The following is a 144,179-nucleotide window of genomic DNA, read 5'->3' as shown; positions in this document are numbered from 1 at the left end:
TGCCTATCCCAGCTGGTTCAGGCAGACACAGCACCTCTTTTCACACTTGACCCCAGAATGCTGCACCATGGGGCCAGGTATGGCCACTGCATTCCCTTGCAGTGCTGTGGAAATAAATGCCTCCTTTGTTTGTTTGATGAGGAAATGCTGCAAAGCATGTAGGTATCCCCACAAAATGAAAAGTCAGATGTTACCTGAAACCCCTTTCAACATGTTGATTTTTAAATTTCTGTGAGGACAGATGAAAACACAGCTGTACTGAGAAATGAGGTGTTATGCTGCAAGTACTGAAGAAGGATGTGTGTCCTTGCTCAGAGCCAAACACTGAGGCAACACCTGTGGGTGACTCCAGAGATATGTGTGAGGGACCCTCTGAGGAGCTCAGGAGTTCACTTTCTTTGGTTGTGCTCACCCTTGCTTTGATCACTGTTTAATCATCCCTATTAAAAAAAAAAAAAATTACTTCAAGAGTTTATGAAGATAACCCAAAGGGTATGAGTCATGTTGCCTTCAGTAAGGCAACTGTGTGTACATGCATTGATACTCACATTTATAGAAAAGAAACAACAAAATCAGCAGCAAAATTTTGGTGTAAACAAGGGATGAAGTAAAGATTCTCTCTTTCTTCTACAGATCAATTCTCTATCCAAGTTTGTTCCTTATTTTATGCCTCTCTCTTCCATTAATTATCCCCATTTACTGAACAGCAACTGTAATAGCTGTCAAAACCATAGTGCTTGTGTTGCAAGCCAAATTCACTTATGAAAAAAAAAATGGAATTTTGGGGGTTGTTTTTGGATTGGTTTTGGGGGACAGATAGAAAAAGACACTTTCTGTAAGTACTGAGGGTGCCTCTAAGTAGATTATTTTTAACCGCATACAGTCCTAGTATGATCCAGCAGATCAGTGAGAGTCCACTTCTTGACCTAACAACTCTTTGTGGTCCTTGCTCTCCTATGGTGAGGAGGTATGCGACTGTCCCCAAAACAGTCTACTCCCCTGCAAGTCCCTAAACTTCATTCAAGCTTAAATGTCAAATAAATCTAGTACTGGTATTTTGCACAACTATTAATATCATCAGCATCTAACAACCTGATGCACGTAATTTATCACAAATTTAAAATGTTTCTGTAGGAACTTCTGTTTTGTGCTATGGACACATCATTGATAAAACAAGTTGCTTACACAGTAGGGTTAAAAAATGAAAACCCCACAAACAAAAATGCAAGCACCATTTAAAACTGCAGAAATGGTTATAAATTTTGTGTTACTGTCTTTCTAATTGCTACAGAAAAATGAAATACTAAGCCATGCTTTATTAAACTATAGCTGCTATTATACCTTCTCTTCGATGAGATTGTCTCCATGTTTCATTTTACTAACTCTGAAAACACTGTTGGAGTCACATATAAAATAGTCTGGGGTTTCTTACAAATCATGCTTCACAGTTAAATTTACTAATCAAGTTAAAACTTCATCACTTCAAAGCCTAATGTATAAAACATTTTTATCTAATGTATTAAGAAAGACCAGGTTGAAGAACATGTTTGACTCACAGAGCACACTGACTTGTCTACTAAACAAACAGCTCTACTCAGTGAGAACCTGGTTTCCAACAGATTCCTTTATTTTTTGGAAATCTATAATGTCACTCAGAAAAGACTCTGAAAATGTGTACATGCAAAGTCAAATGTGTATATACAGTCCTGCTGGACTCAGTGGGATTCAATGTATTTAAAACACCTGCACCTATGGAGCATTTTACTGGATGAGAGTCGTACAAAATATTAAGACCTGGATTAAAGCATAGGCATCCATAAAATCCATATCTAAATCAAAACTGTAGCACAGTTCTAACTGCATTAAGCACTTAGATAACGCTATGTACTTAGAAAATCCCATATGGTGAACACATACCTGCATATAGCAGTAAATCATCCAGGATTAGGTGTCTTAGGTATCTACAGATCTGGTACTGAAATGAAGTTCTATGTGGAAGGTCAAAATTCAGAGTACAGTAATACCAACATTAAGAAAAGCAGTTTTGTAAAATTGGAACAGTTTATGTTGGGCTTTCTGCAGAGGAAGAAGATATTACATACACTGTTGTTCATGGGATCCATCTGAGACTCAGGCATTGTTGTGCTAAACACTATATTGTAAAAAAGCAGCGTCTGTCATGAAGAATGCATGGCTTAAATGGGCAAGAAAGAGATGATAGGAGTGGAAGCAGAGAGACACAGACAGATAAGCAGACCATTCAAAGATCTCAAAGCAGACCAGTGCCATGGGTGTGGTTGGAATATGCCCTGGAGAGGGACATGGAAATCTGATGGATACAAACAATCTTAGTTTGGGGGCAGAGATCAAAAGGAGATGTGAGTGCCTCCAGCTTCACTGAGCACCATTCCCAGAATCTGTCTCACGATGTGAAGGTGTCTCCCAGCGCTCCCAATCAACTTCCTTAAGCACAGTAATATAAACTGCATCTCTTATAGGAAGGGCAAGAAAGTCCTTAAGGATTTCATGAAAGAATGCAACTGTACAAATAACTGAACAACTGTGTAGACTGGTCACTTTATCCAAAATGAACACAATTGTGGGGTTTTCTTCTTCCTCTCTCCCAAACAGACTATTGAGACAAAGGAAATATCCTTTCTGGAGTCTTGAAAGTCACTCCTACAGCTGAAAGCTCTCTATCTGGCACAGCAAGCACATGCATTGTGCTCTTCACCTGTCATTTCACACACCTGTGCCAGTCAAGGTCTTCTCTTGTCATGGAGACAAAGTCCAATGCTGAAGAACTCCAGCTCAAACAGGGAAGACCACAGTGTGATTTTTATGGGGCTTGGTCTGTACATTTAACATCCTCCTTTGGTGCTTTTCCAGGAGATCAGACTTAAGAGAAGTCAACACAGCACAACAGACAGATACGCTTGCACATTTGAGACGTATTTTTTAATAGTAAAATAAACAAGAAAAGTGGGGGAAAGCAGAGGAAAAACTTCCTCTCTGATCATTAGTGTAAACCTAGTTCTTGGAACATTATGGAAAATTAGTAGCTTTTAAGAAAGGGCTTTTAATTGCTTAATCTAAGTAATGTGGACAATGGCATACGTGTTTTATTTTAGGGTCTATCTAGCCCACTCAGAAAATGTAATGGACCTAATTTTCATTTAGTATAGGTCTGTGCAGTTCCTAAAACACCTAAATGGCTATTAATTTAATCAGGTAATTTAACTATAGCTCTAGAAAAGGCCACCAGCTAGTTGTCACGCAATGATTATGAGGATGACATTTCTATCCCATGATGCCAGAGGCAGACTTTGATACATCATTTTCTTTTTGAAGGTTAAACTCAGATAACCTGCCTTTGGCATTTAATTAGCTACATATTAAACACTCTTTTAATAATAAAATGATTAAAAATTTTATTGCTTCTCAAATGAGGCCCTTTTAGATAGATTTAATGACTTGGTTAGAGCACTGTAGTTTGTGAACCAAACCTTAGTTAGACCAGTATATAGTATAATGATATGCTTTACAGCTTGCAAAATCTGTATTTTATTCAAATGACTGCCATAATCATTTTGGGTAAAACTTATAATGCATTCTTCTGTATTTTTAAGTCTAACTGTTAAATGTCATTGAAAAGTAACCGAGAACCAACTGATTTCAGGATTTAAAGAAATGATCAAATTCAGGGAGTTACATTAAGCTCCAGTAGGATTAATGTACTGTATTTTATACAGAAATTGTTTATCCTTTTAAAAATCATTTTTCACAGTTCAGTATCTGCAAAAAGAACCCCCTCTTGTTCACCTAGCAATGATAAAAAAGCGTGAAGTGGCTGACAGTCTCCACTCTTTATTTGGTATAAAAATGTTAGCAATTTAATGAAAACTGACACAAAAAAAAAGATAATATTTTCCCATTCCTGCATGGTAATAACAGTGTCATGACTGCAAAATAGCTGTAAAGATAATAATTCCATGGGCTGTGCCCACAGAGCAAATAGTAATATAAGGCAAAGCAAGTACATGGCATTTAAGAATATATATTATATGTCTGTGTGCATACAGATTTCTCTCTGTACTTAAACCAAAGAAGCACCTTACCTACAGATTAAGGTAATTATTAAAAGCTCAAATTTTTGTGGCCAGGAGTTTGGCCCACCAAAATCCCATCACCTTCACAGCCAGAACTAGGTCATCTCCTCACAGGCAGTTAGTTGCTGGCAGAGACGCATAATGTAGGAGTCAACCTACCATCCAGTCCCCTTAAAAGTGGTCCCTTAGGGAAGAAGTACATTGTCAGGACAGCTGGATAAAGAGAGAAGTTCATCTCCAAGTCTGTCAACCTAGCACTTTTCATGGGCATAAAAATGAAGGAGATAAACAAGAGCAAACCCAATGAAGAACTGAAAAGTAATATCTTTTAAACTGTATGCCTTGTTTCCAAGTCTCTGAAATATTTCTCATTGTTTAGACCCTGCTGGAAAAAACCCAGTTTTTCCTCAACATTTCCTCAACCCAATCGTGACAAAGCAAAAGCCAGAGCCTTTTCAAACCTGCCCTTTAGAGGCAGGAAGGACAGATTATTTCCATAGCCAAGATCTATTTCATAAAGGAAAAGTCAGAGGCCATCAGGATTGTAGTTATGCCCACTTAAGTCCCTGTCCAGATGTAAATTAAGACAATTTACAAGTTACTCTGCTTACAGTCTCAACTGAGCATGTCACAGGGAGAAGAGTTCTACTTCTCTCTGCTCTTCCCATGTCTCCTGTGTCAGGGCAGGCATGCACCAGTGTCCTCACCATTGACACTCACACGATTTAACATCTCAGCTTGATATAAGACACCATATATCTACAGAGTCAGGGCAGATGGTTGTGTCAGGGCCCCAAGCATGCCAACAGGCTGCAATTGCCCTGACCAGCCTCTCACACAGAGTGTACCTGCCTTTGTGCCTTGGTGATGCCTTGGCCTGGCATTGTCCACTGGCCTCCCTGGGTTGTTGGTTGACCCTGGCTGCTGTTGTTGGACTCAGCCTGCTCCTCCTGTTCAGGAACTGCGTGGCTGAGAAACCCTTGCCTGAGCTTCCCTTGCTGTTACCCTTGCCTCTCGTCTCACCTGCCCTTGGGAAGCAGACTGCTCCTGCTGTTGCCTGGTAGGTTGCTAGTCAATACAAAACATTGGGGTTTGGTTTTTTTGGTTTGTTAGGGGGGGTTCTATGGGTTTTGTGGGGTGGTTTTCATGGTGGGTTTTGTTTTGTTTGTTGGTTTTTTTCCTAACTGTACAACATAACATGTAGAAATAACCAAGATAGAATGGAAACCACAAGTTAGGTTACGAAGCCAGCAAAGTGCTAGACACCACCATACTAAAAGGATACTTTTCAGGGGCTAACACATCCCTGTGAGAAGCCTGTTAATTGTCAATGGTTTCATACAGCATCATGCTGGTGTATGGACATTCCCAACATGCTCCCTTTCAGCTTTCTAGGTCACACCTCATTTCAATATTTAAGATGTCTGCATGCCTAATTATATGATATCTCTAAAAGGGTAAGAGGTGCTTTGCACCTCACTTGATGCTTGGAGCACTTAGCCCATGAGATGAGATAAAAATGTAGAAGTGCTGCCCTGATAGCCCAAAGGTAGTATCATATAGTGCATTTACATTTTTTAATCTAGACAAAAGATTGCCACAGAGGACTGCCACAGAAATGTTTCTAGTAGAAATTGTAGTAGATACATCAAAAGAAAAGATGAGGTTATCTGCTCTTAGGTAGTTCTTACAAAGACAAATGGAGAGCATATAAAATACTACCATTTCAGTACACTTCCACTTCAGTAAAATGCTAAACACTGGGAATCAGAGTCATGTACCAAGAACTAAAGATTTTGGACGCTATTTCTTCTCATAATTAGTGGACATGTTGCTTGAAGAGCCAGTTTATCACTGGGGTGATGACACTGACATTGTTGCCTTTGCACTGCCTTTTTGTGCAGGGTGGGGAAAAAAAAAATCTCTCAAAGTTTGTCTTCAAGCAGGCACAGTTTTCAACATGAACTCAAGAAGAATGATGGTGGGGAAGAAGACAGGCCAAGGATTTTCTTAAGTGCTAGATCTGCAAGCAGTACAAAAAAGAAATTGTATTTTTTCTTGATTTCTTTTTCAGTATCATTCATTTTAAGCACTTCCAATGCTGTTCCCCTTTCCAGGATGACTTTGGTTTTCTGAGGTTTTTGGTGTGGCAGTTGAATCTTCCCTTTCAAACCACCTAATGCTGCAAGCTATTGTTACTCGAAAGCAGAGGAATAAAACAAGCAGCAAATCTGTCTTAAAATGCGAATGCCCTCTTCCAGTCATGCATGTGCCTGCTCTGGGAACATGCCCACCCTCTGCAAAAATTCCTAGGCATATCAGCTTCCACATTCTCATTTTTCTTTGTGAGTAATGACTATCCCTTTTCTTATGTTACACTTCTGTGCCCAGGCATTCAGTTTCTGCTTTTTCACAGGGGAAAAAACTATGATCTTAACATCATGGGATGATACTATAGTGTATTATTTTACTATGCATCTATGCTGCAGGTGAAATAGTGAATGAAGAAGGTTCAGGCAACACTCTCTTTTTACTCCTGTTCTGAAACCATGCAGAATTTTTACTCTTCAGATACTAGAAAAGTACTGCCTAGTGTGGTGGATTACATGGTCAAGGACTAAATCCACAATCAAATACAAATTGTTAGCCTTTTTGTGTCTCTTGCAGTGCCCATCAGGACTAGTCAACGTGAATGCAGGTCAGAAACTGTCCTCCAACGATGCCACCAAGCAGATCCTTGGGTAAAGGCCTGGCTTCAGGAAAGGCAATGGTAAAACTCTGCCTGCCTGCAGTGATGCTCATTTTTCACCCAATTTATTCAAATACATCACCTATAGTTAAGCAAAAGGTATTGTATTAAGGATATCATAATAATGGTTGAGCCAAGATAGTCACTTGTTGCTATGAAATAAAACTTCTCCCTGTCTCCTAGGCATGTGATCCTACACTCCCCAGTACCCTACAGAGTCAGTTCATAACACCAGTAAACATTTAATTTGACAAGGAGAAAATTTTTTGGTTGCACAGGCAGCTGAGCTGAAAGTTTTCTGGTTGCACATCCCCACTAAGGGATCTGACAAACCCCAGACCTGGCTTAACTGAACAAAACTGTGACAGTGGATCTGGAAACAAAGCATACTGCACTCAGAAACTGTAAGAACTTCAAATATTCAAAACCACATTTCTAATTATTATTTAAAACCACTCACGAAAGCAAAACCCAAAATCTCTGTAGGTGATGTTATAAGCTTATCCCAGGATTAAGAACTGGCAAACTAACTAGTTTTAAGAGAAAGGTCTAATAGCACTGTGCTAGCAACAATCAGAGGTACAACACTTATAAAAAAAATAAAAAAAAATTTCTAGATGTTTCCTAGAAAAGTTTGATGCAAAATTTCATGAGGTAAATGAAATATTTCCTTTGACTTCAATGGGCTTTCTTTGAGGAGTCAAGTGACTTAATTTAAGAGGTACTTTTTTGCTAAGATAACTGAAAACAGAAAACAAAGTTACTAGGATTCCAAATTTACCTCCAAAACCTACGTGAATTAAAAAAAAATAATCTTTGAAACACAAAGACTGTTATCCCATCATTTGCAGAAGAATGTCTGGTTTTCTACCTCATTTCCTATGGATAATAAGATCCCCTTCCCACTGTTACAACACTTATCCTACTTATATTTGCTTATACTTTTTGTTTAGGAAGTAGAAAGTTCCTAAAGTGGTGAAAGCCACTATCAACTTGATATGCTTAGCTGTGAAAGGGAAGTCCAGTGAAACTATATATATAGTTTTATTCTTCCTTAAGATGTTGAAAAAACCCCCAAACCCAAAATAACCAACAAATAAAAAACAAAGAACTATAAAGAAAAAGTAGACAATGAAGAAGACTTTTGTATCAGAAAGATAACAATGAGGTTTAGTGGTTTTCAATTTCTGGGCTTTTTAGGTACATTTTGGCAAACTGTTATATAATTTGCATTGCTATTCTTTTAGAAAATGGTTTTATGGCCAGGGCTAGAAAGTAGCTTACTGGTAGTTCTAAGCTCAGAAGGAAAATACTGTTTTGGAGTTCCACATACTTACAGTATGTACAGAATAAATTAAAAAAACAAACCAAAACAAACAAACAAATCCCAAAACCAAAACCAAAAAAACCCAAACAAAAGAACATAAGAAAGCATAGCATTATTAATCTTTTTACATTCACAAATACAGAATGAACATCACCAAAAAAACCTCCCCAAAAAACCCACAATCAAACCCCAGCAAAAAAACCAACCCCAAAAAAACCAACCCCAAATTTCTTGTTTCCCCAAAGCCACCCAAAAATAAGAGCATCCCTTTTATACGAAGTTCTGGTTCAGGCCCTGGTGGCTATAGGAGCTTCTATGTGTTAAAGGATTACTATGGAAAAAGGAATCAGGGTCTAGTATCTTAGAACTACTCTATTTAACCCAAAAATTACTTTTTCTGTTCAAACTGGGTGGAGAGTTTCTACTGAGCATTATTTCAGCTCCAAATGAAAATCAATTGGTCCATAAGGATTCATATTTAAACTCATGTTACTTTTTCTACTATTCTTCGTATGATTTCAGAATTACACGTACAGTTTTTTCCTGAACCCAGAGAAGGAATCATGACCTGAGACAATGGAGCTAGATACTCTTTTAGTATACACCTTGACCTGTGCCAGAAAGCACGTGATCCTTTTTGTTTTATTCCTGGCTCAGCATTCAAAATAGTAAAGAAGTGATCACTTGTAAGGAAGTGTTTAGAATCATTAGGCATACTTTGATCAGACATTTGCCTCATACAGAGTAATGAGAGATCAAACTTGACTGCCTTTGCGGCAATAATAACTTAGGAGCGGCAAGGAAGTGATTAGTTTTCTGCTGATAAACCTATTGACCAGTCTTAATATCTCTTTACTTCCAATACAGTAACTCTGAACAGAAAACTTTTCCATATAGGTAACACATTCTCAGTAGCAGTCTATTGAACTCAGCTGCTGTGCTCAGCCACATATACAAGATGTAACACTGCATTTTCATTACTGAAAATTCTTTGCCTGTAGCAGTCCCTGTTGCAGAAGAAAAGTTTGATGTGCCCAGTGAAAATGAGCACTTGCTTCACTGAGGAATAAATTACTGGTGTAGCAGTCCAAAAGAGAAATTGCTGCATTGTTTTTTTTTAATACAAACTTCCCACAGACATGTACAACTTTTCCTGTGCAGGACAACAGCAAGAATTTTTAGTTTTACAAAACCAAGTAGAATCCAGCTTTGCCTAACAACTGCTACCTGCAAAGCACAGGAGCTTTCCTTATGTCAAGTATGCGAAACATTATTCCCTGCTCACACAAACCCAAAACCCAAAGCTATTGTTTCTCTGCACACTTGCTGCTTTGCTGTCTCCCCTCAAGGACAGAATCTTGGGGGTTTCATTTAATTTCTATGAAAATGTAATGCTTTCTCACTCTTTCATTTATGTTATGCAAAGTCAGTATTCTCCTCTCCAGAATTTAAAGCATACCCAGTGAAACTTGACAGGTAAGGGAGGGTAGGTGGAGGAAGGTCTTAGAGGTCTGAGAAAGAGAATATAATTTACAATGCCTAAAACCATAAAATCTCATTAAATATGTAAAGGCAGCAGACCTACCAGGAGAGGAAACTAGGTAGGGCTGGCCCCAAGCACGGAGGACGTGCTCCACAGGGACTCCCTGGTGACCTTCAGTGGGGAGAGGACTGTGTGTCGGTGAGCTTTCCTTCACTGTAGCAGAATTCTTGTGGGATGTTCTCCAGCGAGTCGAGTTGCTGGGACACCACTCCATTCCCCCTTCCTCTTCACCAACAGTGGATGAAGTGTGGGATCTGTGTGTATATTTGTGTGTCGCATCACTGCTTTGCTTGGAAGGATTGCTGGGGTGAGTGAGAAACAATTGCCCAGTTTGATCAGATTTAAAGACCATTCCTGTAAAGTATCCATGATTTTTTTTTTGCAGTTTCTGCTATAAATCGGACCATCTAGTGTTTGGAGGATATAGGTAGGGTATAGGAAGAGTAGCTGTCCTCTGAACTAAGATCCACCACAGCCCAGGAAAGCCCATCACTGGGCAGATCTTACCCTTGTCTCTCATTAAATTTTTTCCCAAGTCCTCACAAACCAATTCTGACAAAAGCATCATTAAAATGCTACATCTAGGAAATGCTCAATCTCATCAAATTTTTCAGACAAATGCTGTCTTTGAGCTTTTCCAAGCACGTCACACTCAGTCTGCACATGGGGTCCATTTCTATTATCTCAGTAGGAACAGAGTGTGCTTAAAGACCCTCAGGCACCCACATAGACATATATAGAACCAGATTCTATACTTCATGGATTAAATATGTGCATTGGTCAAACAACACAAAACTGACTGCAAAAATTTCAAAATGCCTAGTGTTCTCTAAAAGGAGGACTAAATACATATGATTTACTATGACACCAACTGAAATCCATTCTTGGCCTTTCAGTTCCTTACCTTTTTTTTCCTCTTCTTTCTCCTTTCTGTTTCAGTGAATAAAAAAAAAAAAAGTTCCATCTTAAGCATGGCACTCAGCTACTCAACTTTGCTACGAATATGAAAAACAAATGCTCAAAAGAAATGCATCTGCTCAATGCAGGTCTCTAAAATACAAGATGCAGTGAAAGAGCTGTCACAAGTCTTACTGCAAGTATAAAAAAACTCAGGGGTTTTTCCTTTGCATGCTTCACATCTAATCAATTTATGATGTGACAGTATTCCTAGAAAACCTTCTTTCTCACTGTATAAAGACCTGGTATTCAAGCATTTCTGAGTGATAATTCAATAGGATTAAATTACACTCATGTGACAGCTCAACCTCACTAATGAGGTACATTTCAGTAAACTGTTGACAGAACTGTCTGAAAGGCTTCTTTAATTTACCAACATGTAACAACATGGGAAAAGCATTAGTCAACTAGATGAAGATGAATAAGCATTGGGGGCTGGGGGCATTTTGCATTAACACATGACAACCTAAAAGTGTTTTTGTCATTTGCTCTATTTAGCCCAAGGCAGTCACTGAATAACTGGTACCTATTTGTGTGATTGACTTACCAAACCAACAGAAGGGATTATATTTACAAATATCTATATGGAAAACAAGACAGAGAAATGTCTTTCTTTTTTCTTAAAAGATAACAGTTGTTTTGTGGGAAAATGTCTTACAGCTACAGCCAGGCTGAAAGAATTTTTAAATCTCCTCAGCCTGCCAAAGTGCTGCATTGATTAATTCATTTCAGAGGTTCTTTAAGACTAGAATTTTTTTAAGCTTGTTTATAACATATAATTTCATAGAGCTATTGACTATCAATAGTATATACAACCTTTTAATAAGCAGAAAACGTAAAAGGAAGAGAAAAAAGATGCAGAGACAAACTCTGTGGCTTCAAGTAACACAAAACAACTCTTCAAGTGTACCAGTTTCTGCATATATACTGCTATTAGCATGTTTAAATAGAAGCTGAGGGATACTTAAGGAACTGATGTCATCATCAAACAGGGAGACTAAAACGCATATGAAAGCAAAGACAAAACAGTGCCAGTAATTTTAAACGTGCAGCTTCCTGTAGGTGTAAATCAGTGCGGGCAATTTTAAAGATGTATGGAAAAGTCTCTTGCCCAATGCTCTCAGCTAATGTATCTGTTGCATTTTTAAAAATAGGAGAGTTAAATACTTGCAAATAGCTTAAGATTAGGCAAAACAGGTTGTGTCATGACTGATAGGAAGTGGTCCTCTGAAGGAAAAGTCTGTCTTTCTATTTAATCAGGTTGCATATTCAGTGTGTGTGTATTTTATTCTGTTCTTCCTCGCTATCACCTAGTGCAATGCTCACAGTTCTGTGAGTTTTCCTCTCCAACAGGGACTGTCTGCTTCAGAAGAATTAAAATATTCCTTGACAGAGGGGGAAAAAAAACCAACTGAACTAGAATGTAGATATGCATCCTAAAATAAGACTGTGGTAGAGGACTGAGAGGAAGCAGGAGATTTTTCTAGGATTACCAAAAGAGGAAAATTGAAAGACTGAGTTCACTTGGATGGGAATCAGACCCCAAAACCACACAGTTGTCTGATTATATTGAATTCAAATAATGTGAAAAGAAGAGAAACAAAAGAGGTGTAAATTAATCTTGCCATGAGGAAAGCTGACGAGGTTAAGTGATAGATAACCACTGAGTCTTTTAAAAGATTCATCATATTTGGATTTGTGCTGGTCTGCTGCTGTGGGCTACAATTGCCTTAAGTTTTTCCATCTGTACTGGCTGTACTACCTGAACTCACCACTTCCTTCATCTGTTCTTCATTAAAACAAGACTTCATCTCACCAGTGTAACCCTATTGTCTGTGACCACAAAATTAGAGAAATCCGCAGTCTTAATACCGGTTAACAACCCTCCTGCAGTCTCTTCAGCATTTCAGACAAGGAAATATGACTGATGAAAGAAAAAGGGCTACCTGGGTAACACCTGGGGAGCAGCATAACTGCCACAGTCTCATGCTGAGCTTCCCTGTCGCTTCCCTGTCACTTACACACCAACACCCCTGGCTCTATACAACAGCAGATCCACAAAACAGCAGAGGCACAACATTAAGGACAACCTGAGTGTAGAGTAACCCACATTCTGGTCCCTTCACACCTATTACAAGTAGCTTCCTACAGGAATAAAAATAGCGAAGGTTTGGTGCTGGCAGGTGCTTCCTTCAAACCTCTCTGTCCTTCTCTGCTGACTCTCTCCTCCCCATGTGACCTTTGTACAGCTGCAGCACTGGTGTTTTGTATGAGCTGTGCTCTCCTTCACCACGAGTAGTGGGAAGCCAAGAACTTTGACTGCATTCGTAAAACTGTTTTGAAAATGTATAGAGAAATGTCTCAAATGACAAATATCCAGAAGAAGGAAAAGGGGAGGGAAACGATGATTGTCATATATAGAAGAGCTCATTTAAAATTGTTTCTGAAGACCCTTGCACCTTGTGCTCCCAGTGACGGCTGATTGAAAGCACTGATGCCACAAAAATAGAGTAGAAAAACAGATGCGTGCTGTGCCGATAATGTATCTTTTTTAACAGTTTGAGTCTCTGGGGCTAGGAAGGGCTGGTGCGTGACTTTGTCTCTCCCTTTTTTTCCTCAACCCAGATGCAAGTGTATTTATTATGCAGCAGGCTGAAACCTCTTTGTCACAAAAGTTAACTTCTTTCCATTGAGTTTTACTATCTACTGGAAAGGGGAATGACTTATACAGATTTCACTCCTGCAGCATGAGAGTAGCTCACAGTCCCGATGCATTCATTGCCACAGAATTATTTGATGGAGGAGAGGATAACACTATTACTTACACTCTGTACATGGCAGAACTTGAGCTCAGAAGCTGATGTATTCAAATTCAGTGACTTGTCCAACATTACATGAACTTCTCTGCCATAACAGGGCCCTGAACTTGGGTCACCCAAGGTTGCCTACATGGAAAAAACAGCAATTCAAAGAGCTTTCTCTTCAGATAAACCAGCTTCTGAAAATTTCCTTCTTAATTGGTTCTTAGGTCTACCAAATGTCTACAGCTGACAGATGACACCCTGAATGATCCTCAGGATGATATGATCAGACATATTAGTAAGTCTTAAAGTGGCTTAGATGGCTTAAAGTGTTTTTCCTGTTCTGCTATTTTATTATTAATAGTTTCTAACTGTGGTGTAATAAGTGAGAATCAAAAGGCCGGCATCCATTGGCTAGCCAGAGAAAGACTAAGAGCCTTGGCATCCAAAATACCAACACAAGTAATTGTCTAGCCTGTTGAAAACAAGGGGATTAGTGTTTTTTTTTAAAAGCACAAAAATGTCCTAACCAGTCACCACAGTATTCTCAGGATTAATTTTAACTGGTTTCCAGGGGAAACAGGCAGGAATCTTCTAAATTTGTTCCTGCCCATGAATGCTTGACCCCTTTCAGAAACCACTACTACATTTATCAGGAGAGGTACTCCTTCAGAGACCAGGGTTCACAGGTTTCCTCCCTTTTCCCTTCTAGCAAAAGTACTTGGAACAAGTAGGACTTAAGAAACCAGTCTGATCCTCTGTAATGAAAAGCAGCTTTTTTCAAGTCCATCTCATGCATTGCCAGAAATAAATAGAAAAGAGGGAAATTAAAACACTTACTGCATTCTTATTTCCTGCATGAGCTTAAACCACTTCTCTTCCTTAATGAGGCAGTATCAGGGAACATCCATGGATTATGAACTATATCTTGTATTTCTCACACACCATGACTTTCTCAGGCACAACAAATGATGCTAGAGAAGTGAGTGTAGCTGAATGAGCACAAAGATCTAATCCATTTAGACTCTGTGAGTACATCATAGACATCCAGCAGTGAATTCACTAGTGGGTCAAATTTACACTCCTCTGGCACATCAACAGACTAAGTTCATACCCAGTACTGTTATCCTTTCTCTACAGCTAAAGAAACTGGACAGTGCAGAACTTGAAGTAGGACACTGGACTGCCAGAAAATCTCAGTTTTTGAGTGCTTCTTCCCCAACACCACCAACGTGCACATAACCTGAGCTTGCTAGCAATTCTCAGCCTCTCTGGCACCCTAAGCAAAGTCCCCAGGGCACACAGAGCAGAGCTCAGCAGCCTTCCTTGCTCCATCCCATTAGGGAAGGACAGCAATGCCATCACATCTTCCTGACAGCTTTATTGCGCAATTCCAGAATTGGATCTTGGGGCTATTTTGTCTTTGTGTTTAAACATCCATGAGTTATTAATTTACTATATGCCCATCACTGTCTTGATTCTTTTGTTCAGTGTCCTTTTTTATAAGACTGTAACACACGTACTTTACTGGTGGCAATGCCTTCGGGCAGCGATATCTGCAAAAACTGCACTTTCCCAGTCTACAGGCAGAGCAGCCAAGTGTCAGAAACGGCAGCCAGCTCCATCCTATCCTCCTTGGCTCCAGTTCCCTGAACACGTTCCTATCTCCGCTGACCAAGGGTAACCTCTTAGGCAGAGGTGGTGAGCTGGGCTGGAGATGCAGCACCCAGACACAAGTCAGCTGCCCGCCAGTGTGGCTCCTGCCTGTGGGCCTGAACAACAATGACCGCAGGTAACACCCACCTGAAGGCATCTCCCAGCTAACAAGCACCTGAACAAAAAGCAACCAGATGCTTTCTTGCCATCCTCCTTGGGAAATGGCTCAGGTCCTACCTTGTCCTTCAAAACATGTCCTTATTCATGTTTGTGCAGCACCACCTAACACAAGACAAAGAAGAGGCACCATCCCCAAAAAATTGTAATTGTCCTAACAAGTACAGCACCTATGCCAAAAAATGCACATTGTTTCTTTACAACATACGGCCTTGAGTTGCCACAAGAGAATAGCTAAGTGGGCAGAATGTGGATATCGTGCTCCATCTTTCAGCTCAGGGAGAAAAGCATACCCTAAACTGCTCTTGCTGCTATCACTGCTCCTCCAGCTTGGAGCATTGACAATTCCAGGTCTGCTGCCCTTATCTGCTACAAGATCTGCCAGCCAAAAGATGACACACATGCCTTGTTATGACAAATTGCTTAATTACAAGTTTGGCAATACGCAATACTTTGTATTTGCTATTATCGTCAAAGATGAAGAAAATGAAAAAAACATCCATTACCCTGAGAAAAAAGTCTACTCTTACCATAAATTTCTGATAAAGAAATGAAGTAGGTTCAAGTTTAATCACACCAGCAGTAAATCAAATATCAAATTTAGAACAACGAATTACAAAGAGCCTCCTCACAGTCACTTAGCATTGATAAATTAGTAATGTAATATTAAATTATTCATATCTTTTTTTTTTTCCTTACGACTATAATGATATACTGTACACAGCACTGATAATTTACTTAGGCTGAGTCCATTCATTTAATTATGCTGCTAAACTTGGTAGGCCAATTGGTCATCATGAGAGTTTCCAGGCAAGCTAATCACAAATATATAGAACATGTCCCTTATTGTCCCCAGCGGCTAAGTGCTAAAATGCTATTTAGTGCTCAGAAGGTTAATGTCCTGCTTATGTAAATTGTCCAATTTAACATTCAGCAGCAGTATCATAAATTCTGGCTCCAGGATTTCATTAAACGTATGTTCAAACTAGTTGACCTTAAAGGTTAACAAGCACAAGTTAAACAGGACAATTATTTAACTCGCTTCTTATCAAGAGACTGAAGCGCTCTAGCCATTTAATAGTTATGCATACTTCACAATTAGAATTCTTAAAAGGTCTCTGATAAAGCGGCAGGTCATGAATTTTCATAAGGATGTCAGATAATAACTATTTATCTGCACTTGTTTTTCTTTCTTATAAACTTAAACTTTGATCTTAACATTCAATTAGAAATGATTCCACAGAGAAAGACTAGGTGACTCAAGGAGCTTGTCTTCACATTAATTTGAATCTAAATTAAGCTTTAAAAACATTGCATCCATATTGTCTCCTACAGAAATTAATTCAGAAGTTAGTGACCTATTCTTCATGCAAAAACCACTTCAGCCTTTCAGCATTAGCCGATCGAAAACCACTGAATGCCAAATTATTACGTCAGGCTAACTACTGCATTTTTATGCAAATCAGAGCAAAAAAGTCTCCCTATACATCATAAAATAATTTGTATTATACACAATCAAGTTGTCTCTTACTATGTTAACCAAAGATGAAGACAGATTAGCTGAGATCATTTCTTTCTTACGCTGCCCTATTTCTCACACAGCCTCTTTTCCTGAGGCTTTGGTGAAATATGAACACCAGCAGCTCCTGAAAGTGGCTGCCACAGCCACTGCTACCTATGGCAGCGGTGATGCATTGAGAGCAGCTCCTCTGCTGACAATTCAAATCCCAAACACAACTTCTAAATGCAAGGGGATCAAGTCATAGCTTCAGGGATACATTAAAACAGTAAACATACATAAGAAATCTCTGGAGCTCACAGTAACTATATTCCAAGGAACACGTAAGAAACCTTTTTTTTTCCCAATCTCAGTGGTACAAGGTGATTTTACTCTCAGATAAAATAGCAACTACAAACAGTTTTATATTGATAATCATGCAAATGCCACAGTATTTTTGAAAGAAAAAAATGCAAGAGAAATCAAACTGTTATTTGAAAGAGAAAAATATTTTCTTTTTTTCAATAGGATTATGCTTTCAGCTAGCTCATGAGGACTTTTTAGTACAAAATTTTGTTCCTGGTGGTGTCTTTTGTAAATAGGACCAAAGGACACTTTAGAGCTAGGGCCTAATCTTTTTCAGTAATACATAAAAAAAAAAAAGTCAGTTGGAGTAAGTCTATGAAGATGAGAAGTTGGTTTCACATTTCCCAGTATTTTATTTTAAAAGTTTTTTATCCTAAAAGAGATCAGAAATCTACACACTTTGGCAGTCAGAACAAAAACTCAAGAATAAAGTTACGTCATGTAAGCCTTGAGGGGAAGGGACTGACTCTGTAAGAGCTGCTGCCTGCAGTACATTTAAACAGTCCAAGGAGGTACAATATATTTTAATTTTGTGAAATTAGCAGATTACTTTGGCTTGGTTCACCGGAGTTTTGTTTCCTAAAAGCACTGTAATTTAATGATGGCAAAGCAGTAGATGGTGAATATTCATTTTTCTTTCTAAAGGTTATTGAAAACCTTGAAGAAAGAGAAGAAATTTCTAGCATCCTGAATGTGACAGCTTTTTATGACCTCATGTGTGGCTCTTTTTTCAAACTTCATCTTTTGAATTCTGGGTTCAAATTCTTCCTGAAAGAGGACATAAATAAAGCTGAATGGCTAATGGACTAAAAACACTTATGATCAGGTTTTCATAACGAACATTATTAATGGCTTCCTTTGCACATGCACTGACATATAGTGCAATACTCATTCCTAAAGTAAGATTTAGAGCCCTATTTGCAATAAAAAGCTAACAGATGCAAATAAAAAATGAGAGATTCCATTACATAGCTACAAGCAATGGATTTCTATTAAAGATAAACAGAAACATTTTCTTCTAAAGGCAGAAAGAGCTTCATTAGAAACTCACACATGTATGTAGGATTCACATTTGTCTTCTCAGACAGACGTGGGTATCTTTCTTTTATTTCTAGCAACAGTACCAAAACCTTGGGTCTGGTTTTAAGTAGCAATGCACACACATCCCCTATTTTGGCTCTTCCTAGAGCTGAATCTTCACACTTGAAAAATCAGGTTTCAAGATTATCTCTAAACAATGATAAAAACCTCACCAAAGACAACAAAATCCCCACCCAAAACCCCAAAAAAACAGGCAAACAAAAAAAACCCCCCCAAAAAAACCAACCCGAAAGAAGTATACATCTCTCTGCCAGACTTCTAGTCTTTCTCCAGCATCACTTCCTCCACCCCTCACACCACCTCTTTTTCTTCTTAAAGGCCAGCATGAGACATTTAAGTGCAGAAGTGAAGACAGGCAACTTGAAAAATTACTCTCATATAAAACACTGCATTCTGTCCATCTATTGGTTAAGACCAACAAATCCTCTACTTTTGCTCTTCACAGATCCCAGATTTAGCTAAATGTTTTTGTCCCTATATTGAAGGCCAAGTTGCTTTTCCTGATGCCGCCATGGGACTTTCAGGTACCCACGTTCCTGCGGAAAAAGGGAAGATCCTGTAAGCATGGGGAGACTCATTCAGGTGGAGACTGAAGAGCCCCATAAGCCTGATTTACTCAGTAGGACTTACTGTCACAACGAAACCAAGAACATTTACAGAACTGTTTTTGAAATTAAAAGTACATCTTATTTCTCTGTCCTCATGTTCTTTGAATAATTTCCTTAGGCCTATTACAAACATCCAAACTCATTGCATCAAAAGAAACTTAGGGAGTTCATTTGCAATAATAATTTCGGTTGGAGCTGCAGGGAAAAAAAAAAGTGATTTGAATTTGGTTAATGCTAGCATTCAGATGAAAGCTGAAAGAGTACTATTACCATAACAGGTTTGTCCATTAGCAATTCCATCATCAAGGTAAATCAGTGTAAGTTCATAGGTAAGAAAATGAACTTGACAAACAATGACTAGTAATTACACTTTTGCACAAGGACAAAATATGGTATGTAATTCTATTTTCCCTGAACATAATGAGGGATCTGTTACTGACTTCAGGGGAACCAGGAATTTATCCACTTGTCTTTCATTAAAGATGAAAGCCTCCTAAAACACTTTGAAAAATAAACCTAGTGTTAGCTGGAAGGGTGCCTGTTGCAAGAATACAGGGAGAGGAAATCTTGATGAAGATAGATTGGATGATGAATCTCTCCAGCACTTTTCTTAACAGAACAGGCTTTTGGCTTGACAGACATCTTTTCCTTTACCTTTACTTCAACATCTCTAAACATACATAATTCACTTTTCACTGAAGAGTTTAGGTTCCTCTAAATATGTCCCAGGCATAGTAAGACTCTTGATAGATCTCACCTTGTTTAAATAAGTCTTAACTATGGTTGTTGGCCAAGTTCTCATTCAGCTGAAGGATTATTATCTGGATTCACTGATTTGTAAATGATTTCCACTGTGAGGAGGAGGGAGTGGAGGAAGAGGAATTAATTTTTAGGAACAAATTAGTTTGCAACAATACAACTGAATGCAAAGTTTAGTTTCCTATGTTTAAAATGTTCTTGTGACCTTGCTACTAGAAAAGTTCAGTTTTTTTTAAAAAATACCATTACTTGAAAACCTGAGAGTATGAAGGGAAACACTGTAAACCAGTTCCCATTGTGTTTCATCTGACAGGAGAAAAACCCTAAAACTTAATCATTTTACAGAGTATTTGCTCATATGAGAATTATGGCTTTTCATCAGCACTCGGGTGCAAGTAGCACATCCTAGGAACAGCTCATGTGCCTGCAACCTCATGTATTCAGGCTTCATCAAGGTAATTACACAGAGGCTTAGTTTCAAGCTTACAAGAACTCATGGAGAGAATTCATGCACTGAGAGTTCACAGGTATATGAGTTTTGACAAGGAAGGATTTAGAAGCTTTTTGAAGTGAGATTTTAGGTATTTATTTTTACCAACTGGAGTAGGCTAACTTAGGCAATCAGGTGCTATTGGAGATAAGCGTATCAAAATCTGGCATTAAATGAAGAGCAAATATACATGCACTTGCTCATCTTGTGCAAACAAATTTGAAAGTAAAGGTCAAGTCCAGCTAAAAAACAGAATTTCCTTGTCTTGCATTTCAAAGAAATATATTATGAAAATTTTAAACTGTTTAATGTGATGTTTCTTTAGCTCTTACACCGTCGTACAAGAGTATTACCTCCTCCTCCTCAATTATCTCAATACAGATTTTGCTTTGTAGTTCCAATAATGTTTTTGGCTAACCCTTCTGCATCTCTATTTTATGACTTTTATGGCCAATATGAAATCACTGCAGTGAGCTTTCATGTGGTTTTGTGTAGACTGCTGTAATAATGAACAAGTAGATGTGGAAAATTGTACTATTTGAAGTAATAATTAGGCAGAATTTAAAAATATTTAGGTAACGAGTACATAAACCTCTTAACTAAAAATGTATATAAACTTCCCTGAGACTATTCTGTAGTAATAAATTACTCATAATTAATCACCTTACAGAATTATCTTTCTCTGCATTTTGTTGCTTTATAACTTGTAGGACATTCCCATTGTCAGAATTTACAGGAAGTGTCCCTGCACGACCCTCAGTGCATACAAGCTAAGTCACTGTTCTGGCACTTTTTTCACACTTTGAGGTTTAATTCTGGCTTGGGTGTTAGGCATTTGGATTATCTTCTACTACACACAGGTTCAAGCCACAGTCTCTTCTGTGATTCCTAGAGAGCAGGAGACAACTTTCTAAGCTTACCTAAGCTTTTCTGACTTTTCATATATGCAAGTTTCTTCTTCTTCTCTTTTCTAGCCATTACTGAGAATTCTTTAAAATTATCAGATATGATGAATATAGCTGACAATAATTTAAATATAAACCCCTCTACCTTTAAAGCCTTAAATATTTGGATACAATATTCAGTATGACTCTTTTGTTCTCCCACCTGCCCTCTTTGACAAGTCCTTAAACATTTAAAGTCTGCTCTGGACATAAACCCACGCTTTTGGGCACAAGCTCTTTTCCTCGTTTGCTCACTGTAACTCCAACTAACTCCTGTGATGCAGATATTGATGAAATGGAGAAAATCTGACATGAATTCCTAAAATTCCAGTCACTGGTTCATGTTTTGAACCTGATTATGTCAGGCAATACATCACTACCATAATTAATTCCTATGAAATATAGGAATAAGAATGATTATTGAGCCCGAATAAATTAATGAATGGAGTGAGTAAAGAAGAAACAGAGAAGAATTTAAGATTTAGCTACCAGGTATATTAAGCCGTTTTATCTCTCATTTTCTCATATTGATGTGGGATAAATTAATAATTGCTCCTCAAGATGACATATAAACTTACCTATCGCTTAAACCAGGAAGATGTATTTCAAATGGCACCGTGGTATTGGTTGAAAGCTGATATATAATAATTAGCAACCACATGCAGAATAAATTGTGACAAATAACAGAGACAGTTGCAAACTCAAGCACTTAAAGTTAGGAAAACACAGTTTTAAGATTAGCCAGCATCACTTCATGGATACGCAATGTGCTAACCTGCCACACTCAATGGGCAAAATTTCACAGTTTCTTTATAGCATCATTCTTCAGTCCACAATTGCACAAGTATTCAGTTAAGTCTAAAAACAGGTATTTATGTCAAAAAATACAGTCATGAAAGCTTGTAAATGTTGTATTTATCCCTCTGTGTCTTCACCCTAAAAGCATCAACAGAAATGGTGTTTGTGAGGCTTAGGGACCAAGTGAATTCACAGGGAAAGAAGTACAAAGTTTCCAACTGACCTTGCTGGGAGCCGGACCAGAACTTTCATGAGGCAAAACATTTGCAGAGGACCAGGTAGTACTTTATTATGATTTATTAAATGTCAGTTTATATGAGTTTTATTGAATATGAGATTAGAGTGGTAGTTATTATATGACAGTTCAGTATTCTGTGATTTACTCATGAACTGCCCTTCTTTCTTCATCTGCAGATACCCTGCAGAGTTGGGTAGAAAACGTGGCATCAGCTAAACCAAAGAAATGGAAATGAGAATAAACATGTTTAAATCTTGGGGCACTGGAGAGCTTTATCATGCTCATCTCCTATCTGGTGTTATTGATCTCTCTTACTGCAGGAATCAGGCTGTGAATATGACCTACAAAAGTGGCAAAGATTTTAAACTTTATTATACCAGCTTGGAATTCAGCCTTCATTGGAATGGAAAGGGCAACTGTTTGGGAAACATGTGTGCACCAAGGCAATTTATTCATAAACGGGAGAGGAAGAGAGTGGTAGTAGCAGCCATAGAGGACAGGTGGAAAAGAAAACACAACTGGACAGATCAGAAACACAAAGCTGTTCAGTTTGGATACTAAGGCCTTGGGAAGCTGAGGATAATGCCACAGGAACATGTGAGGGATGCTACAATGCTCAGTTCTCGGAGATGCCCATAAGAATTTCTAGAACAGAACAAGGGGCTACATTAGTAATTATTGTAATTATATAATTTTTTTCATTTCTATTCTATTGAAATTTAAACATGAAGAAGTTGATCCAAAGGCCATGGGAGGCAGCAGGTCTCTAATTTACTTCCACACCTATCCAATTAAGTCAAAACTGAATTCCTGTCTTTAAGGCTTTTGGTGGCCTGCACCCAGGATGTCTGAGAGGCTACATCCTGGGATGAAGATCATGGCTGATAACTAAGAATGACTGAACTTTTTTAGGAAGGTTAATCCTGTCTGCCTAGGCAAGAGTTCCTTTGCACAGAATGAGACAAGCCTGTGGAGTACTTTCCTACAAGAACTAAGGATAGTGCAAAACTTTTACTACCTTGCTTAACCACAAGGTATGCTTCTCTGACCTTGGTTTCTTTTACATAAAGCCGCTACACGTTTGCCTGTGTCTTTATGCATTTGTGTCGAAGTGCAAACTTCTCTCCCAGAGACAAACTGACAACAGGCATACAGCAGATGTCGGTCACTTAGCATGTTGCTGGGATCTATGTGTTCTTTACAACTCTAGAACAGACCAGGACAGAAAGGAGCTCTACCACTTCAAAGAGAAACCAAAGGAAGGTTTTGTCTTTACTTGTCACCTCTTATGAAGACAGACCAAGAGAGAGGCGTTATTCAGCCTGGAAAAGAGAGAAGGCTCTGGGGAGACCTTATAGCACCTCTCAGTACCTGAAAGGGATTAGAAGAAAGTTGGATAGGGGTTTTTCACAAGGGCATGTAGTGATAGGGGTAGTGGCTTCAAACTGACTGAGAGCAGGTATTAGGAAGAGATATTAGGAAGAAATTCTTCACTGTGAGAGTGGTGAGGCACTGGCACAGGTTGCCCAGTGAAGTGTGGATCTCCCATTCCTGGAAGTGCTCAAGGTCAGGTTAGATGGATGTTTGAGCAACCTGGTCTAGTGAAAGGTGTCCCTGCACATGGCAAGGGGGGTTGAAACTAGATGATCTGTAAGGTTCCTTCCAACCCGAACCATTCTATCATTCTATGATTTTGCTGCTGCTATCTTTGTAATGAGGAATACACGGTAACTGCTTCAACTGCGCTGTTTCCCAGTATTGTTGATATTTAAACTTTCAGCTAAAAAAAATCCAAAACTCCCACATTTAAAATCTTATTAAATAAAGAGTTAGGATTGCAAATTCCTGTGCCAGACCCATGGCTCTGCTGCATCCATAGGTCAAAGTTTTGTGCACTATTTCATTAGCCGTGGTTTTACTACAGACCTGTACATGCAGAATGTCAGCTTGTGCCTCTGCTCCTCTTCAGCTGCTGCTGATAATGATAAACTGGGAGGTAACTGCTGCTTTGTCTGCTTTGGAAAGATTTTGTAGGCTGTGTGTTCTTCAGCCCACAATTTCAGTACAGAAAAACATTCAGGCCAGAGTGATGGGAGACAATGACAGTCATTTGAAATGAGGTTTGGCAACAAATTTGCTGACAAATGCTTTGGGATAATGCTTGTGGAGAGAAGTATGCTCTCGGAGATGTGACTTGTTAATTCAGTCTGAGGGAAGAAGGTTCAGACCCGTCATTTACTGGAGCCCATTACAGAACTTAATCTGAAGATTTTGACATATTTCCAAGACAAATATGCTACCATGAGTAAGACATGTTCAATAAGGTGTGTGTTCTAGGAAATGAGGACTGTAATTGCCATACTGAAAGAGCTTGTTGTCTATGCAATTTAATAACCTTCTCCTAGCAGTGTCCCTTCTGACGCAACATGATTCAGAGATGAATCATGCCAAGCAAATGGCAAGTGTCTTTATCATCACATAGCAGACTTGACCAAATGGTTACTGCTTATTATTGGCAGACACGGTAGGATTTGAGCCCTACAGCGTAAAACACTAGGAATTACATCTCCTGCAGTGCTTGTGCCTCTTCAATAAACATCAGGAAGATGTTTATAGTTTCCTTCTTACTCTGCAAATCACAGCACTTGCTCAAATTTTTCAGCATGAGTTTTCTCTTTGCTTGTAACAATGAGTTGGACTGAAATTCTTTTCAAGTAGCTCTGCTCTGCAAGACAGCTTATGACAGGAACAGAAGTCCAGTACCATTGTCCTTAGTGAGCACTTAACCAAGACACACTTACTTAGCCTTTATAATCTTTCCTTGTGAAACGGTTTCCCCAGCCAGGTAAGAATTTCTGTCACCATTTTCTGACCTCTGTCCAACCTCTAATTTTCCCACTTGATACTGAGTGAGCAAAATAAAATTTGCTATCTTGGCTGCAACCCACATCATTAAGGAAAAAAATGTAGAATGACAGAAGTACAAAGACAAAGGTCACTTGTTATGCAGTATTGCAACAACAAAAAAAATATTCACGAAAATACAGGGTGTGAAAATTAGATACACTTTTTAAGATTTTAAAACCTGCAAAATACTGAGGAATACGCTACATGTAACATTTTTCTCCTGTAGTAATTCGGAGGCACCATCATAAGATAACTGAGCTTTAAAAAAGCAACCAAGTCATCTTAAAATCAATCCACTAGTCTAAGATCAGTAATAGCTAGGTAAAGCATTGCCTTGCACCTCATTTACAATATGAGCCACCATTCCTTATTTTAATACTTGTTTATGTATCCAGGCTCTCTAAGGTGTCAGGAAAGTTGCAGAGCAGTGCAGTGTTTCGTCCATAGGATCTTGCTTAATAATTACGATGTAAGACAGCAAGTGTTTGGGTCAAATCTTCTCAGACACATTTCTACCTTCGCTCATATCTATAGATGTACTTTGCAATGTCAAAGGTTGTTTGCACTGCACTACTTTAGGGTTCCAAGGAATACTGGAGCTTCTGCCTACCAACACATTTAATTGCTACAAGAACAGCAGTTCTTCATAACTAATTTTTGTTTGTTTAGTTTAGAGCACCTTTATGTAAGAGGTTGCCTAAGAAGATTTGCTTCTTATACAGTTCTGGTGTTTTAGGTGGTGCTTTTTTCAAGATATACTTCTTACAGATGCCTCCAATTGAGTAACTGAATGACTGGTAGTGTTACAGTCTGGTCTTAAAATCTGTGTGTCCCTTCACTGGTTGTGAAGTGACAGAAAATAAGTGTTACTAAGATAAATTCTCTAACCTAAGGTATGAGAAATTTTGTTTCCCTACACGTGGGGGATAGTGTGCTCTTCTGAACACCCGGTGCTAACAACAAATACTACCATTGAGAGAAACAGATTTCAATACATGAACTAGAGTTTGCAAAAACTTCTAGCATCCAAAACTCTTAATCTGAAAAATTTGTAAAAGAATGTATAGCATAGTCAGTGATCTATGACCTAAACTACTTATGCTAAGCATTAGATCAGCATGGTTTGGGTGGATACAGTAATTGTCAAGTGAAGTTTAACAGCACAGCCCATCCCAGAGACCTGTGGTTTGTTTACAAAAGGTCCATGACCTACCCTATCTGGGGCCCACTTGGTGTCCAAGGAAATTTGAGTTCATCCCTTCCACAGATACCAGCTAGGGCAGACCAACCTTAAAGATTGAGAAAATCTTTTTCTAGTGTAGAAAAAATGACTTCAAAAAGTATGTGGTATCAGTGTGAAAATGGTAAATGTTTAGGGATATAGTAACTGGTCAGTTGTCTTTTTTCTTTTCTTTTGTTTTTTTTTTTTCCTGATTGAAAAGCCAACGAAAGATAATTTCAGTTTTTCAATCCTCCCCACGACAAAACTCCTTTTGGGCCTTAAAGGAATGTTTGAAAGCATGGCTAAGTGTCCTTGGGGACATCAGCACTGTGGAGATTCCAAATTCCTCTTCCCACCAGGCAACCTACATAAACAGAACACTAATTTATTTATTTTTATCGCTGCTGCGCCCACCCGCACTGGCTCCCCGAGGTGGAAGCCAACAACCTCTCGAGCACACAGTGTGGCTCTTGCGGACGGCCCTGTGCAGGGCTAAGGGTCGCTGTGACACTATGAACCAGGCTGAGCTTTGCTGGGTCTGAGGGTTTCCCAGGGCGCTCTCCACCTTTTCACGCACTCGAGCCCCGCGAGGCCGCGGTCCGTGTCCGCTCTCCGTGACCCCACGACGGCGCCCCCGAGGGCTCGAACGGCCCGAGCGGGAGCGGCCCCCGGCTCTCGCTGGGCTCTGCCCTGCTCTGGAGGAGCGGTAAGCAGCGCCCCAGGGGGAGCAGGAGCACCGGCCGCCCTCCCTGCCTTATTCATCAGCTCAGTCAGTTCTGTCCCCTCAACCCGCCCCGGAAGCCGCCGCTCGGTCTGTCCGGAACCTTTGGAGCCGGAACGCAGTTTGGCGGCGCGGGGGCCGGGCCGGAGCACGGTGCTGGCTGGAGCCCGGCGAAGATGGCGGCGGCCGTGGCGGGCCCACGTGGGCGCGGGACGGCGGCGGGCGCGGGCACGGACAGCGGTAACGAGGGCGGGAGGGTCGGAGCGTGGGCCCCTCTCTTCTTCTAAAGCCTCTGTGTCCCCCGCTGTGGGCCGTCGCTGGCCCTGGCGGCCTCTCCTCTCTGTCGCGTCCGAGCCCGCCTGTGAGTCCGAGGCCCTTCATCCCCCCCACTCCGAACCCTGGGCCGGGGCTTGGAGCCGTCTTCGCGGGGGATGGGAGCTCAGGCCCCGGCACAGCCACTTGCTGAAGCTCCTTCTCAGCCGGGGGTCCCGTGGCTGGCATTCCCGCTGTGCCCGGTGTTGTGCCTGGTCCTGCCCTCTGCTCCTGCCCTTCTCTACCCAGCGAGGGGGTACCGACAGCAGCTGGTTAATTCCCTGGGCCCACCAAAATAACTTTCGCTGCCTCCTTGGGAGCGGGGGGAGCGACTGTGCAGAGCTGCAAAAGTTCTCTGTCTGTGCCAGACCGGGATCTGCTTCTATTCTGAAGAAAACCCGTGGGATACGCAAGTTAGTGATTCAGCAGGAGAGCGCAAACACTCGTACTCCATCCTTTACGCACAGTTCTGCGCTCGTTCTTGCCTCCTTGTGAGTTGAGAGGGTGTACCTAACTAGCTGTGATCGCTTTTTAATTATATCTTGTAATTGGATTACTTTTTTTCTTTATTCTGGGAGGAATCAAGGTTGTGGCCGTTTGGAGCTGTAGCTCACATTGGTTCTGTTTGCTTTGAGGGTCAAAACTGAACCCAAGGGAAAGCTTTGTGTGAGAGCTTCTTTCAGAACTCGTTTTGGAATGTTTTCTATATTTAACTGTGCGTCTACAGCTTCATCACTGAGCAAGTTTAGAAAAGTGAAGTATGGAAATGTGCATTTCCCACACACACAATTAAGACTTTTTACGTTAAATCTGTGCCAGGCTTTAAGCTTTGCAATTCAGAACAGAGCCTCAGGTCCTACTGCTGATAGAGTTAATCTAGTCTAAATTACTTTAAAATACCTCTGCTTTATCTCATGCTGTTGTCTGATACTCTGATGTGTAAAAGAGTAAGTTAAGGCTGGTCCTTGAAGCCTCGTTAATCTCTCTGTAATTGTTGAAAGCAAAATGTTGGTATTGTCCGGCACTATCCTTCTATTTTACTGGCAGAAAACATTATGTAAAGGAAATTAATACATAATTCTGCAATTTTCCTTTTTATAAGTCTGATCTGTTATTTATGGCTAATGTCAAGCAACTGGGGAATTCACCTTTGGACTTTTGTTAGTAGTTAGCTTTTGTATCTATAAAAAAAGTCATAAGTGGGGGTTGATTAATTGTTTAAAAACTAGATAGTGTTATCCTAGCATGGACAAGGCCTAGGGATGAAAAGCTGACATTGTTTTACCTATAGGAACCAGGCTGTGGTGATGCACCAGCTTCTTCATATGCAGTGGTTGGAATTTATTTTTTTTAATCTGGAACTCAGGATATGGAAACATACTGATATCTAAAAGGATAAAAGGATAAAAAGGATGCCTTTAAGTAGTTAGTGAATGTGTTGAACATATCTGCAGCTTCTAAATTTCCACTTTATAGTAAGGACTATTGAAAAGAAAAAACAAACCCATTATTTATCTCAAGTGGAGCGTGACTCAACACTGTGTGCACCTTGATGCTAGTAAAAGTCATCCTGATCTAGATCACAACTAAGTACTCAGTACTTATTTCTCTTCCACATTTGTTTTGTAAACATGTAATTTTACTCCTGTCTCTGACGGTAACTAAATGCTCTCCAAGCCTCTAACTGTGCCTGGGCATTAGAGGTTTTGTTTTAAATTGATTAATGCCACTGTTTTGCTGCTATGTCAGGCTGTATTTTTCTGGTTTAAAAAGGCACATGGAGAAGGCAGAATAATGAATAAGTCTGGCAACAGAGTGTATGTTTATGTTTGCTAAGTAATTAAAAAGACAGCTGATTAATGGGGAATATCATTAATAGCTGTCTGCATGGCTTTATAGAAAACAGATCTTGTGAAGCAGTCCTGACTTTGTTCTCTTAATGATTTGATTGATAAAGGTAGTTCATGGCATAAAGCAGTACTTACAAAGTAAAGCACTTGGCTCAGTAGTACTGTGAGTACAGTAGCAGTAATAGTAGTAGTACTCTTTTTCAGGTGGTGTGAGTGCTAGATGGATGAAAGTGAGTCAACTGGTGGGGAATTGGCCCTTTGCTAGTGGGATTGGGCAGGGTCAGAAACCAGCCTCCTTCTGTCCAGCACTTGATTTGTGGCCTTGAAAGTTGTATATAAGGAAATTAATTTAAAATTTCACATGACACAAATATTAGTGGAATAGTAGTTTAATAATAGCAGGAAATATGTGTATGCTGTGCTCTTCATTACGTGATAAAGTGGGTCCACTGAAATAACCAAACAAATTTTAGCACACCCTAAACTTGCAGCCCATTTCATTCGAGTTAATCTGCACCATTAAAGACTTTAATTTTTGCAGTTTGACACATGAACAGACAAATGAGGGAAGTGGCAGATTATTCATGAGTTTGATGTGCCGTCTAGTTGGCTGTTCTGTGCTCTCTTGATGTTGCTTGATTACTGACTTCGATATTGTCGCTTCAGCTCCTTTAGTTTTGTTTTGAAGGGCTCATAGGGTAAGGAAACTTGAGTTTGGGGGTGTTTTATTTCTGTATTAAGAACTTGAACAGTTACTTATGCCAGAAGAGCTTAGTGCCTCTGGTTTCTTTTGAGTACCTGATGACTCTTTTGATTCTGCATTTCACAAAACAGTCTCCCCTGTGTTCATTGTACTTTGGTAATTGTATTTTTGATGGCATTGTTTTCCCTGGGCAGATTTTTTTTTCACATAAGGAATGCCCTCCCAGCTTCAGTTTAATCCCTGTGGCTGTTTGCACTCAAACACCAGATGTCACTGTTGCAGTTTGTATGTGTGTGTGTACATACACATATGTATACATAAGATATGTATGTATATGCATTTATAAGTTATAATTTCTGAACTGGGAAATAGGGAAATATAGGGGTTTTTTCCCCCACAATTCCAGCCCTAAACATTAAAATATTCATATTCTAACCAAAAATATCCAAGGTTGCCTTTTCCCTTTTAGCCATCCACTTCAATCACTTTAAATCATTACTGAGATGAGCAAGCACTTGCATTGCATAGTTTCTAGTAAATTCATTATGATGGTGTTTGCCCTGCTTGAGGAAGTAATTGTAACAGTACATGTGCAGCAGTACGTGGCCCTGGACTCAGATAACATTTACATATGAAGCAAATTGCACCAGTGATGGATCCTTACCAGAAAAAGAACTCCTGATAATTTTTTTTTTTTTTTGATCCCTAGATTCTGAGTTAAGCTCAGAACTTCCAGAAGACAGCTACTCTTCAGGAGATGAAGCCCTGGATGGTGATGATGAAGATGAAACAGCAGCCCCTGGCAATGTGGTTGAAGAGGCAACAACCTCCAAAGATGGCCCAAGTTCAGGCTGGGCAGATGCCATGGCAAAAGTGCTCAACAAAAAGATTCCACAGAATAAGTCCACCATCTTGTCCAAGAATAAAAGCTTGGAGAAGGAGAAAGAAAAGGAAAAACAAGAAAGGCTGGAAAAGAGGATGAAGGTGAGAAAAAGATGCAGTATTTCCTATGTAGTCATACTCAGGTGGGCTACTACATGCAAGACAGTCTCAGCAGAGATTTGGGAGAGTGCTCTGAGACTACCTCAGTTTTGGAATCTCTCTTCCACGGTGATGTCAAGTAACTTCAATTTTTTTACTTTCCAGTCATGCTGTGTAGGGCTTTTTCCCTTACTACATTTTCTGGGTCATCAGGCAGGCTGATCTCTGGCAGCAGGACTGTTCCAGTTTGTCAGCTTAAGGTGTTTTTGTTGTTGAGAGGGTGAAAGCAGCTGCTTTAAGCTTGGTTTTCTAATTCTGTCGTTAGTTTGGAGTGAAATTCACGTGGTTGGAATTAAAAGTCAAAATAGTTCTGTATCACAAAAGGTGAGAGGGAGAAAAAGAAGAAAACTTCCTTCATTTAAATTATGCCACAACGTCCGAAATCAAGGCCTCTAGGTTGAGACTGTAGTAACTATTGATGCGGTTGTGAATACTTGTTTGCTCTCCTCAATGATTTTCTTGATTAGAAACTACTGTTTCTACTACCGTAGAAAACTGTGTCTGTTCCCTAAATAGCTTTCTGGTTCTGAACCTGTTATGAAGAGAGCAAAATTATGTTGGCAAGTAAGTCTTTTGTTTGTGTCTTTAGTGGAACTTTTAATTCCAGGCTGTGATTGATTTACCTTCAGGCTACAAATACATTAATGGTACTAATGTCTCATCTTACCCATTCTGTTTCAGTGGGATAGCCAGGTTAGTCACCTGACAGTTTGGGACATGCTGTGGTTGAGCCACAGCTTGCCTTTTAAATGCAGAGGTGCTTCAGTACAGCATCTGCGCGGTTCTGGTTGTCCTAAATACCTGTTCTCATCCAGTAAATATGTGGGAATACTGCAGAACAGAGGTGGGCTACAGGTCCCCAAACTGACTTGTTTACCTTAGGAAAACTTGAAAGTGTTCTGCCTTCCACTGATTGCTTGCTGATGAAAGGTAGGATAGGGCAGTTCTTTTGATCAAAGGCCAAAACATGGTCATAAACTCAGAAATTCATAGTGGTTTGCCTGGAATTATAAAGATAAGGACTCTGAAATTCCACTAAAATCTTCTTGCATAAAACAGATTTAATGGAACATCACTAGGCCTAGAACACTATTAAATTGTTCAAATGGGAAGAAAAAATTTCAATACCTTTCTCCTGAAGCAGAGACTGTGAAATACAGTGGTCTCCTATTTTAGTAGAAACAAATCTGGTGATATTGTGGCCCCTGGTAACGGAAAATGCATCAGTTTGGTTTTGAAACAGAGAGACTCAAAAGAAAAAGACAAAAATCAGTATTGTACATGAGTTGTTGTCTGGTGGACACTTGGTGCTCTTCCTGGTGTTTGAGTTCTGCCTGTTGCAGTCTTTGATGTGCCTCACTGTTGGTCACAGAGCTGTACTGGGATTAATTCTGTGGGGGAAGTCAAATTCCCAAGGCTCAAAATGTGACGTGCCTGTCTTGGTAGACACAGGATTTTATTATGTATGAATCTCTCTGTGATCAGCTTGTGAGTCTTGGAGTTGAAAGTGGTGTTTGAATAATTTCCTCGCTCATGGCAGTTAGTGTGAAAGCATTTTTATTCTAGACTTTTGTCACTGAAAGCAGGTGATTCGTTGAGATTTGACTGTGGGCCCTGGTGTGTCAACGCAAGAGACTTACCTCAGACCTGTTGTCCAGCCCCATGTTGGAGCCCCCCTTACCCTCAAACCAAACTGAACTTTGCAGATTTTTTTTTTTCTTCCTGCTGCATACTCTATCAGTGTATGCTGCATTCTCATAACAATATTTATAATACAGCTCGATAAAAAGCGGGAATGGGAAATGATGTGCCGAGTGAAGCCAGATGTTGTCAAAGACCGAGAGAAAGAAAGAAATCTTCAGAGAATTGCCACAAGGTAAGAGTTTTTCTGAATGCTTTCCTTAAATATATGTGTATCAAAAAGAGGAGGAAAAGGGGAAGAAAAGGCTTATGCAGGTAATCTGTTTCCAATCAGTTTGAACTCTTAAGAAGTGACTACCAGGAGCCGAGAGATTTATATACAGGTCTGCATTGTACAGTATCAAGTTCAGCAAAAGATTTCAGAAGCTTTATGAAAGAGTAAAAATTTAGATGGGAATCTAATATTTGCTTAACGGAAGTGCTTTGTTGAATCCCATCATTTTGTTAATTTAATGCTTTAAAAATGCAGAACAGTTCTTTCTACTGTTCTGTTTTTTTGCTTCTCTGCAGAGGATTCACCAGACTGATGGCTGTAAAGTTCAGTCTGTTCGGTAGTTTGGTGTCGCAGAACTAGTTGAACACCTTGATGTGCTGCCTGTGTCTGCCTCCTTAATCATTCCTCTGCCTTGTCCCCTTACTTCAGCTGCCCTTGAGATCTTGCCTGAGGAATTTAATATGTGGTTGTAGGACGAGTAATGTGCTTCTGAGGATGAAACATGCTCATGCACTGATTTCAGTGCCAAGTTACTATGCTTACTTCAGGGTCTGAATAGTTATGTGTGGATTTGTTTGTTACTGGTTCCTAGCAATAACTGTAAAGGAGGAGTGAACATTATAGCAAATGTTACTTCTTAACCAAATTGAGGTTCCCACTAACCATTCTGGGGAGCTAGAAGCTGTCCAGCATCTGCACCAGTTAGTTGCTTTGGTAGGGGGTTCATTTGAGTTAAAAAATTTGTTCTGTTGTTTTTTCCCCTACTCCAGAGGTGTTGTACAGTTATTTAATGCTGTCAGGGCGCACCAAAAGAACATTGATGAGAAGATGAAGAAAGCTGGGAGCTCTGACAGGCGACGTGCTAAACTGCTGTCTTCTGTTTCAAAGAAAGATTTCATCAATGTTTTAAGAAACGTGGAGGGTGCTAAAGGAGGCAAGAATGATGGAAAGGCCACAAAATGTAAAGAGGTAGGCTTCATCTGTGAGGAGAAAATGCATACAAGATACCTTCTCAGTATAGTTACTGTATGTTAATGTGCCTGCTCTTCATAACAGCTGTGATCCAAATGGCTGGGGTGTTTTGAGACTTCTTAGCAAGGGAACAAGTAGCTCTTAGCCTGTTTTCTCTGTATTTTGAGTATCAAAATACAAAGTGCTGTATGTTAAAAAAAAATATAGGATTTTGTTTCTTGGGTTTTGCATCAAGCATGGAACAAACTGCTAGATTTTAGTGGGTCGTGACATTTGGAATTTGGCCAATAATAGCTCCTTAAAAATTGTTAAAGACATGGAGGCTCTTCGTCTTACACAGTGTATTAGACTGTACTACTTGTGTGTACCCAGAGTTTAGTCATGTCAAACTCACTTCCTTCAGATGATTGCGGTATCCAGAACTGAAGGGATTTGCTGTACAAAGTGAATACCACAACAGAAAGAAATAGAGACATATTAAACATTATACGTAGGCTTTTCTTTCCCTGATTCTGTATGTGTATTTAGGTTGATGTGGCTTCATTGCTGTTATGTTTTGGAAAGAAATACACTCCACTTTTTCTAACATGTTTGAGGCGCGGTGCAGTTAGACTTGCCCAACTCTTCAGTGATTCTTTCAGCTCACCAAGTAGCTCAGGGTTGAAAACAAGTTCCTCAGACATACTCTCTCTCGTATTTCAGAAGCTGCACGTTTTTGAAGCGTATTTGTGTTCAGGTTTGAACTCTGTGCTCAGTAGTGGGTGGAATACTGCTGTTGGCCCAGACTCACAGCAGTTAACTAAGTGCTTTTCTGTGCCAGGAAGAAATACTTTAATCAGTTGGGAGACAACAGTTTGTCATATGTTTTTTGTTTGTGTGCACTTGGGGAACATGCTGAAACACTGCCTAGCATGAGGTGCTCATACAATTTTCATGCAAGTGTAATATTAAAGTATTTTTTAAATTCTTCAGATAATGAGAACAATTTAGCTTGGTGCTGACACTTTATTTCTCCTTAAATAATTCCAGCTTGCTTTTTTGGTTGGGGGAGCATGCATGTGTGTGGTTCTCTTTTTTTTTTTTGTTTGGGTTTTTTTTTCCTCCCCTGGAATAGCAGAATATCAGAACAATAGCAGTGCCAACTAGTGTTGTAGTCAGCATTGAATCAATAGCTGAGCAAGAACTAGGACCTTTGTTTTCTTTTGTGTCAGATTGTAGCAGGACAGTTTTCTAATTAGTAGGTCAGAAAACGTAGATTGCAAATGTTTCTATACTATAAAAAAAAAGTCTTATTTTGGCAGCATCAGTAAGAGCATATTTCCACAAGTGCTCTGGAGATGCTTTAGAGGCTGGCTGGTTAGTGTTGGGTTTGACTGTTGGTGTAGGTGCTGCCTTCACATTGCTTGTGAACAAAAGCTGGACAGGGATTGAGGTTTTTCGTTGGGTTTTTTAAATAGTGTGTCTGCCTAGATAGACCACCCCTCTTCCTCTCTTCCTTGCTGCCTCTGCTTCAGTGACTCTCCATTCAATACTGAATCAATCTCTTCAATAACTCCTTTTCAAGCTGTTTTTAATCTTCCTTATTTTCTCTTGAGAACATATCTTACTCATTTAGCAGGCTCCCATCCTGGTAGTTAATGCTTGAGCTTGAGGCCAAAATCTGATCTGCAGTCTTCTCTTCAGAATTACAGAGACATTTAGCCACTGAACAGTACTGTTGGCCTCCACTGTCATAGCTCTGCTTCTTGGTCTTTGGGGGTTTATCAGAGGGTAGCAAGCAGGGATGAGGCTTTTTGGTAGTGAATTCCTTGCAACAGGAGTTTGGTAGTTGTTTATGCCATCTGAAAGCTTTTGTTTGTTTGTTTGTTTTGTGGGTTTGTTCTTTCTAGCAGACTGCTTTCTTTTTACCATTTGAGAGTATAGCATGTATTTAATTTTTAGAAAAGAGGGGTGAAATATATTTATTTATCTCAAGAAAAACAATGGAAGAGATGCCAATCCCAAACTCCAGGCATTCTGCCATCAATTAAAATGCAGTCCAGAACAATAAAAACACTACCCCACCCACATGAAACAAGCAGTCAGCAGGAAAAATAGCAGAATAAAGTTTCACCAGTGAAAGCAAACCCTTCTTGACTCAAGCCCTGTGCTGTGACAGGAGGCTTGACTGTATTTGTGGGAATGGGCTAATGCTTCTTCTTGATCTGCAGTACTTTTTGAATGCAGAATTTGCTGCGTGTTTTTGAAAGTTTGGTGGTTTCTTCCAGATGTCAGGGATTGTTGAAGAAACCCCTTATAAAGCTCTGTTTTGATTGACTTCTTAGTCAAGTATATTTATGTGTGAGAAAAAGAAATTGAATGCTCAGTAAAGGCCCATCTGCAGCAGAATTTGGTTCTCTACTTCCATCAGCTTCAGACACTGATGGGAAGGGCAGGTAACCTGTGCCCATGAGAACGTTGTTTATAGTCTTGTATATTTTTAGTCATTGGCCTAATTATTACTTAGTGTACACCGACCAATGTAACTGCAAAAAAAAAGACTTCAAGGCTGTGAAAGTTTTCTTGTGCCCGTCTTGTGAAACTGTAGCCCTTCTTGGGGTTTCGTGTGCCCAGATGGGAGTAATTAATTTTCTGAGCTGGAGCCAAAAGCTTTGCCTTTCATATCGTTAGCTGTTTATCAAGGTATTTCTTAATCCTTGCTGAGGCAGCTGACTTGTGTAATATTTTATCCTGTTTTTTTCTCCAAGGGACGGTGCACGATGCTTGCCTCTGGGTAAGATCATCTAATATTCCTCCCCTCACCACCTTGTCTGAAGCCTTGCAGTGTAGGAGAAACATATAATAATTTTCTTTTTTTAAAAAAATCCTACATGTTTGTTGTTTGGGTGGGTTTTTTTTTTTTTAAGTTTTGGGGTGGGTTTTTTTGGGAAGCATTTATTGGCAGGTATGAAAGCTTTCAATCTTGTTCAACACAATCCTTACAGAGCAGTTTTTCATTTCAGTACGTGTTGGTTGTATCTTGCAGCTTCCCACCTGTAAGACATTGTAAGAAATACTATTAAACTACAGGTTTAGAAAAGGTACCTATCAGAGATGCTGTTTTTCCAGCCCTGAAGGCTGAGGTCATCTTTATGTCTATGGAAGAAATACAAAAGTAGGTAATGGCAGTAAAGGATTCTTTGCAGGAATCTTTTGTTTTCTTTAGGTCCTGAAGAAATTTCTGGGTGCTCTGAGGAAGTACCTTTGCTTCCAGGGTTGAATGAAGTTTCTCATCTCTTAGAGTTGCGCAGACAAGTTGGCTGATGTAGTGAATTACAAGAGGTCTTGAAATCTTAATTGTAAGGAAACAAAGAATTTCAGAGTTAGCATTCTCAGAGCAGCCTCACCTTTTCTCCCTTACTGCGTGTCAGGACAACAGGGTTGTTCAGTACCAGATTTCATCTTGACTTTTTGCTTGTCATTTGTGCTACTCCCTGTAAAGCATTACTGTGTGGTAAAACATTTTTCTAGTGACATATAAACAACTGGCATGAACGTTACAGATACTCTTTATGACAAGCATAACCTGAACTCACGAACCTTTCATTTTCAATTAGGCCTTTGTAGCATGATTTTGCTTCAACGTGTAAGTTTTCTTACACCAGATCTGTGACAGAGCATTTCAATGGTGGAAGTAAGAGCAGGATTTCCTGGCCTACTTCAGTAACCATGATCCAAATTCTGTAAGGTAATTTTTCTGTAAACGTGCTGGCTACATGACCTGAAGGTACAATTTGCTTCCTGTGTTGTGATGACATCTGGAAAAAATTGGTTATTGGTCTCAAAATAGTACCTATTCTAAAATAATTTATTGATAGGAAGGAAGATGAGTGGAGAAGAATACAAGTGCTATTTCATATCAGCTATTGCTCATATGGGATTTGAAATAAAGTGCTTTTCCAGAAAAGTTCTTCTGCCTGAAGCATACTTTATAAATGCTCCTAGTGGTTGGTAAGTAATTTTTAAGCATAGTGATTAGAGTCAGGTTTACTATAGATTTTTCTTTTGTTCATAAGACTAATTTTAAGCAGTAGTTTAAAGATTGTTCAAGGGCAGGAGGAGTAGTACACTTTTGACTTTGACTGCTGTTCTTACTGGGATACAAGAAGTGGCATTGGAGCTTTCATTTTTCAAGTTAAATGAGGATATAAAATGTGCTTTTCAGCTTAAATGTTAAGTCTGTGTAAAAACTGTAAGAGTGCCTTCTTTTTCTTGCAGCTGCGTGAGTACTGGCCATCAGCATGTTCTGCTTTTTCCCACTGTTTCCACAGTATAGAAATGGGGAGGAGGGGCAGAAAATAATACTATTTTCATCCATATATCTGTTTGAAGTTACAATAGTCTGAACAATTGCTTTAACTAGCTGTAGGAAATAGTTTGTTTCTGAAGTATGGATAAAGGCAGAGATGATTTCTAGAAATTTGATAAGGTGTATCAACACCTAAGGTGTATCAACACAAGCTGTATTTTTAATCTTAAAAGGAAACTTTTTTCCTTAGGTGATAATGGCATTGCAGAGTAGCAGAAGTTTATTACTACAAATGTTGTGTGCTGGTTTTACAGAACAAATTGAAGGAGTAACCAGGCATACATGTATTCCAGCAGATTTGAGGGGGCAGCCAACTATTAATTTAGTTCAGCTGCAGCCATAATAGATGTGTTCTCCCAGTTTTAATAAATGCTTTCCCATCACATGCACAGAAACTTTTAATTTGGATTCCTCCGGATACTGCATTTTTACCTGTTTTTCCCAAACATATGTGCATACTCTTGAAAGTCACCTCTTGTATGTTTGGAGCTGATGCTTTTAACGTAGTTTCTTGGGTTTGTACCAGAAGGCTGCTGACTACCTAATTGCTGTATGCTACTTTTTATTCGTAGAGACAAATGCAGTGTAGCCTGCCACCAGTTTGCTATATCCTATAGTCCTTATGCTCTTTAAGGTAAAGAGTTGTTTTGAAGTATTAGAAGTATTAGAAGTATTGTTGGATGGTGATGCTTTTACTTTTTTACTGTTTAGAAGATGTATTGATTTAAACGGTTTGGGTATCAACAGGATTAGGTTTTTAAGATGTGCAAGCTCAGTTCCCTATCTGTTGCCATAGCTGGTAACACACGTCTGTGTTAATGTGGGAATGTATGTCAATATTTGTCAATATTTAAATGTGTATTTGATTGATAGATGTCAAGAACTTGACACTGAATTCAACTCCAGATAAGAGGATTAAGAATCATGTGATGGGCTGTATTTCACCAGGTTAACCCTTTTTCCTGTGTTTTATACTCAGTTCCCTTTCTGTTCTCTTTTTTCCAAATACTTGATCAGAAGTCAGAAAGGAAAAAAGACTGTGATTTCGCACTTTGCTCCCATCTATCTCTCTTTATCCTCTTTCTGTTTTGTGTTCCTTACAGATTCTTTCCCCCTGCACCTGAGGACCAAGCACACAGCCCAGCATCCTGGTGCCTGATGTGAGGGCAGCCCTGACAGTTGTTCTCACAGAAATGACACCTTCTTTGTCATCATGAGTCATGCACAGTCCAGCTTAACGCTGTCTTCTAAAATACTTTAGTATGTGATATGACAGTATGTGATCAGTGAGGACAGATATCTTAAGAGAATTTGGATGCTAAATGCCTATTGTATCTAGAGAGGTGATGACCTGAGGTTTGGGGAGGGCAGTCTTCTTCCAGATGTTTATAACTTGTCCCAGTCCAGGCAAATGTTTATGGAGATGGCAAAAGATATGTTCCCAGCTGCAAAATATATCCTTAACTGATTTTTAAGTTCAAAAAGAATGAATCATGCAAGGTTTTAATGGATTCCTGTAGGAAATGTCTCTTTCCTTCTTGGAGCTGAAGACAAAATATTTTAAGTTTGTCTTTCTGTGAAAAGGAATGAAGTGATTTTAGTTGAAACATTGCAAAAGCCTTCAGCACCAAGTGGCTGAAGTTTGGCAAATTTTTAAGTGAATATAAACAGGGACTTGTGATTGAAATGTCAGGCAATACTGAGACAGCTCCATCTGTCCTATTTGAAAGTAACTTGCCTTGCTATTTGTTTATTAGTGCACAGGGTACTGTGATGGTGGTTTTTTTCCCAGAAGATGTTGCAAGGGTTTTTTCAGTAAAACTATGTCTAAAACAACCACATTTGAAAAACTTGTGGCATACATCTTCTTTTGATCTTCCCGTAAGTATACAAAGCACTAAGAGTCAAATCCTATTAGACTTTTATCTGGTAAATCGAGTTGGAAGCCTTATAAAAGCAGCTCTCCACTTTTGGCTTTGTTCATAACTCTTATAGGCAGGGCAATATGCTTAGAGAAAAATACATCTAAACATTTCATAAAGTTTTATAAAAAAATGTTCTCTGGAAGTAAGAGTTTGGGTGGAGCTTGTCTATCTGAACAAGTTTGTTTCCCCCATCTAAGCATTTTCTATTGGAAATTATCTTGAAAAGTGATTCCTTTACTTTGAAATTTTATTAAGGTATAAAATGTTCTGATTTCTAGAGTGTTGAACTAGCAGATGTGTATTATAAATGACCTCTGTGGGCACCTACTCATCTGTTTATCTTGGTAGACTTAAGGAGTGGTGGGTGAAACTGCTTCCAGCTTTCAATGGTTAGAGATTTGCTGAGTTCAGTATTTCTTTTTTTGTATGGGAAAATCTGGCCAGTTTTTAATGAGTGTTTCTGAAATTTACTGAAAGCTTAGAAAATATACTTTTTTTTCTTAACCTAGTATTATTAGAAATTATACTAAAGCTGCCTCTTGGAAAGATCTGACCTCTTTTTGGTTCATTGCTGAACCCTGGACAGTGTTCTGCAGGTGGTCTGTGTCATTTCTTCTCCACCTGCAGCTGTTGGGAAAACCCATACAGAAACATAGAAGGAGATGGAAAGGTCAGAAATGCAGAGAAAGGGTAGCCAGATGGCTAAGATAAGGGATTGGGATCGTGGGCAGTTTACATATTCCTTCATGGGGTTTAAGCTGCTTTTAGAAAGCAGCCTGGGAGTGTTGAGGGGTATAGTCTGTTCCTTAATGAGTTTGCCACTCATATGTGATAGTGTGGGGGAAATTACAGGAATATAAAATCAGAGAGACTTGGATTTGAAGACCTTTAGGATATGTTGCAGAAGCTATTTAAGTAAAAGCAGGGGCAATGGGGCTAGGGAGGTTTAGTCTGACAGGCTGCTTAGTAGACATAAAAACTTAGGTATTTCATATTTAGTAATAAAATTACACAAAAGCTAGTTCCTTGTGGGCTCTGGGATTTAGTTTTTTCCTCACTCTCCTACCTCATAGTTTTTTGGATCCTTATACTTCTTTTGGGACTCAAATGTAAGTGGAAATCCTGAGTCAGGAAGGGGAGGCTTTTTATTAGCCCTACTTCTTCCTCATCAGCTGGAAGTGATGGACATGGTCATTACTGTAGCTTTCATTGTTTGAGACAGGCTTTTGGGAATCTCTCTGTTACGCTTCTTGCTGAATCATAATGACAAATTGAAGGATTTCAACATCATTTGTAGGAAGTAATTTGAGTCATATTCAGATAATTCAAAAATTTTCAAGCTGCTAATTTATTAAAAAAAAAAAGAATCAAAAATACTCCAAACAGCTGCAGGTCTGCACGTTTCTTTACTGTGCCAACAGACAAACCTTTATAAAAACCTGCAGAAAATTTTAAGTACCCAGTTGAGATAGTGCACAAGTATCTTGCATAAATGGGTGACATCTGAGAAAAATCTGTTGTGACTTGAAAATGTTTATCTAAAGTAGACTGTTGAAAGACATGAGTACATGACTTCTGATGGATAGCACACTGAAGGCCTTAGTCTTGACTGGATGCTTTTTACCACGCACTCTTGCTGTATCTGCCTATTTTCCAGGTGCAACTTGATGGTTCAGGAACTGTGCAACTTGCAGCAAGGATGTTGTGGATCTCTGTATTGTTTAGGTTGATCTTTAAACTCTGTCTGGAGAAAATACACATTAAGAAATGTAGGACCAGCTGATGAAGAAAAGTTTTTTTTATTACATGTGAGAAGTGGTGTGGCATTTATTTCTGGATTGAAGTGCTACATATGTAGAAAAGTTCTTTATTCCTTTATCTTGAATACCATCCAAACAGAAAAACTCCTGGTATATAATCTTCCTTTTAGTAATAATGATGGAAGCTGGTAAGGAGTTGTCCATATAAGATTGCTCTTGGTAATTAACCAGTATGCTTTCTAGTACAAAATGAACAATGTTTTGCAGACAGTTTAGCTGAGGTTAATGACTAGCTAGCAAGAAAAGCTGTTCTTTCTGATGAATGGCATTGTCTTTTCCAAGTCAGAACTACAATTCAACTAGTTTGAATACCATAACTTGCTATAAAATTTTTTGTCTAATAAACAATGAAAGTGTAATGTATGGCTTTAAATACAAAAGTCTTGATCATATGTTGTTTTCAACCAGTACTCGTTGGGTCTTTATGTCAAGTATTAATTGATCCTGATGCTGTGCAGTGTTTGTTCTAAGAATTCTATCAAGTACATGAACCATGAAAGCTGTGTGGAGACTTAGTGGTGAATAAAGTATGCAAGTAACAGGTAAATACACAGATAGTAATGGCCAGGATGGTAGACAGGAGTTTCACTGTCAGTAATATAACTGCTGATAAACAGGTGTTGCAGATGCAAAGGTAAAAGCATATAGATGAGGAAAATGAAGCAGTTTTGTTTTTACAGGAGATAAAAACAAGCAGGACTGAAAATGAGTTGTGGTGGCATGCTGAAAGAATATATGGGCTATAAATTTTCTGCCCTGATGTGTTGCATGATAACCTCATACAGGACATCTGCTATTTCTGTCTTTTCCAGGTATCTTCTCTGGAATAACTTGCAATCCACTTTGAGCTTATCTTTACTTGGTACCTTCTTAAAAATGCTTACTTGTGGACAGGGGTTTTTTCTTTTTTTTTTTTTTTTAATGTCAGTGGAGTGACAAGTGGAAAGACAGTGTAGTTACTTGATGTTTACAACATTGTCATTTTGCCTTGCATTTAATAGAACATGAGTTACAAATTACAGAATGTATTCCGCAAGGGGAACTGTTGGTATGGGTAAAGGTAACACTTCATACCTGAGTCATAACTTATCTATAGGATTATTTAGGTGAGTCTTACTTTCAGGTGAGTTTTTATTTTCTGTGGGCAGCTTCTGGGGTAGCATGCCCATGCTATTCATCATGCTCATTAAAACATGTGAAGGGAATCTCGATGCTGGTATGGCCAAACATGTCTTGCAGCAACATGTGGTGAAATTCCTTGTGCAGCAGAAGGGTTTCTGAGAGGGCTGCTGGAGAACAGCACAGGCTGAGGAGTTCCAGAGCATCCCGTATGCAGAAGGGCCCTGTGTTAAGCTTGAACTCTTAAAATATTTTTGCTTTTTTCTGACAGAAATAACAATTTATGAGGCTTCTGGTGAACCAAGGCTGAGGAAATCTGTTCTCTCATCAACTTTTCCTAAGATTTTTCTTTGCAACTGAGCATTTAATAATGATGCTAATGAATTGTCTTCTTTGCTTGGGACCAGATTAATGCTTGTTTTTAGAAAATCTGTAATTCAGTTCTGACCCCTATAAAGTTGGGACATGTTTAAGCCTCTGCGTGCCAACCCAAAGCATTCCTTCTCATTCGCACATCCCCAGTTGTAGTAAGCCCTAGAGGGGGATGTAAGGATGGGGAGATTCCTCGTAGAGGTCATTAAGCTCTGGGTGGTCTTCTGGCTGTGCTCAAAAGGAAAATCAGTATTTGTTGTGCTTGTAGTAATAATTCCAGTGTGTTACTTGCAGAGAAGGTTGAACAGAAACAGCAGGTTTCAAAACACACTGTAAAAAAATTTCATTCTTAGATTTATTTACTAGAATTACCAAAGCAGGTTCTGGTGTGTATGAGAGACCTTGTGAACTGACTAAATTTCCTGTGCCACTGTTGCTATCCTCAGAATGGACATCTACTTCAAGTATACAAAGCTCATTCAGAGAGAGGATGCAAATGGGTACTGAATAACTCTCACTCCAGGGAATAAATCCTCATGCAGAATTATGCTGCAGCAGAATAGATTTCTGTTGTGCAGCTCACATGTTCTGTGAGCTTGAAAATGCTTCCCAAAGTGAGTTGCTGTGACAATTCAGTGCAGAAGTTCAAGATAATAGCGGTACAAGTTACAATCTCAGTTTGTAAATCTGTGGCTTTTTGGCTGCTTGGGATCAGGCTTACGTAGGAACCTTTCTTAGAGTCATGATCTTGCTGTAATTCAAATTAGATTAAGTTGTGAGTAGCATTTATGATCAATCCCAAGTATCGTTCTTCTGTTAAAAATAATTACATTTTGTTTTCTGTTTATACTTCTGCTTTACATACTTCAGCTGCAGTTTTATTTATTTCTTCCCAGCCTGGAGGAAACTTATTTTCTTACCCTGTGAGCTTGGATATTGCTGAAAATTAATTTAGGAGAAGTGATTATTCTGGTGTTCTGTTTTCCATTTCCTCCCCCTCTTCTGCCAAGTGGTTTATTATTATTATTATTTTCAATTGAGATTTAACACACCTCAGTGTATGCCTGTGCTGTTTTTTATTTTTTTGAGCTCAGTTTAAACTGACTTGCTTGAGGATGAGACACAGAATAGCAGCAATCATTTGGAGCAAGATGCAGGCTGGCAAGGGAAGATAATTGTCAGATGTATGTGAGAATGCTTTTTGGCAGTTACACTTTTTAACTTCATCATGACAAAAGCTTCTCTGTATTTCAAGGTCTTTAGATGTTTGTACTGAGCAAAACAGAGGGATGGGGGGGCGTTCAGATTAATTAGACACGTTGGAATTGTTGTCTCAGGGCTTAAAGTTGTTACTTGAGAGATATTTATGTTAGAAATTCCTTCCCTGACAGGTACAAATAAACATTTATTGTAGGTGATGGTTAAGAGAGATGCCCTTGCAAGCTCTGGCATTTCATCTTTTACACGGAACAAAGGCGTGGGAGTCCAGAGATTGTAATTCCTAGATCTGAAAAATGTTCCTTTGTTAATACCCTGCAGTCACTTTTCTGGACACAGGCTGTAGGGGAATCTCTATGGTGCTGTAGGTATGTTTGCTGTTTTGCAGCAGCAGGAGCTGGAGTGTGCTCAAGTGACACGAGCTGGTGGGAGATGGAATGAAATGCTGTCTTTTGCCTGTGTGCCGTGATTTCAAGGAACATCTTTTAATGCTATTACTTACCAATAAGCATTATGGACTTTGGTCTGCTTAAGTGTAAGGTTTTGAAAAGCTCTGGCAAACTTTCCTGCTCTGTTTTTAGGATGTTGCTGTACCAGTAAAGCAAGAGATGAAAACTACAATGTCCTGTGGCTTAGACAGACTGAGTTTAATTCCCTTAAGCTTTCAAAGGCAAAAGGCTTTGAGCTAAGGCACTCACTTGCAGAGTGAAGCAGCTATGTATGGTTACAAGTATCCTGCTGCTGCTTCTGACAGCTTCAGAAGGAGTAGAGAGGATTGACCTCACACTTCGGTGTCAGCGCTGTCTGCCACAACTCCAGTGTGAGTTTGGCAGGTCTCAGTTGAAGATACTTTACTGTCACATCATTTACCAAGAGCAAATTATGTAGCTCCAGGTTTTTTGCGGTGGTAAAGAAATGAATCAAAACAGGGAGATTTCTAACTTGATCTTGATCATATAGCTGCTGCTGCTACCATGAGGCTTTTGTAAAGCAATTGGTTCTAAGACATCCAGGAGGCAGTTCCAGCCTGGATCCTGAAAGGGACACCTGTTTTTTTCTAGGTGACAGAATTAAGCTTTGTTGGAGGGTGGATGGTTTTATTAGGACTTGGCTAAGAATTTCAGTTCATCTTGTCCTGGTGCAGATTGTAGAGGGTATGTCTTCAAACCAGAATTAGTTTGGGAAGTATGTCCCCACTACAGAGACTTGTATGAGACTTGAGCTTATGCTATGAGAGCTTAGGTGGCACACCAAGCAGGCAAGATAGTGTTTATTTTATTTATATGATCGTTTTTCAACTGGACTATCAGTCAATCACAGCAAGTATCTGCACTGCAGTAACCACACTGAATGTTTTGGTCTGTCTTATTTCATCTCATGATAACAAGTACATTACAATATACCAGTGGCTCCTGAAGGGCAGCAATTAGTAAAATACCTCAAACCTTTTGAAATAGGTTGCCACAACTTCTGCAAAGAACAAATCCATTTCAATGTATGTATAAAAGAGGAGAGGAAAAAAAGCAACACCACAATTTTTCACTCCTTGCCTTACCGAAGAATCCGCATTATGTGGCATTACACTAATGTTTATATAGCCTGCTTTGTTTTCGTTTGGGGGTGTTCAAAGGGGACTTCAGTATTGTAGTGAGATGTGCATGAACAGCTGACTGGAAGTTCAAAAGCATTTGTGTCGAGTGAAAGATGGTTTATTTTCCACGTGCCAAGAATCATTTTTGTTTTATTTAGATGAAACCAGATTATGGCATTGAAAACCCAATTGTATTAACATTCTTACATAAAGCAAGTTGGAAAGTGATGTTACAGTTGAACTAATTGTTAATTACACAAATAGTCTTGCTGCATATTTTCTTAAGACTTCAGGAATGTTTTTTGATACAGTAGATTTGAAGAGGTTTTATTCTGAGGAGGAAATAGAGTAGCAAATGAGTTAGGAATGAAGATACTAAACAAGGCATTTTCTGCACTTGGAAGCATGCTTAAAATTGATTAAGTATTTGCTTTCAAGCATTTAATCTTCATCTTTGAGGCACTAACATGCTAACTCTGTCTTTCTCCTTAGGGCTTGTTGTAAAACTCTATTCAAACCTTTGTGGTGCCTTACATACTGGGTAATGGAGGATCAGCATCCCTCTTTTGTTAATAAGGTCCTGCTTTTGTCCTGTTGTTCACTTGACATAGCCAGAAAGAAGGGCTAATGGTTGCTGAATAGTAGCTTGTGATGAATTTGAGGATTGGGCTTTTCAAACCCTGAGCCTTCCACTGTCATTGCCATCAATAACAGCTTCTGTGCTGTTTAAAATCCAAAACAAAATAAGCAAGCGAAAAAAAAAAAATCCCTATTCTGCACATCTGGGAAAAAATGGAATTTGGTTTTATTATTGAAAAAAAAAGTGAATTGTTTTGAAATTAATATGGGATGTTTACACTTAGGTATTTCATATTTAACTCTCTTAAATGTCACGGTTCAAACAGTGATTTACAAAAGATCTGAGATTAAAAAAGAAAAAGCTTGGTGATTTTTGTAATTTTTTTAACCTTTTTCTACTCTGCAAATGTAAACATATAAACCAACTGCAATACAGTTTAAAAAAGAGGAAAAAAAAAGTTACCCTCTCCTTGCGTCCCAGAACAGAGTACCTCTGTTTGCACTAATACACATTATTCCCTTGTGAACATTTTAAGGTCTGCCTGGGGACCCACCCACCTTATCGGTAGCTCTTTGATTCCAGGTAATTGATTGTCCTGTCTGAGATGATTTTTAAGCTTTACTGGGTATAGCATTTGAAGTGAATTGCTGCAAGAGTGGAAAATGGTTAGGAGGCATTACCCTGGGGAAAAGGGGAATTGGATGGGAGTAGGCATTAATGAGAGCAGCTGTGAAGACACAAAAGCAAACCCCAAACCAAAACAGAGTGCAAACATCTTGAGGAACAGCTGTGAAGTTTCTTTTTTTGGGCTGGGCCCTGGGAGATTCCTTTTGGGAAGGAAAGTGTTAAGACTTGTTACCCTGTTTTTGTGAGTGGAATGTTTCAAAAAGAACTGTAGGAGAAATCACATTTGGCATTTCTGCTTTGATTACCTATTAAAAATACATACCTTGTTTGTCGGACTTTTTGCACTCAGATAACTTCTGTTGGTGTGATGTGATGTGTTAGATTTACCTTTTCTTCATTCTTCCTTTCTCCTGCTGTTAAATTCCATATTCTGCTCTTTCCCAAAGACTGCACAAACATCGGATTCAATATGCAGAGGTTCTGAATATCACATTCCTAGATACATGACAAAAAAGAGGCATGAACAAATGTCTACAGTGATCACTGCAGTGATTACTGCAGGTTTTGCATCTAGTAGGCAAGTCTTTGTCTGCAGAGGATGCTGCAACAGGTGACCCCATCCACTGTAGGGTATCAGGAGGTGCTAGTCACTTAGAGTGAGTCAGCTGATGTCCATCCTCTTGAGCAGGGGAGTGGGGAAAGCGCACCTGAGATGCCAGTGTTAACTGTGTTTCAAAGACCCTGCAAAACTAGTGTTTTCAGTGCCCCTAATTCCACTTTGGTAGGACAATTTTTTGCTTGCCTGCTGGACACTGAGCCATGTTGATCCTTGGAAGTATTTTGCTACTAAGGTGTAAACCACTGAAATAAATCCTTCTTCAGTACACATAACAGCTTTTAGTATTTTTCTTCAAGTAAAGATGTAGGAATAGCTTCAAGCTGTTCTTTAAAACTGTTGCCACAGGATGGGGCTGTTGCACTGCCCAAATGTGGTCTGTCACTTCAAAGAACTGCAACCAAGCACTGTTTTCAGTGCTGACCTGAAACTACACTCCTATCACTTTTCTTTATTATTCACCAGTCCATGTAGTGGGCCTCAGTTTATTCACTTTCAAGAGGTAGGAAACTTGGAGTAAAGTGTTGTTGGCTTGCTAAGCGTAGATCAACTTCGTTTCTTTTAGAGGCAGCTTTGTACAATATGACAAGCCCAGGTAGTGAGGTAATAATCCACATAAAGGGGATTTGGTTCACATATCACAGAATATGTTAAATATTAAATTGGGGGGGGTCAAGCCTTTATTAAATCCATATTTATGTTTTAGAAATGTGCCAAGAAGTGTTCTAATGAAGCAGCACCTGGGGGTTAATAAATGATATCATAAATCCATTCTGATTGCCAAGAAAGATTTTAATAAAGGAAGCCATGCCCAGGGTTGACTGTTTCATCCATGAGGAATAATTGTTTTGTTTCCATATTTCTTTTATTGGTTGGTTATAAGAAGTTTGCTGTTTAGCATCAAGTAATTTATGGTTGTCCTGCATGTTTCTGTGTACTATTTGCATAAAGAGCTAGCCCTTGGTAGGTCTGCCAGTGCAAACTGTAGGAGGTGTTATTTTGATTGCCTGAAGAGCTTCCATCTTTTACTGCCTTTCACGTTCATCTCATGTTCCTCTATTCCCTCTTCTCCCCTCAAACATTCAGGGTGAAGTGAAGTCTGAAGAGGGGCCAGAGTGGAATATACTGCGTGATGACTTCATGATGGGAGCATCTATGAAGGACTGGGACAAGGAAAGCGATGGAGAGGGTGATACTGAACAAGGAGGTGGTCTGAAACAAGAAGATGACAGTGACTGAATGAAACTGAAAACAATTCAAGATAATGTCTTATCTTCTTAACTTTGTTTGGATAAAAAGTCAGCATTCTGTGAATGTACAACACTTGGAGGATACCTCTTTTTTTTAAAAAAAAAAAGACTTACACAACCTTGGAGTGTTTTCCCCTCCATGTCAAACTTTTATTTAATATAGCTCCATTTGCTATACTGAAATCCTGAAATATTTTCCAAAACAAGTATAATTTTCAACATATTTCCAAAACATTTTGTACAGTCAAAATAGTGGCACTTGCCCAGTGAAGGAAAGATTTTGCCAAGGTCATTAAAAGTTTATACATTAGTCATGGCAATTGATGTATTAGCATGCCTGCATTTCCAAATCAGTGTTGCACTTCGAAAAGTTGTTGCAATTTGCAATAGATATGGCTTACAATAAACACAGAAATGCCGTCACCTTGTAAAGTTATCGGACTCCTATAGAGTCTTTACTACTTTGGCCAGAAAAGGTTCTGTAGATAATAAAGAAAAGTAACCATTAATATGATAGTTCTGGTCTTGGAGCATTAGTTTGATTGGAGACAACTCTGGAGACATAATTATAAAAAGAGAGACTTGACCCTACTGATTGGGGTTTATATATATAATTTATATATATGTGTTTTTTCCATTGTAAGTCTGAAGTTGTATAAGCCAAGAGTCTGGTAGGAGAGGAAAGGACAGTCATTGCTATTGGTTTCATTGGGGAGGGAGGGCTTTTCTAACAATACTCTATGAAATTGTGTTCTTGTTGCTTCATTTGCAGTTCTTTTTCAGTAAGGAGATGGACCTCTGAGATACATCCTATGGGTTTAGTCAGCCCTAATGCTAATTCCTCAGGTCTGTAAAGGGTCAAACGAGAAGAAATTTGGAAGACATCTGTCAGGGTAACACAATTGGCTTTAAGCTACAACAATTTCTCCTCAGTCGTCGTTTAGTTGCGAAGGTGTAGAAGCTAACGTATATAATAAGAATATATTCTATGTAAGCATATGCATACAGAAGGAATTGTGTTGTGACTAAGGTGTTATAAATGAGAGGCTGGGGATGAATTCTGCTGCCTTCACTGTTCCAGACTGGCTGTCTGATGCTGTGTCGTTTGTTTAACTTTGCTATCACATTTCCCCATTTGCTGTGGGAAGCAAATGCCTTGGGGCCTATTAATTGACACTTAAAATACATAGTACTGTTCTGTCCGTTTCTGCAGATGCCTTATGTACAAACCTTTCTTTGTACCTGCTTATACGCAGGATACCATTAGGAGCAACTTTGAAACTTTCAGCCTTCATGGAAATGTGCAGTAGGACAGTGGATTTAGATTTTCCTAATGAAGACATTGAGAAGGGAGAGGGTGTTTGAACTTTGTGTGTACTGCAGGATAAAAAATATAGACACAAAATGGCAGAGAAACCCATCCCAACAACTGGCAATCGTTGTGTTATCCCTAGCCTATTCATCTGGTATATATTGTAGCATAATTCTTTGAGGAGAACTCAAAGCTAACAGCAGAAGTGTTTAGATTTTCAAGCTGTTTTGAGTGTTAAACATATTAGATATCTGAGGAGACATTAGTTTGTGGCCTGATATTTATTATCACAAACGAAGGCATACACTCAAAATATCAAGTGGCAAAACCACAGAAGTTTGACATATGGTTATCCCGGCTTCTGAAGGCTCGACATCTGTACAGCTGTTCAGTGAGAGTTACCATGTCATTAGTGCAATGCAAAAATATGCCACAATGGATTTTGAGTCTCTGAAGCAGCATAATATTCTAATCTGTTGTTGCTTTCTTTCTACAGAGTTCAGTAACTTTGTGAGAAAAAAGTACATCAGCACCCTTAAATCTACAGTTGTTCTCTAGTTTCATATCCTCTGTCTCTCTCAAAGATCAAACTTTTGGAAAATAATTTAAGTTTTTCTTAGGAACTATGACATCCCGAGATGATTATTAAAAATTTCGGAATACTTTCCAAATACTTTTAGAATGCTTGGTTGTTTATTTGTGCATTTTTGGAGTAATGTTTTGATTAAAGCACTGAAGTGACTCGTGTTAAAGAAAAAAGTGGAGCATATCAGTATTGCTAAAAATATTTTGAGCTTCCATTTCACATATGTAGAGAGCATTTCTCGCCTTTTAAGGAGCATAATACTTATATTTCTATGTATATTGAGTAGTTATTTAAATTTTGTACTGTACCTTGTCCTTTGGTTGTGCCAGATGCAGAGAAGCTCCTAGAATAACTAAAATTGTTAACTACGTATTTTGATTTTAGGCATTTGTTGGCTATTTTATTTCAGAAGTTTTGTTTTTGTTGAGTAGCAGTTCAAAAGATCTAAACTTTGTTTGACCCAGACACCTTCCAGTGTCTCTCAGCTGTGGGATCAGCTGCCCTACCCCCTTTTTCAGTAATGTTCTTCCTCTTCCATAGCTACCAAGAACAACCTTCAGCAGCTTTTCCCAGCAGTCAGAGCGCTTGGTCTGTTTTTCCTGCTCCCATGAATATCTCTGCTTAAGCAAAGCTGTGCCGCTGCCCTTCATTCCAGAGAGCATGAATCATCTCAACTTTGTATATTTCTGTACCTATCTATATAAAGCCAATAAGGATGGGGTGGTTCCAGTTTTATTAGGCTTCAAGCCAATTCCAGAGTATGTAGAGTTTAATATTATATGGATTGCATGCAAAGCAACAGCTTTGTTTAACAAGAGAAGGCACAGGGTCAGCTCTTCCCCATGTCTCTTGTCCCCTGTTCCCCCCAGCACAATTCACATCAATTGTGTTAACTTTTTTCCGCAAGGAAAGCATGAGTTGGCCTATGGAAAAAAATAACTATATTCTCCATGTTTTTCTTCAGCCTCCCTGTTAGGGAAACACTTCGGAAGTGATGATGGAATATCCTTGTTTTGCCTAATGCTGCTGCACCACAGCATCTTCCCTGCTAAAACATGGAGGGAAGAGCTCCTGCTTCTGCAGCTGTGAGTAAGGTTCTCCTGGGTTCACAAGTTGAGCAGAACAAAAGAGCTGGAAGCTGCTTCCTGGTGAAGATAATGTTTTGTGTGTGTGTGATTTGTTTTAAAGAGAGAAATTGATTGTTTGGAGGCCATAAAAGTGTTTTGATTATCTGATGCTTCCAGAAGAAGGTGGTCTATACAGCTGCATCTGTTCAGTGCTGGCTCAGTGGCTGTCTCTAGGGAGGAAGGCAGAAGTCATCTGGCACACAACACTCTGCACAACTTAAAATGACAAACTTTTCATTCTTATGAAATGAGTCCTGGCATAGTTAATATACACACAGAGCAGTTGTCAGTGTTGTTCACTTCCAACCCCTGAGAATTGCTCAATGATTTCTTCAAGACTTGCTGAGGTAAGGACTGAGAGGGCCAGGAGAAAGCTTGAGGTAGTGAAGAATCAGGATCTTGTTACACAGATAGGGTCCTTATGCTAAATAAGATGTTAAATCGGGAGTCTAAAACTTCAGTGACAGACACTGGAGACTGGACAAGTTTTTAGTTAACAGATGGTGGAAGACTGCAGATTCCATTTACTGCTGTTCTAAAGCAGTGGCTTCTAACCTCTTGCGGTATGTAAGCTTCAAATGTTTCACCTCCATAAGTGATCTAGCAGATAAAGGCTTTTCCTTAATCATTCTTTTTCAGACTGATAGTGGTGGCTGATACTGCATAGACAAAACATTTTGTTTTCAAATGCATCTTTTCAATTGCTTTTCTGTCTTAAAGGGCATGTTAAAAATTAAACTCCAGTCAAACTGAATAGCTTCAACACCAAAGATGCTTGTGTTTGTGCAGTGCTTCATCCCTTGAAATGGTTTATTTTTGTTTAAATCTATGTGTTTAACCTGTTGGATACCAAATTGTTAAATGAACTAGGGCACTTTCATCAAGCTTTCGAATGTGAATTCATGAGCACAAGTGTCTTCCCAGAGGCACTTTGGAAGGTGATTTTAGGAATACTCATAAAAAGCATTAGTTCTTCACAGTGCCTCAGATAATTCAATAGCCCATTCTCTCATGCCAGTGCATGAACTTCTGGAGCATTATTTTACAACATCTTCTTAGTGTTTCTTAACTCTGTTTTCAGTAAATGTGTTAATTGTAAACTGCTAACCTTGATCAGACTTGCATTGAAGTTTTGATATCACTAAGATTTCTTATAGTGTTCTCAAAAGTAGCTGAATAATTAATAGAAATAGTTCATTAAAAGATAAAGTGGTTACACGTATCAGAAACTTCACGCATAATCTAGAAACAGTTATTGCCATAGTTTTAAAGCCTATTTGAATATTGAAGTACTTAAAGATTCTACTAGCCATTTATGAGCCCTTTCTAAAGTGCATTATGAATATAATCTTGGAGATTGTGACTGAATGCCTGTGGTTATTCAATCACTGTTGCTTTGGACTTTGTTTTTTCTAACCTGATAACGGAGGACATTCTCATTCTTGTTCAGAACAGGAAGACATACAAGTGTTGCTTGATACAAGCAAAATGATAGTGAAAAGATTTCTTGATTATGTGGATTTTGCATTGACTTCAAGGTTGTGTACAGTTAATCTCAAGAGGATTTTCTCTGGGTTTTAAGCGATCCATAAATTGCAAATTTTGTGGGAAATGAAGCAGCCTTTTACTTAAGGTACCCTGTGTCCAGGGACAAGAACTGGTCTGCATCCGTTTTGGGAAGGGTGCCTGAAGTCAGGCAGCTGAATGAAAACTGTTACTAGAGGGCTGAGTACCTGAACTTTCAGTAATTGAGGCTTTGACATACCTGCCCATAACAGCTGTACAGTCACCACGTTGCAGGGCTCCCTAGAGGCGAAGGGCAATCAGACACACACTGTTAGCCTTTCCACCATTGTGTACCTCTGCACCTTCACTTACAGTCCCAGTGAGTTTCAAAAGAGCTTAAGGTTCATATTGCACAGCTGCAATAATGTAGTAGTACAACAGGTAACAACAGTATATGGTTGTTTTTTAGAGGAGTGAAATACTTGACGGTACCTGCTGAAATGTGTTACATGCTTATGAAAGAAATACTTGTTATTATGAAAAGACTTCATGAAAGTCTTGAGTGTCTCTTCATGATAACAGAAAAAGACTATGGACCATTTTCAGAACCTTCAGACATGATCCTCAATGCATTACTCAGCCAAAGTAATATATTAGATGCGAGTATAAATACACTTCCAGTATGAATATTAGTCAAACAAATCCAGCCTCAGAGGATGATATGTTGTTCAAGTGGATTGTGTTAGCAAAGGGGCTAGTCAGGCCTTGCAAGATGTTGAACATCTTTCTCATGTACCAGTGCAACCAGCAGCTCAGATCAGGATTGCCAGTGCCACTGCTGTTCTCTCCATCTGCTATGTTTTGCCTTTTTAAAAAAAAATACTGGAGTGTTCTTTTATTTTAAGTTTTGGTGTCATTGCCTAGAATTAAAGAAGTGAAATACATTTTATGTGAAAAAGATAGTTCAAGTAAGAAGGGAAACGTGATACCTGTGTATCTTTCTATAATGTCAATATTATGCTTCCCAGAGACAAACCATTGTCTTTGATTCTCATTCACTTCAGTTCCTGTTGAAGCACATTGCTGAACTATCTGCCTTGTCATGAATTAATTAATTTTAATTTCAGAAGACTGGAGTGATGGATTTGGTCCTTTATGTGAGACAATACTAGGTTTGACATCTGCATTTTCAGCCAATATGTAGGCATTTTTACACTCTGATTTTACTGTTAATAAGGTGGACGTTCAAAACACCTGAATTTTTGAGAGGAGGCATTTCAGCTGTCAGTCTGTAGCCATGATGGGGAAGTTTAGAAGTTAACATCCAAAGTACAGATTGGACTTTGTTATGTTTAATGAAGATAGTTCTCCCATTTTGGTATCTGTTGTTCTTAAATCTTGTTTGCTCAACATATTTTTCTAGAAAGCGTAGGACTCTTACATTTGTGGAAAACCACAATTTGTTTCATCTTCCTTACACTTTTAAGGATCTTTGACCTTAACCCACAGCCTGCCTTGAACAGTAGAGTAGGTGCTCTCAGGTGGTCCTCCTGCTGGAGAACACTTCATTGAGCACAGTCCCAATGCAAACCACCCTCTTTGGGGGGGGGGGGGATCACAGGTGTTGTTAGTTTCAAAGAGGGATGGTGCACAAATTCTTTGTGTGGTGTACAGCCAAACAGGGAACCATGTTCAGCTCCAGGGTGGGGCTGGCAGATGTGCAGGTGGCGCTGCTCTTCAGCTTCCTGGGGCAGCCTGGACCGAAACTAGTGCCTCTGGCTGGCATGAATCAGGAAAGCACAGGGTATCTGTCTGGATGCAGGGCTTGGAAGCCCTGTTGCTGGGAAAGCTGAACAATTGTGTAAATACTGTAGCGTGCTGGGTCCACAGGGCCCAGCTGAAAACTAGGGGAGAATCCTGTCTAAAAGATCATTGATTCACTAGAAGCAGATACTGAACATCTTTGCCACTCCGTATACGTAGCCTGTTCAAGATCCAGCTCTAAACTGTAGGTAAGTATCAAAATTATTACTAACACAGAAATGGATCTTTCTGTTCTAATTCTAGGCGGAGTCACCAAGCTCAAACATCTAGATGGAAGGATGCAGTTTGATCAGTTGTTCAGGAATACTGCTTTCACTGACTTCAGTAGCCAGGCATGGAAAATGCATTTAAAAATGTGTAAGGCTGAGAAGCAACACAAAAACCTCTGCACTAATTTGGTCAGTGCAGCACAAAAGCTTGGTATTGCATGAGGTTTGGTTTGGTTGTGGATTTGTTTTTTTTTCATGAGGTAATGTGAAACAATGCATTGCTTTCTGTAAACTTTCTAGGATAATTTTGAACTTGTGTTGCTTAAAAACCATTAGGAAAAAAACATTTCTGAAGCTGTGTTAGCTTAGAGCTTTTCATCTGTGCAGACTGCACAGGCAGTTTATGAAGAAGTCAGGATGCCAGACTCAGAGCTACTTGTTTTTTGTAGCTGCAGAATATGACTTAAAATATTGCATTGCTCGCTAACCCATTTTTTAAATTGCTGCCAATTAATCTTGCTATAATACGTAATTTTCTTAAAAACTTCAATAGTGCAATCTGGGTGCACATTCTAACTTGAGTTACGTGATTTTAATTTGTTGAATAAACTCCAGTAGATGCTCTCTTAGGAAGACAATATTTACAGGTATCATTTGTGTGTTAGTTAATGAGGTATAACCCAAATCATCACTGAGCAGTTCAGAAACAGAAGGCAACAGCTGTAATACTGACGAAGAGATGCAGGTCATGAGTTCAAACCTTGGGATTAAAGGGATGACTTTTACCCTACTGTCTTTACTTTGTTGTGCTTGCTATAAGTAGATGTCAAGACCCCCTGGTGTATAAACCACCATGCTTATATTTCTCTGTCTTTTTAAAATTATTTTTATTTTTAGTTAGTGAGTTTTCCTCTGTTGATATTTAAGTCTTACTGACTTTAGTGGAAACAGGATTTCCTGTGGTGATTAAAACCACAGGTGCTAGGATTAAGGAAGGCCTTTTTTTTGGTGGCACATAGACTAAAACTGGATGATGTGGAGAAGATTACTGTGGCATCCTCAGGGCTGACAAGCAGATTTGGGAAAGCACAGGAGGGGATCAAACTCTGGGAGGTGTAACCATGGGAGAACTTCTCTGGCATACACAAAGTTTTTTATGAAGACTTGAGTCTTAACTGATTCAAAGGTGCAAGTTGGATGTTGGAAGCAGAAACCTCTTTGGATGCAGCACTGATATGTGCAGCCTTTAAAGAACATGTATATTTTTAGGATAAGGAGTTTACCCCATTGATCATTACATTCCTTCCCTAGTCCCCCTAATGTCTGGCTGTGCTCTTTAGAGAGAGGGTGCAACTGTACTGCCTAGAAACCATTTTATGAGCTGTAAAATCCAAGCCATGTAAAATGTGAATAATAATTTAGCACTGAAATACAGACTAATGCTGATGTTCCTTTCTGTTCCCTTTTTACTCTTATTCAGAAGACTTTTTTTTTTTGGTGGGGGGAGGGGAGAGTTATTCTAAGGGACAGCTGTAATATCTCAGCATCTCCTGAATGTTCCCCTTTCCTTCAGATTTTAGTCATTCTGGCTTCAGATGTCCTGGCTAAAGTTCCAGTGTTGTTTTGGGGTTTTGGTTTTTAGGGGTTTTTTTGGGAGGTGGAGGGGTTGTGGGGTTTTGGGGGTAATTGCATTCTAGATGTCATTTATTAAGGTATAGTTTTAAACACACAGACTGTACACCACTGTGTGGACATTACAACTTGTGTTCTCACTGGATGGTGAAGAGAATACCATTCCATAAGATCACAGAGGTGATAGCTTTTTGAATCAGATCCTGTTGACTTGTGACTGTTTTCACTGAAGTTATTGAATCTATTTGTGTGAACAGGAACTTTTTTTTATAGATATGTGTATAAATAGATATACTTACAAATATGCAAAAATTGTGTGTATAAATATATATAAAAAAAGTTCTTATTCCTGTTACATATTTTGTATTTGTTCATATATATATATAAAATAAGATCTGGTTCATACAGATAGGTTTTTTTCTCTCTCTATATATATATCAGAAACCTTTGATTTGCAAGTTGACAAGTAGTTACATATGTATATGTATATATGGATGGCAGTCTTGCGTGTCGAACAGCATGTTCTATAAAGTAGCCTTTATCTTCTGGAACATGAGTGTTGCAGGAATGGGCTGTGGTTCTGTGAAATGCAATCCTAGGGCAGTGGGGCTGCTTGTATTAGTAAGGTCAGCAGGGTTTGCTCTCAAATTCATCCAGGCGTTACTGCACACACTAATGAAATGTGCAGCACAGAGGTATGGACTTCTACTTCACTAAGGATAATAAACAGTAAAATCTAAGGTTTTATTATAGTATATATTACAACTTTCCATTATTTGTCATCTCCTCTTTGCCTCACCTTTATTAGGTGCCACCTTGGCTCTACGAGTTGAACCTTTATACATGTATTTTTATAAAAAGGAGAATTCAAAAATTTTTTCCCTAGCAGCCTGCATCAGAATAACTGAGATTCTACACGACCACAATTACGACTGCAGATTTCTGTGCGTGTCACAAAGAATTAATTGTGCAATCATCCTACGCTCGTCATCAGTGTGAGAATTTACAAAAGTCACCTCTTAACTTTTAAAAGTTATTCCTCTTCCAACAATGTTCTTTAGTTTATGAAATCTGGCCAGCCACCTTACTTAATGACCTGGTCGTCAGCAGTTTTAGAAAGATTATTGCCTTTGTATTTTGCACAGCACATTTGCGTATAACCAAAACAATCTAAAAAGAAACCACAAATTGTAAAATCCTGACCACGTAATTTTTAAGTTAATAGGAAACATGAAACCTTTACGTTTAGTGAAGTAACTTTCCAGGTGTCTCTGTTTTTCTAATAAACAGTTACTGTTTATTAAAAAAAAAAAAATATGTAAAAAGACAGTATTGTATTGAATTAAAAGCTCCAAAACAGATAACTTCTGTTCTTTCCCTATGCGCACGCTAAGGGCCCATTCCTACTTGACTTACAAAGCTTCCACTGACAGCAGCCCCAGAGGACAAGGCCGTTTCATAGAAGCACAAAGAAGAGATAAGTATAAGCTGAGTTAAACTTCAGTGTCTGATAATCTCAGCAGCGTTTGAAAGAAACAGGTAGTCATCAAATAAAAACTATTTCAGAATGAATCAAAACTAAAAAGCTTTTCAGGCTAAAATACAAAGCCATAATTGGGATCACTTTGACAGATGTATCAGTTCCAAAAATTAACAGCAGAGTTTTGAAGCTGGATTACCTAGGCAGAAGATCATGTTATAATTGAATTCTGATGATACTATGCTTTATCCAGCTTTATAGAGTGCCCACAGTTTGGCTCTGTCATTTCTGACAAGTTTTCATTGCCTCTTCTGTTGTTGTTCACTTTAGCAAGGTAGAAATGACACCTGTTTGAGTATAGTTAAAGGACTGCTGTGGCAAAAAAACCCTTAAATGTGCAGGGGAGAGATTTTAGAAATAAGATAGGTGTATCATGATGTATACATTCCAGATATTTTCCATTTAGATTACATAATGGAAAGTCGATGTTTATGAATGTGGGTGTGTATTTGAATGATATAGCTAGCAGGTAGATGTCCCTTCCTGGAGCAAACTGGAGCAGCTCAGGCATGTGTGGTGGGCTTCTGCAGCTGCTGGGGATTTAGCTCAAGTGGCTGGGGCTTTTGGAATGGAGAATGCTGCTATGCCTGGGAAGTTGTGCCTGGCAAAAACATCACCATGGTGACATCAGAAAGTTTTAGGGAATCGGGCTTTGTTGCAGTGGTGAGGCAAAATGGAGACATGCACCTGGGTAAGCCTGACACCCTGTGTCACACTGAAAAGGTCAGAAGAGAAGAAAAGGGTTTGTCTCAAATGAGAACAAACCCAAGATTTATCTTAATTGTCTTTTTTTCCTAGCTGGTCTAAAAGACACCGAGGAATCACTGACAAATCTGAAGGAATCTCAGCAACTTTCAAAATCCAGTTGAACTGGTTTGCTGTCACCCTGGCTGGATCTCTGGTGACTTACATGGAGGGCTCCTCTGGAGCTTAGACCTCGTTCCAGCTGCACGGGTAGCCTGGCCAGACGGGCACCGAGCACGTGGGGTTGATGGCCTTCAGTATCTCATCCCTAAGGCTCCAGGATTTGTGAAAGACACTGCAAAATTTGGGTTGGTGTGTTTTTTTTCTTGGGTTGTTTTTTTTTTTATTATTTTTTTTTCACCACTAATAAAGAATCAAAACACTTTGCCAGCTGGTAGGGCTGTATCTGCAGAGGTATCCTGAGAGATGTTGGGAGGTTCCCTGCAGAAGGAGGGTATTGAGGACTGTCCCACTCGCTGCTCTGAAGCCCTCGAGGTGAGTGGCAGGCAGCACATTCACAGCAGCAAAGTGTTACAGGGCCATAGTTGCTGTATAAGGAATTTCTCCATGGTTTCAGTTGTAGCTTTTGGAGGAAATAATTTAATAACTCTTTTCTTTGGAAGTATTTGCGGTTGAGGTACCTCGTGTAACGGAGCTGATTCCTCAGCTGGTTAGCAGCAGAGCTGTGAGATGTAACAGCTCAAGGAACTGTCCCCTTGGTTTTGTACAGGTGTGTTGCAGAAGTGAAACCAGCTGAGTCTACATGTTGAGCTTGCTTGTTTATTTGAGTAATTTTGGAAACATTGCCATTCCTGACACTGCAGCTGTGTTTTTGAGGTCAGCAGGAGCAGGACATTGACACGTACAGCAGTAAAAGTGTGATGTTGTGGCAGAGACGTTTAATCTGGCCTTGCAGGAATTCATGGATTTAAGTGGAAAGCACCATTAACTCTTGCATCGGGAGACTGCAGTCCTGGCTGTGTATGTACCTACCCACACACTGCTAAAGAATGAAAAGTAAGTTTACTTTCAGAGTCTGTGTGTGTACACATACCTTTTCAAAAATATATTTTCTTAGCTCCCTCATCTCTGGGAGAATCTCATCATTGCTGGTATCCACAGCAGTACGAGGTTAGCTGGCCGAGTTGGTGCAAGGTTTCCCTGCAGCAGAGCCCTGCCAAGGCAAACAGTATGTGGCAGCTCCATGCTGCTGGGTGCCTCCATCACCCCAGCACACAGCCACAGCTGCTCGGAGGAAGCATTTTTCCTCACTGGCAAGGAAAAATTCGCATTTAATTTGGGGACTGCCATTATCCAGCTTCAGAAAACATTTGAACATTTTGCAGAAAGAAGATGGTTCCTGAGATGTGGTCAGCTGGAGGAAGTCTTCAGTGTTGTTTGGCTGGTTTAGGTCTTACATGATTCTTATTAGGCTTTCAGATAGGTCCCAGTCATCCTATCTAACTTCTCTTATGTGTGTTTACCCATAATATGGCCAGCAATGGCCGAGCTGTTCTTTAGAACATCTGTAGCCCTTTGAGTCCTTCTTCTCCATGCTTTTTCATCTCTGGAAATAATGTAGAGTTTCTTCAGAAATAGCCTTGATCCACCTAGGAGGGTGTAATTGGAAATTCTGGCAAGTTAAACCAGTGACAACTTAATTCAGAAGGGAATATAAGGCTAAAATGGGTGAGAGCAAAGAAAAAGGCTACTTGATCACTTTATAAAGTTAATGTACAGGGGTGATAAATGGACTGTAAAGGAAAAGCTTTATGGCATTAAGTTGAGGGATGCCTAGTAGACTGTAGAGTGATTTCCCTAGGGCAGAGAAGGGTATGGAGGGAGCCTGTGATGTTTGTTGTGGCCAAAAGAGGCAGCGGAAAAAAATGAATTACAGGCATAGCCAAAGCATTTGGGGCTTGAGAGTTTCTGTCAAGTGCAGATGGGGATGTATTTGCACGCTTTTGACAGGAGAGGAGACCTCGGAGAAGAAGCAAATCCTCCTCATCTCTCGCTCTCCCTACTTAGGCAGTAGTACCGATTACCAAACTGCCCGGGGAGCAATGAGAGTTGCCCAAAAGACACTTGGAAGTGAAACCGAGGGGCAGTGCGGAGAGCGTTCTGTGACGGTGCAGCGGGCAGAGCCTTAACAGCAGCAACCTTGAATAATAGGAACGCATCTGAGTGGTGTCCAAGAGGCGTGTTATTCTTCCTCTAAAGCCAGAGTGGTATTTGGCCCAATTACTTTAATAATAGGTGCAAGAAGGACTGAAGCCTTTATTTAAAAAATAAATAAAATAATATAAAAGCCTGGCAGGACTTGCTTTTTCTTCTCGGCTTCGGGCTGCCTCGCCTCTCCTCGCCCCGGGGCGAGGCACCTCGGCAGCGGCAGGCACGGCGGCCGGGCTGCGGAGGGGAATAAATAGCCGGGCGGCGGCGCGGAGCCCTCCGCTCCCGCAGCCCCTCCACGTCACTTCGCAGCGAGGCGAGCACGTGGGGCGGGGAGATCGTATAAATTTCCCTCTCCCTGCGCGGCCGTGATGTTATCTGCTGGCACCCGTCCCCTCCGCGCAGGGAGAGCCGAGGGGCCGGGGGCGGCAGGCGGGGGGCGCCGGGCGGAGCGCTAGAGCCGCCGGGGACGGGGCCAGCCCCAGCCCCAGCGCCGCGGGGGAGGCCGGCGGGGGGAGAGAGCGGCGCAGCGCTGCGGCCAGCGCCGGGCGGCCGGCTCCGCGCCTGCGACCCGCGGGAGGGCTGCCGGGGCGGCGGCGCTGCCTCGCTGATCCGCGGCGCGGGGTTGGCGTTTCGGCAGGAGGAGGAAGGAGGAGGGAGCTGGAAAAGAGCTCTTGCGGCGCGCAGCGGCCCGGGCGGGGGTGGGTCGGTGCATGCGGCGCGGGGCGCACGCAGCAGCCTGCGGGACGCGGCCGGACCGGGGATCGCCGCTCGCCGCCGCCGCCGCCGCGGGGGCCAGGCGGGGCCGCGGGGCCGGGGCCGCCGCCGGCCGCTGCTGCCGCCGCCGCTGCGCCGCGCCCGGGCCGGGCGTGGGGGCCGGAGCTCGGCGCCGCCGGGCGCGCACGTGCGCGGCTCTCGCCGCCGCCGCGGGGGCTGAGCGGGGCCGGGCGCGGGGCGGTGCCGCTGCCGCTGCCCGCCGGGAGCCGTCGGGCGCCGCGGGCGCACGGCAGGGCTCAGCGCCGCGCCGGCACCCTCTCTCTGCCGGCTGCGGCAGCGCTCTGTGATACCCGTCGCTGCGCCTTCTCCCCGCAGTCCTTCTCTTTTTGGTTGGTTTTTTTTTTCCCCTCTTTTTTTCTCCCCCCCCTCCTCCTCCCCGGGTTTTTTATTCCCCCCCCCTTCAGATTTTTGTTTTTTCAGCGCGCTGAGAGCAGCCTCTCTTCCATTTACTTGATTCGCAGGTTGGTTGTATCTATTTGGGGGCTTTTATCCTCCCCTTTTTTTGCTGTCCGGCTCTCTCCACCCCCGAATTTTATCTAGTTGTAGCAACTTGCTGCCTTTTTTTTTTTTTTTCCTTATTATTACTGATATTTTTTCACTGGCGCCTCCCGTGCATTTTCCGATCGCGAGCCGCCCTCGCAGCCCGGTTTTTAACAGCATTTTGTCTGCAGATCTCCCCTTTGTTTGCACGGATCCCTTTTTATTTTTTGATTTTTTTTCCTTGTTGTCGTTCGTTGTTAAAGTGACTTTTTTTTTTTTTTTGTTGGGGGGGGCGCTGTATTTAAACACTTAAAATGCACTGCTATCTCCTGAGCGTGCTCCTCACAGTGGATCTGGCCACCGTGGCTCTCAGCCTGTCTACCTGCAGCACCCTCGACATGGATCAGTTTATGCGCAAGAGGATCGAGGCTATCCGGGGGCAAATCTTGAGCAAACTCAAGCTCACCAGTCCCCCGGACGAGTACCCCGAGCCCGAGGAGGTGCCCCCGGAGGTCATCTCCATCTACAACAGCACCAGGGACCTGCTGCAGGAGAAAGCCAACCACAGAGCTGCCACTTGCGAGAGGGAGAGGAGCGACGAGGAATACTATGCCAAAGAAGTTTACAAAATAGACATGCAGCCTGGTTACCCCGAAAGTAAGTCCTCTCTGTTTGTGCATGTGTGCGTAATTTCGCCCCCGAGGCTTAGCGGTGCCCAGCACCTTTAAATAGCATCCCCAAGCATCGTAACGTGCCTTCTTCGCTCGGCTTCCTCTCATCCTCAGCATCTCTTAGGTGGAGGCTTCTAGGGTTTAATTCAGGTGGTGGGATATAGATATGCCTGGGTGGGTGCGTTGGGGGTGGTCACCTGTTCCCCCAGACTCGTGAGGTTTCCGGTCCCCTTTGAAGTCAGCCAGGAATCCCTCAAAGTGCCTCTGCTGCCCACCACCGCGTACCTGAGCAGAGCTCCCCCCGCCCAGGGTCCCACTCCCTCCCCAGCACCGGGTGAGGCTCCCCGGCAGCCCCGTGTATAGCTTCCAGAAAGAGCCAATATCTTTCCACTGCTCTTGTTTCCCTTGGAGTGTCTGGAACGGGCAGGTTTCCATCTCTCCATAACCGAAAAGAAAAGGAGGTCTTAAAAAAGAGAAAAAAGTCGCCGGCTCGTCTTGTCTGTGTCCCTCCAGAACAGTGTCCCGAAGACTGCTATTCAGATTGGTGCTCAGCGAGGACAGAGACATAGACGTCCTCCCTCCTCTTCCCACTTTAACTAGCCTCCCCTTTCGGTTCATGGGCACTTTTCATTTCAGGTACAGAAAAACTTTTCCCTTCTGGGTAGCCTCGGTTCTTGGAACCTGCCTCAGCCCGTCTGCCTTTTGCTGTTTTTAACGACCTTCTGGTGATCCATGCCACGTTTTGCACAAAAAAAAAAAAAAGGGGGGGGATACAAATGCTCTGGGCTGACCAAATCCACTTAGAATGATTAATAACCATAACGACGTGCCTTTTTGTTTTGGTAGTGAAGCTTAAGTGCATAGAAAAAAAAAAAAAAAAGAAAGCAAAAGCACCGCACTGCCTTAAAGGAATCTAGATCATCATCATACCGAGGAAAGTGGAATACCAGAAGCAGAAAATAACTTCACCGTTCACATATCTGAACCCTAGTCCCTTGTCTTTTCATTCAGCTCGCTTTTCTAGCTCTTCCCTCCCCCACCACTTGATGCCCTATATACTTGCTGTCTGTTTCTGAAAAGCACATAGCTCTTGCTTAAATAGATAATGCAGCCATCTTGGTAACTTTATCCTAGAGTTTCTAATTGCATTTCCCCCTTATTTATTTTTAGTTTAGCAAGTTTAGCTTTGGGGCTTGCTCTGTCTTGCATGTGATAGTCCTAGGATGCCAGCCAAGGTATCTGAACCCCACACTCTGTGCAGCTGCCTCCCTTCTTCCTTTAGTCTTAAATGACAACATCAGGTACAGGACATCCTGGCACTCAGAGCCTTTTTATTATTGTAATTATGGCACCATCCTTAATAGCCATGATAAATACACTCCGCCCTTGTTACCCTTGGGGAAGAAATACTTTCTTTTTTAAAAAAAAACACATATTTGGAGCCAAGTGGGCATGAGCAGAGAGGTTCAGTATAATTCATAGCTGTAGCAAAAACACAGAAGTCATGTCTGTTTTCCACGTTGGTGTACTGTATCTTTTTGAGACCTGTCAGATCATAGCCAGGGCAGAGGAACACCTATGGGCAAAGGTTAGGAAGACCAATAGCAGTGCCTTGACTTGTGGAGTTGACCCGGTAACAGGGAGTCTCTTAGAATTGTAAAATGCATCCATCCTGAGCACATCTGTCCTTTCTCCTTGCTTGAACAAACTACAAAGAACCAAGAGCTGCATACTTTCCAGAAAATTAAAATATCTGTGGTGTGTGACTTGGATGGTCTTGACAAAAAAGCATCTATTTTTAAAATGTTGTCAGAGGCCAGATTTCTTCTGAAGTATCGATTGAGGCTTTGGAAGAGCAAAGGAGATTGCAGGTATCTACCAACAGAGTGCATCAGACGTTTGGGATCGGAGGGCCAGTTAGCAGTAGATCCGGCACTACTGTGCAAGGGCTGTCGCTAACATCAGAGTAAGTAGGTTAACTGTTTTTCCACTGCTCTCTAGTTATGCTGGATGGAGCGAACCTTTCCAAAAAAGACAGTAAGGAAGAAATTGCTCCACCATATTTTAAAGGAAGAAATTGAAAGCACAGCTCTGGCAGCCACAGGCACTTTCTCCTAGGCATCTCGGAGTGAATTTTTTAACTCTATGGTTTCTGCTGTGTTGGAGGGAGGCAGGAGAGAGAAGGGGATCAGTGTGAATGCACTGAAGGTCAGAAGCTGCTGGAACGCAGGCATGGGAAAGATCAGTGGTTCAGTTTTTACCACAAGTTGTTAGCATTCAGAAACTGACTACAACCCAAGTATTACAAATATGCTCTAATTATACTCATAGTCAGCAATATATCACTACAGATCGCTGATAGGTCTTTGTGGGGCATTTTGTAAAGTTCAGACTAAATATTTTTAGCAATGAGGAGATTTAAAAGGAAAGCTATAAGAGATATTGTATATACCCTAAGGCATATTTTGTCTTAAATATTATCCTTGGCCAACTGTACTGTATAAATACAGTAAATATGAATAGAACTGGCAAGATGCCAATCTCCTGGGATGAATTTTACTCAAGAAGGTATTTATGGGATATAAATAATACTATGTCAACATTTAAAGAAGGGATCTGATTAGTTTTGAAATTATTCATATTAATCTTTTCACATGCTGTTAGTTTAAGGCTCAAACTAAAGTTATGCTAAGGTTTACTGATAGTTTGCACTGAGGAAGTAAGGGGGCATCTGGCTTGACAGTCCACATGAGGTTAAGGACACATTGGAATATACCTGGAAATTCAACAAGTCAGGGACTGCCGGACTTGTAAGCAGCAGATGGGAAAGAAGTGGCAGAAAAAAATACTACAAAGACATTGGGAAAAAATAGAAAGCTTTTGTCTGAAAAGCATTCCTGCCTGCGTTGTGCTCATGACAGTATGCATTAGATACTGAAAGACTGGATCTCTTTTAAGTCCAGTTAGCAGTCAGAATTTGAGGTTTTTTACAGACCAATTTACAAAGGAAGATGGGATATGGAAGCTGAGCACAACATGAAAGAGTTCTTGGGAATTTTGTGCCCGGGAGAAGTTACCTCAGTAAATGCTTAAAACTGATTTTTGTGAAAGCTGGATAACATTAGAAGTTTATTACTTATCAGTTTGTCGTTGAATTTCTAGGCCCTGATACTTCAGCTAGGTGATGATTGACATTGCACTGATAATAAACAGAAATTTGATGCCAACACAGTTAAAGGTTGTTAATTGTAATGCTAATGCATAACTGGGATACTTGAGAAAATCAGGCAACACACACATGTATGCGAAGGCAGGGGCCTGTTCTATCATCTTCACTCAAAGCAGTTTTTACCACAGTCAGTGAACTGGTTGGTACTAATGGCTTAAGGCCAATGCAGGTAAATTTTTAAATTTCTGCATTCTTGAAGAGAGGTTTGTAAGTAGTCAGTAACTTTAGAAATCACAGTTTTTCTGATTTTGGGACTGGTTTTGCGTGGGTTTTAGGCTTCCCATACCACATCTTAGTGTGAAGGAGCCTCCATGGGTTCCAGCCTGCACTTGGTGTTAGGATTAGTCTTTTTAAGAGCCCTATACCGTGAATATTGCTTACATAGGCCATTGCTCTGTGGAAGATTTACCTCATGAAAGACAACATTATAAGCTGGCAGAGCACAATAACACGCTTCTACTTTATCAACAGGGACTCACTTTACTGGCAATTACACGTATGTGGGTTCCTTGTCGTCAGGTACCAGAATTGCTTGTGCAGACGTAGCTGCCGGCACTGACCGCATCATTACCATGATGTTAACAACTACGACTGCACAGCTCACCTGTGTATTTAACATAACACAGAGTTTAATCTTTCTAGCTATGCTGGACCTCTGGTTGTGCTCTGGAGTACCTCTTGTAGGAGGCATTTGCCAGGCATGCTCTCTTACCTGCAGCAATGTGAAGGCTTTCCTGAGGAGAGACATGGGAGGAACAGTTCCTTATTCCTTTTTCGTGAATGGCAACTAGTGCATTCTTCCTAGTTGGTTATGAAAAAAACTCAGGAAATTGCAAATGGCTTTAAAAAGGGACAGGGTAATTTTCTAGACAGTAGTCCTCTGCATACTAGGAGGGATAATAAAATAACATGCTCTAGTGCACTAATGAAGGGGAGCTCCACATGTGTTTCCTGCCAGGCTTCTGAATAACCATCCACTTGCTGTAAGCAGGGTGCCAAGCTGGGAAGCAGGGGGTAGTCCAAGAGCCAGTCTGGCATGGTACATGGTCCTTGAGTTTCTTCCAGAGGATGAAGCCTACAGAAAAGCTAAATACCTAAAGACCACTGTCTTTAACACTGCAAGGTCAGATGAACTGCAAGACAGAAACATAGGGCTATATTCCCAAGTCCTTTCTGAAACCTGCCTTAAGTTTATTTCTGTAATCTGTTTTAAAGAGACATTTTTCACTGTAATTTGGTGAGAAGGTTAGATAGAATCATGGACTCATTTAGGTTGGAAGAGATCTTTAACATCATCTGAGTGCAACCTTTAACCTAGCACTGTGAAATCCACCACTAAGCCATGTCCCTAAGTGCCACATCTATACTTTTAAATACATCCGGAGGTGATGAGTCAACCACTTCCCTGGGCAGCCTGTTCCAGTTTTTGTGAATATGCAACACTGCCCCAATGCTCCCCACCCTCCAGCCCACTGACAGTGTGAATGTTTTATTGTCCCAGAGACCTTTCTGAAAATGTGCCCTTTTCTTCTGCTCATGGCTGGAGATGTGCAGGAAGTGCCCTGAGTGCTGCTCTTGCTGGCTCCACTTGCAGTACAAGGTGTGAGTAGGTGATTGAGGGAAGAAAGCAGAGCAACGTCTTCATTAGCTACTGGTTTTAGCCTGGCTCATCCTCCACGCTCCTCTCACTACTGTGAGAACAGTAGTGGTCATCAGAATGGCTGTGTTGCTTTGAAGTTACTACTTCCACCGTTTTGCTGTCAGTTTGAGATTTCTGTCTGCGCTGGAGCTGAGCAAAAAGATGAATGAGAACTGGCTGTCATTCTCAGTGAGCTTCTTCATCACAGTTCTGAAACATGCACGGAGCTTCACACACATGAATGGACTCATTAGCATTAAGTCTCTGTGTATGCCTAATTAGCTTCCTGAATCGGGGCCTGTTTATGGCACATTTGCAGGGATGAACAAAGCCAGACAGTTCAAATCCCTCTCACTGTGTTGAAATCTGTTATTTGGGCATCAGAGCCCAGTGAGAAGGAAATGCTTTACAGGATTTTTTTACAGAGGAAAGAAGAAACTCTTCAGTGCTCCTGTGATCCTGAAGAAGGCTGTCCCTGTTGGGCAGCTGGCTTCTTTTGCCTTTGCACTGATGTGCTAGACTGCTTCTGTATTACAGATAAAGAGAGGAACCCCAGGGTATAGTGACAAGACGAGTCATGAGTGAAGACACACAAATGTTTCCGTTCCTGTTGTGAGACCACATGCAGCACGTTTTCAAGCAGGCAGTTTTTAGCTTGAGGATGATATGCTCCCCAGGTATTATTTAATGTAATACTGCGTTACAGATGTTTCTGCTGATTTATTTAGATTAAAAGGATTGATTTGGTCATTTGTTTAGGGAAAGCTTGCACCCTGCCTTCCACCACAGGCTGTTGCTTGTTTCCCCTTCAGCTGTGATGTGTACTAGTAGGTACCTAGCTCCAGCATCACTGTCGGTTGGCTCCCTGTAGTAGTCAATCTGTAGCAGCTATGTTTCTTCTTAAAACATCCCCCCCATGCTTGTTCTTGCTGTCTTTTCTGTGTTAAGTGATTGCAGCTGGGCACCCAACTGTATAAGACATACAGCTGCAAGGTGTAGAGGAGAAAGTCGAAGATTTGTCTGTAACAAGAGGATAAAGTGTTGGGAAAAAAAACTTAGCGTCAAGGGTTGTGTTTTATCTTCTTCCAGTGTGACCAGTTGTTTTTGAATTTATGAATGACTCATGAGCCTTGTTTAGTACCGTGGTTCTCTTAGCTCGAATGGCACAGGATTGGCTCTGCAGAAATGAAGTGCTAGACCTGGCTTTGTTAGACCTGTCTGGTGAGCAGGTTTTTACGTGTTCTTGGTGCTCTGCAAGTTGGTCCACAGTAGAGAAGTTGCCTCTTTGGGTAGCATAGTATTCTTTAAACCAGTCAGGTTTTCCAAAGGGAACCATGTGGCAGTTCATACATGCCACTTGGAAAGCTGCTGGCTCCTCGTGGTGGAGGTCATGTGGGATGAGTTTAGGCAGCAGTGTAGAGAGACTGCTCATTCACTGTGATGAGACAGGCTCCACTAAATACATCTTGTGGTGCTATTTGTATCCTCTAGCATCTATGTTTGGTTTCCAGGAGATGCTAGACCTCACAGGCATCCCTGCAGCAGATTTACCGCAGAAAGTGTGGAGAGGATCTTTAGAAAATCTCTCCCTTGTTCGAGTTTTAATTTGGACAGTGAGTGAGGATTCCTTCTCATTTCATGTGTGATGCTCATTGAATATTCGGGATCTTTATTGTAGAGCTGAGCTTTTCCCCACTGAATGACCCCTAGGGAGAGAGCCTCTTTGTGTTGTTATGTAAGACCTAGTAGAGCATGATGCTGACTTGAGGTTATTAAAAATAATTGTATAAATTATAAAAGATAAGTTGACCTCAAAGCTGACCCTGCTTTGAGCTGGAGGTTGGACTAGATGTCCCTTCCAAAATGAATTAACCTGCTTGTAATCCTTGTAATACTACATTTTAAAACAAGGAAAACAATGCATTATGTTTCAACTTCCACAGGGTGGTCTTGATTCAAGTATCACCATATTTCTAAAGATGTGCTGTTTTCTGTCAGTCTTGGATTTGTCCCTCTGCTTTAGCTTTCTTGCACAAAAATGTTCCGGTTCTTCTCTTCCTCTGCACACATTTTTCTTTTGCTTTTCTTGCATGAATGTTTCTTTTCAAATAAGCATGGTAACTCGCATGAAAATAGACTACTGTATTGGACTTCAGCAAAAGCTGTGACATAGTTTTAGGCAAACTGAGGAGGGGTGGGGAAGGGAAATGTTGTGATACTGACCTTTCACTTTGCTTGTTTGGCTCCTTCCCATCATATCTAACCCACACTGCACTGACAAATACCGCATCTGTCTTGACAGGCAAGTTCACAAATAACCATTCATTCATAACTTGGAGCTGCTGTAAGACTCCTTATGGGTTGCTTAATCTGACAGTTGTGCATTTGAGCAGAGACTTTGAAGCAAAGACTTTGCAGAATGACCCTAAGTTCAGTCTGACTTTGTGAAAGCTAAGAGGGAGGTCTTGCGTGAAAGAGGATACTGTACTTAAGTGCGTGTGTGTGTGTGTGCATGCGTGCACACACGCGCGTGCGTATATTCAAGAGCATTAAAACATCTGTTATTGCCAAAGCCCAAATTGGAATGTTCTGGGAAAGATAATTTAATTTTTAGCTTCTGGATTCATTTCAGTGATGGTAATTTCAACACTTCCTGGGGAGAGTCTATCAGTGGTTATGTGCATCAAATGCAGCAGTAAATCTGTCATTCTTTCCATTTCAGTTTTTCAGGCTTACAACTTGGTTATTTTTCCCTGTTTGGCTGGTGTTAGTATGCAATGTTTTCCCTGGCTTCATCTCTTTTAAACCCCTGCTTTGAATTTTAAACGCGAGCTAAGCCTGTTGAAGTTCCTTCTGTTACTTGTTTTTGTTTACATATAGCATTTGCAATTCATCAGCTAGCTCAGCTGAAATAGTGATGGTAGCATATCTTTACCCATAGTGATGATTAAAAGATAGGAATCAGAACATGTTGGTTTTCATTCCTTGGGGTGGAAAAAAACCCCAATCCACAGAAACCCCCAACCCCATGGATGGACTTTATACTCAGAAGGCTGAAAAACTAATAGATGTTAGCAGCACTGACTCTTATGAAGTGGTCAGAGAGTACCTCACAATCACATACTTGATAAAGGCTTCTGCACAATGATACTTACTAATCCTGAGCTCACAATTGTGATTACAGCTGATCTCCAGTACCCCAAATTGAACAGAGAGTAGTTGTTGCTTATTTGAGTGGGCATTGTCCAATATGTATAAAATTACTTCTTTTGGGCTTTGGGCAAACAGTCATAAAGATCTTCTCCAGGACTGCCAAGTTGTATACTTGAAAGAAGAACACGTGCAAAACTTTCTGTCTTCCAAATGGCATGTAAAAACGATGCTGCAAATTTAGCCTCTTCAGATGCAGCAGTGGGTTAAACAATGGCAGAAGCGGCGATGAGGCACAGTGTGGTCAGCATCTAGTGTTCACCAGAGCCTGTGGCAGAATACTGCTCCTTGTCCTACCTCTGCTTGGTCTCATGGGTGGCCCAGACTAGCAAAGTCGTAGCCAGGTGGGCGTGGGTCTCTTCTCCCAGGCAACCAGCAGTAGGACAAGAGGGCATGGTCTTAAGCTGTGCCAGAGGAGGTTTATGTTGAATATTAGCAAAAAAAATTTTTACAGAGAGAGTAATCAGACACTGGAATGGTCTGCCCAGGGAAGTGGTGGAGTCACTGTCCCTGGAGGTTTTTAAGATGAGACTGGATGTGGCACTCAGTGCCGTGGTCTAGTAACCACGGCGGTGTTGGATCAAGGGTTGGACTTGATCTTGGAGGTCTTTTCCAACCCCGTTGATTCTGTGATTCTATGAAAGGTGAGAGATGTCTCTGCTCTCTCATGAATGTGACTGTGGAGGGGCAGCTCTGCCCTTTGCATCACAATTCCTGGCCTTTGTGCTTTGAGCTTTTCGTACAGGAATTGATCCAGTTGAGCGGATAATACTGAAACAGAATACTTAGTGAATGCCTAGTAAGCAAAATGTATGGATGCCAGGGTTCAGGTCCATTGGCATATGCAGTACTTGAAGTTCATTTCTTCTTTCAAGTTCATGCCTTTAGGGAAGGATAAATGATAAATTGTATTCTCCAACCTGATTGGACACTGTGAACAGTCTGGAGGTGCGTTGGATCTATGCAGATCCTTGATGTTCTTGTTCTCACCCAATCTCCGAGAGATCCAGCCCAGTTTTCTTGGCTGTTGCGGTTGGCTCTGGGCCTCCCTGGCAGAGCAAGGGCTCTATGTTTCTTGTGCCAATCACTGCTTTATGCTCAAATTTTTCTTGATGCACACTTTGGAAGTGAAGTAGCAACATTTCAACATTGAGGTATGCTGAAAGATGTCTGTACGTTTCATTTATTGCACTCATTGCGTGTTTATCCAGCCTACAATGGCAGGCTATTGCAGCAGACATACATACATCTTTAGGTTTGTGAGTGGGGAACAAGTTCCAGCTTTCTTGAAAATAAATCTGCTGTTGTGATCTGGTGATGTGATAGGAACTGAGAGGCTCCCTGCCAGGATATACAGTTTGGAAAGTAAGGGAGCTAAGCAAGCAGCTTTGCCCCAGTTCAGATGAACAGATTGTTGGGGGCCTGAGCTTTCTGTCCCTCTTTGAATCTAGATTCCCTCATCCCAGCTTGCATTCCTCCCTGATGCTAGGAGCCATGTATTTGGAAGTTTCACATTCCCCTTGCTGATCAGGGAAGAAAAGAGTCCCAAAATAATCTAGAAAAAGAGATCTTTACAAAGGTGGCCAGAGGCTGAGTTATAACAATATCATGTGTCTGAAGGAACTTACCTCCTTCCAAGTTGCAGTCCTATTATCTACCCACTTTATTGGAAGACTTAATTTTCTCTGGCTGAAAGTGTGTTTGTTGAGGTAGAGTCTGGAAAGGAATCTGCCTCATGCACACTTGCCACCAGGCCAGCTATACATGTGATACAGTCAAACCTTTCAATTTTTCTGCCTTTTGAGAATATGTTCCCCAGATTAAGGGACCTGGTCCAAAGCCTGCTGAAAACACTGGAAGTCCTTCTGTTGACTGCAGAAGTCTTTGGTCAGGTGTTAAGTGTCATTCCTTTGTTTCAGGGAATGACCACATCTTCAGGATATATTGGGATGTATTACTGTAAAGCAGTACTTTCCCTTTTATTGAGTTACCACTGGAGATGTTCTTCTGCATAAGGCCTTGCAAAAAAACCCCCACAAACCTCACTTTTGAAAATAAACACCGTAGTTTGCTTTATTGATAGAATCATTTGATGGCAGATGTCATTTGGGACCAGCATATGGTGGCAATATGGCAAGAACTGCAGAATGCAGGGAAGGAAGAATGAGTTCAAGTCCTGTACTTCTTAGGTATTCCACATCTCCCTCTGTCAAAAATAAATGACCACCTGACTGCAAAGGTCTTGGCAAATAAACATGCCATAATACATCTTTATCATCCTCTCCACAGTGAGTTTTTGTCTAGAATCTCATCACTCCACATCCAGACACTTCTTAGAAACATGTGCAAAATCAGACCTCAGTGCCTGGAGCAGGGACTAATCTAAAGCCTGTGAATAAGAATGTGGCAAATCTCTGTGTAGTGGACTGTAAAGAAAGGTCATGGCTAAGACAACAAGGTATTTTTATGTTATCAATAAAATCTTAAAAGTCAGTTCTGTATAGAGCTGGAGCCAGGAGAACCATTTCTGAAAGTCAGTTTGGTACATGATATATGCTGAGTTTACAAGCTGGAAAGCCAAGTAGTTTGGGAACACGAGCTGTGCTTATAGCGTGAAGGTGCATGTGGTTTTGCATAAAGCCTCTCTGACTTGATATGTCTCTAAGTGGCTCACAAAATAATGAGTTAACTTTTGAGATACATTTTTTTCATGGATGAAGAGCTGGAGCAATTTGATTTGAGTCAGTAAAGTCACTCCAGATTTTTTCTGGTTGAAACTGGATTCTGTGCAGTGATTGTTTAGGGAAGAAAAGCAGTCATTGTGGCCAGGGTTTTAAGCAGCATCTAAAGGAGTGGTTCCTTTGTAGCCTTTTAGAATCCCAACCTTTTGTTCAGATGAAGCCTGTGGCAGGTAAATCTGCTTTGCTGTTTAGAAATGTCCTGAATGCTGTTTTGTATCATGTTTATACTACTACCGTGTACTTTTCAAAGCCTGGAAGGACTCAACATCCACCACAGGTTGTTGGGATTTTGTGTTTGTTTTTTTAAAAACAAGTAAAGAAAAAAGCTTGGTTTGTGTTCTATCTCTGTTTGTATTCTATCTGTCTGGTGGGATGACATTTCGTCCCAAGACATTTGATTCGGGATTTGAAACCAAATGGTTTGGTTCTTGTTTAATCTATGGCAATATTATAATGTCACAGAGGATAAAGTGCCTTAATATAATGGCAGCCAGACCTGCAGGCATCTTTATGAATGAGCATGTATGTTGCCTTACAACTGAAGAAGATGCTTATCTCAACAAGGATGGGATGTTCTTCTCAGAGTATAACATTCCAGATCTGTTCACAATCATAGCTAATGACTAGTTGATATCATTCTGTACTTTAGAAAGGATGAGACTGACATTGCTCTAGGACGATTTGAGTTATGGTAGAATGGAAAAGTTAAAAAAGCTGGAAGCCCTCATTATGGATTCCTGGTCTCCCTTCCTGCATATTCCAGGCCATTTAGTTTTGCTGAATTAATTCCTTTTTGAAAAGGAGTTCAGGCTTGGTAAATTATTCTAGTGATTAATTACACACACTAGAAATGAGTATCTTTGTGGTTTAAGTTCTTTAGCTTCAAGTTCTAGCATTTGAATCTGGTTTAAACCTTCACTGTGCTATTTTGAAGACCCATTGTCAAATCTGTGGGCATTGTGTAGCTACCCACAGGAAATGGAGTTTTGCAGAGGGGAGCTGATCTGGCTGAGAGGAAGCTGGCATGGCTGCTGGAAGATCCTGCAGTTAGTTACCAGCCAGGAGGTTAGCATGGGCTGCTTTATCTAACTTTGAGTGTCTTTTGGATCTGTAGACTGTGATTGAGGCGCAGCTCTTTTAAGTTCAGTATGCTATGCTCCGTGAGATACTTTCTAGTCTTTTCAGTTATTCACACGGTTTTGCTCTGAAACTCCTCTGCTTTATTCCTATTCTCCTCAGATTGTGGACAACAGTATTGGATACTATTTCAAGAGTGGCTCTGCCATTATCAAGTTACATGCCTGTTGCAGACTCTGCTCTGTTTTACAGAGTGTATGGATCTAACTCTGGCAGTAACTTTGTCAGGAGCTCTACAAGGAAAAGTTAAAATTCATGCATGGGTAATTATCCACCAGAGTCTCTTCCCGTTCTTCCCCAAGTTCTTTTCAGAGGTTCTGACTCTCAGGATGGTATCTCCTACTTTGTAAGTGTGGTCCAGTTTCTCTGTCCTAGAGTTGTATTTTCGTACTGATTTTACTGATATTTACATCTTGATAATTCAAAATTCAAGCCACTGTTTTCAAGTCCCTGTCTTCGTGATGCACCTTCTTCATTATCTAACACATATGTATCATTATTTCATCTATAGCTAGTAAGGGTTTAGTTTCCTTCCAGATGATGAATAAAAGTATTAAATAGTAGAGTGCAGTAAAATGAGCCTTGTGGGACTTTGGAAGAAGCTTACCTCTCAATAATGGTTTGCTGCCTACCATTGTATTTTGAGTCTCATGAAAACGCAAGGTTTTTATTCATTTACTGCCTGACCTTAGTGGTGTCCTGTTGTTTCTGTTTCCTAATGAAATAATCATGTAGTGCCAGCTTAGATGTCTTGCAGCCGCCCAAATACATTATATTAAAACAGTTGTCTTACCAACAGGCCTACCAGTGTCACTCACTGAGGTACTGGACCAGTGTTTTCCTTGAGCTGGTGTGGATTATACTCCCTTCATTCCTCTGAGCTGATTTTCATTCCTGTGCTTTACATGATTTTTCTGGGATCTATATAAAGCTGACTGTATATGTGCGGTATCACAGGTTGCCTGTTTAGTATTGTGTATTAGCAATTATGTTCTGCCTCTTAGGATATTTTTCAGTGTTTAGGATTTATTGAAAGCTAGTTTTAATAATTAAGATAGCTCCTTGGACAGCTCTTTAAAAAGTCTTTAGGCAAGTTATCTGGTCTTGCTTGTTTTACAACGTTGTTTTAAGACCTTCTGAGTTGCTGCTGGAATAAAAAAAGATATTTTCATCTTGTGCTTGCCTGGCTTTTTTATCTACGGAAATATATTTCATATTTTTGTATTACTATTTCAACAGTTTTTATCGTGTAATGGATGAGTATCACTGTTAAGCTTCCTTAATACTTAAGTAAATCTCATCTTTAAGTTTCTTGGCTATGAAGCTGGTGTGCCTGTTTGTTTTTTCTCATCTGTTATCTGCAGTTCTTATTTTCTGATGTTACAGTAGTTCTTAGCAGCTATTAGTTTTAGTTTTACTTTTTTTTCGGTAATATATATTTGCATATTTTAATTTTGTCTTCTTACAGTTGCATTCTTATGGTTTCATTGTTCAGAGACAGTTTTCTAACCCGGGTGGTCTTATTTGTTGACTGGGGAACTGGGGAACTGTGTGGGGAACTTGTTCAGCAAACTAAATGTTGGTCCACTATGCTTTCAAGTTTTCTCTGTAAACACTTCTGTCCAGTTGATTCAGCTCATGGTTGTATCATCTTTGTAATGATGTCTCCTTCATAATACTAAACCCATGTAAGTTCAGTTCTTTGGGTCTTCTTGGTTTCGTGCAGAACATGAGGTGATCACTTCTACCTAGGCTGTGAATCTTGCCTGTCAAGCACCTCGCTTCCATGTTCAAAATAAAACAGTACCTACATCTGGCTCTCTGTTGAAATGCCAGGGATGTAAAATAAGGGTTCTGTAGAAACCGGCTCATCAGAGAGTTATCATATCTCAGCAGGAACCAGATGTAAAGACGTGGCCTGTCAGAGTTTGGTGGCCCTTGTGATGGCAAAAGTGGTGCCACTCATGGCTCCAAACTACAGTGTAGGTGGTGACAGGTTATCTAGGGCTCGTAGTGTTGGCAGCTCTTCCCTCAGAGAAACAAGGGGCCAGACACTCCAGCTGTGAGGTTACTTCTTTTGCCAGAAACCATAATTTTGGAAGGCAAATAATATTTTTGGGTTTCTTTTCCATGTTCAATAGCACAAGACATGGGAGACCTCCAAGTCACTGACTCAGTTGGTGACTCCATGTGCAAAGTAGTTAGTGGATATGTTCTTCCTACCCCACCCAGAGGTCTGAGCCCTTAACCTATAAAGAAATTTCACTTTTGTTAAAAATAGTGCAGAGGCCTTGATGGATCATAAGTCATTCTAGTAATTGAGACTTAATAAAAGGACCTTGTTAGTAGGGTTATCTGTACTTAATAAGAGTTGATACTGTCATTGAGTCCATCCTCTTAACACTAAATTGGAGCAACTCTAGCAAGTATCTTCAGGGAGCAGTCTGCTTTTTAGGAGTTATGTATAAAAGAGAATGACCATTTACTTTACATTAATCTTCTCTGTGATAGCCAGAATTCCACAATAGCACCATTTGTGGCCAGCAGTAGGTAAAGCTCTGCAGATGAGCTTCTCCAAGCTTTATTGTATTGTACAATCTGTTCTGCAGCTCCTAATCCTTCCATGTCCATCTCTGTAGTAGTTTCTGGGCTTAATGAGCAGACACTTTTCCCATACAGTACCTCAAACATTTTAGGGATCTTCAGAAGTGGCCTGAGAGCTTCTGAGACCAGCTATGGTGAAAAGTAGAGGAAGGAGTTGAAAGCTGAGCACGTTTGCATGGGCAGGCAGGTGTGTGTTTGCTGCATGCAGGCAGCTAGTGGCATCAACTTCTCCTGCCTACAGTTTTTCCTAAGGTTTAAAATCTTAGTGCTTTTCTGTTCCTGATTTACACTGCACCAGGGTGTAAATCATTTCAATTGTAATTACTGTTAGAAAGCAGGAAAGATTGCACGGTTTTAATGGGGTTTAAAACTTTCACTTCTTTCTGTGTCTAGCATTTGTGTGTTGTATGCTGTCTTTATCTTAATGTGTTGCCTCTGCTTTGAATCTGTGAATCTTGACTCCTCTGCAATGCAGAAAAAAATGTATCATTTTGTTTTACTTTTCCTTCTCCATTACACTTTTAGTTCTTGTAGAATTCGTTTTTCTTCTTCTTTTTTCCTCCCCAGAGTGAAAGGGTTTGACAATCCAATCTGCTTTTCTTGAAAATAACTTGCTTTCATTTCTTCCTTCAGCCAGGGAATAGTTTGGAAAGGCTGTTCTCTGGACCCTTGGCCGAGCAGGAGAAGGCAGCCAGCTGCACTGCTTGCCAGGGAAACAGGAGCGCTTCCTGGCAGAGGTGGGGCGAGAGGAACAGAGCCTGTGCCGTGGGATTTGCTTTCATCTCCTCCCCTCTCTGCAAGGCAGTCCTGAAATTTCCTGACCACTTCTAGGTCTTCCAGTTAGAATATCTGAGTAGTGAGGCCCACTCATTTATAGAAATTTATATATACGAAGGAGGAGAGTGCAGCTTGCTTTTCTAAACAGCAGTAGATGAAAAACGCTAATTCGTGCTCGGCAATCCAGCGCAGGTTTCTGTGTGTGATTTTGAATACCCAGAAAGGGAAGTTGAGTTGAGTGCTCTCACATGCCTGGCCACCATCATTATCACCTGGTATGAGTCCACTTTTTGTATAATCATCCATAGACTTTTTTTTTTTTGTTAAAAATAGGATCTAAGTCTATAGTTTATCCTATTCCATTATAATTAGCATATTTAGGGTTGGATGTGCTGTAATGTTCTCATTCCCATTTCTTTTTTTTTTTTTTATGCTTTTCCGAAGTTCTGAGTATGTTTGGATTTGTGGGTTTGGTTTTGGAGCCCTGGATGTTGCAGAGTACCTGAGCCCTGTTGCTGAGGTGAAGTGTTGGGCAGGAGAAGGGCTTCAGCACTGTGTTCTGGCTTTGGACACCTGCAGAGAAGTTGGTGTCAGCAACATTGAAAATGCTTTATTTCTTGGAATATTCTTCGAAATGCAATTTTGCAGGTTTCCTCGTAAAACTTAATTCCTTGGTCTCCATTGCTGGGGCTTTTATCAGAAATACACAAGTGAGAAGACTTCTCTTTTAAGCCTCTGGGAGAAAGTTTGGAAGTCTCTATCCCCTTTCTGGTTTCATAACAGACATGTTTCAGAAGAGGTCCTGGTGTGAAAGTGACTCCTGTGGAGAAGGCTTTCTTTTATTTGCCTCCAAGTCTGACATGCCTAAATCTGTAACTGTTTGCTTGCCTCTTTCCTAAGGCACTTCAGCGATACCTGGAGATGCTGTGGGTTCTCATACTGCCTTCGTAAGGGATGCATTCCTCTATATATGTACTGATTCAGCTTTTACCATGAACCTTAAGTGAAGTCAGCAAATGGTGAGGGGTTCCTGGCTTTACCTTAAGTCACAACTGACCTAACCACTGGTGACAAAAGATAACTCACCCAAGGAGCTGATTTCTGCACTTACATCAATAGTGATGGGAAATCTCAAAGCGGTACAAAGCCTCAATGTCATGAGGAAAATTCTCTCATCCTCCCATGTGGTTTTCCAAGGGGGAAGAAACAATTTGTTTGACATATGGAAGAGGTTTGGTTTATCTGCTTTTGTTAAAGTCTGGGTATGCTGAGGTGAGCTTTACAAACTTCCAGTGGCTGACTTGGCTAAAAGCAGCCAATACCATCAAGAGCAAGTACATCATGTGTGCTGTGAAAACGGCATTTGCTCCACCGAAGTCTTTCTGGTAAGAATTCATTTCTCTGACTGGAATTTGGAAAGCCTGTGAGAGCCTGGGATCCTTTTGCCTTAGAGGCTTTGTTAATGTTAAGTAAGTACTAAAATACTCATCTTACTTTTAGCGTTATGAAGCGGCAGTACTGTTTTTGGGTACTGACAGCTAGGCAGGTAGCATGAGCGTTCTTAGTTCAAGGGCATTGGCAGCTATTCTGTGTTGTTTATAATTTTTTCATCACTTTTGTCAAGGAACTTTAAACTTTTATTGCTGTCACCAAAGCAAAAAAATCTGGGTGAAAGCAGTCTTGTTCTTCTATGCCACAAAAAATTGAAAAATAGAGAAAGAAGTTCACTATGGATATTCCTTTTTTTTTTTTCACCTTTCATGTTATTGAGAGGTGCTAAGTAAAACATCTATGGGTGGGAGCAGTTCAGCTGGGGAGGCTGTAACTGCCCATGTTTAGTGAGTCAGGGCTCTCCACAGCTCCTGTAACAGAGATCCTTTTCTTTGCTCCCATTCTGGTCCTTCTAGCGCATCAGCCAACTTTCACCCCATATTGCAGCTGCTGACAGAGAGGTTTTCTGATGTGTGGAGCCAAGGGCCAACCACAATTTGTCCATGTATTTACAGGGATCATTTCACTCCACTAGAAGTGCAGCCAAATATTTCTTGATAGAAACATGCTGCATCCATCTAACAACACTATCCAATTGAGGCAAAGTGAAGAATGCTGTAATACTTGGATTACAGTAGTTGCTGAAGTCCCAGTGAGAGATCAGGACCCTGTTGCGTGAGGCACTGTTGATCTCTCAGTACTTTTCCAGCCCTATAGACCTTCCCGTCTAAACTGACAAGTCAGATAATGATGCTCTGTGGTATTATCAATTACACTGCAAAAAGCATGTGTGCCTGAAACCAGAGACTTTCATGTGATCTTTAATATTTGTTCATGTGATAGTGTTCATCATCTCATCCAGCATGCTATGCTTATCTACGAAGTGATCGTACATGAGAAATGGAGAAACTTCATGTGTTCATTCAGTGCTACTGGTGGTTTTTTTGTTTTGATTTGGGGTTGTATTTTTTTCCAGGGCCAGACATTAATCTTGGCCTTACAGCCCCAATAACTATTATTTCTCATCAGCAGCATGGTGAGTCTGAAAAGAGAAATTAGAGTCAAGAGGATATTTTCCCAGAAGATTACAACAGTTATAATGGAGGTCAAACTTTTGGCTTCAGCTATTGGACTGTTTCATTTTAAACTTGAAATGCACATCAATGAAAGCAGCAAGTTCAAAGTTTAGCATGAAATAATGCCAAAGACTAAGGAGAAAAAAAAGTATATCAGAGTAATTTTACTAAAATTTCGCCATCACTCTTCACACTGAATATAACTTTTCAAATAATATAACAAGCAGTCCCAAGATAATGATTCACTAGTGGAGGAAAGTGTCATACGACATAGCATCCTATTTTGGGAAATTCAAGACCAGGGAATAGAGCATCAGTTCTAATTATTTATTGTATTGTTTTAAGCATGAAGTTGATTTTAATACCACAGAGAATTTATTCATACTTGCGTTATTATACATTTCATGTATCCTGGTATAAATTCCTTTAACACAAGGCTTATCTCTAACTTAAGGAGCTGTTATGATTTTTTAGTCAGTTGCAGGATAGTTGCAGGAGACTTCCAAGTGCGTTACCCAGGAAACAGAATGCTTCGAAGAAACATTGTTAAATTTTTAAGTTAGCTGTCTGTATGTCTGTAATTAGTAGGGTGTAAAAACCATTCTCACGGGAAGAGTTTTAGAAGCCTGCCACTCACTCTGCCTGCAGTGGGAGTTTCTATGCATGGCAGCTTCAGCTCTGTGCTCCCAGCTGTTCTTACCTTGCAGCATCCCAAGCGCAGCTGGGGCTGCCTGGAGTGCAGGTCTCTTGGTGTTCGTAGAGTTCATGTATTGATCTGCACCCCCTGGGACCTGACCTAATGACATACATTCTGGAATTACTTTGTGTAAATATATCTGGCACGTATAGATATCAGTAGATGTATCCATAAAGCTCGTTTGGGAATGTGAGCTGTTTGCCAACAGTTATTGCAGCCAACAGTTATCAGAGAAGAAACACAGAGCTGGAGGGACTTAAAGAAGGTGCTCCATTGATCCTGCATTAGAAGAGGGTGTGGACTGTAACCATGATATTCCAGAGAAGTATCTGTGTAACTTTGTCATAAAGGCTTCCAGTCGGCACCACAGTCTCCCTCTGCAATTTCATGCATCGTTATCCTTGTTTTCTGAAGGTTATCATGATATTTAGCGCAAACTTTCCTTGCTACCACTCAGAACTACTTGTAATTTATCCATTGTGGACATGGAAAATGAATCATTGCTCTACTTTTTGTGGCAGATGCTTACATACCTGAAGGCTGTTTTTACGTAACACATTTTGACTCTTTTGGCTGACTGTAGTGGGTTGACCCTGGCCAGATACCAGATACCCACTGAAACCACTCTCTCACTCTCCCTCTCAACTGGACAGAGGAGAGAGAAAAAAAAACCAGCTAAGAATTCATGAGTAGAGATAAGAGCTGGGTCAATGACTGATTACCTTCACGGGCAAAACAAGACTCAAAGTGGGGATAGTACTTATATTTATTACTAACAGGATAAGAGCCAAAGAGTGAGAAATAAAACATTCTTAAAAACACCTTCCCCCCACCCCTGCTTCCTCCCATGCTCCCCCTCCTCGCTCCCCAGCAGTGCAGGGAGATGGGGAATGGAGGTTGAGGTCAGTTGTTATTTCTGCTGCTGCTGCTCAGGGAGAGGAGTCCTTCCTTCCCCTGCTCCCATGGGGTCCCTCCCAGGGAAGCAGTCCTTGATGGACCTCTCCACCATAAGTCCATCCCTCGGGCAGCAGTTCTTCCCACACTGCTGTCCTGTGGGTCATTCCTCCATGGAGTGCAGTCCTTCATGGATGAGCTGTGCTGATGTGGATTCCCCACAGGGGCCACAAGTCCTGCCCGGGAAAAACCTGCTCCAGCATGGGCTTCCCTCTCCATGGGCTGCAGGTCTCTGGCAGGACCCTGCTCCATCCTGGGTCTCCCACGGGGTCACAGCTTCTTTCATGCATCCACCTGCTCCAGCATGGGCTCCTCCATGGGCTGCAGGGGCACAGCTGCTCCACCATGATCTGCACCACGGGCCGCAGGGGCCTCAGCTCCAGTGTCTGGAGCACTCCTCCACTTCCTTCTGCATTGACCTCGGTGTCTGCGTTGTTATTCCCATGTTCTCACTCGGCTCTTCCCTGGCTGGAATTTTCTTCTGCTCAACAACCTTCTGTTCTTAAATATGTTATCACAGAGGTGTTAATATTGCTCCTAATTGGCTTGGCCTTGGCCAGCGGCAGAAAGTCCGTCCTGGAGCCAGCTGGCATTCACTCCATGGGACAGGAGAAGCTTCTAGCAGCTTCTAACAGAAGCCACTCCTGTAGCCGTCCCCCACTACCAAAACCCAGCCACAGAAACCCACTACACTGAGTAACCCAATTTATTAGTTTGATAGCTCTGTAGTAATCTCATTCCTCTGCAGCCCCTGGTTGGGTAGATGATTCTGTTTTAACTAGGAACCACTGATAAGTGCTTTCTTGGGGCAGTTTTCCAGTCTTGCAGCCTACTTACTGTGTATTTTTGTCTAGACCCTATCTCCTTCATTTGCTGGCGGGCTTGTCAGTGTTCAGACTTACTGAAGTCAAGATAAATGTCATCTCTGGTTTCTCCTCTATTGGTAAAATTTGTTATCCAGTCCTGAAGGCACTTCAGGTGGTTTGGACAGTAATTGCTTCTGACAGGTCCATGTGAGCAGTTACCCAACTCCTCATTTTCTTCCAGGTGCTAACAAATTGTTTGTTTGAATATTTTTCCACTCTCTTGCTGTTTTTAATTCCTCACAACTTCTGATTCCCCTCATGTCCCCTTTTATTTTATTTTTTAATAGATAACAAAGATTACTCTATTCCAATCTTCTAGTACTTGACACTGTACTTAAAATTATCTTTTTTTCTATGTAATTGCTACTAGAAGCAATAAGGAACAGCAAAGTAGATAAGGAGTAATGTATTAATTTGTGGCAGATATTTTCAAAAGTTTAGGTAAGCAGTAGAAAAATGTACAGGTGTCCACAGTCCTTTGCACTCCAGGCTGTGCACTGGATCTGCATTGCTTGTGTAAGAAAGGTAGAAGAATGGAGAGAAGGATTGAATGTCTGTGTCAGAGAGACTGCCTGGGTCTCTGCCTCTAATCACGGTCTGTGTCTGGGGTTTTTTACTTTGTGCTGTGGCCCTTGTTCACCAGCTGGTCTTTTAACTGGTTTGTAGCTTGCTACGTGCTTGGAGAAGCAAGACAGAGCTTGGGAATCCTGTAGAAATATATTGCAAACAGCCAGCTGGGTTGCTGGTTGTGTGTTAAAAGTCACTTGTCAAATTCAAGCAGGGTCACGATCGTAACTTTTCATTTTGTTTTCAAAATGAGTTTGAGGAACGATGAATAGTGTCTGTGGTATCTACAGTAGTATTCTGTAGTATCTTTTACTCAAGGGTCTCCACAGGTGCCTACAGGCATCTCAACTGAGAGGAACAGAGCTCAGCTGTGACCCTCTCCATCTCACATTGTTATTTTTGTTCATTTTTTCAGATGGAATTAGGATTTGATGCCCTTTCAAAAAAATGGAAACTATGAAAAGAATGGAGAGAGAACTTTCTAAGCATTTTCTCTCAGGCCTCTCTGTTGAAACAACTGAATGAATTAAAAAGTAACTTTTCCATACTCTTTTCAAGAAATCAAAATAAAACTGTATCATCTTTCTGACCGAGTGTACAACATTGGCTAGGTTGGCTATTCCAGAACATACAATTGATATTTATGAGAAACATAATATTCTACATTCTTTGGGCTTTCATTCTTTGGATGGGGATTACTCGAGTTTCATGCCAGCACAGTACCCTGCCCAGTTCTCTAAGACAGTGGTACTTGATCTCCTCTGATTAATAGAGCTTTCCGAGCATTATTTTTTTCCAGTGACCTATATTTGATGCCATGGATTATGTTACTTTGCACATGATCTTATCCTTTTTTACATTTCCTCTCTCTTCCTTTTTGCTTCAAGTCTCAGTGGCTCCCTTGCTGTATCCAGGTGCCCTTCCCTCCACCCTTGGAGTAGCTGGCAAGGAAGGAGGCATTATGTGTTTGCAGTGCTTTAGGAAAGTGGGTGCTATTCACCTAATTGTTAGAGTAGCTCTTTCGTAATTTATTTCCAAAATGAACTATAGGTATTTAGTCTTTGTTTTCTTTTTTTACACTCTGGAACCACTGGATCTCCTCGCTTAGCTCTGATTTCTCTCCATTTTGACACTATCCTGTTAGAAAGAGATGTGCAGCATGAAAGGAAGAATTTTAAGAATTTTTTGTGTGTGTGATCCCAGTTAATTTCTGTAGTAAAAGGCTTCACCTTTCCTTGCAGTCTGAGAGCACATTATTTTTGCTGCAGTGGTGCAGTGGGAACTCATTTATCTGCTGTAGACTATCCACCCTTGTCTTGCCATGTCCTTGCAGTTGAACCATTTTTTAAAATTATTTTTCTCAGTCATTTTAATATTTATGATTACTTCTTATTATGGTTTTGTGCCTTCTAGTTTCCAGGAATGCTTTTGTGTATGCAAAATAACATATTGTTGTATAACTTTGAAAATGGCAAAAAATTGTTCTTTGTTACGTGGTATGACTATAGGGTGGTTAGCTGGTGTCCCATACTCCTCATTTGAATCTCTGATCTTGTAGTGTAAACAGTACCTGTGTATCAAATATGCTAAGCCAGAACAAAGACGTCAGCTCATTATTGATATAATTCACATGTGCATTTTCATAGAATCACAGAATTTTAAAGACAACTTCCTACCAAAGTTTCACCTCTTAAATGTAGAGCTTTTCCTTTTGATAGTGGGTCAGCCTTGGGTTGAGGAGTAATAGAATAGTCCTGAAGCATGATATGTTTTGTATAAATAGGTATGATATTTCACATGTTCTTTTGTATCAGTGTTTAGAAGCGCTCTGCCTCCAGCGCATGCAACCAGTACTTCAAACAAAACAACCAGCTCAACAACAAACTCTTTGGACAGTTCCCTGTTTCACAACCACTTTCTAGTGTGATGTTCTGTCTGAATACAGTCCTGAAGCTTAAGTATCCTGTGTAATTTGTATCCCTGTCATGTGACTAGAGCAGTAAAGACTTTTTCTGGAGCCCTGCCTCTGTAGGCACATGTCAGCTGAATACCTGCGGAGCCCCACCAGTAGGAAGTATGACTAATAATGCATGTAGAGCAGAAAATTTAAAACTTGCTGTGAAGAGCCACCATGGTTTTCATGCTCCTTTGAACTAATGTGTTTTCAAATCATTCTTTATCTAGTTCCAAGAAGCCGCTGATGCATTCCTAGTCTGTTTTGATCTTTAAGAAATGCAGACATTGACCCTGTAATTGCTATCCATATTCATTATCGCAGTCATGGTGTTGTATGATGCAATTTGTGGAGCTCTTTCACTGAATGTGATCTCTGTCTGGAGTCTGCGTTAGTTTTGGATCCTTCTGAATCATAAATGGTCAGAACATCTTTTTCTAATATTTAGTTGGATGTCATCTTGTTAGTCTGAAACATATTCTTTTATATTTTTCGTTTCTTCGTGTGCATATATGTGTGTCTGTTTGTATGCACTCCTCTTTCTCTAGAGAATTTTGTCTCAAACATTTATGCACACCCAAAAAAGCAGAAAGTAAATTGCTTGCAGATATGAAGCCAGTTTTGGGGGATATTATTGTAAAAATTTAAAGCAAAATAGGTGAAACTTCCAAGTAGAGGCAAAGGGTTGAAATTAATTGAGCAAAACCTGCCATTAAAATAGAAGGCAATAAGCCATCTGTTGTTAAGTTTGGGTGTAGTTCCATTGTCTTGGCAATACTGTGGGCCTGCTCATGATGTGTGTCTGTACATCTGTCGCGCTGATACCTCTGGTGCAGAATTGTCCTGCACCATGGTTTTGTTATTGTGACGTTTCCTTCGGTGATAGAACTCACCAGTAAAAAAAGAGATCAGAAACTCAGTCTTGCTGATGTTTGTCTAAAAGTCAATTCTATGCAGATGAGTCTGAAGTAGGTGGGGGCACTCGAAGTGATTGATATTTGTAGTTATCTCAGGGAAAGACGTTTATCTTGCTCTTTGGAAAATCCAACTGGATCCATCTAACTGTTTTATTTGGACACAGGAAAACTAGTCTAGCCTTGAAAACCTGAACACTCAGCTATGAATAGCACAGATAAGAACTGAGTGCCCACTATAATAAGAACTTCTGCCATTTCCTTGTGTATTAACCTATCACAAGGAGGGACCAGACTGTAAAGTAACAGTTGTGTGTCTGTAATGCCCCGTGTTACCTTGGGTAATGAAAAAAGAGAGTCTGTACCTGCAGCAGCAGCAGCCATTGCAGTGAACTGTACCATTCTCTGTTTCTTCTCTTTATTCCCAGCTCTGCCAATTCTCTTCCATCTCAGACACTAGAAGGTTAAAATATAACATGTGCATATATTGTAACAAAAAACTTAATCCTTTTTCAACCTGTATATGATTTTACTTCAGACAAGGCAACCCTCCAGATTTACATTAACCAACATTTGAAATGGGATGGTTTTAAAACTCAAAAAAACTGTCTAGTACATCTTGCTGTGTTAGCTTGAAATGATTCAGAAAAACAATCTTCTTTCTTCTTCTTTTTTTTCTAACTTTTTTTTTTTACTTTTTTCTTCTTTTTTCATCTTCTCTTTTTCTTTTTTTTTTCAAGAATATTGCAAATAAAAAATTTTTATAATAGCAATAAGAAAAAGTAGAACTTGAAAAGCTCAAGCTCTTGACTAGTTTGATGGAGGTTTTTTAGGCAATAAATTTTTTTTATTTTTTAAATTTTTAAAATCGTATCACTGTTTGAGAGTGAGCTGGGGAGGCTCTCACTTGCTCAGAATAGCCATTATTGCTTGGACCGATAAAGGCTGGAGACCACAAGTTAGATCAGACTGGGAAAAGATGGTTTTGAGTAAAAAGTAGGCTGTTGGAATAAAACACTTTTAGTCATCAGTATCTAGAACATTTCTAGCATTGGGTTAAAAGAGTTCAAATGGAACAACAGGGTCTGAGAAGCAGTGGTCTTCCCACATCTTCCTACTAGTCAGAGGTTCTTGCATAAACATCTGTGGTGAGTACTGGTGCCTTTTCAGATTCAAGGGAATTCTGCTTGTTTCTACTTTGAACTTTGAGAGGTAAAACCTGCATTTTGGTCCAGGGAAATGGAGTTCCAGAATTTTTTAGTATTCTGTTTAGCCTTACTGCAGCTGTGCTATGGGCATGTCATTGTGGAGGGGTCCTTATTCCCTGGCTTCAGTAGAGAAATGCGCTCCTCACACATGAGGACCACAGTGGGCTTTCATGCCTCTGAGGATTAGGTTAGCAAGGCATAACTTTCTGCCTCAAGGTCAAACACCATGTAGCCTTCACATAAATTAGTCAAGTTATGTTTGAGATAAACTTTCCACCACCAAGTAAGATGACTTTCATTGTTAATGCCACCTCTCAGAGGAAATATTGGACGCTTCTACTTTTCACGTATTATGTAGGAGTCTTAGTTGGGTTCTTTGCTTCTTTCACAGATACTGTTAATTCAACGGCTTGTTACAGCTTCACTCAGGTAAACATTTTGGGTGGACAGTTCTGTAACTTGCAACAAGAGGAAAATCATTTACATTTAGTTATAGTGGCGCCGAGAAAGTTCTGAGGCCACCAACTGCTTTGGAAGGAGAAAGATGGCTTTATTTCTTACCCGCATTTTGAATTCTGCACTCTGTGTAACCATTTTTCCCCATCCCGATCTATAAATGCTTCTTGAACAAGTCAGTGCATCTCACTTAAAGAAGCTTTAGAATGTAGCCAGCTGTACCATTCAGAGCAAAGTACCTGTTGGCATGGCCAGCCATTGCATTCCCATGGGATAGCAGTTTTTAAGCTGAGAATGCTCTCTCTTCCTAACTTCTTGTGCTGGACACAAAGCATCTAATCCATGTGGTTAGTTTAGTAGAAGGAAATGTTAAATTCAGAAGAGCTCTTCCAGCCTTAGCAGGTGTTGCAGTTCTGAACAGAGCACTTGGAAGTTAGCATTTGTCAAGACTGAGCCTGTGTGGATACAACTCTATGTTAGAAAGTGAGAAATACTTGGAGTTTTCCTTACCAAACCCTGCTGTGTGGTGCCAATCAGTAATGCTTGATTGTAAAGAGAATTTGAACTAGTTGTTGCTTTATGACTCTGTTCTTATTCTTCAATATCAACAGTATCTTTTGCATGTAAGCAAAAGCCAGGTAGGTGCATCCTCTTCTGCCTTTGAAGCTGTGGAAGAGAGCTGTGAGCAGGTGCCTTCAGTCTGGCTTCCCTAGTTCATTCATTGGTAGGGCAAGTTAGGTATAAGAAGGGCAGTGGTCAAATATGTGCCAGAACCCTCCATCCATGAAGGGCCTTCAGATGGCTCTCAGTGCTATTCTGTAAACCCAGTTAAAAATGCCAGAGGTGTGCATATGTTGGCCCTTGCTGTTGTGCAGATGATAATGTCACAGGGAAGGCTTCTGTAGGAGGACAAAGCATGACAAATCAGTCCTTATCTTCTTTCTCGTCTTTAATTTATGAAGGATGATATATTCCAGATTGAAAGGTTTACTTGAGACACTGTGCTTTTCAGGCATTCTAAAAAGGCACATAGCGCTTGTCTCTTCTCTTAGGAAGGCATTTCTCTTAACTTTGGGGTTGATTGGTAAAGATGTTTATGTAGCCCTGGGATTCAGTATCTTGATTTGAATTGAATAAAGCCAGTCAACTACTATTTGGCATTAGGCAACAACGTACATACGTTGAAATGCCAAGGAGAGACTCCGTTGAGGTCTAGATGCTTTACATTCCAGACCTGTTACCTTGTAAGTGTAATATTTACTGGATTTCTTTTCAGCTAGAGGTGAAGAGTAGGCCTGTGAAGGAGAAGAGAGTTAAGAGATTTTTAAGCTTGAGGAAGAAAAGCTTGAATGAACTGATACAGCATGCTAAATTCTTCCAGGGTAATTGACTTATATGAAGACGTGTAAAGAACATGGACAGTTTGCTCAGGCTAAAATCAGTGTGCATTGCAGTAAGAGAAAAACAAGAAAGAGGAAGGAGGGGAAAAAAGAAAGGCTTACTCTACCGTGGATTAAAAGCCCCAAGCTTTTGTGTTTGCAAACATGAATGGATTCTTACAAGAGCACAAGAGTGGTTACAACACTTTTGCTCATGTGCATGCTTTGCTTAGATTCCCAGATGGTTTTATTTACTCAGAGGACTTCTCCTTTAGAGGAGATCATGGTCCATGGTTCAATCAGCACTTGAAATCTTGTTTACAAACAGGGTTGGTAAATGAGCAAAGCTGAAAAACTGGAACTCATGAATGTTTTTAATGGGTGCAAATCATAAAATCCAAAGCCAGAGTATAAATGAGCAAGCTTTGCAAAATCATCCCAATACTGCATGTTGCAGTCCCATGTGAGTGCTGCTGAAGAATGATTTTGGATTCTTGTGTACCAAACTGAAATATCAGGGAGAAGCTGGATCTAGTTCAGTTGGACTTTATTGGATTATGCCTTCATGCTATTGTAACTGAAAAAAATTGCTGTGATTCCAAATATGATGTGTAACAATTGTGCAAATTCCTTAATCCTGTTTTTCCTTCATTTATGTAGTAATTAAAACCACAGACCTGGAAACTATTTTCACAGTCAACTTTCATTTGCAGAGACCTATTTAATTTCCTATGGTTTATGACTGTATATTCAATTTTAGTCTCTTCCCCTTCCAGAAGAGGGGGAAGCTTGATGGTGTTACCTTCATTATCAGTCTCTGTATTGGCTCAGTTTCTTACAAGTTGTACATTATTCCACTATTCAGAACATGACAGTGTAATTGTGGGGAAAGGAGGTTTATTTAATTTTATTCTCCTTAGAGGGCACCACAAAATGCAGTAATGAAAGAGTAATCATAAGCTTAAAGAGGAAGGAAAGTTTTAAGGGACTAATTGAAGAGGGAAAATGCCTGAGTGGTTTAAAGGAATGAAATTATGGGAGAGCTCCAAGTGAGATGAGGCAGCAAAAGAGCTGCCACCAACTGTGATGAATGCTAGATGTGCACTTAAAAACTGTGGTCATGGGGCTGCATGAGTATGTAGACAGAGGGAGGACAAGGACAGCTCACAGTTTGTTCAGGAGGGAGCAGTTCAAAGGTACATTGCCTTATGTGTGGTAACCTGAAGCCATAAGTGACAGGCAGGACTTGGTGCTCCAGACCTTTGGCAGTAGGGCACTAGCCTTTCTAGGTCCATGTTAATGGGGAAGGCAGTTTAGGACAACTTGGTTTATAGTATACTCTTACTCAGTAGTCATCCATGACAGTGCAAAGACTGCTATCCTGCTGGGTACTGTGGGATGCACTGTTTCATTTAGTATCTGTGCAAGGGACCTCCATTAACCAGCTTCTGTCAGTTAAAACTGTGCTCTCTTCCCATGTTAAAACCAAAAAAACTTCTGGGGAGACTGGATGGCTCTACCTAGACTGGATTGTAATCCAGGATGGGGAGACCTGCAGAGTTTTAGTAGCAGGTGGCTGTCCGCTGACCACCTTGAGATGAATGGGATGAGCAATGTTTGTTTGCTCGCATCTCTCTCACCAGGAGTATCAACTGGAAGGCAGGAAAGCTATCACCCACTATTGCTCTTGCATAGAGGAACGCTTTCTAAAACATAGGTTGGATAGTTTGGGAAAGTAGTAGCAAAAATTACATTGCAAGAGTTAGGCGAATGAAAAATTTGGTCCTGTGGGCTGTCCTCAGTCTGAGGATCTCCATAAGGTCTGGATTCAACCTGTTCTCCCTCACGCTAGGGGCTCTGAGGCAGGAAATAGTCTTTTAAGCACATGGCTGCATAGGAAAGCTCATAGGATGACTGACAGGACTGTGTTTAAAGTGAAGCCAATGCCTATGCTCTTTCTTCAGAGCAGAGCGTTAGACTTCTTGCGCTCTTATTCTACTAAATATTCAGACTGGCTTTACCAGTATCTCACATACATTCAATTCCAGGGGGGTGAACCACCCTGCAGATGTGTAAGAGAAGAAATAAAACATTGGACTTGAAAACAAGAGAAGTGATATTTGGATTAGTCTGTACTAAGGTAGAGAGACACAAAAACATTAGCAGTATGAACAGTTTAAACTGAATTGTGAAATAGCCTGAGAATGTCTTTTTGCTGCCATTTCCTTGATTTCAACATCACTGAGTTTGTCATGTATGACGGCTTTGTGGTTGTTGTGACACTGTTGGAGAAAATTGGATTTGGGGAAAGTTTTCGTACTTCTTTAAATAATCCAAAATGTTTTCCAGTTGTGTTTTCTTCTCTCCAGTGCAGCTTTGTTCTGCAGTGGTACGTTTTTTGTAAAATAGATTTTTGTATAGTTGCATTGCCGTGGCAGTATATAATCCTTAGGACATATCCAAGAGATTTCCAGCCATTCTTTCGGATTTCATAACAATACTTGCAATTAAAAGTCCTTCTGCATAGAAAATTAAAATGGAGATTCATATTCATGGCCTTAAAACTCAGCTCAAGTCATCCAGCGCTAAAGGCACATGTTGGAGCCCGTGGTGAGCATGTTTGCTGTCAGAATGCAAGCTGTACCGAAATGACATTTAGTAAGTGGCCTGATTTTACACACATAGATATACAATGGGTAACCACAGCTTACCTTAGAAGAAATATTAAGTCCATCTCCTTGGAGAGGTTAGTCTTATAAACGTGCTAGCCTTATTTCTAGCATTGAAAGTGTAAACCTGTGCTTCTGTCCATGCATCAGGCTTAATTATGATCCTCCTCACTGGAGCTACCTTCAGGAGTCCCCAGAAGATCACCCTGGTCCCCAGGTCTGGGGGGATCTGACCTGGGCTATCCCTGCAGGACCAGTGTCCTGTGGCTCTTGTGAGTGACCTGACCCTGTGGGCTGGTTGACTGCTCTGCCTTTGGCATTGCTGAAGGAGTGCTACTTTCTCCTCCCAACCTGCACAGCACCACGAGCACAGGGACATCCTGTCCATGGATGTCAGGTCCCCCCACAGCTGCAGAATGCCTCCATCCCACTTGCCACATTGGCTTTGGTGCCTGTGGAAACCCTGGAGCTGGGAGGAGAGAGAGATGCAAAGCTGTGTGCAAAGCTCATTTAGACTGACTGGGAGAATAGATTTAAAACAGGAGTAATTTTTTGTGTCAGTCCTATGTATTCAATAAAAGTATGTGTCCACAATATATGTTTTTAAAATATAGTTCATAAGTAAAATGGCACTGAGATAGCACTGCGAAGCCAGTTTTAATCCTGCCGACTGGGCTGTCAGTGCATATGAAATTCATCAGAAAGGTACCAGGAAGAGGAAGGATTTTAAAAAAATAATAAACATACATAGACTTTCTCAAACACACAAACATAAATCTAACCTTACAGTGAATCTGCTGCTGAGGAGGTAAAATATTTTCTTGGATAAAAATTATTCAAGGTGACTTGGGTTTGTTGGGGGTTTGCTGACTGCTTAGGGGTTTTTAGGCACTGCAGTCAGCATTCTGATGTCTCTGTGTGGGCTTGGGATCGTGTCTGCCTCTTCAGCTTGCCCATGGAGAAGTCTTCAGGTTGCTTCTGAAGGCATCACTTCAGAATCATGCAACAACAGGGAGACTGGAAAAGTGAAGAGAAAAAACATCTTTGTTACAAGGAAAACTCTTGGTCAGTCTTGTGAATGGCAGAAGGTTGGTTTGCTCTGTTTTCAGTCGCTGAGGTCATTGCAGCCATAAAACCTCAGCTGAACTGTGCCAACAAGTTGAGTCTTACTTTGCCAGTGAGAAAGGTTTGTGTTCCCTGGTGAGTTAGGGTTCCCCCCCCCACCCCTTTAAATTATATTTTTTTCTTTTTTTTCTTTCTCTTTTTTTTTTTTTTTTGAAAGATGAGATAGGCAATTGTATTTGCAATTCTTGCTTATGATTCCTAGCTGAAAGAGGAGCAGCTTTTCATGGAGAGAGATGAAAGACACTAGGAGTATTTTTCTTACATTCCAGTGTAAGTAGAATAGTGAAGTACATACCTGAGAAGTTTCCAAATACAACACACATCTATTTACATATTTGATTTCAGTGGTGATACATGACAACCTGGGATTTCATTCAAAGGATCCTGATGGGGATTTGAAAGGAGTGCTTCTTCCCTGAATGTTCACAAAATAACTGCTGAAAGCTGAAGGACCTTTTGCTGGCAAGCTAAATTCACAGAGAACAGGAGGCAGAGAGGTTGGAGACGGTTTTCTTGTGCTGAAAATCTGTCTGCTTGCAAGTATGGGGGTAAATTCCTGGCCCTTTTGAAAGTGATGGGAATGTTTAGTCCATGACTTCAGTGGGACTAAAACTTAATTTGGGTTTCAGAGAGGCTTTGGTAACTCTAAACTTTTTCTAGTGCCTGTTGACAGACACAGCAGCTTTTCTGTTGGCTTGGTTGCACATCTTGCCAGCAGAAGAGGATCAGTCAGCTTCTTTTGGGAATGCATGGTCATGAGCTTGCTATGGTGGCATCCAGGAGCAAGGGACACATCTGAAGATGTGTTTTTCTCTCTCACTGTTAAAACTGCAATATTGCATAAGCAACAGTGAGATTAGAGAGGGGTAATGTGTGAGAGAGCAAGCTGTTGTGCTGTTTCTTTACCCCATCTGTTTTAACCTGCCACAAGATTAAGACTTCTTTGTTGAAAAACAGAGATAGCACCACTGTTTGTGTTTACATTCCCTCTTTGACTCCTTGCATGACAGGTGATGTGTAAATAGGACTTTGAGGAGAATTGCGGTCAGACCTTTCAGACTTTGTAAAATGCCTGGAGATTTGTATATGCTGAAAGATGGTCCAGAATGGAAAATTCAGCATTTGCTGCGCTCCAGAATACTCACAAGTAATTAAGTTACCCCAATTAAGCTTTGCTTAAATGGCTCAAAACTTAGACCTGAAAATAGCTGTCGTGATGCGTCAGCGTTGTTCACATTACCCAACCCCGTATTTCAGCATGGACGAGGGAAAACAAGCCAACAGCCTGGGAAGCTTTAAAGACAAGCAGAGAGGAGGATCTGGTGAGTTCACATGAGGGGATTTTTCTTCAGGAAATTCATATTCAAGCATTCATAAAGGCAGGGACAGAAAGTGTGTGCTGAGCACCATACACCTCAGAGGGAGTCACAGGTTTTGCCCTGCGAGGTGCTAGTTTACCTGTTTCCAGCTACTCCAGTTTTTGCAAATAGGCAAATAGCCTTTCCTGCTGGGAGAGAAGTACCGGGTGTGCTACTTTGTCTCGAGAGGGGCCATCCCCTGAGAGGGACTCCATTCTCCTTTTTAGGAGTATTTGGCAGAGGTTACACCAAGTCTACCTGGGTCAGAATTCTGCTTTTGTCTTCCTGAAAGGGACTGGACTTTCGTTTTAGCCAGAGGTTTCAGTGATTTCAACAGGCTTTTGATCTACCTCCAGCTTCAGAAGTTTGGATCCAGGCGGTTGATTCGAGGCTCAGTGCTCAGTCAGACTCTTCTATAAGTTAATAGTGTTTTGTCTTATAGCAGAAGCAGTCTTCTGAGCAGTCCTTGCTTTCTTCAGAGTTGCAGAAGAAAACTGCCTTTTCTTAGGGGAATTCAGTCTTCCTCAACCGAACACACTCTCAGGACAGGGACTTTGTAAAGGACCAGGATTGTGTCTTGTAGGTGCCTTGGGATTGCTGTGTGGCTGTAAAGTAGTTATAACAGAAGTTTTTGCAGTCTCTGTTCTGATGTACCTTAGCATACATCTGAAGATATAAACACAGCCTACAGTCTTGTAGTCCTTCCAGGTGTCTTCCTCTGTGTTCCACAAGTGTTTCCTTTTTGCTCAAGAGATCCTGCACAGGCATCTGATTATCTCCAAAATAAATAGTGCAGCTTGTCTGGAAGTACTGTGTACGTTTTTCTTAAGTATTTTTCTTCCCATTGCTGAAACACATCCAGATTTTCTAATCTTCTTTGAAAATGAGCAGTGATGGGGGAGAGGGTTTTTTTCGCTGGGAGTTTGCACCCGCCTTAACACTCCCCTTGCAGCAGGAATGTGTGAGGCAGCAATGCCACCCTGTCATTTGCAGTAGGATGATTGTGGGGACTTTGTCTGACACTTTTGGTTGTCTTCTTGGATAAAGCAGAACACTCATTTTCTCTTTGGTATTAAATTTTGACTCTCCTTCACCTTTGGATATAGAATAGCTGGGAACCTTTTTCAAGAAGAGTTCATTTTCGGCATCTGTTGTAGCCCAGACTTCTTGGCTCTTGGTGTTGCACATCATAGGAGGTGAACAAACTTGGCCCAGTGGTTTTTCTTCATATAGTACCCATAAGAGAGGGAGGAGAGAAGAAGCCATCACTGATTGTTCAAGAGAGATATTTCAAGAGAGAAATGATGTTTCAGACTGAGTATACCAAGTACTAGTGGCTTCATGAGAATAATTGTGAAAGGGTGGCAGGGAAAGTCCAGTGAAAAAAAAGGATTTAAATGAGGGCTTTCTGGCTGATAAGATTTGCTTAAATCTGACAGTTCAATGATACAGGAAAATTATGACCCTTCTTACAATGGTCTCCAAACCAAATTAAGGAACATCCAAAATCAGTTTCAGCTGCAGCATGTAAATACAGTTGACGTAAAACTTGCAACGTTATTTGACCCAGCCCAGCCTAGGGAGAACAATTACAAAAAAAAAATAAATTTGAAATGAGTTGTATCGTTATGGCCTTAAAACAGCAGTGGGAGCTTTTCTAGGAAGGGTTTTGTGCCCACTGTAAGACTGATATCCAGCTCCAGTGTGCTAGTAGAGGTGGTGGATAATTTTTGGACACAGGGAGCTTGACAGAGACAGTGTAGGCAGAAAAAAACAACACATGCATTTGTGCTGTATGAGCATTGCTGAGTGTCTTTGTTCTGAGAGTGTCTTTGCTCTAGAGTGTGCTAGTAATATCTATTGAGTCTTCGTAGCCAGATTATGAAATAATAGTTACATGTATGGATTCTCTGCTGCATTATTAGGAGCTCAGTGTGTCATCATTACAAAGAAAGAAAAAGTTTACTAATATAAGAGGTTGCTGAAATAAGAAAATATCAGGGTTGATTTCTGTTAGTGTAACTGATGAGAGGAAGTCATGTTTAAAGAGTTGCATCAGTAGTCCCTGTAGGAGTGAGGTTTTGTTTCTTTGTTTTGTTCTCCAAGGGGAATCACCTCATGACTTTAAAATTCACCGTCTTAGTGAAGCTGTACTGAGGCTTCCCGGTGTGACTGCATGGACAGGTCCAGGGGCAGTATTGGTGGTAAAGAAGGGAAGTGATTTCAGTCTTCAGTTGCTCTCATACTCAAAAGGGTCATCCAGGAGCTGGACCCACAGCATGATCTCCTTCTGTCTGTCTTCGTGATGAAGAAAGCTCTATCTTCCTTTATGTATGCGTGCGTGTTTCTCTTGTTAAGTGTCAGCATGTCCATGTGCCGTAAATATCAAGACTGAAGATACCAGGGAATGTGGAATTGTGAACCATCTACGTCCATTTGACATGAATAAATTATGTATCTGGGGATCATTCAGTGGAAGATTTTTAGCTGCCAGCTTCTGCTGTGGGTGCTTCACCAAAAAGAAGTGCAGTAGCAAACATTGTGCCTTATACTGCAGTGTAGGTGCACATGTGCACTGTTCTGAGCTGCTCCAGAGCCATTGGGCCTCAGCTGAAAACCTTCCCCACTGTGTTCCCAGTGGGTTTTTTCTGACTTTTGGTGTAGTGCCCCTCCTCAGTAGCAAATGGTTGATGACAGAGGTAATAGCTCAGAGGCCACTTTGTAGGTAAAAGCTGGGAATATTGGAGTAAGTCTCTCACACTGCTTTTGTACCATCTGACTTTGAAGCCTTGCTGCAAGAGCCTGGAAGCGATGGCCGAGAGGAGAATGGTGCAAGTGTTCCTGTCCAAGAGCACTGACTAGATCATGGATGTGCTCATAACTTAATGTCAGAGCAGGGCAGAGGTTCAGAGCTAATGGAAAGCTGGTGTACAAGTGACTTACCTTTGAGGGCCAGTCCCGATTCCTGAATGTGACTTGCAGCTTCCATTATTTGATTCCCTTTCGTTGCAGAGAGGCAGTTTCCAACAGGATTTTGCGGTCAGGGTCAGGAGGGGTGAGCAAGGTAGTTATCTATGGGCTTTGGGAGCCCAGATGCATTAAACAAGTTTCTGATTTCTTTGAGAGACTTTCCCTGGAAAGTCAGCACCTTCACTTGCTGTATCTGGATGTCCTTAAAGGCAGCCTGACCCAGCCTGTGGAGGGACACTTTTGTTGAGCAGAGAGTAAAATTCACACAGAAGGAGAAACCATGTCACATTATGCTGCTTGTTAGAAAAAAAAGACTGCAGAATTTGCTATCAGTGAGCTAAAATCTAAACAGGCTAAATGGTCCTAATAGTTAGAGAGGTTAGGGAAGATTGCCAGAGGGTGGAAAGCATAACAACTGCATTTAATAACAATCAAGCTACTCTTATAAATATTTGCATGTGCTGCTTCAAAGCCTACTACACAGTCATTCATGTACTGCAGTTAGAAAGATGAGGAGGGGGGGAAAAAAGAAAGAGAGCGAGAAGAAAAGGGCACTCCGTGTTTTGTAGCTGCCATAATAAAGAATGGGCAAAGCACCAGAAAGAAAAGAAAAAGGAAAAGAAACCCTCCAAAGTTTAATAAACACAAAAGGGAATAAAAATAAATCTTTGGAGCATTTATTACAAGCCCTTGATGGAAGGATTAGATTGAAGCTCTCAGCATTTCCAGTGTGGGTGTATGTGTGAAGTCGGCCTGTCTGGCCTCTTCCAACGAGAAAAGAAAAGTTGTTTACATTTCCTAACTTGGGTTGTGCATGTAATTGATTTCTTTTTGTTTCAAAAGCAGAAATGAAAATTCGGCGGGGGGAAAAAAGCTTCATTTGGATACAATTGAATTTAGGGCTTTTTTCTTGCCAGAACGAAAGCCCAACTCTCAGAAGAGCTGTGTCAAATAGTGTGTTTTGTTTCTTCTGAAATGTCAGTACATGCAGTACTTGTGAGGAAAGCTGTGGGAATGCAGGGCTTAGTTCATCAAACACAACTGTGCAAGGCAAAAGTGTCATCCTTTTATGCAGGTTATTCCTGATTTGGGGAACATCTCCAGTGTGAAACAAACTTTCTATTCCCACTTTTAGTTTAAGAGTGCTTGACTACATCTTGCTTTCCTCCCAGGTGCTCCTGGCGGCCTATATGCCTGTTTGGATGGTCCGTCAAAGAATGTGTTCAGTCTCTCCTGTTGACAGTGTTCCAACCTGGAGACTGTTGAGTATTTTGGGATAGGTCTCCTGCATCCCTCCCCTGGTGCCTTTCTGCTCTGTCAGAGCAGGGCTGCTTTCTGTCCTAGCTGTTGGCTTAGAAGCTTAGAAGATGCTGGACATTGAACAAAGTCAGTAAGAAGCACAGAAACCACAGTATCCTTATGCACTTAATCACTCACATACCAGAGTACATTTTAACCTGGCAGTTCGGACTGTCCTGTGTAAAACAGCTGATGAAGTTGCAGCTTGTTCAAGGAGAAAAGAAAAAAATAATAATTAAAAAAAAAGGCTAAACCTGTGATGCTCAATGTTGAGCAGCCTAAAGGGGGGGATGCTGCCTTCACCTTCTCCAACTGTGTTTTAGAACTCTTGTCTCAACTGCACTGTGATGATTGTTGATTAAGAATATTACAGCTGGAAGTCTTCAGGTTTTTTTGAGGATTGAATTAGTGAGTAATTTAAAGATGATAAAAATATAATCTTTCATTGCATTTACTATTCTTGCTCTCTGCAAAACAAAAGAAATCTGTGTTTTCCTAGCTACAGGAAACATATTGATTTAATTTCACTCATTAATGATAATGGTTCAAAGAATACTTAAAGAGTCTGGTCTGCAGCAGGGTAACTGTGCTTGCAGACTCACTTGGTCAGAGTCATCCTGGCGTCTACTGGAGTCACTGGGCCAAAACCAGAGGGGAGTCCAGAGATATCCAGCTGAGTCAGAATTGATACAACTGTCAGGTTAAGGTGGAGTCACAAAGAGAGATAAATTGCAGCATCTGAGAACACTTAAAGGCTAATCCAAAACCTTGTAGACTCCATAGGGTTATTTCTAACCATTCCCTTAAAGAAAGTTGTGAGTCTCATTTCTCAGTCTTATGTTGATTAATTTTCACATAAACCCCAATTCTGCAGTCAGCCATTCTTTTTCAGATGAAGGGTTCCAGCATGTAAAAACCATTTTTTGAAACTGTCCATAAATAATGCCTTTTCCTCAACAGACTTCCTATGGATACTGTAATGAATGATAGAAAAAAGAAATCAAATTTCTTATGCGGGTTTTTGTATATGAAGATATAAAACTATCTTATAAGAGAGATGAAACTTCTCTGGGACAAGAATTCGTTCTTACTTGTAGAAGGTCTCCCCCCATACCTGCCTTCCAATGGAAGGTTAATACTTGTTTGCAGTGTATATAAATGCACATATGCAAACACAAAAATGCGCACACTGGAAGAGTATTTCTTCTCTGTTTTCTTTATATATGAAAGAGAAAAAATGTAAATGCATGAATGGTTCAGGAAAATCCTTTCATATACCTATTCACAGATTCGTAATATACAGTATCTAAACCATAGAAACTGGAAAGAAGGACTAAAAATATAGCACAAGAAAGTTCTAGGAATACTGACAGTTAAATAGAACTTTCAATCTGAAATAAAGTCAAGATGGACAGGGTTGGTTTGTGCCAGGCTGTGAATGGCTGCTAGTTTGGCTTGTCCACAGCAGACAAAATGGTAGGTTGATGCCTCAAATAAATGACAGGGAAGGACAACTTACAACTCATCCTGGAAACATCAGTCTTATATATACATAATTACTATGCCAAATTATATTCCTAGTAGGATTAGGTTTGGCTGAAGAACAAGTAGTAGTCTTAGAGTTTTCTGTAGCAGGAAAAATAAATTGAAGATATTATTTCTCTCTTAAATGAGGATATAATCTCTGAACCAAGTAGTTTTTATAAGAATTTGAAAATTATATCAAGATTAGGATCATCATTTCAGAAAGTTTAGCTTTTCTCAGAAGGCTTTCATTTGGTATTTTGAGAGAGACTAGCACTAATGTGTTGCTGATGGGCTATAGGAGCAGTTTTGGTGTAGGGGTAATTTGCATCCATTTTCCTTTGAGTCCTCACTATGAGATTGTAGCAGTTTCCTGTCAATAAGCATGGTAGCCAAGAACAGTGGTTATGATGCTTTGGGGTTTATTTTTGAGCACTGCAGATGTGAAAACCTGAGAACCTTTTTGGGGTTTTTTTTGGGGTTTTTTGTTTGTGGTTTTTTTTTTTTTTTAATTTATCTGCTTCAATTTTCACACTGTAAGAAGAGAGGAAACCATTCCCTCAGTTTGAATAGAGATTTTTATCAGGCCTTAGAGTCATTTCATCTCCTCCCTGAGAAGTTTGAGCTTGTCTTCTTTTCTCCTTCCGCTCTCTTCCACTGTCTCTTCTCTGAGGAGTTGGGGTGTCAGGCAGGGGTGCTGAGGGTGAGTTTCTCCTTGAGCTGCTGGTCTGGACAGAGTGGAAGGGCCTCAGATGATGACTGAACCCGTTAGGGTTACCTGGGTTGTGCAGAAGTGCCTTGATCCTTAACCTTAGTGTTTACAGCTGGGAAAAAGGAAGAGACTGATTTGAAACCTAAACTGATGTGTCTAATACTGCTATCGAAGACTTGAGTCTGTTCTTCTGGGTTTTTTTCCTGCTTTTCCCCAATATATAGTAAGAGGTGGTTACATTTATGCCTTTTACTGCTTCCAGCTGGTCAAAATTCATGTAATCCTGTTTATAATGTCTACTATCTGCTTACCTTTTCCTTTCCTTTTTTCTTCCCCTTCTCTTCCAGCTCTTTCACTATAATCAGAATTACTGTTTTGTTCCAATAAAGTTATATCATAACTAAATATGGAACAAAATCTGAAGCTGGCTAATTGATGCTCCGTATTCTGTGGGGAAATGGGCTTCAGAGTACATATATAGATAGATCAGATGAGCTGCTGTTACTTTTTGTGTTAGCAGATCCCTGTGAACTCTCTGCAAGCCTGAGGGCATTTGCCAGATACCAACTGCTATGGTTTTTTCCCTATTTGTAAGGATTTGGGATATTCCACTAGTAGGTTGAAAGAGGGAAGGTTTAAATGCATGACCCAAAATAGAGTTGGAAGTAGTTGTTAATATCTATTAAAATCTATTAATATGGTATCCTATATAAAGAAACACACGTGGGGTTGATTTTTTTATTTTTATTAATTTGTTTATAACATGAAATTGAACATTGTAAACTGAATCATGCTTCAGATATTTCCCTTACTGAGGCTGTCTTGTATTACAATGTTTGAAGGAGCAATGTATCTTATAATTTAAAAAAGTAATAAAATCACACTGCTTTCTTGCAGATGCCATCCCGCCGAACTATTTCAGCCTTTACTTCCGAATCGTCAGATTTGATGTCTCAGCAATGGAAAAGAATGCTTCCAATTTGGTGAAGGCCGAGTTTAGGGTCTTCCGCCTGCAGAACTCCAAGGCACGGGTCTCGGAGCAGCGGATAGAGCTGTACCAGGTATGGTGGCACCTCGGACACATCAACTCCCCATCTTTCATCAGCAAACCCACTTTGCACCCACCTAGCAGACAGAACAAACCATGGGGAGAAGCAGTTGGGTCCTGTCTCTCCAAAGTAGCCTCTTATTTCCATGCCTTCCCTAGAAAGGATTTCACTCAAAATTATATGACGCTGAAATGTGCAAAATTTTTCTAGCGGTTGTGCCTCATGACTCCAAAGTTTTGAGCCAGTAAGTGTGCCCAGGTGGCCAAGACGGCCAATACCATCCTGGCCTGTATCAAAAATAGCTTGACCAGCAGGACTAAGGAAGTGATTTTCCCTCTGTACTCAGCGCTGATGAGGCCACGTCTTGAATCCGTGTCCAGTTCTGGGCCCCTCACTACAAGACAGACATTGAGTCCCGAGCAAGTCCAGAGAAGAGCAACTAAGCTGGTGAAGGGCCTGAGAGTAAGTCGTATGAGAAACCACTGAGGGAGCTGGGCTTGTTTAACCTGGAGAAAAGGAGGCTCAGGGGGTGACCTTATCAATCTCTACAACTACCTGAAAGGAGGTTGCAGGCAGGTGGGAGTTGGCCTCTTTTCCCAGGCAACTAGTGACAGGACAAGAGGAAATGGCCTCAAGCTGCACCACAGGAGGTTCAGGTTGAACATCACAAAGAATTTCATCACTGAAAGGATTGACAAGTATTGGAACAGGCTGCCCAGGGAAGTGGTGGAGTCACCATTTCTGGAAGAATTCAAGAGATGACTGGATGTGGCACTTAGTGCTGTGGTTTAGTTGATATGGTGGTTTTCTGTCAAAGGTTGGACTCCATGATCTTAGAGGTCTTTTCCAGCCTTAATGATTCTGTGATTCTGTCATTCTGGTTTTTGGCATGTAATAATAAGTGACAGAAAAAGACGTCAAAAAAGTCATCCCCAGGATCTCTGTCTCCCAGCACCCGGCCTGTACTGTAGTTTACATAGAAGTCAAATTCCTCTCTCTGGCATGTGTTCAGGGAGAAGTCTTTTAATCATTCCGTGTGGAAATGGAATTAATAACTCAATTCCAAAGTTTAGCAGTTGCAAACTGTCTTCTGTATGGTAGTCCAGGGGTTGGGGCAAGGGAGTGCACAATTCAGGGATTGAGGAGTGAGGAAGAACATACCCCATAGCTCTCTCACTCCTGAGTGTTGATAAGATTGATGCCATTCAATCTTTAAGGACTTCAAAGCCATTTAACCTCACTTAACATAGAGTCTGCATTTGTGCAAATGTTGCCTAGAGCATATTTCATCCAAAGCATACTTCACTTTGCTGAGAAACACAGCAACTAAAAGGGGCCCAGCTCCCAGCAGTTTTATACTGAGTAAAACTCATGATTGTTCTGGCAATCTGTGACTTTTTCTGCTGAAAACCTTGCCAGATCCACTGGGTGCAAATTTGAGTTAGTCATCTCCCTCGCTTTCAATGTTCACCTTTTCCTGCCTGGTCTGGTCGAGTGGAAGGCAAACTTTGAGCTGAGAAGGGGCAATTTGGATTCACATTCTTGCTTGAAGAGACAGTATAAGCTAATCCTGGAGGCTGACAGCAGGAAAAGGCACACTGGTATGTTTACACATTGTTTAAACGTAGGAAAAGCATGATTCCCAGTTGAATGTGGTTCAGGTCCACAGGTGGTCACTGAGTGCTTGGCTTCACAACTGTGACCTGGCTGCCTTCCTTCCCAATGAAGGAAGAAAGCAGAATAATCAGAAGACAGAGCAAATAATCTGTCATTCGTTAAAAGAGAAAGCTAGAAATGTCTATTCAGAGTCACTGGTGTTGCCTGTATTTAACAGTCCTCAGAGAGAAATACACTGTGGGTCTCTGTGATGCTACCACACCAGCCGTTGAAACAATTGTATGTTCTGGCTTGACCTCACTGTTCAGACATCCTAAAAGGCGCTGATGGCATCTCTGGGCTTTCTGTTGTTCTACTTTTGAGAGCTGTTAGTCAGCCACCTGAAAGGAGTACAGCTGTGGTTGTCTGAGCTCCATTCATTGCTTTTCCGTGTTTGAGGAACATGGGACACAAAGGGTTTGGCAGTGGTATGGAAGAAAAGGCCTTTGCTTGGCTGAGATTTTGCCTTGTGATGAGAAACAGCTGGGGCTTATTTGGGAGAGCCTGACTCGAGCAAGCCTGTGCCCGTGGAAATGACTGACACCTGCATCCAAGACAGGTACTTGGGTCCTTTGGATAAATATATGGCTGGTGAGTAAGGGAGTTTCTTTTTTAGGATGGGTGGGTCATACTAAGTGAAGTGTTAGGTGAGTAATGAGTGCAGGTTATTGTAGGATTAGGTCTATTCTCCACCAACTAACAGGCAAGCCAAAGGCAGCAAGCTCTAAGCATGTGTTTTGCCAGGCATATTTTAGGCATGTTATTTTGCTCCTTTGCTTGTAGAGAGGCAAGCTATCTCCAGAGCATTTCCCTTTGGTCATATTTTTTCCTTGTGATTTTGTATGCAGCTCTTCCTAAAACCTTGTATGGAGGTATTATAGCTCTGTGATGGCCAATCTGAACTGCATGGGTTCCTTAGCAGCAGCTCTACCGTACGAGCATGAGAGTCCCTAAATATTACTGCAACTAATCTCCATCACAACACATGAGGTTAACATGCAGTGTTTAACAGGAAAAGCAAAAGCAGGAAAAAATTGAAAAGGAGGGACCCAACATCCTTTTGGGTCTCTTCCAACTTGAGATGTTTATGATTCTATGATGTACTGTAGAACAGTGCTGTAGAAAGCATCCTAAAGCTTAGTATGTGAATCTTAGAGATTGGGAAGAAGAAAATCTGTGGAGATGAAGGCAAAGAAGGATGGATAGGAGACATTGGTACCACGGTGATGCTAAAGGAGTTTCAGGGCTGTGTAATGATATATTGATAGTGCAGGTAGGGTTGTCTAGCAGTAAAGGAAGGCACAAATGTGAGAGGTAAAAGGGGAGAGTGAGGAAGATGTTGTTTCAGTGGAAGTGGGAGAAGCAGATATGTTCTGTAAGGGCTGAAGACTTCGTCAGGTATCTGATTCCAGCATGAAAAGCCGTGCATGGAGAGTGAGCCTTGCAGAGGAGATTGCTAGAGGAGTTGGCATGTGCAGCTGCTGCTCCTCCTCTGTGCATAAGCAAGACTTCCTGTCTTGTGAGATAGGTGCTGGGCTTGCCAAGGCTGTTGTGCCCAGAAGGAACAGTGTGGTTTTTCATCTTGCATAAGCAACATTTAATTATTAGGGGGTTTTTTCTCCTCCAACCAAGTTTCAGGTTGCCTAGTGTTTTGCTTTGTTGTGGAGATCTTCTTGATGAGGGTTTTTGAAATTCCTCTCATTCCTGCAGTTTTAGGGAATGATTGTTCCTTTGTCTCCTAGTCTTTCTCAGTCAAGCAGGAAGAGAGAGGCAGAAGTCTTCTGAAGAGAGTCATAGCTCTCGTGGTTCACTGAAATAGTCTCCTAACTGCTCTCCAAGAGCTTTCTGATTGAGTCCAGTGGAAATTTAGTAGTCGTATGTATGCCATTGGTGCAGAAGGGACAATATTACTCTCAAGGACTATTTTAGGAACAGCTAGAGACAGATGTGCAGGGTAAATTGAAAAAATAAGCAAGCAGAATATAAATATTTTGTTTCTCCTCCTGATTCTTTCTTTGTGTGGTCCTGTGACCTTACAGATCTCCCCTTAAAACGAAAAAAGAAATGCAAGACTGCACCTTTTTGGCTAAGCTTTCCTCAGGCTATACTTGGCTCCCTTTTCCAAACCACATCAGAAAGGGACCTTGTGTTTTCCTACAGCCCTTGTTTGCACTGACTCTGGGAAGGCATTCTGGGGCTGCCTGGCATGGCAAGCCAGGGCTGTGGTCCCTCGTTCCTGGCCCCTGGTGCAGCAGCAGCAGGACCCTGTTCCCACCTCAGAGTCCAGGCTGGAGCACAGAGTGCCCCATCATATTTATGCTGGGAGTGAGTGGTTATGGATCTGTTTGCCAGGTTTGCTGCCCTCCAGATTTCTCTGGGCAGTGAATCTTAGAGATTAATTCTCATAGAGGTGCCTTGGATGCATCTGCGAAGCCAGTGGGCAAATGGTAATTCCCGTGAGCAGAAAATGTCTGTTCTCACCCAGAATACTTCTGGTGTTTAAGGATTAGTCAGCCACATCTGTGTGTTCCTGCACAGATGGGAAACGCAGTGCACATACTAAGTAGTCTTAGGATGGAAAATAATAAAATCATGGAAGTAGGAATTAAGGCTGATACAAAAGCTTCTGTCTCTTCTTGGCTATGGATAAGCGAAGCCACAGAGAATTAAATTCTTTAAAGGCACTGTCTTTTCTGTTGTTTCTTCTGCCCAAAAGGAAGGGTAATCTGATGGTTATACTGCTGATCAGCAGCACACTGGAGAGTGGGAAGCTGGAGGGAAGGAAGGAAGCGGCGTGGCCTCAGACGTGGCGAGCGCACTCCTGTGCTTCTCCTTCCGTCCTTCCACTGCCCCACGATCACTTCTCAATGTGCACTGAGACTTCAGAAAATATTGAGAGGATAAAGTGCTTTTGGGGAAGGGAGGAGGAATAATATTAAATAAACAAGTTTTAGCATCCTCCAGTGGCCCTTGCTATGTTTTTAAAGATTTATGCCAAATGCAGGCTTTATTGGAATTTGATCAGATAAAGCTCAGTTGTTATGGGAATGTCTTTGTTCATTGGTTTTCTTGCCTGCTTTGAAGACTTCATCACATCTTTCTTTTATTAAGGTGCTTCTGTATTTATGAATAAAGTCTCCGCACCCTTCAAAAAAACCCTTGTCTTTTATGAATAAGCATTCCAAAAAATAAATAGGCACCACCGCAAAGCTGAACTAGTGGAAACCCTCACAGGGTGAAAAGCCATCCTTCAGAGAGCATTGTGGTATTGTTTTTAAGATATTTTTATTATGTACGGGCAGTCAAACAATAACAAGTAATAATTGCTCCCTATGGAAGTGGTGCCATGTTTTGTTAGCAGATCATAAAGCGTCACAGAAAATGCAGCTGAAGTGCTGTGTTTTATTGTCATCGTTACCTGAGGCTGCAGTGAGTGGGGATGCCTGAGAGGCTGTGGATGGGGAGGATGTAACATGGGACGTATCAGAGCACAGGTTTGGAGCAAATGAATGGTGCCAGGTTAAATCCCAGAGGGGGACATCTGATTGCAATGAAGAATTTGAAGCAAGCCAGAGCACACCTTTGGTCTTTCCATGTTTGGGAGGGCCTAGTCCATGCTGAGAGCTCCTGTGGAGCTTTCTCAGGGATAGGAAGAGCCGTCTGCCCTCTAGACAGTGGTAACCCCCACTTCTTTAAGGGCCTCTCTCCCTACTTGGAGGTATGAGGAGGAAGATGCTGTGGAGCATATTACCCCATTATGAGTCAGATTTAAATTTAAACCACAGTCGGTTGTTCAAATACTTTCAATTCAGACAGTGTTTTGTCTTGTTTTTCAGTTGGGAAATACGTTTAGAGTGAGCTACTATAGATTTGGGCCAAATCTCTGTGGTGCAAATCTGAGGCAATTTACACTGACTGCAGCAGAGATTCTTCTGACTGATCTCCGTATAATCAGGAGCAGAGGGGCTTTGCTCTCTTTTCTTGCCAAAAAGTGCTGTCTCTAATGCCATGGAAGAGAATACCATGAAGCAGGATTTGTGGCTTGAGCTGGTGCAGGATGTCTGTATTACAGATGTCACCTGGGGCATTTAGTTATAATTGACTGTGACCCACATCTAAAGTAGTATATTTGGATCTCATAATTTATGTATTGCTGTCCTGAAACCAGATTCGTGCAGTCCAAAAGGTTGCAAGGTTATGTTAAATGGCAAAGGTACAGTGTTCTTTGAGGTGCCAAACTGAGTATAAAGTGTGGACCTAATAACTTTCTATTCTACCAACCTCCTTCTTCTTCCCTGGCCCCCTCAGCAACAGCTCAGGACCAGAGGAAGTTAATTTGCTGTATATTTCAGTTGAATTGCTGTTTTCTCCTTGTTCCAGAATCCCCTTTTCTGATTCCAAATACTGTATCCCCTACAAAAAGATGTCAGTACATTGGAGACCATGTATAGAGTACCCTTGGCAAATAATCTGTGAGCATGACGAGAAGTATTTATCGCTGCATCATCTTCACTGCAAGTTGAGAGCATATCTCATATGCAACTACCTCTTGCCAGGAACAGAGCAGTTATTGAAGACAACTTGAAGAAATAGATAATACCCCCATTAGCTCCTGGCAAAAGCCAGCGTGTAGTCCCAGCTCAACACTTCTATGCGTAGAAATGTAGGGCACGGAGCTGATAGATTTATTGCCATATGTGGTGCAGGCACTTTATAGGAGGGGTTGGAGTGTAGGCCATGGGTCAGAAAACAACTGCTAGATTTGTGTTCCTGCCCTTTGGGCTAGGATTTGGTGGTGTGGCCAACTCTACGTTACGCTTAGACATGAGCAAGTTTGAACAAAGCACCTCAGCATGGAAGTTGCTGGGCTGAGGAGCATCAGGTTGGCTTGCTGGCCTTGTGCTAGGGAGCCTGTTGGAGGGGGGAAGGTACTGCTTCTGTTCTGGGGAGGCACAGGAAACAGTGTGAAGCTTTCGTGGAGAGAAGCCGATATGAAGAGAATAGATGATGGCACAAAATGGAGGAGGGTGGGAGTGGTTTGGGTGGATGCCTGTAGGTGCTGGGAAGAGAAAACCACAAGGAGAATTGTGAGTTATGGGGAAGAAGGCAGGCAAGAGGAAGGGAAGAAAGAGGAGTGACTTGTGGAAGAAGATGACATCTTAGAAGAAGCACTAAGTCCAAATATTCAGATAGCCAAGAAAGTTGCATGCCAAAATGTTGTAGTAAAATGCACATGAAGATGAGATATGGCTGTCAGGGACAGGATTGAGGAAGAGAAAGGGCTTGGGAGACCAGTGCGTAAAGAGGAGATGAACACAGGAGTACCCTTCAGGATCTGGGGGATTTGGCTAGAAGACAGGAGAACCCACTCTGTTTTTGTTGACTTTGGCTCCTACTTGTTGATATTTTAATAAAACATAATGTGCCTCTGGCAAGTTAAAGCTAAATACTAGATAAGATTATGGGATTTTTTTTGTTTTGCTTCATTTTATATAAAATCTTTCTTTGGAGCTATCTTAAAAATCTCCTAAATGGCAGGAAATTGCCCTCAATATTTCAGAATCTTCCAGGAGAAGGACCCCAGACCCGCCCGTTTTTGTTTATTGCTTATACAGTGCAGAGTCTTCCTGCCTGCTTAAGCATAAATCGGCCTGAACGGCCTCAGGGCTGTGTCCCCAACTTACATTGCACATGTATCTTCAGTAGCAGGAGGAAGACCCTGCTTGGGGAACAAATGGAGAGGAAATCCCATCTCAGGATCCCTTCTCTTCCCAGAGCTCATCCCCTCACTGCAGAGTGATGCAATAAGTCTGTCACAGTGATTCCATGACATACTTGACTTCACCTCCCTTTTTACCCTCCTCACACTTCACCTTCTTTTACCTTTAAGCAAGTATCGGCCAACACTGTAAGAGAATCCTACTGCAGCTGTAGCCCATCCAGATATAAAGGAGGTTGGGTTATGTGTGCAATATGTTCTTTTTATTTGCAAGTTTGCATGAAGAACGTGTCTGGCAAGTTCTGAGCAGATGGATCAGAGAGCTATGGGGTTTTTACAAACTTTGGCAAGTACTCCATACCTTTGTATTTTGGCAGGAACTCTGCATCTCATATACTGGTCTCCAAAGATTCTACCCTCAGTTTGAGCCTGATTCCGAGACCGTTGCAAGTAATGGAAAGACTTCCATTGATAAGCAGGGGGGCTGTAAAGCCCTTTAAACTCCACAGCACTGGAGGCAGTGTCTGAATTACTCCTTTGCAGAAGTGGTTACAGAAAGAGCTTGAAAATTCACACTGACAATTTTTTAAAAAAATACAGAGTCGATCTCTTGCACTTAGAAGCAGCTAAGATTTTGATAGCCAGTAGATTCTCAATTATCTGGCAAAAGGTACTGTATGGAGGCTTTGCACTTTACAACATATGTTTTCACATATAATGAGTAAGAAACTGGAGAGGTTTGCAACAGAATTATGGATTTGCTTTTCCTTATGTCCAAGATAGGATCAAAGGCCTCAAGTTCAACCAGGGAGTGAGAAAGGATTGAGAATTAGCATGGTCATTTTTTAACTTTAAGTTTCAGAAGGAGCTGGCTGAAGTCTCTGAGAGCTGTCTGAGGAGACCTTTGAAATCTGGAACCAGACAGTGAGTGAATCTTTCAGTAGAGTGAATGGTGTGTAAGAATTTGGAAATGACAAGAAGCTGCTTATGCAGACCTTGGGAATCTGGTTATTCCAGTATAGAGGGTTAGACTGGAGTCCCCTGCAGGTTTCTTCTAGTTCAGAAGAAGTTATCCTAAATGGCAATTTTCAGCCGTGGTGTGCATAGCTGAACTTTGCTCTGTGTTAACTGGCATTAGCACATCATTTACCACTGGATCTCATTGTTTGGGCTTATTTACTTTGAGCTTACAAGCACATGTCAGGTTATTTCCATTATTTTAAAAGGGCCTTGAAGTTCCAATGGAAACCATGGATAATGGCTGATAAGTAAGAGGAAGAGTAGTGAGCCTGCCAAGGTGTTGTAATACACAAGAACATCACAGGAGTCTGAAATGACAGAGAAAAGAAGGGAAGGAAGGAAGTTATCAGGGGGCCAGCAGCATCTGGAGAGAGGAGATCAGACAGCCCAGAATGAATGGAGAGGAAAAACAGATTTATAGCAGGTTTTTACAAGATAATGCCATATTTACTGCTACTCAGTGATTGTAGAACCCACACTGGCTGACAGCAGTAACCATTTCAAGTTCCAGACCAACACAGGAGATAGGATAGATATTTTTAAGTGGCCATATGATCTCATTACTACGTTTTGAAAGTTCATCAAGTTGTTTTAAGAAACTGTAAGTCATCAAAAATATTTCCAAACAGTTGGTGACTCTAATTCTCAAACCCAGCTATAAAGTACCCTTGTTACTGCAAAAGCTTGGCCTTTGATGGGTGCCCAGGGTTTTCTTGGCTGTGGCAAATGTATGTCATTGATGCATCAGCCTGTGTATCATCACTGCTGAACCACATTCAGTGTTTTGTTTGCTTGTTTTCTTGCTGAGGAGGTGGTGAATTTATTAGCCAAAACTATTCCACTGTAAATTATACTTAATTGTAGTTTTCCCATTCTTCTGCATCTGACTGTGGTGACTACAGAAGACTAGAAGTAGATTTTGGCCAGACCATCGAATCTGAAATAAACTAAGCCTGTTGCTGTTCTGGAGCTCTAGTTCTTTGAAAGAACCAGTGTATCTTTATGTCAAATTTTTTCCTTTTAGCTCTGTAATGAGTCATGAAGACAGGCTGTTCTGGCGTCTGCTGTCAGTGGTTATTGTCTAGAATACATACACTAATGTGTTGATTCAGTTATCCCCTGCTTTAGCTGCCTAAGTATATGAGCGGGGGAGTAGGCAAAGGAAAATTTGAGCAAAATAATTATGTTTCTTTTTAACAGAATCTTGAGGTTTGGAGGTTTTTCTGGTTTTGTTTTTGAACCAGTGTAATTACACTGACGCTGAATGCTGCTGTTCTGCTTATATCAGCTTCTGATATACCCCATTCTTTAAAGTCATGTTTCTTCTAATTTTGTAAACATTCTGCTTTGTTTGTTATCATGAATTATATAGTGTTCTCAGTGTACTTACAGTTTATAAAATACAGACTAAGATAATCCTTGTCCTTATTTTTATACTCAGAACTGTGTGATAGTTACTTGAGGGTATAAACATGTGTGCCTATAAATAAACAGTTTCGTCCTCCAGTATTTTAATGAAGATTTCAGCTACTTGATACTTAATTTTTTTAAAAAATCTACAGTTGATCTGAAAAGCAAGCATAGCAGGGTGGCAGAAGTAATTTAGAAATCAGTATTTTCTGGAAACTCACCTGTCATTCTTCTGAAACCAGTTTGTGACAAAACTAAAACTTTTCACTGCTGAGTGCCCTGGTCCTGGTTATTTAGGATATACTTTCAAGATAATATCAGAGGTGAGCCTCCTCTAATGGGTGAGGAGGAGCACAGACAAATAGCTGCCAGCCAGGCAGAGGGTCTCCCCCAGAAGACTGAGCAGAACACCTTTGGAGGACCCATGAAGAATAGATTTCAACAGGATTTGTAAAATACCAGAAATCTGGCAGGCCTAAGAGAGTGGCATGTGAGTGCTGTCATCACCAAGATCCCCAGCTGGGCTTCCTAAACATATGTAGCTGTGCAAACAAGAGCAATTATTTGTTTGCATCTGGCATCTTCATGAGCCATTTCCTGCAATTAACTGCATTGTTTATATATTCATGTGTTTGTTTCACCTTGATGTGCTGGCAGTAGCTGCATGTATATGATGCCCTTCACAGGTATTTGTAAACTGTTTTTTTTCCCCAGGTGTTTTTAAGAAGCCTCAGAATAAAAAAAAATATGAGGGAAAGATTAGCACTGGCCATAGAAAAAGATAACTGGAAGGCAGGGCTTGAGTGTACAAGACACTTGGTCAAGAGGAGATTAACAAGTGTACTGGCTGTTTGTTTTCCTATGAAAGGGAGGAATCACATAAAAAGAGGGTAGAAAAAACCCAAATTGTTCTTAGGATTTAGAGCGCTACTACTGAATGTAAATTACTCTGTATACTGGGCTAGAAGTCTGCTGGATAACCTTTTAGTAACACTTGTACCTGTTCTCAGCTCATCCCCACAGAATGTGATGCCTGCATAATCCTTTATTACAAAAGGCAGTGTTACATTATCACTCTGTTGAAAGCAAGGCCAAATAAACAGATACACCTGGAAGAACATCCCCGTGTTCAGAACCTGGGTTTTGAGTTTGTTGATTTTGAGCTTTCACTCGAGCGTGTGTGAAGGTGTATGTGCTCTCACCTGTGTGTACACAGTTCTTGTGCATCATCAGCTGCTTGTGCCTGCAGGTGTTTGAATGTGTTGCTCCTGAGTGAGGGAGGTGGGGCTGCTTGTGTGGAAACCGTCTCCCGCTCATGGAAATGATGGAATCTGTGTCTCTGCATGCAGTTGGTGATGCACAGTTCTCCCCCCACCTGAAAACCCTAGCCTTCCACATCATGACCTATAAATCAGACCAAACTCCTTCTACCTCTTCAAGAGGCAATGTTTGGTTAAGGTGCCAGATGGAAATGAGAAAGGATTAAAGAGGAAGTTTAACTCAGTTGACTTTCTCTTATGTGGGTGGTTTTTTTGCCCCGTCTTCTGTTAATATTTTTAGTGCACTGAAAGCTTTTGCACAAAGGCTTTCGTTTAGCTCTTGCAGATACAAGCTGTTCAGCAACATTTCTGATAACAGTGTTTGATGTGGTTGTGATGGGCTAAGCATAAAGGTAAAGTAGTGCTTATGGGTAAGGCAAGGCAATGTTTATAGCTAAAGGTAATATCTCTTAGAAGACCAATCAGTATAGCTGGAAGAAGTAGACAAGCTTTCAAGTGCAAAAGCTGGGAGGCACAGGAAAGGCTTTTATTCTTTTCTGAAACTAAACTAGTTGATCTAGTAGGAAGAAAGGACTGAAAATACTGAAAGAGACATTTTTCAGTGAGGATATAGTCTTGAGGGTGTATTGGAAGAAAAGGGTATGTTACTGATGGGGAGGGTAAGATAAGAAAGTAGAGCAAAGTAAAAAGAAGCAAACCAAAGGGGGGAAATGGCAGAGAGGACCTAAAATACTTGTTTCATGTGATAATTTCTGGAATACTCATTTGAAGAACATAGTGTATCCGTGAAAATTTCTGAGAGATTCCTACAAAATGGCCCCTTTGTTTACCACCATGTAGAGTACTGTTGCTTCAGTGTGGATGGAAACATAGAATGCAGTGTAGGAAAAGAAGTAAAGAATTCTTAATCAGATTATTTTGTGTGAGGAAATAGACTCTGAGGATCCAGCCTAGGATTTTATCATCCATTAGCTTTCCACACTTGCAACAATGTAAGAGAAAAAGAAGGAGAAATGGAAATGGTGAAGCTAGAAGGTCATTCTTGCTTACAAGTAATCAGATTGTTAAGATCATACATCACCCTAAGACTGTAAAGGCACTTAACCTAGGAGAAGGAGATTCAAACTAATTTCACTTAGTATGGCACTCATCATACTTAATAGCCTTTTCTTAAGAATGACCAGTGCCTGTTTAGCCCATGGTGTCAGTTGTGGAAATTATCCCATACTTAGCTCATTCTTCATAATTTTCTTCCTGAACATGCAGCATAAACAACGTAGAGAGAAACTTTACTTTCAGATATCATAGATACCATAGTATGGATCATATCCAGCTCTTTTAATCAGAGAATCATATCCTCTCCCACAGTGCCGTACAGTTCAGAAACCTGCAAACACTTTTCCAGTCATTCAGCTCATTGGTGAGGATGGATTTTCCTTGTAGCATTGGACATGTGCAGTGATGATTTCTTGTACTTTTACAAATGCCTTTCATTGCAGGTACACACTGCCAGCCCTTGACTTTGTCTTTTGATAGCAATTGGGATAAAGACTGGGATAAATACATTTTATTTTTGCTACCAAGGCACAGCCGAGTCTTCAAAATATGTCTAAGACCAATTATAGTTATCATTAGGAGATTGCTTTTGGCACATTACTTATTTTTTAGTCCTTACATCACTGCCAAAACTGAGGTATGCAGTTTCTGGAGTCTTTGGAAAGATATGACTGTGCAGAAAGGAAGAGAAATGAGCCAAGTCCTTGTGTCCCATTTGCCTCACACCCCCCCCCCCTCAGCCCCAAAACATCCTTGCAGAATGACAGCTGCATTACATCCTCAGAAACACTTGACCTGATAAAGACCAAAGGGAAGGCAAAGTTATATTTGTACTTCTCTGGGACTTTCCCAGCATTGATTACGGATTCTCTCATCCCTCTGGCACTTCTGAGCAATGGTAGTCCCCTTGCTGCTGCCAGACTCTCTGTAAACAATTGTTCAGACACTTTGTTTGAAGGTTGCCTCATAAAAAGGAGTCCCAGTGTTCACTGTTTGTGTGCCCTTAGTTTCTACTGGAGAACTCAGCATTGCCTACTAGGAGCACTTAGTAACCTTCTGGACTTGAACCAACATCTTCTCATGACTTTTTCCTAAATGTGTTGATCAGAAGGAAGGCAAAGAGCTTGTCATGTTGCTGTTCTTTTCATAAGATAAATGTTATTGTAAGAGCCGCACTGTTGGCCTTTGAGAGGTCCAGCACTGACTTGAAATAAATAGGGAGACTATACATGCTGATTCTACATGCTGGACAGAATCTGATCTTTTCAAGCCTGCTTTTCTGTTTAGTTATGAAAAGCTGAATTTTATCACAATGACATAGTTTCACACCTCTTTTGAAATATTTTTCTTTACATGTATTAGGCAGTTTCACCATGGCTTTATTACAGCAGTGTTTGCTAGATGTCAGGTTGTTCTGGGCTGAGAAAATAGGAGGAAACAATGAGACATTGTTAGTTACTCATTTGGAGATGGACATGGATAGTTAAAGAGAGGAAAAACCCGAAACAGTATATGAAGTCGCAGGGCTGGCATGCCAAAAGTTACAAAGTGATGTTATCCTGTGGTATCTTGATTGGAGTTGACTTAACGTTGCATGGCATTCCAGCTCCCTGCATCGCAAAACTATCAACATAGTAATAACCAGGAAACCAGCAACCCGTTGGCAGCCAAAAGTCCAATTGGTTTCATCCTAGAGTTAGGGTAAATAATAGCAGGCTATGGCTGTATGTGGGAAGGCACTCATTGAATTGTTTGACTAGGAGGAAGAGTGTGGGCACTTGAAATTCTAGCCATGCAGGGCTTGGGTTTCTTTTGTACGGGTATTTTTTTATTGCACAGGCAGTAGCAAGCTTTGCTGAAACATTTGACACAAATACAAATAATGCTGGCATCAAAGTTTGGATGGAAGCAGCATCACCTGTTGCACAAATACATGTATGGCCATATGTTTAATGTATGATTAGTACCTGAAGTCAAAGGGAAGGCTGAAAGCATGAATAAGGCAATACCATAGGGATTAGCTATGGGTGAGCAATATAATATCTTCAGTGTACAGACTACATTGTACAGGTGGTACTTCAGCATCTGTTGTTACGCTCTAGCCAATGTAAGTATTACTGAAGAAGGTAAAATAGTTTCTTTTGATGTTTACTTTGATATCTTGACTGCTTGTACTACAGGATGAGTTTTCAGGGCAGTTCTTTCTGTGTGATTTCTCTCATGAAGGACTATGTGATGGTACGTTTTGCTTGGGACCATAAGCTGATTTCATTAGCGTGTTTTTAAATCATGTTCTTCTCCTTACAAATCTCAAGAAAATTCTTTCTAAAAATGTGCACGAATGTACATCTGCTGCATAGAGATTTGAGCTGTAATAGCTTCTTCTGCTATTTTATAATGTTAGTGGTCCATTTTAATAGCAACCAGGTAAATGTTAACCTGTAGGCGATCTTATTTGTTGTTTGTTGCAGGTGTTAAAATCTAAAGAATTATCATCACCAGGACAGCGCTACATTGACAGCAAAGTAGTTAAAACGAGAGCTGAAGGAGAATGGTTGTCATTTGATGTCACTGAGGCTGTACATGAGTGGCTCCATCACAGAGGTGACAAGTACTCTTTGCCTTCATTCCTACCCTAACTGCTCCTCCATTAACTCAGCAGTATTTCAGGTTGATTCCATGTGTAAAGACCAACTCCACTCACTATTATGTTTTGCAGACAGGAATCTTGGATTTAAGATAAGCTTACATTGTCCGTGCTGTACCTTCGTGCCTTCCAATAATTATATCATCCCAAATAAAAGTGAGGAGCTTGAAGCAAGATTTGCAGGTAATGAAAGAAAAGACACCAACTTCTTAAAATGTTGTGGTACTTACTAACTGAGGAGGGAAATAAAAAGCTGTTACTGCCTCCTAGATGGCATTCAGCTAATTGAAAACTTGCTCATTTGAGAATCATGATTCTCAGCTGGTAGGAAATGATATTAAAGGCACAAGGGTAAAATTATATCATCTGAACAAATTCTGAAATCAGATGGCATGAATAAGCTATCTCATTCCTTGTATGCAGCTTTGATGTCCTTAAGAGGCTGTGCTACAGTTTGTAGCAAGCACACGGGATATACATACAGTTTTGGGTTTAGTGAAGTCTGTTGCACAGTAAGCCATCCCCTGTTGGATAGTAGTGAGAAAAACATGCTGAGTATTTTCAAAATAAACCCTTTGACTGCTGTCCATCCTAGTACTCTAATGAGTCAGACTTAGTAGAAAAGATTGGATGTTAAAAAATAAAAAACAGTATGTAGTGTGGGTTATAGATATATGTACTTTTTATGAACAGCTGACAAGGTGCTATGGAGAAAATATATCAAGGGTCATATAAGCTCCCTTGTGTTTTTAAGCCATTAAACTTTCACTTTCAAAAAGGGAAATAGTATTTAATTGACAGTACTGGAGTTATTATTCACCAGTACGTATAAAACTGTAGGTATATTAGAACCAATTTTAGTGCAAATTCTATTTATACAGTTCTCATTTTTTAAAGTATATCCGTGTTCCAAGGATTTGAGTGTATTCCGAGTATTAAGTTTTCTAACTATTGTTTCACTGCATTGGAAATTTTTCTCTAAGTAAATACATGTACTGTACATATGCTTAAAACACTGTGTGTATTTAAAGCCATTGTGTGTATTTAAAAAATTCTTAGTCTGATGTTTGGTCACTGTAATTGCAAATGTTACAAAAAGAAAAGTGTATCTTTTTCTGTTTAGATAGTATTATCTGGTTGGGGAGGTTAAGTTTCAAAACTGTCTTAGCAAAAGGCACAACATGACTCCTATGAAAGGCCAATACCTTGAATCTCTTGCCTGTGCTATTGCCATGATAAGAAGCTAGTAAGGCAGATTGTGTTCAAAGAGAAAATGCAAAATAGGAGGTCATGGTTTGCCACTTAGAGAAGAAATACTTTGATCAATGTCTTTGCCATGCCCATACAAAAGAAGGGACTAGAATAACTGACTTCTGGGGAAAATTAGCAGATTTAAATAAACTGGCAATGGGAGATGGAGAATTTAAAAGTATTAGAGAGGAGTGAATGTGATAGAGAAAACTAACGGGATAGGAGTAAGCAGTGGGAAATGAAGGTGAAGTATACAGAGCAGCTTTAATGATATTAAAAGGTTTTAAAAGGTACATAGCTAGTTTAAAGTTAGAAATGCTGCTTTAAGTGATGTGACAAAAGAATCACTGCTTGGGGCATTTGAAACTAAGCAATGCAGATGCAATGACTTAAATTATCTTTTCTGTTACTCATTTCAATAGTTCTGTTAAATGTGCTGAAATGCCATTAAACAGTGGTGCATATGGGAGGGCCAGTACAATATATAACATGAGAACTGTGAATATCCTAGGGATCTTGGTTTGAAATTTCCCCCCTTCCCCAGTAAACATGCTCAGCTGGCACCATCATGGCCCAGTTTTTGAGAGAATATTTTTAAGAGATGGTTTATTTAATTTGTGAAGACAAAGCAACACAATGTTTATCACCAAAATGTATTTTTTGAAGGTATTGATGACTACACATATTCCAGTGGTGATGTGAAAGCTTTAAAGTCCAATAGGAAAAAATACAGTGGGAAGACCCCACATCTTCTGCTAATGTTATTACCCTCCTACAGACTTGAGTCGCAACAGCCCAGTCGGCGGAAGAAGCGTGCTCTAGATGCTGCCTATTGTTTTAGGTAACTATGCATCTGTATTCAATATACTTAAAAAATCATACCAGCCTGTGAGGTGTCATGCAGTTGTTTATCATTGTTTCTTTGCAGTTGGTATTTATACAGAACTCATCCCCTCATTTGCAGACCCATGGGGTCTGTGCAGCAGGTGTCTGCCCAGTGGTCTCCAATCCCGCAGAGACAGTGGCAGATGAGAGAGGTTGTGACCTTGGGCAACAAAGGCTGAGTTCCATCTGAGATGATTCCCAAGTGCATTAGTCCCATAATAATTACAGCCAAATTATCACCTCCACTTTGCTCACCTACTCAGGAGAGTCCCCTCTGTAGGACCTGAGGAAAAAGACTTGACTAAGTCCTCCAGGGAAACATTTAGCTTTGTCTCTAAAGCAAGTCCTGCCATGTCTAGGTATCCAATTTCAGTTACAGTATAAGCTACTATTGATTTGATTTGGTTGAGAATTTTTGGGACTCAGACTTGCCTGCCTGTAAAGCATCATTCAGGGAGTGAGGAACTGGATTATTTTCATTCCCTGTGTTGTTTTTGTTATGACCAATGGGTTTCTCTGTACTTTATTTCCAAGGAATGTGCAGGATAATTGCTGTCTGCGTCCACTTTATATTGACTTCAAGAGGGATCTTGGCTGGAAATGGATTCATGAACCTAAAGGATACCATGCTAATTTCTGTGCAGGAGCCTGCCCGTATTTATGGAGCTCAGATACTCAGCACAGCAGAGTAAGTAATGGTTTTGCTAATTTTCAGCTTCTGTTTTATAACTGCAGGGTGAACTATGTTTGTGGGACTGACATCAGCACCAATGCTCACAGTTTGTCTCAGTAACTAAAGATGATGAAATGTGGCCCTATAGAGGAACTCACACATGGCCTCAAGCAGTAGGAATGTATTGACCCAGAGATTTTTTTTTTTATGTGTTCATCAATATGATATGGTTGAATTGAATGCTTTTTTGTGAATATGTAGCCTTGGGAGGTGGCCTGGGAATGGCCTTTCATTATAGAGTAGGAGTGGATGATGGCACAATGAGCTCAGTCAGCAAAGGCACTGAGGAAGGCGCTGTCAGAGTAACGAAAAGGCTGAGTGGTGTACCACCTGGTTATCACTTATGTTTATGACCTGCCATTTCAGGATTAACACTTGCCATGCTGAATTTCATGAAAATGTACTGATAGATGGCCTTCTTTTACTTCAAAAGATGTATTCTTTCTTTGAAAATTTATGTGTCTGAGATATTGAAGAACCAAATGATAGTCGTCTAAGACAGGACTTCTAGGGATTAGATGTGGTATTTTAGCCAACTGCCTTAGGATGAGTAGTATTCTGCTGTGAAGTGCTTATTTCTCTCAACTGTCAATGGGGATGTCTAGACAGTAAATGCATGAGGCAGACATTTGCATCACAGTTGTCGTAAAGTAAGAATTTCACCCTCAGGTCCATACAAAGAATGATGTCTCCCCTTTTTCAAGCCTTCCTTAAAATACCAGCTCCATGTTGGCCAGTAGGGAGAAGTCTCCATGTCCAAGGGACAGCTTGTGTTCTTTTTGGTTAGCAAAACCATGATACAATGTGAATTTACCCCTTTGTAGCTGTCACTGGCTGTGACATTGCTAATAGTACAATGTTGGCAGGCAGAGGTATAAATAAGGTAAGTATGTTTCCATGCTGATGTGGGGTAATAGTGTACACATTTTGGAGCGGCACTTGTTTGTAAAGGAAAGAGGAAGAATAACTGTCATGGTCACAAATATCTGGTTTGGATAGTTGCCCAAAGAGTCAGAAGTTGCTCAATAAAGTAGTTAATGTTGCTGTCCTGAACAGATCTTCTGTGTCTCTAAGCTGCAAATGTTGTGTTGAAGTTCTAGGAAAAGGTCACTTGGTGTTTGGCTAAGACATTAATGGCATCCTCAGGAATACCTATGCATCATCAGTGGCTAACCTTACATACTTCCCTTGCAGAGAACCATGCATAGGAATCCAACGTGACATAGATGATAACTTCACCACAGCTGATTCTCAACAGGAGTAGCTGCATCTTGAGTCTTGGTGCTTGCAGGGTGGCATTAATGAACTTAATTAACATAGCCAGAGGGTAAAAGCAGACGAGTACCTATGTTGTGAAGGGCTTACTTCTCTCTTTGGTGCACTTGTAAAGCGAAAATGCTGCAAACAGCAAATGGCAATCTGAATAAACAGATAAAAAACTTTCAGTTTCTTCTTTCCATATGAATATAGTGTGTGTGTTGATTCAAAGGGCTACACTTTAAAGGCAGGCTCCAGGCATGTACCTGTTCTGAGGTTTAAGACTATATGTACGAAACCCTAGCAAACTGAGGCATATTGTGACACCAGATTGAAGTGAAAAGCATAAAAAAATATTAAAATCCAGGAATCTTCATACTGCTTTCTGTGGGCATTCTCTCAGGTGCTGTGGGAGGAGGTGATGCAGAAAGTAATTTGGTTGTTAAAGGTGGATACCTTAACCTGTTTTTTTGTTTCTCCTTCTAGGTACTCAGCTTGTATAACACCATAAATCCAGAAGCTTCTGCCTCTCCGTGCTGTGTGTCCCAGGATTTGGAACCCCTCACCATCCTCTACTACATTGGCAAAGCACCCAAAATTGAACAACTGTCCAACATGATTGTAAAGTCTTGCAAGTGCAGCTAAAGGATATCTCCGAAACAGCATGATGTGTGTTTATTAAAAAAAAAAAATAACCGAGGAAAAAAAGAAAGAGAGAGTGAGAAGGAAAGAAAGAAAAATAAAAACCCAAGTTCATCAGTGTTAAAAAAAAAAAAAAAAAGAAGAAAAAAAGTGGTACTAGTCCGAACTGTTTGAAAGTTTTTGGTTTTGTTTTTTTTTTAAACTGGCATCTGAAGCAAAACATTGAAGGCTTTTTTCCTACATTTCACCTACACATAGTGTGAGATAGACAAGAAGCAAAGTTAAAGAAAAAAGAAACCTTTTAAAAAATAAACACTGGAAGAAATTTGTTAGTGTTACTATGTGAAAGGAAAAAAACAGGAAAATCCCATGAAGTGGAGTTGCTGTATCTGTCCCGTGCCTTACTTGATCTCTCTGTATTGTTACGCAATAGGCATCCTACCCATTCCTCTTAGTTGTAGAGTTAACAGTGCATTATTTATTTGTGTGTAAAAACTATTAAATGAACATTTCCATATCGCCATTGGAAAAAAAAGAAAACCAGCCAATGTGGACAAAGTGGAGACCAAATAAGCTGCCAGAAATACATATAAAGCCTAAAGGAACACAAGCTCAAAAGAATCAGAAGAATAATGGTTAGTTTAGTTTGATTAAAATAGAAATCAGTTATTACATTATTGACAAACTCTGCCTTTAAAATACCTTATTTTTTGTGCCAGCTGCCTAGAGAGACTTCTTGTAAGGTCTCAAACCCTTGTTTTAAATACTGAATAATTTACTAATAAAGGACACTCTGTTTCAGTCTCAAAGACAAGTCTATAAGATTTTTTTTTTTACTGTAAATGATTTAAAATGTCAGTTTAGTAAACCAGTGAAATATTTAACATGTACTGGTCTAATCTTCAGACCTTAATATGTTGCTGTATAGCTATGCTATGGGATTTTTTTTGTTCTTTTGGTATATGTAACCATACCTAGAGTATTACAATAGGTGGGTAGTAAAAGCCAGCTTAATTGGAAACATATCTGTAGATCTCTATTTGTAAACTATTAAAAAATTACCTACTTTATGTGTAATGTGTAAATTTTCACCATATTTTTGTACTCTGTAATACTGTCAGCTCTCATGACTTTGAATTTGAATTTGGGGCTCTTTTTGATCACTCAGAATCATGTGTTTCCCTCTAGCTGGCCAGTATGAGTAGAGTCCCTATATTTTGACTTGCACTACAAATACATGTTTTATAATAATTGCTATACATGTGCTTTGTATATTGTTCATCATTATGACATAAGCTACCTGACTCCCATTTGTTTTTCTGTTTCATAAAAAGGATGGATTAAAGCAATCTCTCCCCCCCTTCTCCCCTCCTTCTTCAGTCGTCCCTGTTCAGAACACTTGAATCGCGATGCGGTTCGGATTTCTAGGCCTTTCAGTTTTCATTCGGCATTCAAACAGATGGGCAGAGAGCGAGGTGTCAAGAGATGTCCCAGCCTGGCTGAGGCGAGGCAAACCCTTGCAGAGAATGACATTCACCACTGTGCAGAAGGCTGGTAGGAAGGGTCTGCCGTGGCGATATTTGGGACCGATGCACAGTCAGAGGCCGTGCATCGGCCTGGCATGCAGCGGGGACTTGGTCTGTGGGACTGGTCCTGCTCTTATTGCGGGTAACAGAGGTTTGCCTTTAACTTCTGCAGTGGCACAGCAGGCCCCTTTAGGCTGTTGGTATGTGTGTAAGGATTGCAGGATCAGACCCTTGATTTTTGCAAGCTTGCTGATTTTTTTTTCAGTTGAGTTCATGTTAAAGCTCCTTAAAAAAAAAAAAAAGGAAAACGGAACATGGGGGGTCCTAAGATTTTTGTTGTTGTTACATGTTTTAATATTGTCAAGGGAGTTAAAAAAAAAAATCATGTCACATACTTCATTTTAAAAAAGTTCCAACCTAAACTAGCAAAAAAAAAAGAATCATGAAGAAGGCACAGTCATTTCGTTTCACATGATGAATGCTTTTGCACAGCAGAGCTGGAAAACTGCAATACAGGCATACTACTTGGATGGGAAGGGCGTTTTCTGTTGTTGTCCTGAGCAGTGTTGGAACGACACTCCTGAGCTTGATGTTGTCTGCTCCAGTTTTAAGAAGTGCAATTTCTTTGGCTTCAGCGGAACACTGATGCAAAACTGAAATACCATGGTGGCTTGCACATGCAGCTCCTCAGGACTTCTGTAGAGCCCGTCCTTATTGCCTAGTTGGAAACATAACCCCAGAGATGATTTAATGCCACCCATTGACTCAGCGCAGAGGAGGAGGTATGTTAGACTTCTGATTTATTTAGTGAGTTGAGATGAACAAGTGAAAAAATCTGTCCTGCTAACACTTGTTTGAGCCAGACTAACTCCAGTGAGAAGATGCACTGAACTCAGTGAAACTCCTCAGGGTAATACATACTCTGGATTTTGCTGTATATGGCAGCAAAATTAGTTTTATCAGGTTCAGTATGAGAACTGTATTTTTGTTGGACAGGAAAGAAGACAAGGATGAACATTTTACAAAACTTAAAAAGTTATTTTGCAGTTCTCTGGTATGGGAATGCAGCTCAAAATCAGTTTTCAAAATGTGGTATAGGAGATAACATAGTTGTCCAACTATACTCACTATGCGCTGGATGAAGCTGAAAACTTCGGAGTTTTTCTCTAAATTTAGGTATAAAACACTATTTCTGTGTGTCATTGCCCCAAGGTTGAGTATTTTTTTCTTTTTTTGTTCCTCAAAATGCACTGATTGTATTTGAAATTCTCTATTATAAAGCTCCTACTTTTTTTTTTTTTTTCATTTTTTTGCTCTTTGGGCATGTATTTTCCTTTTAATTACCAAGGGTGTTAGGCCTGATCCTACAATGTGCAGAACTTACGGATGAAATTCCCCTCTACAGAGTGGGGTAATGTGAGTCCTAAGCACTGCTCAGGTCTGATGTAAATACCCCTGCAGTGATCTTTAGGTGGATCTGCAACAGCTCAAGGACTTTGCTATGGGCCTTATCATGGCGAGGTAATTGCCACTGTCTGAGCAGAGTCTTTGAGAACTGGTGGTAAATGGTCAGCATCTTGAAAGATCAGACCCAAGGGGCTGACTGGGGCTGAGGGGGAATCATAGCACTTAGCTGGGTGGGGTTGGACAGCATTTCCTCTGTGTTATAACTGTATGGTTGGCGTGGTTTAAAGGAGAAAGAAAAGAAACTTAAAGGACAGCCGTGTTGTACTTTGGTGATCGATTACTCTGTATTTTAACACATTGTATGTCTGGTTTTGTGGTGCTCTAGTGGTAAATAAATTATTTCAATTATATGCTGGTGTTGCTTTCGTATGGCAGTGTTCTTCTGGCACAGGTGATTCCTCAGCTCTGGCTCAGCTTAATCCCTGCAACGCCTGATTTGGTGTGGGCTTTCAGTGTGTGTGACCTTGACGTGGTCCAGCATAGGCTGAGGTGAAGAACAACCATCCTGAGCATGAATCACATCTGCTGTGAGGTTTGCTTTCCCCTCATGCAGTGTATGTCTTGGTCTATAGACAAGAAGTGGCTTCTGGTTGACTGCTCGGAGCAGCAGCGCTGTCCCGTGTGTGTGCAGGACAGGTACTGCCCTGGGTAGGAGCTGTGTTACTCCACAGCCCTGCTGTGCCTGATCCTTCACTAGAACCATACCCTGGCAGGCCTGTTACAGCCAGCACCACTTTTAGAGGCTTTCCTCTCTGGTATAGGGTCTCAAAGTAGTTTCTTCCTCATTTCTGTAGTGCTGAGGGAGGTGGGAAGGTGATCTGTTTTCTGATGCCTGTACACTAAGTGACCCCACAGCACTGCATCCCACAGGAAAGCACAGTTAAACAAATTGTTGGGTTTGTACATTGTTCAAAATAGTCCACAATGGGATGAGATGGGGTATTAGAGGAGAGGCAACAGACACAAGTTGGAACATGGCAAATTCTGGCTTCGTGAAAGGAAAATATTTTTATAATGGAGGTGGCCAAGGCGTGAAATGGGTTGCCCAGAGAGGGCATGACTTCTCCATCCTTGGAGATGCTCAAAACTGTCTGGGCAAGATTCCAGGCAGCCTGTTCCAACTGTGCCTGCTCTGAGCAGGAGGTTGAGCTGGAGACCTCATATACCCCTGCCCACCCCCTTGAATCTACAAACAGTCATGTTCCAACCCAACCACTATTTGTCATGGGCTAAAAGAGCACAAAAAACGCTGGTTCTCAACTGCCTCAGTTATTTCAGTTTGCCATCAGCAACCATGTAGACACATGGAAGTGGTTTTTTTGACAGAAAATAGGACTCCCTAGTTTGCTGTAAGTCTCTCTCCATGCACTCTGCAATATGCAATTGTATTATCTAAGCAAATAGGAATTAAGAAGCCTGGTATTGCAGCTTTTCTTTATCAGGCTCTAGTCACTTAAATAAATAAAACTGGTGGGAGGAAGGACTGCAGGATTGAATCATTACTTTTAAAGTTGATAAAATATGAAAATGCTTCCAGACCAGAGGCTGATGAGGAGACCAGGAACTGCTCTTCCTGGTGCCTTTTCTGGCATCTAAGGAGTGCATAGCATTTCTTGGCATGAATGAAAGAATATGTCATATTGTTTAGAGTTATTGTGATTAATTATAACAAATGGACTCTGTGGTCTGTCAATATGTTTAAGAATGCAACTTGGGATGAGCCTTAAAAACAATTTGAGGAATGATTTCACCACAGTTATGCTTCAGCCTTACATTGATCTGCCTTAATTGATTTCAGTGAGTTTATACAGGCATAAAACTATAGTCCTGCAAAAATTTCTAGATACCAACTTTTATTCTGTCTACTTTTAGTTACACAGCTATATGCTTTGACATGAATGTAATCTGTCAGCCTCAGTGTTATTTGAGGAAGTCCTCACACTGCCTTGAGGTGACAATATTTTGCAGCCCTGTCTGCTGTATTTGTGAAATCAGTGAAGAACAGGAGGGCTTGAGGAGGAATACTGATTGGAAATTTTAGATGGGAAAGTGGTCGTGGTTCCTGTAACTAAAAAGGAAAAAAGTAGAGGGAACACAGTGTGCTAAGAGAGATTTTATAGCACGGGGCTGAAAAGATGGAAGCTCTCCCATGATAATGAGACTTATGTAGAGTATTTTGATGCTGGGCTTGTCTTTTCCTTTAGTTAACACAGCCTTTCCAGACTGTATCACTGAAACCCTTGCTCTGCTTGAATCAAATTGTGGTTAATAGATGTGGAATATTCAATATAGGAAAAAACCCAAACCGTGTAAATGTCTTGAAACTCATTTTTTAGGCCAAAATCTGCCTCTTAGATCAGACAGAACAGATTCTATGAGGAGCCATGAGTTCTGGAAGAAAATAAACCAAGAGGTTATGTAATTATATGTGGTTATAAAGTAGATGTGAAGTAATGTAGTTGGCTTGTCAGTGGGTATGGGTGTAGCAGTAATTTCTTCATCTGTATAAAAATAAAATTAAATGGAACAGAAAGCTGATGAGAACTTCTAATCAAATTTGATATGCTCATTTAATGAAGTAACCTGCTGGAATCTAATACAGAACCTCTGGGGTATAAACCTTTCTTAAAACATATGGTGGTCCAAGAAGCAAATATTTCCTTTGAATGGGGGATTTTAGTGCCAAACCAAGATGATGGCAGGAGGAAGGGTCAGTAATCACTGATCTTTGGGTCTCAGCACTGTTTGCACATACTACATGCAGGTCCTGATTTAATGGTCCACACAACTCATTCAAAAAAAATTTGCCACAAGAAGGGGAACAAGAAAGATACAAAAGGCAAATGGGACCAGAGTCTCTTTTTGTTCAGTGAAGTACGTCATGAATCTGAGAAAGGAGCTTTTCCGTACTAATTGGTCCAGCTAATTAGAGATGGATGAAACCAAAATGTTAACATGAGAATACACATTTTACTAAAGTCAAAGTCAAGTGATTGGGGCTCTTATGTAGTGTTCAAACCTGAGCCATTTTTATAAAATTCAGTTAGATCCAATCCCTGCCACCGGTTTATAACCAAACTGCAATCACCAAATTTGTTGCTGGGGTGTGTAGGGCTTTTAGCTTAAGATGTCAAAAGTTCTTGCACTTGAATAGCTCTGAGCGTGCCAGATGCAAGTCTCACAGAATAGTCTTGGCTTTTTTTTTTTCCCAAGCACAAAGATGCATAAATCTAATTGCCATTCATAGAGATGACAGTTGGAAACAGTCAAAATGTCCCTACACATCAAGGTGCTTCCCAGAGAACCAGTAGGTCACCTCATTCTTCAGTGATTAAAAGACCAGCATTATGGGACTATGTGATGGGGTTTTGCCTCTGAGGGAACTCACGTGAAACAAATTGATGGCTTCATTCCAGTTCCTAGTGTGAACTTGTTGGCAGTCTCCAAGGATATACAGACTAATTTCATCCATCAAAAGCAGAAAATATCCGGAAAAAACTGCTTTTTTTTTCCCTTTGGAAAAATGTAAATACACAAGACAAAATATGCAGCAGTTCATGGACAAGTTATGCATTCCTCTGCAGTGTGTAACCTGTTCTCAAAGAGGTGGTCTGGATCAATTCGTGAACAGTTGGGACGGAAAGATGGATTTTGAGATACTCTGAAATATATTGTTTCCTCGCTTCTGCTATGAAACACTTAATTAAAAAAAAAAAAGGCAGAAGGTTGTCAATAAGCATATGGACTGACTTTTTTCACATTGATACGCAGCTATGATGGATAAGACAGGAGGTGAATCACAGCAGATTTTGTCAAATACAACCAACTGACGTACACAAAGTTGGGTCACAGAAAGCAGAGGGGAAAAGATGAACACAACAGAAGGTTTCTGTCAGCATAAGTACAGGCCCTACATAGCACCACAGGAAAACTGTACTAGTTTTTGTTGTACTTTTTGCTTTGGAATGCTTCCACAGCACAGAGGGCCATGCTTTGAGAAAAGGGGCGTCTTTAGGGAGGTAGGAATTTACCTAGGAATAACTGAAAGTCACTGATACATTTTGAGATTGTTATCAGTCAGAAGACATAACTTAAATGAGCTGTTAACAAGACCTTAATTAACTTTTCCTGTAGCTAAGCACCCTAACTGCTCTCCTGGCCTCTATCTCTTATTTTAATGTTAAAAGTTCCTCCACTGCTTTGTGGTAACGGTGTCTATCAAGTATATGAAATCTCAGTGAGTATCCCAAGGACTGAGGGAGAGATCTCAAGCGTTAAACCCCCGGGTTTCTCTCGTTCCTGGTCCCTTAAATCAGTGCTGTAACACACCAGATGCTCTGCAGGCAGTGCACAAAGCAGGACCTCAAATGCACTCTCAACAGTGGGCTATACATGTAAATGTAAAAATATTCTGTCTTGATCTCCACAAGATCCTCATGGACTCATTCAAACAACTATGTCACTGATCAGACCTCCTCCCCCGCTGTAAGCAGTACAGGAGGAATCACCCATGCTGGGGGAATTTATCCTTAGAAGCTGATGAATATGTTTATGCAAAAATATGTGTCATGAGTTGCAGATAGGAAAACCCCATCTACACACTTGCAAGCAAGAATGTACATAGTGAAAAGGGAAAGAATCAAGTCATGCTTGATTCATTTCCGTGGATACATAGATTAAAGTGGTGTATATAAATTTAAGGGCCTCTTTGAAATTTGCATTGGGCTGCAAAGTTTATTTTTTTTTCTATATTTGTAAGCCTCTCCCTTTATTTGCTAAGTATCTTTGCACTTTCTGGATAGTTTCACTACTTATATTCTTAGCAGTCTTACTGTATGGCCCCAGGGAGGAAAAAAGGAAATTTCAGAGACTGTTTCACTTCTGGGTTACTCCAGCGATAGCAGTTGGGGTTTGTAACTTGCGTTGCTGGATGCAGGAAATTACTTTTGGAGGCAACTGAGTTGAACTGGTCTTATTCCCAGCTCTTTTACTTCAGCTTTACTCCAGCACAACTATTTCAACAGGGGACAACCCAGACTCTAAAGTCATTTGTCTAGGAACAGTCAGGCTCGGTTTGCCATTTTACTAGAGCCTTCACACAAAGCACGTGTGTTTGTGAAGTATTTGAACACTGATTACCACAGTAGCTTGCAAGAAGGCATTTCTATTGCATATTTGAGTTTATATTTGAAATCTAGGAAGATGATGAATATGACAATATTCTGGAGAAGGAAATGGATCTTATTATCATTTAAATGGGTAGGTTTTATAAGGTGTTGCTGCCATTTTTATCTCATCCAACAGTATTGAAAATAACATTCTTTAATGCTGTTCTTGTGCTGTATTTATTGCAGGGGTGTAATATATAACTATAGCTTGGTAAAACTATCCTTTCCATAGTTGCTTATAGTGTTCTTAAGTAGTTTTCAGTCTGAACTTTTGATATTGGAATTCGACCCAGAGATAAATTTCTCTACAAAGTTTTATCAGACTTTGTTGAGATATCTTTGACTTTTGAGAGAACAGGTAAGTATATTTGCCTTATACTTTCCAATCAGAAAGGCTGTGCACTCACAGCTCAGCTTGAGAGCCGAATTCAGTCATTCACATATGGGGTCATAGTCAGATTAGTGTATCAGTTTTCATTTCAAACATGAAAGCAAGTTCCCAATGTTCCTGTCCATAAAGAAATAATGAAACCACGAGCTGTGTTGAATTAACATGGCAACATCTACTTGAGTCTGCAGAATTACCGAAGCAGAGCACTGACTGAAGTTGTGCTCTTTGTAGCTTATCAATGGAGAATATGCTCTTTTCAGAGGAATGGCCTTTCTGCCACGCCTCTGGCATACAGCGAAAAAGTCTCACAAGTGAGATGGTGACGTCTTCTTTCTTTGGTACTTAAGAATGAAAATGTCGGGATTTCAGGTTCTTACTGAGAAAAAAAAATCTGAGGAAAAAGGAATAGCTAGTCACCTAAACTGTTTTCAGTCTTGATAATATTCTTTCCAGAAATAAAAAAAAATATACTCTCCATCAGATAATGGGAAGGGATAGCAGATGCCGGTTAAAGGAGTTTTAGCTGCAGTTCTCACTTGCAATTGGGCCTTTATTCACTGCTGAGTAGTGGCAATTTGACAGGAGAATAAAGTTGCGATGGCCCTCTGAGATAAGGCAGATCACAGAAGAAGACAAACTGTGTTCAGACACATCTTGATATTCAACCACTGTCTGACCTAAGAGAAAATGTAAGCGTGAAGGAATCTCATTCAGCAAAAAATGACCACAAAGAACAAGAATTATAAGCTGCATCTCCAGAGACAAACAGGCAGAAGTAGAAGGTTTTATACCAAACAAAGACCTGCTTAGGAAAGTGCAAGAGCAGTGACTATCTCTTTCAAGGCCCTACAAAAACTGATGACACATCCCTGGGCTGGCCAGGCACTGCGTGGGAGTAGCTTCATCGCAGTCTAGTTTCAGCTTCCTCATGCACTTGGGTTACTTGGTGGTATGTGCCTGTCTCTGAGTCTTGATTTATTCCTTTGAAATCTTTTCAAGAGTAATCTGCCACAGAATGTGTTTGTATAAAGGGATGAAAAGTAGCAAATGACCAAATGAAAAATAAAGGTCAAATAGACACTTTCTGTGTGAATCATCATTGCACCCATATTTCCTGCTGGAATAATTACAAGATTTGTTTAGTAGACTGTGGTTCTTCTAATTTATTCCAAATCTGTTGTAAATTACTGACTAGAGATTACACATTCACCATCTTTGTGCTAAAATAATTCCTAATCCATACAAAATATTTTCAATTTGTTTTAAGGGAACTGTTTCCAGAGGCTAAAGACAAATCTGATTCTCATATCTTGTCATTCTGCAGCCTGTCTTCCAAAGTTCGGCTGTATCAATGCCATGAGCACATGGTGTTGATTGTCTTGTATCTGATGTTCACATCTCTTGAAACAGTGTACAGCATTAAAGTTTGTCCATCAGTTTCCTATATAGACCATTGATAGCTAGGAGAGATACATGTGACTTTGAGTAAAGTGGTTTGGCTTGCAGCTGGGTTCCTCAAAGTGAAAGAAACCTCCCAATATCCTAAGCTTGGAGCCCATTCCCAAAAGAATTTTTTGAGTTCCCAGTCACAGCCACCCCTCCACAAGTCTGCCTATCAGAAACCAAACAGGCCACTGAAGGTACCTTTCATGATGGAAACAGAGGTAGCAAGGCCAGAAAGCTCTTAGATCTGTTTATAGACTTGAAAGCCTAAATATGTTCACAGCTAAGGAACACTTGTATGAATGCAAGTGATCAAGTAGGGCAAAATTATTCTGGTCTCAAAAAAGCAAAGGAGACATCTCTGCAGAACCCATAGTGAAGGGGGCTTGTTAAAAGGGGGACATCTTGAAGGTGTTCAAGGCCAGGTTGGATGGGGCCCAAGGCAACCTGATCTAGTGGGTGGCATCCCTGGCCTCGGTGGGGGAGTTGGAACTAAATGGTCTTTAAGGTCCCTGCCAACCCAAACTATTCTGTGATTCTATGATTAGCTCTAAGTAAATCATAAAGTTGACACTGCTGAAAAACCATAGAATTTCCAGCATTCAATTAATATATTTTTGTTTGATTAGTGTATTTTTGTTTCTCCTAAGATAAAATTTGATGCATTCGCTCAGCCTTCAAATCCAGCACTGGTTCCCTGCTTAAATGAGAAATATTGTGTTTTTATGTTACTAGTTTAACGCAGTAAGCAAGCAGAGATCAAAGAATCTTGAGAACTACATTTAATTATAATCGCCGCCACAAATGCCAGAGCAAGATGTGGCTCTGTCATAAAAAAAACACAGTAAAACAATATTATGCAGTTTACAAATTCCATCAAACCACTGTACAAATAAACAATGCTACTGAATCACACAACAAATCATCTTACAATTAGGCCACACAAGACCATCTGGTTTGCAAACCAGCCTACGAGCCAAAGAGGAAAACTTTGAAGATAAATATTGCCATATGTGGAAGCCCAGGAAAAATATTACTTACTAGCATGGAGCATCATTTTGAAATGTAATTCTCCGTGGGAATTGAAGAGTTCTTACTGAGGCTAATGTGTTTTGCAAGAAACCTCACAAAATGGAAGCATAAGGTATTACAGATAGGCCCAGAGACTGTGAAGGAATGAAAGCCCTTTAAAAGCAGATGGATTTAGCCTGTCTGTTGATTGAGCACCTAAGTTAAATCAGAAGTTTTAACACTTTGTCTGTCCAGGACGTTTGTCTAGTTGTGTAAGGGAAACATCCTCTTCCTTCTCAGTCAAAGTGTACTGATAATGGTAAAAGGTAGAATTTGGTCTACATGACTTTTGAATGGCTAAAGTAGGATTATTTTATCACTCATTATACTGATGATCAGAAGTTCTTAGTATTCTGATGGACAGCTTTGCAAAACTCCAGGTCTCAAGAGCAAGATTTACCAAAGCAAACAGATGTTTGGAACCTCTGTCTTCAAGTCACATAATGGTTGTGCAGTTCAGGAGACTGGAATTCAGCATTCACTAAAAACCAAGGCACTGTAAGACTTCTAGAAATAGACACCAACAATCACTCAAGATGTCTAAAATCATCTTAAAGATGTTGAGCAATGAACATGTTTTTTCTGAAGTCAGTGGTAAGTTTCTCCTTAAGTTTGGTAACTCAGGGTTGGGTCCTGGAGCATAATGGTTAGAAAAGGATAATATAAAAAAGAAGCAAATCATAAAAAGCACAAAATCAACATCAACCACTTATCCATCTGAACAAATTTTGATTAAAATAAAAAATGCAGAAGTGTTTCATTTGTTCGAAATTTACAATCTCTGTGCAGTTCTCCTGGTTTGTTCCCAATTTGTTTTGCCTTGTGTCATGAAAGACCATGAACATGTGAAAAGGGTTTATCTTTCATACTTTGAAACAAATAAATGAAGAAAAAAAGTTGAAATATTAAAAGGGATAGTTTAGGACATTTATAGAATTATAAAATATGCTTTAAACTATATTGGTTTATATGCATTATATAGGGTATAAAATTGCTTGAAAGCTCATAATTGACATCTCTGGCTCATTAAATGTTTTCTTTCTGTCACAGGTATTTCTCATAAAGTTGATCAAAGGTTTGGATTCTGCAGAAAATGGCTCATATGTTAAGAATAACTCAGAAGTGCTGAAGTCACATTTTTATTCTTGCAGGGTTACTAATGAAAGCTGTGCTCTTGGTACTGAGGTTTTAGAGATGGGTTTAAGCAATGTTTTTACAAACTAAGAAAAAAGCTTTAAAAATGCAGCCCCCCCCCCCCAGTTTTCAGCCTCAAGGCAAATGTAACATCCCTTCAGTTGTCCTGATTTAAAACTTTTCCCATCTGTTGTGTCCAGTGCATCATCCTTTAAAGAAATTATATAAAACTAATTGGAGGTTATAGAGCTTTTGTTTCACTAAGATATGAAGTTACACATGACTGTATCACATCTCAATCTGTCCTGATGCACACTGAGCTTTTATGCTGGGTCTCAGTTTGCTGCATTAGTTCAGTCCAGTGATTTCAAGGGAGGTCTGATTTACATCAGCACAAGTCTGAGCCAGACCTTGATAAAACAGAAAGAGAAACAAAAGTGTTGTTGGCCTGACTTTGGGTGGTAGTAGCTTTGGGGCATCAGAATATTTCATCATATATTCAATAGATGCTGCATATCACAGGGAACACTACCATGCTTTGTGTATATTACCAGATCATGAGTGCATTTCACTCTCTGAAGTTTCTCTAAAGGTTCCTTGGATCACAGGGTGGAAAAACATGGCCTTCTCTAATCCAGCTATAAAACTCAGTCTCTTCTCATGTTTGCTGGCTGATCCCTTACATGATATGAGGTGTAGTCCCTGCATTTGGACTACAGGGCAGGGTGTTTGGACCAAATGGCCAATGCAAAACGGAAGATCTCTCAGCACCATTGGACAACAGTTTTCATGGAGATTCAAAAGGAGATATACAGAGGTCTGCTAGTATACATCATGTATAGGTCTCAATTTTGTTAGAGTTATGTTGATGCTGTGGATTAAAATGGTGAGCAAACAGATTGTGCAGGCCTCAACTCCCAGTCTTTGCATCACTTACTGGTTTTTTATTTCAGAAAGCAGCAGTTACTTTGCTGGCAATGATAATAGTCCTAGACCAACAGAGAGCAAAAGGAAGACCTGATCTTTTCCCTTTCACCAAAGAATAGATAGCTAAAGCTGTGGAGAAAACCAAGACAAGTTTTCTCACTTCAAAAGATTTTCTCTCCAGATGATTATGGTCTCAGGCTTCTTTCACAGAGCTACACCAGTTTATCCAGTTTATCCTGGCTGGAGATGTGCTCATGGCTAGGCATCAGCACTGCCCCAGAGATGGCTTAAAACACGTATGAGTCACAGAAAGGAGAGTTTTGGATGAGAAATTTGGAAGGGATGTGATGAGGCAGGGCAGGGCAGGGCAGGAAGGAAGGGTGCCCATGGCTGGGAAAGAAGGGCACTTTTATGGGCACTTTATCTCTGTGTTTCTTGGCCTGCTGTCTCCTTGTCTCCCAGTATTTCCACCACAGCACAGGCTTCAGCCCTTAGCATGCAAACAAACAATCGGAAAGACACCTCCTCCCAAGTGCTGGGTTTTGTCTGAAATGCAAGCATGAGATGAAATCTCTCTCATCCTTGCTGAGGCCTGTCTCTGCAGCTGATGTTGAATGGCACTGAGTCACAGCAAAAGACATCATGAACTCCCTGAAGCCAAAGAAATCCTTGCCAGCACCCCAAAGGGGATTCCCAGCCACCTCACTTGTGCAGCGCCTCTGGCATCTGGTGGTTTGCCCAGCTTTATTTATTTATTTGTTTAATTCACCTCTGTTTTGTCTGGAAAAAGTTTATCTATTTATCCTCCTGTGGCTCAGGTCTTTCTTTCAACCTCTGCCAAATCCTATAGCCACGTGTTTTGCGAGCCTCTTTGGAGGAAGAGCCCTCTTGCGTTCCTTGTCCAGCTGGTCAGCAGCCAGCTCCTGGGAGGTGACTGGGACCTGTAAGGAGAGGGATTCGGTTCCATAACTGAAGAGAGAGATGTTGGGTAGGAGCTGTGATGTTTGGCAACTTGAAAAAGTTGTGGGGCTGAAATATCACTCTGGGACGTGACTTTAGCCCTGGGCTGGGCTTCTAGAAGGTACACAACCTCCTGTCACACAGAGATGATGGGAAAGGCAAATAGGATGGAGAGAGGTGAAAAAGAAATGCTCAGTGGCACCAGAAAACTTCACCGGGCTATGAATATGGCCTCTAGCACGTGGCATGTGTATGCTAAGCACTGTCACCGAAAGCCACTGTCACCCTTTTTTCCTTGGGTGGATGCAGTGCCAGGGGGTGCCATTCTGGCTGGGAAAAGACTCTTAGCTCCTGCCACAGCCAGGCATCTGTCATCCATGGAAACATACCAGGTTGATTCATCTCTGTGTTTTCCTCTGTGCTTTGCTTAGGAAGTTCCCCAACTAGCATCCCCAACAAGAGGGGCTGATGGCCAGCACACCCCTGGCAGTCAGACTGCAGCAGGGGGGAAGGAGTGGGTCGTCCCTCCATTTTTGGGGTGGCTCAGCTTGCCATGGGCCCATCTGTGCTCTCACCACAGGCTCATACCCTCAGGGTGCAGAGGAGAGCATCAGCAGCACCGCTGAGATCCAACGCCCTTCACTGCAGCGGCACGCGCCCCACTGTCCTGACATTAAATAAATAGTAGAAAAAGAGAGACGGGGAGAGAGAGTGAGTGAGTGAAATGTACACCCTCCATTTCACACAGTGTCCAGAAAGCCTGGCTGTCAGCATCCCGCTGGCCTCCCTCCAGACAGGTATTCATTACATAGATTTGACTTTTTAAATACGATAGAAATGAGAACTGCAAACTTAATATGTTTTTCTTCTTGGGAGATGAGGGGGCAGAAGGGAGGGGAATAGCGTTTACCTCATAATTTCCCTTTCTCTTCCCCCCTCTGTGTAAGCCACATTATTCTTTCTGCAAAGGTACTTGGGGAAACTTGGTAAAATTTTCCCTCATGCTTGAAATTTACTTACCCTGGGTAACAGGAAATGTGGTGTCTTGTGATGTAGATTGTTATACCAGATGGTAATCTTAGCACATGCTATTTGTGTAGATCTGTGGTGCAAGTGAGTCATCATTTGTAGCTGACCTTCACTGCTGTGAAAATACTTCTTTCAATAATAACAATAACAATAACAATAACAAACAACCTTTTTGCAGGTTTTGGCTCTGCCTGGTGTGAAGACAAGGGCATGCTGTGCAGCCAGTGAAGGTGGGTCCTGGGCTCCCGGCAGAGCAGAGTTACAATCCCTCTGGACCGGGATCCAGGACTCGTTACGAGTCTTTCCATTGGCTCTGCTGAGCTCTGGATCAGGCCCAGGTCGTGTTGCATCACATTTCTTACAGCCTCCTTACGTTCCCCTCTCTGCGCTCCTCTGTTGACAGAAAGTACTTGCCTGTTTTCTGCCATATAGGAAGAGGTGCAGCTGCATAATCGGACCCAAATAATGGGATCAGCTTGCTGCTCTTTCCAAAGTCCCCACAGCATGCTGAATTTAGGAGGAAGAGAAAAGTGTGAGATGTATTACCCCTGAATTGCAATTATGCTTGCAATTTCTGCACCTGAAAAAGGAATGTTTTCACCTGAGACAAGTATCAAAAATCCTTGATATTTTGATGGAGGGTATCAACTTTTGCTGGAGCCTCCCACAATGCCTGTGGCAGCTCAGCCTTTCTTATCCCTTTTTGTTGTCATAATTCTGAACACAGGTTCCTGCTTCGGCAAATCTGCAGATCTAAGCCCAGGTCCTGCAAAGACTCTATTGGTGCAAGATTGAGCTCATATACTGAAATTACAGTTGTTATTAGTAGTGCCACTGCAGTCCTGTAGAAAACCAGACATAGTATTTGACTCCAGTGTTTCCTGCAGCAATGAATTCCACTCTGGGAAGAAGCATTTCCTTTCATTTTCCTGAAGTTGTCCTTCTACTGTAGGATTTAAGACAAAGATTCATTTTTCTTTCTATTAAAATTAAAATACTGGATGCTAGCAGAAAGTGGTTTCTGGCCCTTTGTAAATATTGAAACCTCAGACCTTACTAGCCGTGATAGCTCTCCGGAGCTATTCTTCCAGGCATTTCAGCATCTACTTCATTGTGTCCTAGGAAAGAGGGTGAGAGTTTCAGACCAGGGTACCTATTCTACTTAGAAAGCTGTTTGGTAAAATAAATAAAGCATTTAAGTAGGGAGAACCCAGAAGCCTATCATATGTCAAACTTTTCAAAACCAATTACAACTCACATCTGATAGAGTGAAAATCACACTGGCAATTAGATCAAGAATGGCTGATTAAATTCCTCAGGCTCCCCAAATCACAACGCCAGTATTTGTTTCAAAGACCTTATAATTACTGTATTTAAAAGGCTGTTATTCAATACTCTCCTCTAACTCTGAATTGCTCCTGATGTCAACTCAAGGTACAGGAAATTCTGCATATGGCACATGCTATGGCAGATCAGCGCACATGACCTTCATTGCAACATGTGTATCTTTTGCTTTGTACTAATCTTCTCTTTCTAAAATTAGAGTAGATGGATATTGTAGGAGAGGCAGTAGGTCTGATTAAAGGTCTATTAAATCAGTGGAAAAAAATTTCATCTTCTGTGGATGTTAATGGACTTTCATTCGGGTCCATTGCGACCAATTTTGCTGGATCACTGCTGCAATAAAAATGCCTATTTTCTAATGCTGAACTGCACTTATCTCCCAATCAGAGGAGTACAAGTGACAATATACATTCAGCTTAACCTACTCCACATTTTTCAGCTGCTTTGATGCCTTTAGATGAGAGGATCTGATGAAGCAGGAACTAGTTGCAAAACAAAAAAAATGACTTTGCAGTGCTGTGAAATTGTGTATTTCTTCAACAGCCTGTTTGTTCAAAAGAATGTCATATTTGTTATGTTGTCTTGCTGGTAGCAGAGATAAAGTATTTTAAAACTGAAGTCCATTTCTTGCTCTCGCATCCAGTATATGCAGCCCTTGTAAAAGACAGAAAAATTCCTGATGTTCGAAAAAGGTGCTTTTGGTGCCAAAACAGACAGAAAACGTCTATGCTTCTGTAGAAATGCAAGGGGAATAAAGCTGTTTCTAAGGGGATAAATGTCTCTCCTATTTCCTATTCCCTGTTACTTTGGTTACTGTTACTTTTAAACATTCCTAGCATTTTGCACGCAATAAAAAAATGGCAAAACCCCTGTTCATTTCTAGACACTATTTTCAAACCAAAGCTGCTTGTGTCGAAGAAAGGTGTAAACACCAAAGTCCATCCCACTCCAGTTTAGCAACCCATCCTAAGTGCACCTCTTGCCACTCTGTTTGTTGAAGGAAAGACATACAGGGGAAAAAAAAAAAAAAGAAAATAACTAAACAAGCGTTAGGACTTGAAAAACATAATCATAAGACCCAGTGATCTGACCATTATGATCACCATCAACTTAATTTCTTCTTTCTGTGGTTTAGTCCATGATGCAGGTCCTATATATGGCCATGCTATGATATTACACACAGTGTTCAGTGGTGGACAGTGCAAAATGGACTGTCACAGGAGTTATTCCTTGCATCCAGCTATTATCATCTACTACACTCTTTCCTCCAAAACTGTTCTTCAAGGAAAGCAAACAGCAGGCAGTCCCAGTCCTCATTCCATGACTAGAGCCACACACCGGTGTGTCCACATCAGGACAAACAGTTTACCAGTAGGAACATTTCCTGCTGACAGCCTTCATTGCTATCCTGCAGATTGTGTTTCTCTTATTTGTTTAGGAATCTATTTCAGGTTGGTATTTAACTGTGCTAATGAGGAGAGCAATGTATCCCATGTGCCATAATCTGTGTTTGATTCCACCCAGCAGATTACAGAGAAGGAAGGAAAACAGAGTTTCAGTTTCCCACTTGCTTGAAACCTTTCTTATGTTTTCCTGCAGGACTATGCTAGCATCTCATAATTGCTAGGCTGAAATGCTAGGTGAACTATGAAATGCAAACTGAGTAGAGTTATCTGCACACAGCCTGACCCACTTGTTAGAAGTCTTTGCATACACCCTCACAGCACGAGCTGGACTAGGCTGGGGTCAGGGCCTTGGGACAGTCACCATTGTATCCTGTCTGACTCCTCACAGGCTTTTTCCACTGATTCCTTTTCTCTGTGTGAGAGCAGTCTGGCATCTACCTAGGACAGAATACACGTTTACTGGGCATCTGAAGTATTTTTTTTCCATAAGCATTGCCCATGAGTGGCCCTAGGTTTGTGTCTTGAAAGATAAACTGCATGAAATTTCATTTGCACTTTTATAACCTATTAAAGTGACTGAGAGTTACCATTATAGGTTTACTGTTTCTGAAAGTGTTTTAACTTTCAATAAACAGTAGCATTTACATTTGCACTATTGTTTTAACTTTCAATAAACAGTAGTATTTACATTTGCACTATGACTTTTTTTTTTCTTAAAAGTGTAAAAACCTCATTATTTATTTTCCTCAAAGCATTACATAAAGAAGCATCCCTGGCTGAAGCATCTGCAAATATGGCAGTCTGTGATGTTCCTCATTTGTCTGTCATTAGTAATACCCTTTAGTAACCTCTGGCTAAGGCATTTTTCAGATATGCAGTTCTTCTGGTAACTTATTTACTCAGGACAGTTTAATTCAGAGGCAACATCTGGATTTCCATGGAAGCCAGTCTTACAGCTTAGCTGTCTGAGGTACCACAGAGGTCAAGTGAACTGCCTGTGGTGATACTTTAGCTGCCATTGAACTTAGGACCTTCCTGCCTCCAAAACATTGTGTTGTAACTGTCAGACTCTCCTCTCTCAGCAAAAATCGTATTCCTGGGGATGATCTTCTTTCCTTAGGCCCTGTTTATATCCTTCCTTTTTCATGCTCATTTTTAGGCCAATTTTATCTGTTCACTGTATCAACCCTGCAGAACTGTCTTAAGAAAATACTGCTTGATCTCCTAACTTTGGCTCTGCTTTTGCTTCCAAATCATACTTCAGTGTTTTGTTCAGATCACAGACAAGGTTTGAAGGTGTCTTTCTGGTCCCTGAAAAAATATTTTCTATTCCTTGCAAATTTCTGAGATGCACAGATATTTCATCACCTGTGACTGTCTTGTGAAATCATGTCTTGTTAAGAGTCTTTTGAAGCCATAAAAATCCATACAAAACAAAACTGTATTGACTTCAGCTATTGTTTCTTTGCTAATTAAACATCTCTTTGAACAAATGGTGTAAACTCTCTAATAAACTTGTAATGAAAGAAATATTCCAAGCCTCGGTGATTAATGAGCAGATGTTAACAGGCAGTGCAAACTTATGGGAAACCATTTCTAATAGTGATGTCAACAGAGAACAATTCACAGACATAATTACTAAAGAATTATCAGAGACTTCCTTGTCAAGTATTTTGTATGTTTATAAAGCTGTTGGTGACTCATTTTAAGCAGTCTGGGAGACTTATTTGATTTGGAATCGGGGTTTTATTATAGCTTAGTTGTTATGTAATAGTTTACTTAGACAAAATGGTCAGCTGTTCTTCCATCTCGGCATAGTCCTTATGTGTGCACTGAGATTCCTTGTAATTCTTTCAGCAAATCATATCTAAATACTTTTCCATCCTTTGGAAATACGGTTCTCATTAAAACTGAGTAGTAGAACAGCCCTCTGCTTAATTACCCATTAGAATGTCTGCCATCCACTATAAAGTTCAAGTGCTGCAGTACTAGCCACCCTGTGCTGTTCAATTCCCTGTGCCATGTGGAGCAGCTCTCTATGACATGCAAGCAGCCTCAGCAAATTTTGTCTGTGTTTGTTTTAGAGGCCACTTCATAGCAGGCAGAGTGCTGCCATTTATGCAAGGCAGGTGCATTCACTAATTTCTTAGGTCACAGCACAAACTGCAATTAATGTTGCCTGTCTCTACAGTGTCATTAATGTTCAAGCGTAGTAATCTGGATGTAATTTTTGCACTGGCACTAAAATGACATTTCAGTGATTCCATGAGTTTCTTTTTCCAAGACATTCCAGTTCAATCAGCTATAGAATTACCCATCTTTTTCTTTGATTGCTTACTGTGATTCCTTCAGATGAACTCCTAAACCCAAACTTGGAATTTTAAAAAAGGCAAGCACTGCTGTCCACCACTTCTGGCTCTTCTCTGGGAGACTGAGCAATTTATATAGCTGAGATGTAACTGGTATTTGTATAAAGCACTGAGATTTTTGGATGTTAGTACAGAGTTGTTGTTTTGATTTCTGTGTCATATATCATGGTAGTGACAAGCTGTGGCAGATGAATAATGCCCACCAATATCATATTTAGTCTTGCACTACCAAACTGTGCTTCTCATTGCCAACAAACCATGATAATTTTGGGCCACCACTCTGAGAACTCTCTGTAGAAGACTGTTGGTACCTCTTTGCATGCTTTCATGTTTTCTCATCTGCAAATATTATTTAGATTAAATTAAAATTGTCAGCTGTAATCAAACCTCACACAATTTCCTGAAGAATTATTTTACTGTGCAAACACAAAAGCTTATCAGTGCAAACAGATTTTACAAAGCAACTCTCACTCAGACCATAATCATTTTGGGGCAGAAATAGCCTATATTTTTAATATGCATAGCCAGCCAACTTTTTCTCATGCAGATGAGGCCCTAGTGCACATTCTCAGCCTGCAAAGAACTTCAGAAAGAGTTGTTAGAAAAGACACTTTCCTAGTAATAGCACTAGTAGTTTAGTACTCTAGATGTCAGATTATTCGCCAGCACTCAGGGAAGGCACTATTACAACAGGGAGCAGAGATGTTACAGTTTGTTCCACTCCTACTTGGTATAGAAACCCTACTGAATGGTGCCTCAGAGAAGAAACACCTCAAGGAGTTTGGCTTCCAAGAGTCCCTAGAAGTCAGAAGAAGCTAGGTGCCTAAAATCTACTTTGCAAATCGTCTTGATTTAAAGAAAATGTTGGGGCGAGAATTCACTCAGAATGAACCCCCTCCCCTTTATTTCCCCTTCAATATAGAGGGATAAAAATTGTGAGAGGGTATAAGTGAAAAAGTAACAATTTACTAAAAAG

At 40.6% G+C, this 144,179-nt stretch overlaps 2 protein-coding genes across 2 annotated transcripts; both read left to right on the top strand.

Annotated features, from left to right (window-relative positions):
- The first annotated feature begins 27,130 nt into the window (after positions 1–27,130).
- Positions 27,131–57,228, top strand: RRP15 (ribosomal RNA processing 15 homolog). The gene is made up of 5 exons (XM_032681901.1): positions 27,131–27,211; positions 30,546–30,820; positions 32,656–32,753; positions 33,563–33,761; positions 49,067–57,228. Exons 1-5 carry the CDS (start codon positions 27,148–27,150, stop codon positions 49,217–49,219), a joined length of 789 nt encoding a protein of 262 aa, XP_032537792.1. The 5' UTR covers positions 27,131–27,147; the 3' UTR covers positions 49,220–57,228.
- A 5,622-nt stretch (positions 57,229–62,850) lies between these two features.
- On the top strand, positions 62,851–124,053 carry TGFB2 (transforming growth factor beta 2). Its single transcript, XM_032681900.1, has 7 exons — positions 62,851–63,793; positions 103,261–103,424; positions 118,025–118,157; positions 118,273–118,383; positions 120,118–120,292; positions 120,871–121,024; positions 122,813–124,053. Exons 1-7 carry the CDS (start codon positions 63,451–63,453, stop codon positions 122,969–122,971), a joined length of 1,239 nt encoding a protein of 412 aa, XP_032537791.1. The 5' UTR covers positions 62,851–63,450; the 3' UTR covers positions 122,972–124,053.
- The last annotated feature ends 20,126 nt before the right edge of the window (positions 124,054–144,179 follow it).

This window comes from Chiroxiphia lanceolata, chromosome 3 (assembly GCF_009829145.1).
Source record: "Chiroxiphia lanceolata isolate bChiLan1 chromosome 3, bChiLan1.pri, whole genome shotgun sequence".
In the NCBI taxonomy this organism is placed as follows: Eukaryota; Metazoa; Chordata; class Aves; order Passeriformes; family Pipridae; genus Chiroxiphia; species Chiroxiphia lanceolata.
This window is presented reverse-complemented; position numbering and strand designations above follow the sequence as displayed.

What these genes read in the sequence shown, in the direction of transcription:
- TGFB2 (XM_032681900.1), top strand. Translation starts at nt 63,451, where the DNA reads ATGCACTGCTATCTCCTGAGCGTGCTCCTCACAGTGGATCTGGCCACC. An exon ending in AGCGGATAGAGCTGTACCAG is followed by an intron (nt 103,425 to 118,024) that starts GTATGGTGGCAC and finishes TGTTTGTTGCAG; the next exon opens with GTGTTAAAATCTAAAGAATT. An exon ending in CAGATACTCAGCACAGCAGA is followed by an intron (nt 121,025 to 122,812) that starts GTAAGTAATGGT and finishes TTCTCCTTCTAG; the next exon opens with GTACTCAGCTTGTATAACAC.
- RRP15 (XM_032681901.1), top strand. Translation starts at nt 27,148, where the DNA reads ATGGCGGCGGCCGTGGCGGGCCCACGTGGGCGCGGGACGGCGGCGGGC. An exon ending in GGCTGGAAAAGAGGATGAAG is followed by an intron (nt 30,821 to 32,655) that starts GTGAGAAAAAGA and finishes TTTATAATACAG; the next exon opens with CTCGATAAAAAGCGGGAATG. An exon ending in CTTCAGAGAATTGCCACAAG is followed by an intron (nt 32,754 to 33,562) that starts GTAAGAGTTTTT and finishes CCCCTACTCCAG; the next exon opens with AGGTGTTGTACAGTTATTTA.